At 34.8% G+C, this 144,179-nt stretch overlaps 1 long non-coding RNA gene across 1 annotated transcript; it reads left to right on the top strand.

Moving 5' to 3' along the window:
* Positions 1 to 40,650: 40,650 nt before the first annotated feature.
* Positions 40,651 to 93,141, top strand: LOC129534071 (uncharacterized). Its single transcript, XR_008680493.2, has 3 exons — positions 40,651 to 40,869; positions 86,195 to 86,288; positions 92,799 to 93,141. It is a non-coding gene; the product is annotated as an uncharacterized lncRNA (long non-coding RNA).
* Positions 93,142 to 144,179: the final 51,038 nt, after the last annotated feature.

Below are 144,179 nucleotides of genomic sequence, written 5' to 3'. Positions count from 1 at the left end.
CTTAGCCAACTCTGCCCCATAAATCTCATGTATCTAAAACAAAAGCCAGAAGGGGGGTTGTCCTCTGGAAACTTCTACTTTCAACTAACTTAATGGGGAGGGGGGTGGTTAAATATCAAGAAAAAAACACAAATTAATTGCTTGGAATATTATCGTGACACAATTTTTTGATTTGGCTCTTTACATGCAGCCTGTATAAGTTTAGTTTCTATGATTTATGTATTTATATTTCACTCTCTCTGAAAGAAATTATGAAAGCATACATTGTTTCTAAAAGATATTCTTACACTAAAACATAGTCTGGAAAGCTTTCACATTTTCAAATGTGCAAACTAATAAAGAAGCACACAGGAGAATTTAAATTTATGAGAGTAAAATTGAATCTAAAATTTGAACACCAATCATAATTTTTGTTACACTACCTTTTTCTTTTACTAAAATAGAAACAATAATTCAAATAAAAGCTTTACCAGATAAAATAGAAATGTAATACAGGGGATAAAGAGATAAAGACTACTGTGAGGGAACAAAAAGCATTGTGTTTCTGTCTGGCTCTTACATAACACAGAACCAAAAGAAAAGTTCACAAACCAGAAGCTTATGAATAAACATTTTTCATAATCTAATTCTAATTATATTACTCACTTTTTGGATATCTCTGATTAGAGATAAGATTTCTCAGTGTCAAACTCAGCTTTCCTCGGTGTCAAATTATAACCTCATCCTGGAAAATGAGCATTCCCGTCTCACACTCCTAGAACTTGAGATAACTAGTTGTCCCTTTCTCTGTGGTAGTAATAAATGAGCATACTAAACATGTTTATTCTGTTAGAAATGATAGCAAAAATGATGTGCAGCTTTCATTCAAAATATCATTTCTTCCGTAGTATATAGAAAAAAGTGTAAAATCACAAATGTTATTATGGGGTCCAAATTGTACCTTCAATTTTACTCCCCAAAATCCCCAGTTACTTCCTATAAGCTTTTTATGCTTTGTAACAAAGCAACTTGCTTCATTCTTAAAAACAAAGTTTTGTTCTAAAATATTTAATACCATACATAATACTCATGTATTCTTCTAATAATCATAATCATTTTCATCATCATCATACACCAGTGGACCTACCAGCAAGCTTGTGAAATGTAATTTCAAAGACTCGTGTGTCCCTTTCTTCAGTGGTAGCCATCTGCCTTGCTGTGATGAGTAACAACTATCTCAGTTGTCGTGTTTGTTATCCCTTTGCATTATCTTTCTTGTATTAATTGTGAAGAATAAAACATACATATAACAATATAAAGCATAAATGCAAATTTTATCAGTGTTGGAAAGGAAGCATTCATGTACCCCAATTAGAGTCCAGTGTGCTCTTGCCTGATAGCATTCTCCTCCCCAGCTCCCAGAGGCAACCATTATAAAGGCAATTTGGGGGCTACACCAGGTAAGGGTGTGCAGTAGGAGCAAACCTCCAACGAACATATGGTTCAGATTTTGAGACTGACGATCCCATATGGCAAAAAGAGGAGTTTATTACTCATAGTGAGGCTTTCCTGGGAGAGCAGAGGAGGCTCTCAAACAGGTCTGCAAAGTTAGAGAGAGAAAGGACAAGTGACTGCTTTGTCTTTTACTGTAGTTAGGTGATGGGGCTAGGATGAGGGTCCTCACACTGTACAGAGCTTCAGCCTTGTGTGGCTGGAACTTCCCTGGCACTAAGGGAGTGAGCACGTGAACTTTATTATAGGCTTGCTCAGATACAGGGCAAGATGGAAAGACAGAGAGGCGGGAGTTTCAATGCTGTCAGCAATCAAACCTGAAAAATGGAATCGGGCTTTATTACAAAAGTTTGTGTTATCATTATTTTCTTGTATTTCTTTATAGTTTTATTAAATTATTATCCTCTGTTAAAAATTAAGTGTGCACATTTATGTAGATTGGCTTCTTTTGCTCAATGTTATCATTGAAAAATATATTAGACATCTTGCCTGTTTTTCATTTTAGTGACTGTATGTTAATGTATATTTGAATATGCCATGCTTTTTCACTTTTTTCAGTTTTGACTCTTTCAAACAATGCAGCCATTTAAAAATATTGTAAATTTTATCCTCTATACAAATACATGATTTTTTTTCTGTGTGTATATATATACATACAGGGTGGACACACATATATATCCTGTGTGTATATACATATACACAGAGTAGACACTACATATATAGCTTTCTTTTTGTGTGTTGTTTAAAAAATCCTTACTATGTGTTCATTAACATTTGGTCTCATTTTAATGTGTATATTATATTAGAGTTCTTTAGAGGGGCAAAACTAATAGGACAGATGTATATATGAAAGGGAATTTATTAAGGAGTATTGATTCACATGATCACAAAGTGAAGTCCCACAATAAGCTGTCTGCAAGTTGTGGAGCAAGAAAGCCAGCTCGAGTCCCAAAACCTCAAAAGTAGGGAAGGAAGCTGACAGTGCAGCCTTCAGTCTGTGGTTGAAGGCCTGAGAGCCCCTGGCAAATCACTGGTGTATGTCCAAGGGTCCAGAAGCTGAAGAACTTGGAGTTCCATATTCAGGGTCAGGAAGCATCCAGCACAAGAGAAAGATGATGATCCGAAGACTCGGCAAGTCGGCTTTAACCTAGCCGCACTGGCAGTTGATTCGAGGGTGCCCACCCACACTGAGGGTGGGTCTGCCTCTCCCAGTCCACTGACTCCAATATTTATCTCCTTTGGCAACACCCTCACAGACACACCCAGCAACAATACTTTGCATCCTTCAATCCAATCAGGTTGACACTTAATATTAACCATCACATATACCATTGATTGCTTTACCTTTTACATTTGAATCTGTACTTCATCTGTGATTTTGTGTGTGATGTATAGTAAAGGACTTGGTCTTTTTTTTTCCCAATATGTAGCCATTTTTTTTTTCCACATTAGTAGCCATTTTCTTCCCAGCAACATTTATTGAAAGCAGTGTCTTTCTCCCCATTCATATTCAGTCTCATTTTGTGTTCTTATATCTTTTTATATTCCGTTCATGTATTTGTCTATTCCTGTACCTATATAAACCATCTTAATTATTATAGATATTTAGTAAATATTGGCACCCAGTAGAGTAAACTTTTTCCATTTTCTTCTCCTTTGAGTCTGTCAGCAATTCTTGGAGGTTTACATTTCTTAACTTTCAAAGCAGCTTTATAAGAATGACCATCACATATACTTATTTGTTAGAATTTTAACTGGATTTATATTGACTCTACAAAGGCCTTGGAGAGAATTCACGTACATAAACACACACACACACACACAAAACTGTTTCTTCAATACACACACACACACACACACACACATATATATATATGCATTATGATCTAAATGTTTTTGTTACCTCAAAATTCATATGTTGAAATTCTAATCCCCAAGGTGATGGTAGTAGAATGTAGGGCTTTGGGGCAGTGATTAGACTATGAGGCCAGAACACTCCTGAGTGAGGTTAACGTTTTTATGAAAGAAGACCCAGAGAGGCCCTCATCCCTACCACCATAAGAGGACATGTGAGCAAAGTCACCATGTATGAGGAACTAGGCCCTCAGCAGACACTGAATCCACTGGTGCCTTGAGCTTGGACTTCTTAGCCTCCAGATCTGTTAAGAAGTAAATTTCTGCCAGGTGCAGTGGCTCTCGCCTGTAATCCCAGCACTTTGGGAGGTTGAGATGGGGGGATCACCTGAGGTCAGGAGTTTGAGACCAGCCTGGCCAACATGGTGAAACCCCATCTCTACTAAAAATACACACACACACACACACACACACACAAATTAGCCAGGCATGGTGGTGCACGTCTGTAATCCAAGCTACTCAGGAGGCTGAGGGAGGAGAATTGCTTGGACCCAGGAGGTGGAGGTTGCACTGAGCCGAGATGGCACCCACTGCACTCCAGCCTGGGTGACAAAGCCAGACCCCATCTCGTGAAAAACAAACAAAAAAGAAGTACATTTCTGTTGTTTACAAGCCATCTACTTTATGGTGTTTTGTTAGACAAACTACCTTTATTTTCATCTTTTATTCCCTATATGTATTGTTGTTGATTTATTAGAATGTCTAATATTCTCGGTATAATACTGAACAAGCATAGTTTGTCTTCTGCTCAGCTCAGCTCATGATATCTGTCCATATCGTTGTGTATATCACTAAGTAATAGGCATCTTTGTTTTGTTTCTGTTTTAAGAATTTATCAATTGGGATAAATTAGTAACACTACTAATTGTTGCTTTTAACATTCTATAACCTTTCTGATTTTTTATGTTTTTCAGTTCCCATGGTATTTTTCTTAATTTTTCCATTATTGTAGCAAACTTGTTCTCTTTTTAGGTCCTTCAGCTTGTGCTTTATCTAGTTTGAGGTTATGTTATTAAGAGTATATGAGCCAGGAACAATGGCTAATGGCTGTAATCCCAGCACTTTGGGAGGCCAAGCTGGGAGTATCACTTGACCCCAGGAGTTCATGACCAAGTCTGGCAAAATAGCAAGACTCCATCTCTACAAAAAGTCAAAAAATTAGCCAGGCGCGATTGCACATGCCTGTAGTTCCAGCTACTTGGGAGGATAAGGTGGGAGGATCACTTGAGGCTGGGAGGTCAAAACTGTAGTCAACCGTGGTCATGCCACTGACTTCAATCTGGGCAACAGAGCAAGAGCCTATCTGAAAACAAAAAGGAGTTTATAAGTCTATATATTTCTCCCTGATAGACTGAAAAAAATCTTATTACAAAGGGTTTTTTAAATCAATAATGATTTGTGGTTTTAAGTATAATTACAATAGATTTATTTAGATTAGTATTTACTTACATATCTCCCTCCATCATCTACTTTAATGTTATTGCTAATCTTATATTTTATAGTGTCTCTTGCTGAAATAATATCATTGGCATTTGTTCTGCTTTCTTTTGCCTTTTAATTGGATTAGTTAATAACTTCATATTTGTTGAACTTATTGATAATCTTTGAATTTAAGTTTCAAAAATTATTCTGCTTTTTCTATTTGCTTCTGTACTCTTTTTTCCTTTTACTCTTTTTTGTTGTAATATTTTGAATTAAGTGTATACTATTTAATCATTCCTCTTTTTTTCTATCAGTTATATACTCTATTTCAGTTATTTTATTGGTTAGCCTAGAACTTATAACTTCTGACATCAAGTGATAAAAAAGCTATTGCTCAGTCACTGTACCAAAGAAGGCATATGGGGTAAATAAGCACGTGAAGATACTCAACAGCATTGTCATTAGAAAATTTAAAATTAAAACAATGAGATATCACTACCTACCTGTTAGAATGGCCAAAATTCAAAACACTCAAAAGACCAAATGCTGCTGAAGATGTGAAGCAACAGGATATCTCCTTCATTGCCAGTGGGATTGAAAAATGGCACAGCTACTTTGGAAAACGGTTTGCAGTTTCTTACAAAACTAAACATACTTTTATTATATAATCAAGCAATCGTTCTCCTCAGTATTAACCCAAATGAATTGCATATTATTCTTCACAAAAATCCGCACATAACAGGGAATAGCAGTTTCATTCATAATTGTCAAAATTTGAAGCCATCAGGATATCTTTCAACAGGTGAGTGAATAAAAAAAAGTGGCACACCAATGCAATGGAATATAGTTTAGCACTAAAAAGAAATGAGTTAATAAGCTATAAAGTCATGAAGATACATGGAGAAACTTCTAATGCATATTTTTAAATAGAAGAAGCCAATCTGAAAAGTACCTGCTATATAATTCCAACTTTGTGACATTCTGGAGAAGGCAAAATTTTAGAGACCTGTGGTTGCCAGGGATTTGCAGGAAGGGACAGAGGAAAATATTAGTGGAGTACAGGTAAATTTTAGGGTAGTGAAACTATCCCGTATACTACTGTAACCATAGACACATGACATTGTATGTTTATCAAAACCCCTCGAACTGTACAGCACAAAGAGTGAAACTCTCATGCAAACTATGACCTTTAGTTAATATAATGGATCAACATTTGTTCACTGATTATACAAATGCCTGCTAATTAGAGTTATTCATAACTAGGAAAATTGTGGAGAAGGCATAAGGAGAACTCCGTACTTTCTATTCAATTTTTCTGTAAATTTAAAACTGCTCTAAAAATAAAATCTATTAATCAAAACCAAATAAAAGCTACTGTGAAGCAATAACTTTCTTCCAGAATAGTAAGGACCTTAGCACACGTCTACCCTATGACAACCCTTACAGAATTTTAAAGTCAACTATATTGAGATAGAATTTACATGCAATACATGTTTCCATTTTACATGTACACTTCAATGAATTTTGCCCCATGTATATGTCCATGTAACCACCAAAAGAGTAAAGATATCAAAAACTTCCTTCACCCTATATGTTTTCTTGTTCGTCTTCCCAGTAAATCCTCACCTTCCACTCCTAATTCCAGGTAATTGCTGATCTCTCAGATTAGATTTCTGCAGATTAGATTTAAAAAAAAAAAAAAAAGCTTTATGTAAAAGTAGTTACCCAGAACATACTCTATAGGATCTGTCTTCTGCTCAGCTCAATGTTCATGATATCTATCCATACCATTGTGTATATCACTGATTTATTCCTTTTTATTTCTGGGTATTCCATCATACAGATATACCATAATTTGCTTATACATTCACCTGTGTTGGCATTTGGTTTGTTAGAAGTTTTGGGCCATTTTGAACATAGCTGCTGTGAACATTTATTCAGAAGTCCTTGTAGAACACAAGTTTTCATTTATTTTGGAAAAGCAGCTATGAATAGAATTCTTGAGTTATATGATTATTGGGTTTTTAATACTCATCTTTATTAATTTCATCCTCAATGGGCACACAAAGTGTTCTGAATCAGAAAAACATCTCATTAATTTCTTCACAGTGATTAATAAGTATATTGTCCTTCCTTGCCTTTCTATAGGCTTATCCCTGAGGCAACACAATAAGAGCCCATGGAAATTTTTCCTACACAAGTGGCTAGATGCTTCATAGGTGTGGAATAAGAATAAAATGACTTTTCTCTGTTTACACAGGAGAAGTTATCCCTCTGGTCTCTGCAAAAGTCTTCTCATTACTGCAGTGCTTTAGTATGTAAATGCAATCTCTCTTAGGGCCAGATAGACCAAAACATCTTAACTTTTAAGAACTAGAAATGTGTTCAATGTCTGAAGCCAAATTCCTTCTTGAAATACAAATATCTAGGAAGATTACTTACCAGTCTCTGTGGTGTGCTAACAGTTAAGCTAGGGGCCTATCCCTGGATGTAAACATTTGACTTTAAGGAAGATATGTCTTTATCTTTTTGAATCAGACAAATTATCTCTGTCATAAGGGGAACAAATAAATCTAATCCTTACAGTATGTAAAAAATGTTTCTAGGGGAAGTCAAAGCAAACTATCTTAACTTTCTACCATGTAAGTTTCTGTTTCTATGTTTCGGGAGGCTAGGTTTCTTTTCAGAAACACCGAGAAATCCAAGTAAGTTTTATGTACGAGAAATTATATGTAAGTTTAACTTTACAAGAAACTGTTAAACTGTTTTCAAAGTACCATTTTATATTCCCATGAACTGTGTATGAGAGTTCTAGTTGCTTTATATCCTCACTGATATTTGGTTCCTTCCATCTTTTAAAATTTAGTTATGTAATGGATAGGTAGTGATATCTCATTATGTTTTGTGATGATTTTCTGCCCAGTTGAAAACATTATTTCCCGGTCTTTGGCTTCCATTGTTGCTGTCAAGAAGTTAACTATGGACTAACTGCTCTTTACAAAATACGTTTTTCTTTCACTATAGCTATATTAAGTTTTTTTCTGTGTGTCTGCTATGCAGTGTAGTAGTGTACAATAATTTTTGTCCTATTTCGGATTTGACGGCTTCCTTGAATCTGATGTCCTATTGGTTTTAGAAAATTCTTAGCTACTATTCCTAATATAGTGTCTTTGGTTTCCTCTCTCCTCTCACTCTTACTGTGATTTGTATTAAATTGTATGCCAGTCTTCCTCCCTGTATCTTAAAGATATTATATACTTTCTTCTGTATTTTCATCTATTTTTTCATTTAATATTTCATTTTAGATAATTATTTCTGTCTGACCTTCCAGGTACCAATTACTTATTTAATTTTGTTTAATCTACTCTTAAATATGTTCATTGTGTTCTAAATTATTTTTCAGTTCTAACACGTCTTAGTTTTTCCAAATATATTGTCTCTCTTTTCATTATAAAATGTTTACACTGGGCTTTTGTGTGTTTAAAAATAGTAAGCATAGTTGTTCTCAGGCATCTCTGTAGATATGCTTCTGCAGTCTTTTTATTTTTCAAATTAGTTCTCATTTATCTCCTACCGCACCTTGTCTTTGTATTTACAAAGTTATTTGTTGCAGTAATGTCAGATATAGAATTATGTTTTATACTACCAGAGAGAATGTTGTGTGTCTCTACTTGATTACTGGGTTATAGTGGTTTGAGACACTTCCATGCTAGTGTTACTGTGGCATCCAGAGGATGCAACCCAGATGGTAGTGTTTGCAGGGACATTTTATTCTTGCTTACCTTACGTGAGGGCACCCTTTGGGAGTCTCAACCCAAGGCAGAGGATGATTTCCAAAATCTCCATCCCCAGTGGATCCCTAGCCCTAGGAAGCTGTTGAAAGCACTCAGTATTTTACCTCCAAAATAGCCAACTTCTTCAGTAAAAAGATGCCCCCAAATAATAGCCTCTCTGGAATTTCTCTTTGTCCTATATTTCAAACCAAAGAAAATTCACCATTTTGGTATGTCTTATATGCTAAGGCAACAGCTGTTTAAAACAATAATATCTAGCTTTATAATTATGTGTATCAAGAAGTCTTGTACCAGGTACTGGGCAAGCAATTAACAAATATGAAATTCACCTCAATTCTAGTAAAAATAACATACATATTTTCTTTACATACTACATATTTTTACAAAGATTAAAAATAGCAAGAAAATATACATATTACCTGTCCATCTATATTATCTCTAAATAACATATGAATAACCTTTTTTAAATTATATATATGAAATCATAGCATGAATACTTCTCTAGACATGTTTTTTCACCGATTCTTTTTTTGAAGTGTATCTATGGTGATATATGTAACCGAAGTTCATTTATTTTCATATATAATATACCATTGTATATATATCAACATATGTTTGTCTATTACACTGTGGATATTCAGATTGTCTTAAGTACACAGTTAAAAATAAAATTATTTTGTCTTACTATATACATGTATTCAACTTTATTATATATTTTCAAATGGTTTTACAGAGTATTTATAATAATTTTAAAAACCACCAGCAATTTATTAAAGTTCCTGCTATTTTGTATCCATGACAACATTTATATTATTAGTTTATTTTAATTTTTGCCAACCCAGTCCTTTACAATGACATCTCATTATAGGTTTAATTTATATTTTCTTATGAAGAAATAAGATAAAAATATATCTATGTTTCCTCTTTCCATTTACATATTTGCCAATTGTTTTTTTCTATGTGGTTTCTATATGGTTTTTCTTATTGGCATGAAGGAATTATTTATGTAGTTTGAATAATAATTATTTTCCTGTGCTATATGTTGCAAACATCTTCTGCTAGGGTGTAGCTTGTCCTTTACTTTATAGTTATTTTGATGACTATGTCTTATTTTTATTATAGTTGAAAAATTCATTAAACTTCTCCTTTGAAGACATGATTTTTGTGCTTTGAGAAATTAGTTCCTATCTTAGAGAATAAGAATTTTGTTCTAAAATTCATCTGGGTTTGATTTTAGGCATAGGTATAATATTTCATTTTTTTCATGTGGATAACTAATATTCAGAGCTTATTTTTTGAGATGTTCCAAATATTCTGACTAATAAACATTATCACATCAGTAATCTATCAGAACTCTGTATGAGGGTGAATAGACAACCTACAGAATGGGAGAAAATATTTGCAAACTATGCATCTGACAAAGATCTAATATCCAGCAATTATGAAGAACTTAAACACATTTATGAGAAAAAAAATTAAACAACCCCCTGAAAAAGTGATCAAAGGACAAGAACAGACATTTTCCTAAAGAAGACATGTATGCAATCAAAAAGCTCAATATCACTGATAATTAGAGTAATGCAAATCAAAATCACAATGACATACCATCTCACACCAGTCAGAATAGCTATTAATAAGAAGTCAAAAAATAACAGATCCTGGCGATGTTGGGGAGAAAAGGAAACAGTTACGCACTGTTGGTGGGAGTGTAAATTAGTTCAACCATTGTGGAAAGCAGTGTGACAATTCCTCAAAGAGCTAAAAACAGAAATACCATTTAACCCAGCAATACCATTACTGGGTATATACCCAAAGGAATATAAATCATTCTACCATGAAGACACACGCACAAGCATGTTTATTGCAGCACCATTCTCAATAACAAAGACATGGAATCAGCCTAAATGTCCATCAATGGCAGCTTGAATAATGCAAATGTGGTACGTATACACCATGGAATACTATGCAGCCATTACAAAGAATAAGATCATGTCCTTTACAGAAACGTGGATGGAGCTGGACTTCATTTTCCTTAACAAACTAATGCAGGAACAGAAAACCACATGTTCTCACCTCTAAGTGGGAACTAAGTGATGAGAGAATACGGACACATAGAGGGGAACAACATACACTGGGGCCGATCAGAGGTTGGAGGGTGGGAGGAGAGAAAGAATCAGAAAAAAAAGAACTATTAGGTGCTACACTTAGTAACTACTTGTTGAAATAATCGGTACAACAAACCCCTGTAACACAAGTTTACCTATATGACAAAACCGCACAGGTACCCCTGAATCTAAAAGTTTTGGTTTTTAATCTCTGTATGGTTAGGTCTGTTTCTCCTCTCTCCATCCTTTTCATTGCTGTATTTGTTTATTGCTGAGGCAAAACAGATACTCTTAACTATTAAGATTTTGTAATATATCTTTCCACATAGAAAATGCTCCCCTCCCCAGCCAATCTTATTCTTTTTCAGTATGCCTTAACTATTCTTGTAGCTTCTCTCCTCCATTTTGTAATGTGTGCCCTTGTTTGTACAAGTTTTTTGCTTTTTTTATTGGAATCCTGTTGACTCTGTAAAGTAGTTTAGGACAATATATATCTTTATGGGAGAAGACTACCTATGAGCATAGCATTTTCATTCACATATTTGGAACTTTCTAAATATCTTTCAACATTTTTAAATACTTTTTCATAAAACATATTTCATAAAACTTATAAATATTTTTCATAAAACTTTTTCATAAAACTCATAACTGTCCCATAATATTATTTCTATCATAAATGAAACTTCCAAAAATAGATGTTCTTGTTGAACAGAAATCCTGGCGACTATTTGTATTGAACTTAATAATCATATTACATATTATTTGTGAATAATAATAGCGGTTTTGCTTCCTTTCTAACCCTTGCACCTCTTTTTTCTTGTTCTTTATTCCCTTCTTTGTACAGATGGGGTCCCACTATGTGCCCAGGCTGGTCTCGAACTCTAGGCCTCGAGTGATCCTCCCACCTCACCCTCCCAAACTGCTAGGATTATAGGCATGAGCCATTATGCCCTGCCTGCGCCCCTCTTTTTTCTTTGTGAAAATATAAATGCTAAGACCTCTCATAATACGTAGAATAAATGTTATAAAACTGAACATTAGGGCCGGGCGCGGTGGCTCACGCCTGTAATCCCAGCACGTTGGGAGATAGAGACCACCCTGGCTAACACGGTGAAACCCCATCTCTACTAGAAATACAAAAAATTAGCCCGGTGTAGTGGCAGGAGCCTGTAGTCCCAGCTACTCGGGAGGCTGAGGCAGGAGAATGGCATGAACCCGGGAGGTGGAGCTTGCAATGAGCCGAGATTCGGCCACTGCACTCCAGCCTGGGTGACAAAGGGAGAATCCATCTCAAAAAAAAAAAAAAACAAAACAAAACTGAACAATAATGTATTGTTTCTGATTTAACATCAAATAAGTTATTTACTGAGAGATTTTTGTAGCTACTTTGACGATCGAAGAAGTTCCTTTTTATTCAAAGTTTGTTATGGCTTTCTATCACTAATTGTTTTAATTTTTTCTCATCAATATATTTTTGTTCTTTCTAATCTCCTAGTATTATATGTTAATTTTTTTATTCAGTGACACAGTGGTAAGCCTTTCCACTTCATTAACATTTCACCTAAAATATATTTAAATGGTAATATAACATGATCATAACAGAAATATGTATGCCCGAGTAACAATTATTTCACTAAAATTTGAGTGCAGATATAGATCTTTTTGATGAACCAAAGACAGAAGATGATAACTAAAAAGCAATCAAAATCCAATTAGCCAGAGGCAGAAGTTTGATATATTTTGTTCAATAATATTTAACTAAATTAAAATTCTATCTCTTGAAATATTTTATGAATTACGTTTTCCTTGAAAGTCAAATTTGAATCCTAATATGGCAAAAGTTTAGGCTTCAATATTATTTGATTTGTTACTGTATGTAACATTCTTCTTACAATAAATATTCATTAATCTAAATATAATTAATATTCAGTAATCATCCAGAGCTCTTTCATAGCATCTGTAAACATTTTGTGTAATTCAAACCACAGCAGAAGTAGTAAAGACCATCATTAATATACTACCTCTCCTTTCTTGTAAAGGGATTTAAAAAAGAAAAATGAAGAAATTCTAAACTGTGCCGTTAATGAATGCTGAAGAACAACAAATTCACCTTCTTCTTTCAACTAAGAAAAATTAATCATCTCTTGAGAATTATGATATTTATGAGGCACATAAAGAGATCTATATAATGCTCTAAAAAGACACTCAGAAATATTTTTATTCCTCTTGAATTTGAAATTATTGTGACCACCTATCCTTATCTTGTCTTACTTTTCTAGTCCAACCAAAAGAACTTTCTGTGATGATGGAAAGTTTCTGTAATCCATACTGCGCAATATAGCAGACTTCTGGGCTCTTGAAAGTTGGCTAGTGTGCCTGGGGAACTGAAGTTTTTAAATTGAATTTACAACTAAATTTTATTTAAATTTAAATAGCTATATGTGTCCAGTGGCTACCATAAAGGATCAAATGGCCAGACATATCACTTACATATTTGTTGTTTTTTTATATGTACATTTTCTCTTTCTCACCACTAAAAGTAAAATTTGATGACAGCAGGATCTTTGCCCCTTTTTGCTCACTATTATAACTCAAGTGGTTAGAAAAGTAGTTGGGACATGGTAATTTTTTGTGTATTTTAATACTCTGAAAACAACAGATATATGAAAACCTTTTTTTTCAAATTTAAATATGCTATGTAGTGTACTCTTTAAAGCAAGAGTTAAATAAATGCTAAAAGTTCTAAGATTTTTTTTAATGGCCCTTTAGGTCAGGTTGCCATAATAAAAATCAAAATTTTCTATCCCAAATGTATCAGTGGTTGTCTCTACTTAACTCGCAGTTAGACTTCTGGGATCAAGAGGTCAGTTTACATGTACAAGAGCCAGCCTTTGGCATATACAGAAAGTGTAAAACAAAACACAGATTTTAAGTCTGGGTTTAACCTGGAATGAATAATTAAGCAGATACTCTAAGCAAAGTATCCATTGAAAGAGATCAGCCAGGCATTACAAACCATATATGAGCCAACTGAAGGAACTCCAAAATTTGAAGGGTGGATAGAAAACAGTTAATAGGGAGATTTCCCCCAAGTTGTTTAAGAATGAAGGCGTACACTTTGAGTATGCAGTTATTAACGACTGCTGTAACATATAACACACTGAAATCTAAATTTTGCATAGAACAGCAATCATTTTCTTATTTTTTCAATTTTGGGCTCAGAAATTTGAGTGGGGCTCAGCAGATAGTTCATCTCTGATCCACAAAAACATCCCAACTGGGATACTGCAATGACTTGCGTGTCTGGAGTAAACAGAAAGAGCTGAGAGCTAGCAAGTTATCTCTCTCTGTCTCTCTCTCTCTCTCTCCCCCCCCACCCCCCTCCCTCTCTCTGTCTCTCTCCCTGTCTCTTCCCCTTGTCCTATATGACCTTAACATTAGCTAGGGCTTCCTCACAGCATGGAGGACTCAGGTCAGTCAGACCTTGACATGGTTGGTCAATGCACCAAGAGGAATGAGCTGCTCATCCTCTTAAAATCTACAGTCAAAACCGCTATAGCATCATTTTCACTATACTACATTATTTAAAACAGTCAGAGCCTAGCCCCAACTCAAGGGAGGACTCACAGACCTCACCTCTCATTAGAAGAAGCGTCAAAATATTAGTGGCTATTTTTATGCCATCACAGATTAAAGCAGCCTTCAGCTATGGATGAATAAATATCTAACCATGAAGGGTACTGAATTATTTTTATCTAAAATGTACATGGAAATAATTGAGTTACACTTATTAGAAATGTCCTTGGCAATGTGCTAGAAATCAACTATTAGTTTTAAAAGTCATATGTTTAGAAGGATTCCATTTTACTGTATTACTTGTTTGTCCACTACCACTGTCTACACTGCCACATCTACAGGCAACTCTTCCTCTGTTTAGTCACTCCAAAGAAATTCACCAAGCTGTCTTTAAGCAATGACTCTATGAAGTTGTCTAATTTATTAGGACGTCACAGAATTAGTAAGGCAGAAAACCAATAACGTAATGTTGAGACCTTGAAACTCTCAAGAAACTCTGTTTGGAAATTTTATGATTTTGCCACATAAACTCACCTGCTTTTGCTTGGTCCATATTGCAATGTTCGGAGAGGGGAGTGTAGCTAATAAACACAGTCATAAATTTATGCTATTTGCCTTCTCACAGCATTTTATCACCAAAAGTTATCGTACATTATTATAATTTATCTTTTTATATCTGAACAGCAGATGAATGATAAAAATGCATGGAGGGGTAATGAGTTACATTTAAATGCATTCTCAGAGTTAAGTCTTATACCCAAAATCCACAAGCTTCATGGCTCAAAACTGATTTTTTCTAACTTTTTACTTGCTCTTTGTTACTACAGTGTATGGTGATCAGAATAATGATACTCCAAAGATTTCCACACCCTAATACCTCAAACCTGTAAATATCTTACCTTGCATGAGTGCCACAGCCAATAGAAGGGAGAAAAGGCAAGCGAATGGGTTCTCCACAGAGTCTCCTGATGTCCTGCATATATCAGTATTTCAGCCTGTTAAACCTGACTTTTACCTTCTGATCTCCAAACTGTACAATAAAAAAAACTGTGTTCTGTCATTGTATTTGTGACAATTTGTTATAGCAGCAGTAGGAAATGAATCCATGATGAAATGTAGTATATAACCTACAACATTTTTAAGTTAAGAGCAGAGGCTATTAAAAATGACAATGGGACAACCGCTAGAATTTGAAAATGTCCCTGTCAAATTGGGTTGAATGTGCATCCTATCAGTAAAGCCACTTTATCTTTGTAGGGTATTGGGTTAACTTTCTTGGTGGTTGTCCTTCCATATACATAGTATTAAATAGCCTCCTAGGAACTAGGAAGAAATACAATATTTATGTGGGTCCAGAAACTTCCTGAAAATGTACATGTTCTAAAGCACCCTTGAGCACTTAGAAACTCTGAACTTCCTGATCAGCTTTTGCTAAGCGTATTCTACTTGAAGACCATCTCTTGGGAAACTTGGCCATGAGCCAGGAACTCTGACGTGATTACTATGCTGAGGCCAAATAAAACTCTATAGTACTGCCCAGAACATATAGTCCACTCTAACCACAAGAGACTTCAGACAAATCTGTACTAAGGGATATTCTACCAAATATCCAAATATCTGAGCAGTAACCCTGAAAACTGTCAGTCATCAAAAACAAGGAACATCTGAGAAACTATCACAAACAAGACACAGGACACAGGACAACTAATTGTAATGTGGTATGCTGGATAGGATTTTAGGATAGAAAAAGGACGTTAAGGAAAATTGAGCTGTTCCACAGGTGGCCTCCACACCTCCACTTGTGTTGCTGCCATATCCATAGTGATTCCTGAGAAGTTCCAGCATGTTTTGCGAATACTCAACACCAACATCAACGGGTGGTGGAAAACAGCCTTTGCCATCACTGCCATTAAGGGTGTGGGTTGAAGATATGCTCACATGGTGTTGAGGAAAGCAGACATTGACATCACCAAGAGGGCAGGAGAACTCACTGAGGATGAGGTGGAACCTGTGATCACCATTATACAAAATCTACACCAGTACAAGATCCCAGACTGGTCCTTAAACAGACAGAAGTATGTAAAGGATGGAAAATATAGCCAGGTCCTGGCCAATGGTCTGGAAAATAAGGTCCGTGAAGATCTGGAGTGACTGAAGAAGATTCAGGCCCATAGAGGGCTGTGCCACTTCTGGGGCCTTCATGTCTGAGGCAAGGACACCAAAACCACTGGCTGCAGTGGCCCTTCTGTGGGTGTCTCCAAGAAGAAATTGGTATGTGGGCCTTGTCTGTTAATAAATAATTTATATGAAAAAAACAGGAAAACCAAGGGAATCTAAAGAAGTAATCTAAAATGAACTTTAGTTAATAATATTGTATCAATACTGGTTCAATAACTATGACAAATGTACTATTTTAATTTCAGTTGTTAATGGGGAAACTGAGCATAGGATATACTGGAACTCTCCATATTGTCTTTGTAAGAATTCTTTAAATCTAAATTTATTTATTAAATATCTCTGTCATAAGTTCTAGTTAAGAAACTTCAATTTAAAATTTTTGACCACTGAAAATGGAAAGGTGGAACATTGTGCTTGGGGGATATATGTCCAAGATTTCAAAAATTTTGATAGCCAATAGATTTCAAATGATCGTTATTATTTTTCTTATAAAGTGGCACAGTTGATCAAGATGACTTTTATTTACTGTGACTTTCTTACAGATCCCAAAGGTTTGAAGACACAACTTCTGAAGACAAAATTTTTACACACATAGAAAAAAAATTTGGTTTCCTATATATACATCTATATTAACAGAGCATATGCACGCTTGACATTGTATTTAGTTTCTTAAAACAATTATAACTTCACGTACTGGGAGATGCATTCCCTAACCTCTAGGAGGAGCTCCTTGCCAGCAATCTCCCTATAAAACACACACACAAACACTCACTCGCTCACTTACTTACTCATTCTCTCCAGCCTTCACTCAAAGAAAGGTAGATGGTCACAGAGTTAACATGAGTCAAAGCTGAGGAAACAAATCACCTTTTTTACTATGGGAAGAAGCTTCCAGTGAGGGAGTAGATAGGTTCATAGTTGTTAGGTACTCTTCAAAAAGAAGTGGCAAGTTTTGTAAGTTGAACACATGTAAGGGAGCCAGAACCATCTAATTTATGAACGTATGTCTGAGGAGAGGCCACAAAGAGTTTGCAACATAGGTCCTGTTGTAATGCATAGCGTGTATGTGCTTGTGATGGGACAACTTTATATTTCTCTCAGAACGTTTTGATGACAACAGGTAGTTCATCAAATATTTGGAGTCTTAGTCATCTCTATTTTCTTTCCATAACAGTCAAGGCTAATTATTTTCTATCCAGGAACAATTGTAATACAGAATACACCTTTACATTTTAAAAAAAAGTTAATGTAGGTGTATGAACAGAAAAGGAGTTGTTATTCATCTGTCATTTTTATAAAACTTTCCATAGCCACATTCAACACATATATATAGCATATAGTCTTATTATGCATTAATTTACTCAATATTTTTCAAAATGTAGTATGTTTACATGTAATACATTTATTATTTCTGTTCTAAATGTGAACAAATCTTTTCAAAGTTTCTTAGTTTTCATATCTAATATGATCAATATTCAGAGATATTGCCCTCAAAAATAAAAGTATTTTGGTCCTGAATAACAAGAATATAAAGGGATTTGAACCAAATGTTTGAGAAACGCTGTTTGAGAAATACAAGATCTTGGTAACCTGGAGGCTTTAGGGGACAATCTGGAAAGCCTTGGAGCAGAGTCTGAATTGAGTCTGCTTATTGTTTACTCTTCAGAGATCCGAGGGTTAATGGACACCTTGGAGAAAGATTTATATTGGCCCCATAAATGTGTTCCATCTTGGTATGGCCCCAAGGATCTGAGGAGAAGCTGTATATTTGAACTGAGTCTTTTCAATCATCATTCGAAGGCTTACTGTTGATTTTTTTAAAGGTAATATGCAGAAAAGAGTGTTTGGAGTTATCAATTGCTCTATTTTATACACTCATGCAGGTGTGTGAGTGAAAGAGGGAAAAAATGTATGGAAGATTATGTGAAAAAAGAAAAGATTTATATACCTGAGGGTTTTGTTTTGTTTTTTTTTTGTTTGTTTGTTTGTTTGTTTTGGCACAGGCTGCCTGAGAGAAGAGAGGGAAGGAAACGGGTGTGCCCATGAAAAAAACCTAATTTAAATAAAATTTTATTTGTCTACATGTATCTGTATTTATAGACAATTGTATTGGAAAGCTGTTAAATCTTTCTCTTCAAACTGATGGGGAGTCACTTTTTCAGGGGAAAAGAAAGTTGCAAAGGTGTGTGTATATCATATGATTCTACTTTCATAACAAAGAAAATAGTGGATATAATATACGTAAATATATATGCCTGTGTATATATATATATATATTCATGAACAACAAAAAAGGATTGAAAGTGAGCATTTTAGGCTATTAGCATTGGTTATCTCAATGAGATGAGAAAGAGAAGTAGAGAAAGATAACTAGCATGGCTTTTATGCATTTTGCAATACAGATGGTCCCTGACTTACTATGGTTCGACATATAATTGTTTAACTTTATGATGATGTGAAAGCAATACATAGTTAGTAGAAACCGTATTTTGAATGTTGCTCTCTTCTCTGGCTAGCTGCAGGATACAGTCCCAGGATGCCAGGCAGCAGCAGTGAGCTACAGCTCCCAGTCAGCTGCGCAATCACAAGGGTAAACAACCGAAACGACCATTCTGTTTATCACTTCCAGTGCAGTATTCAATAAATTACAAGAGATATTATAAAAGGGATTTTGTGTTAGATGACTTTGCCCACCTGTAGGCTAATGTAAGTGTTCTGGGCACATTTAAGGTAGGCTAGGCTCACCTATGATGTTTTAAAGGTTAAGTGCATTAAATGCATTTTTGACTTAACAATATTTTCAACATACAACCGGTTTATCTAGATATAACCTCATTGTAAATCAAGGAATATTTGTATGTCATTTCAATTGTTAAGAGAAGTATGTGTTATCATTGTAATGTAGAAAAGATGAAAGTTTTATTAATGATGCTCAATATAGAACAATGTTATGATATAATACGTGTTAAAAATAGTTACAAAGAATTTGTTTAGTAAGTCCCATTTTTATAAAAAATTAAGGCTATGTTTGTGTATGTATAGCTTTGCAAAATGTGTCCTATTGTTTCAGAATTGTGCCTGAAGCACACAGCTAAGTTCAAAAATTGCTAAGTACCATGTATTCTAAATCCACAAAGCCAACAATGAACTGACAATTGGGACCTGACACCTTTATCACTCAATGGTGACAAACCCTGAGGAACAAATAGAAAAGGAAAAATGAAGAAGCTTTTCAGTACAAGACTGACCTTTCTCTACACTAAGGGACTGGAGTCATTGATCTGCCTCTGTTGAAAGACAAATACCAAAGCTTTGGATCAATATTGAATTCAAATAATAATTTCTCAGTTATAACAGTCTAGTAATTAAGGTACCTGGAAAGTATAAAATCAGTCCAAAATGCTAATGATGGAAGTGCTATTCAGCAAGAAGGAAGTATGTGAGTTGTATGTAAGTAGGGATGAGAGTTGGGTTTGTTTAAATTATCTACTTACTGCATTATTGGGGAAAAATATAAAATGTTATGGATCCCAATAATTTGAGATTCCAGAGACATATGTTCAGAAAAAAGACTGGAAGGATACATGCTACTGTGATAATAAGGGTTATATCTGGTTGGTAGAATCATGGAAGGTTCTTATAATTCTTATTTTTGTATGACTATGTTAAATTAGCTACCAGAATAAAAATTTTAATGTAAAAACATTTTTAAACATTTCTGCACACAACATAAACATCACTTCTAAAAACATACAGTATCTGTTATCAATTTGCTACCTAATGTTATCTAATTCTGAGCTTAATCTTTCCACAGCATTTCTGGAAGTTTGAAAGCAATATAAACATTGACTTCACATGCTAATTATTGGCTTAGCAGAGAGAGGTGTTACTTTTTTATTTTCTAAAAATGTGGTACATAGCTTCTTCATTCTGTGTTCATCTAAGAGACTCACTGGGGACTACTTTGTGTTAAGTCATTAAAAAAGGTTTCTCCCTGCAGTACATAACTGCCATCTATTATCTCCACCTTCTTGGGCTCATCTTGTTAGGACAGAAAAGTATTCAATATTGGAAACACTTTCCTCATGACACCTTGTATTGTCTTCCAGGAAGGATATAATAAATAAGTCAATAGCTTTCTAGCACAAACCACACTATCCACTCTGATAATCGGTAGTCCTTCACAATGAAGAATTTGTGTCTTTGCTTTAGAGGGCTTGCCAATCCTTTCCCAAGCTGTTTATTGACACAGGCATTTAATTTCTCCTAACGGTAGCATGAATTGAACTTATCTCTTTCACCTCAAAACTTTAAGTTTCTTCATAACCCAGATATACTTTATTGTCTATGAAGTAATATATACAAGCTATAATTACTCAATGTGTTTAAAGTCCAGCTTCTTCTATAACCCACATAAATGATACAACATATTTTTCCATTACAAAAAAGTGAACTGATAAACATTAACAAAGTAGAGATTAGAACTATTGATTCCTTACTGTATTCTTTTATGACATTTAAAGGAAATGTGAGTGAAAAATAAAGACTCAGGGCCCCGATTCCTTACGCCAAAAGAAAATAATTAAGCTGAAAGCTGAGTCAGGCAAGAAACTGCCTTTTCTTTTGTTCCTAGGCAGATAGGTACAAATAAAAGTTTAAACATCTCCAAAGGTAGCTACTCTATGTTCACCTTATCTTATGTAAAATGCGTGAGATGAATACATAACTGACTATTCCCCTACCTGCTCCTTTTCCCTTGAAATGTGTGGATTACCATATCCTCCCTCTGTAACCTCCCAACTGGTTTTTCTTGCCGGCTGCCTAGACAGAGCAGATTTATCAAGACAGGGGGATTGCAATAGAGAAAGAGTTTAATTCATGCAGAGCTGGCTGTACAGGAGACTAGAATTTTATTATTACTCAAATCAGTTGCCCCGAAAACTCAGGGATGCAGATTTTTAAGGATAATTTGGTGGGGAGGGGGTTGGAAAGTGGTGAGTGCTGATAGGTTGGGTCCAAGGTGAACTTCCAGGATGTCAAAGATGTCTTGCACTGAGTCAGTTCCCGGGGTGGAGAAGGGTGCACAACACCAGCTGACCCAGTTTATCCATCTGGGTGGTTCCAGCTGATTCATCAAGTACAGTGTCTACAAAACATCTCAAGCTCTGATCTCAAGTTTTACAATAATGAGTTTATCCCCAGGAACAATTTCGGGACGTTCAGAATCTTGTAGCCTCCAGTTGCATGACTTCTAAACCATAATTTCACATCTTGTGGCTAATTTGTTACTCCTGAAAAAGGCAGTCTAGGCTCCAGGCAGGAAGGGGGTTCATTTTGGGAAAGGGTTGTTATTGTCTTTGTTTCAAAGTTAAACTATAAACTATTAGGTTGGTGCAAAGGTAATTGCAGTTTTTGCCAATACTTTCAATGGCAAAATAAGTTCCTCCCACAGTTAGTTTGGCCTACACCCAGGAATGAACAAGAACAGCTTGGAAGTTAGAATCAACAGGAAGTCAGGTAGGTCAGGTCTCTTTTCCTGTCATAATTTTCTCTTAAAATTTTTGCAAAGATAGTTTCACCTCTTTCCCTCCAGTCCACTTTTTCATCTTTAAATATTAAAACCCTGAAGTTCTTCTTTGGAGAAAAGCACAGACCACAGACTGTTTCTGTGATTCTGTGTTCTTTTCTTCAGGCATATCCTAAACCTTGGCAAAATAAACTTCTAAATTGATAGAGACCTATCTTAGATACTTTCTGGTTTACAATAACTAAGTAATGAACATATGTAGAAAGGAAAATACTGTTTCGTGTACATCAACATGGTTTTGTTTATGTATATTTGTGCATCAAATATGTACAATATGTGGGGGGCATGGGCTCTTGGCCCCTTAAAGGTTTTCTGAAGATCACTGACATGAGGCAGATTGATTAATAGGAACAAAAGGCATACAAATTTATTTAACAAGCACACACAGGAGCCGTCAGAATGAAAACCCAACTTCCCAATGAATTACAGGAACTTATGTATCATCCTGAGGCCAAAGTAAAAAATGCAGACTCAGAGTATGGCCAGAAAAAGGTAAATCAGGTTTAGTGGCAAGACAGGTTGAGAGAGAAAGAGAGAAGCTTGGCTAGCAAAGGTGGCTTTGTTACTCAGATGAAACCTCCCTCAGAGAGACTACATGGTAAATGTTTCTTTTCAGACTTTAAAAAGTGTGATACTCTCAATCTCTCCTGGGTCTGAGGAAAGGGATAGAAAGGGGAGGGGGTATGGATGGATTAACGGAGATTCTTTATAGATGCACAATTTTCCCACTTAAGACACCTTTGCAAAGCTACTTCTGTCAGGATGACCAAGAGGGAGCCATTTTAAAATATTTCAAAAAAATATATTTTGGTGTAAAATATTTTTATTTCCTTCAACGATAATGACAAATATGCTGAATATTCTATGTCAGATAATTTACAATATCTATTGAAGAATGGTAAATATTATGGTATCAACTGCTCTTGTGTAGACTCTCATCTCTAAAGTAAACTACTGGATAGCCCAATTGGTTCTGTGATTTTTTTACATCATTTCCTACTCTATCTTCATTAGAAAACAAATATGAAATATGCCTTTTTCATTTTAAAATTGAATGTCGGCCAAAAGCCCTTTTTATTGACTATTCAATAGGTTTCTGTTTGGGAGCAAAAATGTTCTGAGCCATTGTAGCTGTAATGAAAATGTTTGTTATGGTATTGCTTAGTAAAGCATATAACCAAATCATCAGCTAAATATAGCCTCATAAGCTCAGAAATTATCTTAAGTATAACACAAGTGTTTGTCTTTCTGTCGGGGAAGAAGTAGAATAGCAGTAGGACCACACAAACTAATTATGTTTCCCTTAGTGTTGATTGTAAAGAAGGCAAAGCGTTACTCCTATTTAAATTATTGAAATCTTTGTTTATATTTTACTGTTTCTTCTTCAAATGCCATTAATAATTTGATTGTATTGCCTTTAGTTGTTAATTCTCTAAAATATATGATATGGTTTCACTAAATACAATGTGATAAATTCATCTAAATTTTGTTTTTCATAATGGTTCTGCCCTTTCCTCAGCTCAGAGGGCATGTTTTCTGCAAGATAGGGAATGATGTCATTTTATACAGAGAATAATCTACCACCTGCTGGAAGGAGGAGGCATATTGTGGCAGCTGCATCACTGATTTGAAAAAGCAGCAAAATATAAATGTATAGATGAGTATGTCAGTGTAATGGGTGGGGAAGTATAACATGCTTTCCTCAACAACAGCTGGAAAATTATACTAAGCCTAAAATAGCATCTTTTGGCTTCAAATCAAATGTTTCTATCACTAGTACTACACAGAACAAAAACACTACTCACAAATGAATTCCACATTCTGTTTACAGAAGTAGCATCTTCACTGCAAGGCATATTAGATATTGAGGGAGAAATGCTAAAAAGTGAGGACAAAGATATGGTTTATGACTCCATTCATTTTCAAAAAAGACCTGGAGTCTTTAGACAAACAAGAGAGAAATACTGACTCTTGAACCCTTACTGTTTTCCTCTAAAGACTGACCTGGCATAAAGAAGTATAGATTTTTTTTAAAAAGAAATGTGAAAACTCGTATAGAGCTTTATGAAATGCCAGTAATAACTTCAGAAATAATCTGTCTCTAAATAACAAATTTAATCAATTATGAATGAAAAGAAAGCTCTGTGTGTTCATAGAGCATTTAATAAATAGATGAACTTGTATGGCAAATACAATGAAATTACATGAATCTGTAAGTAATTTTTTTCTTTTATAGTTTGTAAACAATGACTAATAGAAATTGTCACCTAGAATCAATTCCAAGGTGTTTTTCTTTTTTTGTTTTTTCAGAATAGAGGAAATAACAGCACTAAAGAGCATGCTGTCCTCTTTTGCAATGCATCGGGTAGCAGGGAGGTATCCCTCGGCATTTCCTTTGGGATAGCAGATATTTTACGTCAGCCTCTATTATTTAACTAATAACATTCTAAATGTCACATTTAAAAAGTAACACATATTGAATTTTTATTTAATATGTAGTATTTCTTCCATTGTTTTTCATTGCCTTTGGATATAAAAACTTTCCGTAATTACTACTATAATTGAAGATATTTTCATACGGATAATTGATTTTTACACACTGACTAATTAGATTTATTTTCCTATTGGGGTACGTTGACCATTTAAGCAAAAATTAACAATCATTTAAAGCTGAGTCTACATAGCAGGTAATTACATGATTAATTTTCTATAAATGTTTAAACTTCATATTTTAGGTAGGAAAACATGAAACTTTAGTATACACATTTTTTCTGGTGTTCTCTGAATCAAAAATTTCTCTTGATTTCATACCTATTTTATAGTGTGGCAAAAAGTATAATTAAAAGCAAATGTGGTCTTTGGCTATTAGACATTTTCATATTAATAGTGGAATATTCACTCATTTAACACCTCTATATTTCATTTTAAGAATTAAGTCTGTAGACATTTCATTTAGAATAATCGTTATTGCCAAATAAGGTATTAGTCATGTTGAAAGTTTTAAAACATATCTAAAAATCAAATATCTACACATCTCCTACCATTAAGAAGTGGGTTTTTTTGTTTGTTTGTTTTCCTCCTTGAATCTGGTGGACTTGTGACTGCTTTGACCCATAAATGATGATGGAAGTGACACTATGTGACTTCTGAAAGTAGGTTATAAAGAGTGTTGCAGCATTCTTCTGGTTCTCTGGGACACCTATTTTTGGTGAAGCCCCCACCATGTAACAATTCTTACTGTTCTGGTACTACCACCCTGAAGAACTCACATGTAGAAACATCAGCCAACACACCTAGCCAATAACCAGCATCAACTGCCAGCCCTGAGAATAGGCCCAACTGGATGCATAACCAAATCGCCCTTTAGATAATTTGATCATAATCAACATCAGACTGAAACTCCATGAAAGAATTCAAGTGAGAACTACTTAGCTGAACTGTTTCAAAATCCCTGACCCAGAAAATTGTGAGCAAAATAAAATTGTTGTCTTAAACTGCTAATATTTGGGTTAAGTTGTTATATGGCTGTAATAATTGGCACAGTTATTACTTCTTTACTCATTACCTCTCTAGGAAAAAAGGTCTTATTTCTTTAATAAATATTCAGTGAATACTACACTTTATTTTGCGTGGTGCCTTATGATGTAGATACTCTTACTGAAAATTCTTATTTCCTTTATCCTTTAATGCTGGAGCCACTAGTTGAAAAGTGAAAAAAGTACTTTTGCCTGACACCAGTGAAGATCTAAGAACAAGAGCCTCTCCGCACATATGCTGCAGGACTGCTGCACCTCTGGCTTGCACTAAATCAAGAGGGAGTTATTTCATTGATTGCCATGAAACTTGAAAGCACAGCAAAATTGTAGGGCAAATTAATAATAGATAAAAATGTTCGTTGAATTTAGTGTTCTCCTTTTTTTCTCTTTGCTATTGCTTATAAAGAAGAGTGAATATGCCTCAGTAAGCACTGATTCTTTCTTCTTCCTTGTGTAAATCTACCTTTTGTGACTGCAGGATAGACATTGCATCATTGATGTAGCCTTGGCCTTTGCTTTTCCTCACTTGTCACATGTGAGTCTACTGAGGGTTTTGCACTATGAGGAATACTCTGATTCCCAGATCAATTCAGAGAAGGACACATTTTCACTCTTTGAAATTTGATACCTGTTGACTCCTGTTCTCTAGCAAGTCTTCACAAGTGATTTTGCAGCTAATGAGACCCAGGATTCAGAGCCACTCCAGAACAGAAGGGTCCAGACTACCGAGATTACCATGTGGCTGTGATCCCCGGAACCCACTTTCTTATGTGGGAACCAGTGTGCAAGGTTTATCCTATACCTAGATTCTCTAACATGATTTTTGATCATTTCTTGTATTTCCTTCACCCAGGACAGAGATTTTGCCCTAAACAAGCCCATTTACGAGGGACTGGTATTCTGCTTATAATTTGTCATCGTCCAAAAATGGAGTCTGACTCTCATCGCTCTCTTCCATGAGTTAAGCCCTCTTTTACCTATTTCTCATGTATTCAGTGTTATGTTTTGTAGTTTTTCAATAGGGCTTTTAATAGTAGTTTGATTATTAATTTCTGAGTTCCCATATGTGGTTAGAAAGCATGAAATTGATTCTTTGGAACTTATTGAAGATTCTCTTGGAAGCTAGAATATGATGTATTTTAGGGAGTAAATATTACACATATGCTTAAAATAATGTGGATTCTATGATGTATAAAGTTGCATATATCAAGATTGTTAATTACTTTATTCACATCTCATATTTTGTTTTCTGTAAATTTAATCTATCAATTTTTAATGACATATTAAAATTTATAACTTCAATTGTTGATTTATCTATTTCTTCTTTTTTTACTTCTTGTCCTTGCCTATTTCAAGGCTGTATTAAGTTTTTCTTATAATGTCATTGTTATAAGAATTGATCTACTGTTACATTTGCAGTATGCAAATATAATTTGTATTGATAGTTTTTACTTTAAATTGATTTTATCTCATGTTATTTTGCTATTCTAGTACTTGCCAGTTAATACATACATGGCATAACTTTTTCCATTATTTTATTTTCCATATTCCTGCCTCATTATTTTTAAGTATGCCATACAGAAAATGTATTACTGAGTTTTTTCAGGGAGGGGCTGCCAATTTGCACATATCTGTCTTTTGACTAGCAAGGCTAACCCGTTTAAAATAACCGCAATCAGCTTGATATTAAGACATAGTTCTCCTAACTTAAAACTATTAGGTCTTTCATTTTTTTCTTGAATTTATCCTTTCCTAATTTCCAGTGGCAGATTAAATTTTTTCCTGTTGATTTAAAAGGTATTCTGTACTTTAAGAAAAAAATTGTGATCTCTACTTATCCTTAATATTCTTATTGTTTTCTAAAACTGAACAATAGCTTATTTTATGACCAGACCAGTGTGTACCTTCACAAAATTTCAAATAACAGTTTATTTTTCTTCATCCTCTTTCATTCTAATCTATATTGATGTAATCTAAGATTTCATTGCCAAATTGGGTGTCTGTGGATTGGGGATGATAATAATGCTGATCTCATAGGGTTGTGGTGAGGTTTAAATATACAACATATATGAAAGTGTTCCACCTGTCCTTTGCACATAATAAATAATAAATGTTAGTAAAATATCATTATGGATATATTTATGTATTATTTATTGCATAATTATATGAGAAATCTCACTGTTTAATGCTCTAATAGAGTCAAACATTCAGACCTTTTCATGAAATTTTCCATGTGTGGTATCATAACTAAAAATATTTTTATTTTACACTTAAATGCTATTCTTTCTGGATACAAAATTTATAATTTACTCCATGCAATATAAAATTGGTAAGTCTATGCTTTCTTGCAGTTATTGTTGCAATTGAGAATTCTGATTTTTAAATCACATTTCCCGTTGAAGGTATTCTGTTTTGATCTCTCTAGAAATTTAGAAATTTCTCTTTGTCTTTGATGTTCTTACATTTCACTATGCTGTCTATATGTGTCAACCCTTGCACAATCTTTTCTATTTAGTATGTTATGGGTCTTTACAATTTGAAGATTAATAGGTTTCTTCAATTTTTGGAAATTCTCCATCATTATTTCTTTGAGTATTCTCTACCTTCCATTTCTCCTCTTCTCTTCTTCTTGAACTTTACATATATATATATATATATATATATAAAATACTTAATATTATGTGTGTGTGTGTTTGTGTGTGTATGCAGTAATCATAGCAACTGTATTAACAGAGCAACAGAAGATTTTCAGGGAGTGATGTTTAATCACTGACAATATTTACAATTGTCAGTGTATGAGGTTAGTATAATGCAGACCAATTTTAGTCAGTTTTATTGCTGTTTTAAATTTTGTTCCTAAAACACACTCCCTTATTTCCCACAAGCAGAGCAAAACTGTTCTCTTGGTCCTGCCCCTCCACCCTTGGTTTGACACTGCTTAGGACAATTTGTTTCTGAAAATCTGTGGTGTAATGTTTAGTTAATTTATCAAGCCTCTTCATTTTATGTAAAATCGAATTTCATAAATAATATTCACAATAACGTTTGAATTTAAAGTAAAGTAGAACCTAGGATTGTTTAAGAATAGTGAATGTAACTTGCAAATAAGTGTTATAATTTCTTGAAATTTTAAAGATAACAGCATCTCTTGTTAAAAAGGAGCTTGTTGATATTGTAAATGCATTTTATTTTTAATAAGCAACAGCTCATTGAAATGAATGAGACCTTTGCACCATTTTACCCAAAGCAATTTTGTGTAATAAGACTAATTCCTTTGAGGTCATCGGTTATGGAATTTAACTTCAGCTCAGTAAATGGTTTCCCCATTGCTTTGAAATGAGAATTTAAAGAAAGTGAACAAATGAAGGGATAATAAGTAAAAAATGTGGGCCTATTGTTAATGATCAGTCATTTTTAAAAAGCAAGAAAAATGTAGTTATATGTTCACATTGAGTCATTTGCAAAAATATACCAAACTCTCTGACTCAATTATTTTAAAGCTATGGCTAATGTTTATTTTTCAACAATACCAATTATAAGAATTACAAGAGAAAACATATTTTTGTAGGAGGTCACAATCTGTGTTTGCAACGTCATCTCTCATTGCTTTTGTTACTGCTCCCTGCCTCTAAACTTTCATTCCGTCTACTCCAGATTCCCTGATACTTCTGAAAGGTGCCATCTGTATCATATCTCTTGGTATTGATTCATCATTTTCCCTATGACATATTCTTCTCACTCACTATATAGGCCATTCAATTTCTAACCTTTTTACAAGGCCTAGATGGAACTTTTGAAGCATGTCTCTTAGACATGTTTCAAAAGAGTTCATTATTCTCTCCTCTGTGATGGAAAGAACATTTTTCCTTGCTTTTACAGCACAGCATTATATAATTAATATATGTAAATTGTATGGCCTAAAAATAAAGGTAAGCTTAACTTTTAATTTTTCTATTGCTCCAAGTTATGGAGTAATCTTCCAGGTATGTGTGGTTTTCCAATGGGTCCACAATAAGACCAAGAACTGGATGTGAAACATAAGAGGTCATCCATGAATAGCTCTGCTGTGCATGATGATGTAATGCTCTCTCCTCCCTGGCCAGGGCAACAGTGCTGATTTTGAGATTTTGATTAAATTAGACCAAATTTCTCTTCTATATGACAGATTTAGATTTCATTAGTTTAGGGTTTTGTTTTGTTTTGTTTTGTTTTGTCAATGTTCTCAGAGGGTCTGTGTGTCTAAGTGAATGTGTGTGCATATTTGTGTCTGCTTGTATATGGATGTTGTTATTGTTATTGTCACTGTTGTGTTAGATGCAAATGTTGCTTCTCAGCCAACCAACAGTAATACATAAATTTATCTTCTCACTCCTTACAGAAAATATTGGAAGGAACCAGGACTTAGAGCAGCAACACACACTTTGGATTAGGCCATACTATTACTGTAGACTAAATAACACAGAGATAGCCTCTCACAAAGAAGGTCTGTTGTCCAAAAGAATGCAAAAGTGATGATATATCCCTCCCTTGAACAAAGCTGAGAGATAATATGAAGAATAACTGTGATATTGATGGCAGCAGTGGCCCACCTGGAGCAGCTGCTGCAAAGACACTGGTTGCAGCAGGGAAGGGGTGGCCAGGGCTCTAGGGAGTCCAGGGGATCTGGGAACCGGCAGGAACCCCACCCCATTTCAAGTTGGCAGGGCAGGAGCCTCACACTCCCAGGCACAGCTGTACCCACTCAGCCATGGCTATGGACCAGGGCAACCCACACTCTTGGGGGCCCAGGAGGCCCCCCGCCCTTTCAGCCTCAGAAGTGCTTGCTCCTGCTGCTTGGCCTCTCCCTGCTCTGATTTTGGAGCAAAGTTGAGGCTAAACCCATGCCTGTCATTACCTGGCTGGGTATGTGAGCACTGACAAGCCAGCCCCCTGCCACTTCTCCCCCCTCTGGACTTTGGGCACTGAGCACAGCAGGGAGGCTGAGTGGGGGCTGATGGCAGCTCAGCATGGGCCTGCAGGAGTCCCTCAAAATGAATAGCCTGGGCACCATGGACTACCTGTTGATGGGCATGAGGCAGACAGACTCCTGGGCAGGAAGGGGCAGGTGCCTGATGAAGCCTCACCTTCAAGCCAGGGATGGCCTGAAGCCTGGGGCTTGGGCCATCAGTTTCCAGTGGAGTCCACAGCAGGAGTGAGAACTTATGATGCTTTTTCTGGTCCCACTCATGGCCACCCATGGACCAATGAGCATGGAGTTCCTCCCCTCTGAGCCCATAAAAACCCCAGACCTAGCCAGACTAACACAGATATAGGGATGACCTGCCTGGAGAAAAGAGTTACCCACTGTGGGTCTCCTTTCCACTGAGAGCTGGCCACTCCTTGGAATGACCTGCCTGCAGAAAGGAGCTACCCATTGCGGGTCTCCTCTCCACTGAGAACTGGACAGACGTCAGAATGACCTGCCTGTGGTAGGAAGTTAGTTACTGTGAGTATCCTCTCTGCTAAGGGCTGAACACTTGTCAGGATGACCTGCCTGAGGAAAGGAGCTACCCACTTTGGGTCTCCTGAGAGCTGTTCTGTCACTCGATGAAGTTCCTCTCCACCTCACTCACCCTCCAGTTGTCTGCATACCTCATTCTTCTTGGATATGGGACAAGAACTTGGGACCTGTGAAATGGCAGGACTGAAAGAGCTGTAACACAAACAGGGGTGAAACATGTCCTTCTTCTACTCAGTTGTTATGGGTGATGAGAAGGAGAAAAGAGCTGCTACCCTTCAGGGATCCCAGACCTAGGGGATCCTCAAGCCAGGACTGTGACACCCTCTTTGGGACTCTATGGTTACTGTCATCTCCAGGCTTCCCAGTGCCACCGTGGTCCTTGGTGCCTGCACTGGAAGCCACTTGTGGTATGCCTGGCCCAGCCACAGCCTCACATGGAGCCGGCTCCTGTGCTGGTGCCTGGAACTGTCTGCCCTGTGGCAGCTCACACACCTGGCTGAGCACTGGGGTCGGGCCCCGTGGTCACTCACACAGCCCTCACTGCTCTGTGCCTGGCTCGCCCTTGGCAGGCATGGGATTTGGGCTGGTAGTGCTCCTGACCACAATGCCAAGCCAAGTGGGCAGAACAAGCCCAGCAGGCCCGAGCAAAACTCGGGTAAATGTGCCATCAGCCACAGAGGTTTCCAGCTGGAAAAGTGACACCCTACAGATCCTGTGACAATATGGATGACTGAAGAGCACACATACGATAACCTCCTCTTTCCAAAGTACATTAAAGGAAATTGACTCTTAGATTTCAAAGTATATAAAAGCTCAGGCTTAGAATAAATGAAGAAGAATGGACATGGAAAATTATCTATATTTTTCTGCTCTTCAGGAGTTCCAAACCAGCCTAGGAAACATAGGGAGACCCCATCTCTACAATAGATTTTTTTTTTTTTAATCAGCCAGGCATAGTGATACATGTCTGTAGTCCCAGCTGAGTGGGAGGGTCACTAGAGCCTGGAAGGTCTAGGCTGTGGTAGTCATGATTGTGCCATTGCCCTCCAGCCTGGCAGACAGAGTGAAACTGTTGAGAAAAAAAGAATGGTATTGATACAGCTTATTTTCTGCACTCTAAAGGACAAGTAGGCTTGTCTTTTTGTTTCGTTTGCATGGAAATGATGTTTCACTACTTTAGATTTCCCAAATATCTTTGTTTACAACAGTTACAAGTGATTGTTAATATTTCTCCTTGTTAACTAATTTCCTATTTGCAGCATTGTCAATCCTATTAAAGATGGCTAATATTTTCCCCTGCTATTTTAAGCAGATGTAACTATTATATATTGCAGTGAAAACAATAATAAACATTAATAACAATGCTGCATTTCTTCAACTCACTATTTAGTTGTCAGGGTAGTTGGCTACAGACCAACAGAACTGACTCAATCTATATCTTAATTGCTGATCGATGAGTTGGATGATGTGTTGGAATCTGTTATTCTAGTCCTGGAAGTTCAGGGGAAAAAAACTATGACCCAAATCTGAAGGTATATCTGCTCAGCACTCCCTGGAGGCTTTCTCATCAGCACTACATATTTTAGGAAATCATAACATTTGAGAAAGGGCCATAGTAGTTGCTTGTCACAGACATGCATGCTAAAGAGACAGCCATACATTGCTTACATGCGTTTGTTTCAATGTTTACTATTAAAAAATCTATTCAAATAATTTGTAAAAATTTATATTTATTTGTACCAAAATAAATGCTTTGCATGTAGAATTATATTGAGATTTTTTAAAGTACCAAGATTTTCCTTGTATTCCATTGGCATAATTGAGACAAATCCTTTCTTTCTCTCTTTCAGACTTAGCTGTCTGTATTTTCTTTTTATCCAGAGATAGATTTTCAATAATTCTCTGTGATTTCTCAATTACCCAAACTCCAGCCATGATATTGCCACCCACATATTTTACTCATCTGAAAACTCTACTATCATTTCTATGGAAAATGCCACTGAAATTACATCCCCTCACTATATGTAGGCTAGAAATAGCAGTTAATATTTTTCCTGTCACTTAGTGAATTATATCCTGCAGATGCATGTTCACTCTCCATGAAGCAAGAAACCTGACTGGATTCAGGAGAAGAAAAAGATTCTTTGTGCCTCTTTCTCAATTTTATTCAACATTCATTTACCTTTATCTCCATTTAGGAGTTTCAAGAAAAAATCAGCACTGTGTTGGCAAGAAAAACAATTAATATTGAATTTTTTAACTGAAAAATACAATGAGTGCCTGAAGCACCAAGGTATCACCATTAACAAATCCAGAAACGTTGGTATCTAGCAGTAATGGAGGAGGAATATTCAGGGACATGGTAACATACATGGATTATTTTGTAAATTGAAACTGTGTCTTCACTTCAGACAAAGATGCCATATGCAGGAATTTTTACATTCCTCCTTAAAAGTTATTGTTTTGTAATTCTTGTGTTTTCTTTTTTAAAGCAAGAGTGTAGGTTAAAATATAAGTTTAATTTCCTTGGAGACAAAATGTTATATATATAAATTTATTACAACTATAATAATATTAATGTACTTGGATTTCTGTTTATGATTGAAAAATACCAATAGTTAAGATAAAGGCTGAATGTATTCTCAAAGTAGAGGAAAAGATGAATAAATTTAATGTTAAATATTTATTTATTTATTTATTTATTTATTTATTTATTTATTTATTTTTTGAGACAGAGTCTCTCTCTGTCACCCAGGCCGGAGTGCAGTGGCACAGTCATACTCACTGACGCCTTAAACTCCTGGGTTCAACTGATGCCCCTAACTCAACCTCCTAAGTATTAACAGTTGGGAATGTAAGGGGCTCTATATGTTGCCCAGGCTGGCCTGAATTCCTGGGCTCAAGAGATCCTCCTGCCTTGGCCTACTAAAGTGCTGGATACAGGTGTTAGCTACCACACCCAGCTCTAATTTACTTTTATAATATAGAAAAATCTGGTTCCCCTTTCCTTATTTTTTTATCTAATAACAGTTACACTTTCTTTACTTTTCCTTTTTTCTTTTTTTTTTTTTTTGAGACAGAGTCTTGCTCTGTCACCAGGCTAGAGTACAGAGGCGCGATCTCGGCTTACTGCACCCTCTGCCTCCCGGGTTCAAGCGATTCTCCTGCCTCAGCCTCCCAAGTAGCTGGGACTGCAGGTGCGTGCCTCCATGCCCAGCTAATTTTTGTATTTTTAGTAGAGAAGGGGTTTCACCATGTTGGCCAGGATGGTCTCCGTGTCGTGACCTCGTGATCTGCCCGCCTTGGCCTCCCGAAGTGTTGGGATTACAGGCATGAGCCACAGCGCCAACCAGTTATACTTTCAATGGACCGTAAATGCTCATTAATATCCAGAGCACTCATGCAACTAACTGATCTGATGAGTTTTCCCTAGAGAATTCTCAATCTCTGATGAGAAATAAGGTCAGAAATAGATTACTTACTATATTGAAAATTGTCACGTAGTCATTTTTTTACATACTATGGCTGCTAATCTTGTATAATACAGTGTGGTAATTTAATGTGATTTTCTCATAATTAGAAATGACATATTATTAAAATAAATATTTTTCCAATTGCCTGCAAGTTAACGTTCTACATCTACATATTTTTGTCAAATGCTAAGCAAAATATGCTCTTTAAAAAATTAATTTTAATAACTTTATTCCCTTCTGAACAATTCTCTAACAATTAAAAATAAAAGCTTAAACTTTAAAAAAAAAAACATTGAAATTTAACCTTTCCACAGATTTTACTGTTGTGATTTTCATACAAAACATTTCACCTCAAAAAGATAGTATATTCTCATCTCATTTTTGGGTATATACTATGTAATTCAGATGTTAATTTAAGTCAGTTGACATCGCATAAAAACCATTACAAACTGCAAATCTAGATTTAAAATGCTTTGCCATTAAACAAAAACAACTGAGTACAATTAAAATTTTTGTTTACATAAGCTATATCTCTTGACATTATTTGTATGGGATCATATTAAAACAAAAATGCCATTTTTCCTACTTTGTGACTTCTTTATATGTTTTGTCAGTGTACAAATACTAAAAATGTACATAAAAAGAATATTTTATCCTGAGATTTTAAAACTTTCTCTTATTTCTGATAAATATTATATAGAGTGTGTGTGTTTTCACTGTAAGACTAATGTCTACCTTAGAATGACTTAAAAGTTATTGTGATAGAGAACAATGTGAAAAATTTAGAAAATTGTTGTAATTGGAAAGTTTTATCAGTTATTTTTTAAAACCCTTTGATAAATGTTTCACTTATTTGGGATATACTCTTTGAGATATTTTGGTACCTCTATAATGAATGATGTGATTGAAATCCAGTTTGTTTTATGTATGAGAGATGATTTTCTGGAATTTAAATTGCTGTAGCTTTTATCCTATATCTGTTATATTATTATTTTTCATGTGTTTTATTCTTAAACATTTTATTTGAAAGCTCATACATCAAAGAATATTTACTCTATATACATTTCAGAGAATTGTAATGAAATGAAGACTCATTTGGTCACCACTTAACTTGAGAAGTAGAACATTACCAACCCTCTGTGCTCGCCTTCAATTACGTTCCTTTCCCTCTCACCAGAGATATCAATATTCTGAATTTTATCTTACTCTATCCATTGCTTTTTCTGATGGTTTTATCTCCTAGGTGTCTATTCCTAAACAATATGTTACTTAGTGTTACCTGCTTTAACATTTATATAAATGGCCTTATACTACAGGCATTCTTTTGGAAAAAAGATTGTTCAAAATTGTTTCTTTATTCATATATGTTGATATCTGTACATATGATTTATTTATTTCCATTGTGTTTCAGTTTTGTGTTATCACACAATTCATTTATCCAACACAATTCATTTATCCATTTTATAATTGATATACATTTGAGTCACTTTCCATTCCCTCTTTCGTTTTTTGGCTCTTGTTTGTTTGTTCATTTTTTGTTTGTTTTTGTTTTTTGAGACTGAGTCTCGCTCTGTTGCCCAGGCTGAAGTGTAGTGGCGCAGTCTCAGCTCACTACAAACTCTGCCTCCTGGGTTCATGCCATTCTCCTGCCTCAGCCTCCTGAATAGCTGGGACTACAGGTGCCTGCCACCATGCCTGGCTAATTTTTTGTGTTTTTAGTAGAGACAGGGTTTCACCGTGTTAGCCAGGATGGTCTCAATCTCCTGACCTCGTGATCTGCCCGCTTCGGCCTCCCAAAGTGCCGGGATTACAGGTGTCAGCCACCATGCCCAGCCTGTTTTGGTTTCTATTTTCACTTTTTGCCATGAACATTCTTCTAATTTCTCTAAAGAAATAACACAATATGAGACTGACAAGTCATCAGAAGGTATACATTCATTTAACATTAATAAACAATGACATCTATTTTCCAATATGGGTTAACTAATTCATAGTGGTATGCAGTAGTTTATAGAAAGTTCTTTCCTTCCCAGTACTTAGTATTGTCAGACTTTTTATTTGTGTAAATCACATAATTTAAATGCCTTTGGTTACTAATGAGAACCATTGACTTTTTGTTAACCCAATATTGTTTTCTCTTTTTTACGTAGTATTATTTTCCTTTTAGTTTTGCACCAACATTTTATATTCATGCATTCTTCACATTAATTTTTTATTTGCTTTACAAGGGAAAAAATCTTCTTCATGACAGTAATTTCTCTTTTCACTTTCCCAAAACATAATTTGTTAGAGTTATTCTTAATTTTAACTTAGTGACATTTAACCATATTTACTACATGCAATGGCTTTTGAATTTGCTTTAGAGGAGTTTAATCTATAGGTTTGGCTGAGGTCTCTATCTGAATGATTTATAATATACCTGTATTAATATCTGTTCACATATATAAGAAGTCATGTATGTTAAAAGTATGTCTTAAAAATGGCAAAATTAGTGGGACATTATGGATTGAGAAATAAACTGTATTATTTAAAGTCAAATTTGGTGAAGTGAATTAATGTGGTTGATAGGGGCAGGAGGCAGACAAATGCCTAGGTAGATAAGGGTGAAACTCTCCAGTGAAACTCCACCTCCAAGCCAAGGACAGTTTAAAGCCCAAAAGCCAAGCTATAAGTCAAATCCATGGACCTGATAGAGAAAACTTCTTCCCATTTAGCTTGCTTTCCTCTGGTTAATTCTCACCCTTCACCTATTTTACATATACCTACCCTTCCCTAATTGGTTTTTTACACTGTCGTGCCCACCTTTGAGTGGTGCCTTTGTTTTAACCTTTTTTTGCATACTCACAAAGCAGTCAGCACACACTCCTTCTGAGCCCATAAAAGCCCTGGACTCAGCCACACTGGGAGAGAAACCACCTGACTCTGGGTGGTTGATCACCCTCATGTCCCTTCTCTGCTGAGATGTGCTTGTTACTTAATAAAATTCTTCTCTGTCCTCCTAACCCTTCAATTGGCAATGTATCCTCATTCTTCTTAGATGTGGGACAAGAACTTGGGAACTGCCGAATATGGGTATGACCTATAACATGGGCAGGCTGGGGTACACCTGGCAAGCCACGGGCTGAGCCAGTGTGCAAGCCAGGCACAGCCAAAGTGGACTGAGTGGGTGGGCTATCTCTTGAGGCAGGTAGCGTGGCTGAGTGAGGCCTGGGCAGGGACATCACTGGCCAGAGGTCCCCAGCTTGTAAACTGACTGAGAAAAATCCCGTGTCAAAGTTATCCATTTTTTTCCTATTCTGAGTGGTAAAACATAAAACTTTTTTTTTAATCAGTAGATATATAATGACATGTGGATTTTAGGATTGAAATTTTTTTTTAATGAGGATTATAATTGTTTAGAATTCATAAGAGAAAATATGTTTAGAAATGAAGGAAACCAAAATATTTTACCCAATTGTGTCTCTTTAATGTAAATCTTTTTAGCTAAAGGCAATTAAGAAGCAATAAAGAAAGAAAACACAACCTCTCTCTATCCTATCCCCTTTCTGCTCTAAAGGCAGGATGTAAATTTTACTTTTACTGAAGAGGGTGTAGGGATTTTATCAGCTCAGAAATGGCACCAACCAAGCCAGAGTAATAATGAAGCAAACTTTAGTACCCTCTCATAATTTTCCTTTCTTTGGGAGCTTGAAGCTGTTCTCATCTTTCTCTTTTCTCTGCTATAAAATGTACTGCTGTTTTTTAAAATATTTAAACAAAGCTCCTAAACCACTGCTTTGAGAGAGTTACTTTTAGATACACTTTTCTCCAGTGTGATGGGAAGCATGCATATTAATATCCTTCTGCTTGCTTTTCTCTTATTGATCTTTTCTTTTGTTTCAGGGAGAGTGTTACACCTATGAACTTGTGTTAATGAAAAATTATATTTCTCTCTTCTAAATGTGGAAAATATTGCTGGAAGAAACAGGCAATGAGTAGAGTAGCATAAAGTCTGGAAACCCATGAGTTAATAATTACTGTTTTTTTTCCAGCTAGGTCTTCTAATTTCTTCAAGTAATTTTGTATGTGTCATAACTGAAATAGCACCACATCTGCATAGTAACCAGATTGACCCATAGAAGGCTCAGGTAGAAACCTAGAAGACCATTCACTAACCACAATGACAAGAAGGCAAGATATCTCAAAGCTCGAAAAAGTCTAGAGAATTTTGTTAAAGGTAACATAGAAAAATGATGATACAAGAAACCAAGGTTCTTTAACTTTTATTTTTATGCCATTTTATTGTGACACTACATATACTGAATTCTTGTCAACCACTAACATTTATAATACAGATCTTACATCTCACAAGAAAACAGAGAGTGAGCAACCTCCTAGAATAAAAAGAGCTTCATGTGCAAGCCTCTTGAACTCCTATAGAAAGAACTGACATAGTTATTACCATAATTAATATATACATTATATCCAGGAAAGCCTTATGAGTAGTCAGGTATTGGGATTAATAAATAAGGCAAGATTGTGTCCTTAGGTGTCATCAAGAACTGCAGGATACTTCTTCAATTCTTAAAATCTGGAAATTACAGTGAATCAGTTATCTGAAGCTCAAGAAGAAGTTAATTCTGCTTTATCTTAGTGGTTACTACTTTTAGTCAGAATTTTAGACGAGAAAACTGTAATTACAAAGAGGGAAGATGTCACAAGATGAAGTCCAAACCTCAAAAGTGCTGTTAATAATGGTTATTCTTTCACTTATAGTATAATCACTCTCAGCAGATATAATCTTGAAAGTAAAATATTAATGTAAAATAATGGTATTAAAATCTTGTCTGAAATTAGTAGAATTATCCCAGTGGCAAAGCCGAAGTTCACCTACTTCATGTATATATTATAACTGTATCAACATAATCAACAAAAGTAAGTGGTCACTAACTAGAGTTCTCAAGGAGTTTCAGGACAGAGGATCAGAACTCACTGAAAGAAAATGGGTCTTTGTAAATACTTGAGCACTTTCAATTGTATCAACACAAACTAATAAGGTTAAATTTTTTCTTTACACTCTGATTCTTTGAATAAACTAAATGAATAGCCAAGAAAATTGGGTTAAAATGAAATTTAAAAGACTATTCTAGGTACTTTTCTATTCTATTTTCATTTATACTGAAATATTTCATATGTCAGTTAAGAAACTCTGTTCCTACTTACTAATCATTTTCCACAGAAATTATGTGTTCAAAATTAGAGTTTATAATATTTGTAGAATTGTGTGTTTAATATATTTATTTCAATATCCCCAAACTTAAATTTCTTGGTAACTCAGAAGAAAAAAATCCTTAGAAATGGACGATGACTGAAGACAATACTAGAGAAGGATCTACAACTATTCATAAGTAAGCCTCCAAGATCTCTCTGCAAACAGTTAACTAGTTTTTACATTGTATAGAGGGTGTTTGTGTGTGAATGGAAACCGTCTATGAAGTTTCAAGTACTAGATATACTTAGGAGTGAAGGAGTGGAAATAAAGTCAAGCTTGGGTCAGTAAAAACAACAACAACAAAAACAACCATAGAGATCAGTCAAATTGAACCATGTAAAGTGACTCACTGTATGGAATAACTATGCCAGGGAAGACTAAGGTGAAAATAATGTTGATTTCATGGTGGAAGTCAGAATAAACATTTTAAGGCTAAATTCCTGATAAAGCTGGAATACCTAGAATTATTAAAGGTAACCAAATAATGTGTAAGAAAAATTTTCTGTGACAAATTATTAGATATTTCTAAGAGATTTAAACATAAAACTAAATTAGTCTTAAACTAAGTCAAGTTTAACACCTGAAATCTTCACTTTGCTAACTTTATTAACATTTAGAGATTAGGGAATTCTTTTATATTTTTCACTTTCTATTTTTTTCTGCCCATACCACTCCTCCTCCTGACTCTGAGACAGCCAAGTGGGAGGGGGGACCTCAGAGAAACTCCAGCCAGCCTGCCCACTGGGGTGGAGCCTGGGGAAGTTCATGTCCTTTGCAGGGAGGAGGAGCCTGGCCCCTCCTCTTCCTGTGTGGAAGCTGGGATTCCAATGGCAGGCAGGAAATCCTCTAGTAGGTGATCGTGGCCTTCCTTGGGATCCCTGTTTCCCTCTTTTATTCCCTTTTCACCCAGTAAAACCCTGCTTTGCTCACTCTTTAAAGCATCTGTGAGCGTAAATTTTTGTGGCCATGGGACGGACAAGAACCACATGTTTACCTGAAGTCCTGTGACATTTTGGTGTGCAGCATGGGAGCTCCAAAAGTGGTGAGTAAAATGGGGGCTCAAAATCTGTCACTGTTGTTTCTAAGTCTCTACATCCTCGGACTTCTGAGGGTGGGGGAACCATGCCCCCACCCCCATGGCTCCCGGGCCTTTTCATGGCCTTTTCCTTCCTTTTTTGGGACTCATTGCTAAGCAGCAGTTCCTTGCCCTGCTGGGGCTGGGACGCATGGCCCAAGGGTCCCACACAGCTGGCTGGCTGGTTCCCAACCACAAGCCACTGCAGCCTTCCCCTTTCCTGGCCAAAGGGTTTAGCTTTATCGGACAGTAATTAAGCTTTACCTCTGGTGGAGGAACCAGTTGCATAAGAATAAGAGGTTCTTCCCCAGACATTTTTAAACTTTTTTTTTCTTCCCCTTTTCCCTTTTCTACCCAACAGCAGTTAACCTTTAAAGGTTTTTTTTCCCCTTTTAGAAGATGTTTTTACTAAACCAGGCTCCCCCCCCCCCCCAAGTATCCAACTATCACTGTTTGTACACTTTGTAAAGTTTTGGTTGTGAAAAACGATTTGTGGGGCTAGTCTTGGGTTGTGGCCAATCTGGTGTGCTTTGCGTGTCTGTATGGTTTGGTTGCAGCCTCCATCTTGCTTTGCATCCTGGGGGCATGGCCAGTAACTGCTTGGCAATCCCTCTTGTTTGGTAATCCCTCTTGAGGGAATGAGCCTTCTCAGATTAGATATCTGCATGTTTTCCTAGCCCTGTCTCTTATAGGGCCCCACCCAGCGACTGGGTTTTCTTCTGGCTGGCTGTGTAAGTACTATGTGTGATGTTTGTAGAAAGAGCTCTAATAATTTGGCCTAAAGAAAGAAGTGTTTGGATCAAGTATTTTTTTAAGGGAAGTTAGAAGCTGTGGTACCTTTTGGTTCACATGACTTTCAGAAATAAATATCTTTCAGAAATAAAAACAGCCCTAAAGACTACTGGGAAAATGCAGGTTAGATGGAAGTTTGCTAAGCGTTTTGAGGTTACAAACTGCTTCATGGGTTTTGAGAACTGTCTGTCTTGCCTGCTTCACAATTGGTAAGGCCTGGAGAAGTATGAAACTAAATGCACCCTTAACTAAGAAGGCAAACATTGACTCCAGTTAGCACAATTAAAGCAACTTACCAGGATTTACCTTAAAGTTAACAATTGTTAAGGGTTACCATTATAACATGTGATTGAAACTACTGAAAATAGATTTACATGCAAGGTGTGTAAGAACAGTAAAATGTGTTTTTTAGTAAAAGGTTATAAGAAGGGATGGAAATAAAAATCTTTGCCTAGGGTCAAAGGATTGTTTTGAGTTAATTTAGGAAAAAGCTGAAAGTTCAAAGAAGTGGTAGAAGAACTGTGGAAAATAATCTTGCAGAAGAGACTCTCTGTGTGAACATACTGACTAAATTTTAAAAAGGGTATTATATGGTTTTTCTGTAAATTGAGCATTGGAATAAAAGCATAACAAGGTTTTCCTGCGGTTCTAATCTGCTCTTTGGCAAAATTTGTAAAGGGTTATAAAAGGTCTTTGTTTCTTTAAAATTTCTGAGTCATGATTTTGGCAAAATAACTTACGATAATCTGAAATTCTATTTTATAATATCAAGTGTTTTAAACCTTAAGTATTTAACAGCCTTCCCAAAATAAAACTTCAGTTTCAAAATTGTCTTCTCTGGCACCTGGCTTTTTGAATGCTTCAGAGGACCCATGAAGTGTTCAGAAAAGGGAGGTTAAATAGGATTATTTAACATGTTTAAGTACATGGAATTGCCAAAATGATGCTCAGTCTTCTTTAGGTTATATCTTGGTGAATAATGCTAATATACATGCCAAAATTGTATGGGATTTCTAAAATTCTAATGTCTGAGTATATGCTATGAATTATAATTAAGGTTTTTATGTTTAAGTTATTGTAAACCACTGAGATAACCAAACTTCTTTGTCAATCATGTTTCTAACTGTAACTACCGTGGATATTTTGCTATTCACAGACAATTGTTGTCATGTTGTAATCCTTTTCAAAAGATGGTTTATAATGAGCTATAGGACACTGACAGGTGCTCTCAAACATAATTTCTGACTGCACTTGAGACAATCAGGTTTCTGATAACTTTAGAAATTTTAACATTGACGTAAAGGAAAATGTATAGGATTCATGAAGAGCTGCAATGTTCATGAATATCCAGTAAAACAAGAGTTAACTAAATGAACTGAACTTAGAACTTAGAATGGTTCAACCTTTTGAACCATTGCTTGGAATATTTCTGATCCTCGTTTTGTTTTTTCAGAGTCAAGTGAACTTATTTTGAACGATTTATGGCTTTTAATAATTACATAAGGTATATACTCCTGTGATCAAAATTTGGAGCATGTTTGTTTCTCTCTGCCTGGTTCCTCCAGAATTTAGAACCTATCTGTGAGTACTCTTAACTTATGGCAATATAGCTGTTTGCATCAGTGCAATAAGAATTTATTTTTCTTTTGCAACAGGACACAATTGGAAAAAATGGTTACCAAGGCTTTGACTGGAAGGGTATGCTTCCCTTTAAGGAGTCAAACTCTACTTAACAGAGCCAATAAAAGCCCCATGGGAGACTGGCCTCATACCTTCATCTGTACAATCCCTGTACAGAGTTCCTGACCTGTGGTCAGTAAAGAATGTCACTTTCTAACAGGTCTAGAAGCTCCAAGTTTATCTTGTGACCTTAAGAGGAGACGATCACTCAACGCACAAGTATTTAAGGATAGAAAACCATGCTTGGCTTTAAAAGGTTTTATCTGAGATTCCTTGTGGAACAGAATTCCATGAAAACCAATCTAAAAGGCCTATGTAGAAATGATTATTCTTGCTGCACTTTATGCAGATAATCAGGCCAAGTATAAAACTAAATGCAAACCACTCAGTCCTATGATGATGTCTTTTATTAACAAACATGAGGACTAGAAAGAGAGAAATCATGTATCAAAATTTATCATACATTATCATTCAATTCTAAACTCACCAGTTGTTTTTCAGTTTTTACCTACATTTTTAGACTAACCCTGCTTGTTCCTGTGAACCAACCAGCAATCTCTGGCTGCAGCTCAGAATGAACAAGAGGATGGGAAATGTGAAAATGAGGATCAATATTCTAGTTCTGAGCAATTAGCCTGCAAATCCTTCCAGGTGATGGAAGAAATAGGGTGCCCATCACCCAGAGGTTTCCTTTTTGGGAAAGTAAGACCAAGGGAACTAACCAAAGCAAAGCACCATGCCCCCAAATCCTAGCAAGCATAACTATAGCTACCGGTTATCTGGGTTATGTCACAAGGTATCCCTTTGTCTCCCTTGTTGGAGGAGGACTCAGTTCCACGGTTTCAGCTTAGCATTCGGCTTATGATAAGGAGTCCATGCAACTGCCCCAAGACACATTTTTGTCCCAAACTCAATTCTGAGCTTCAGGTCAAAGCCCTAGGAAAGAAAACTGGATCTAAAAGAGCCAGAGGCAGATGACAACAGAGGTTACAAGGCACAGTGCAGGTGAGCATGGCTGATTCCTGCCAATTAAGCCAACCCCAAGCTTCCTGTTTCATGGATAAAGGCCACGTTAATATCCATGGCATAAATGAAGTCTAGGGAACTCCAAGGCTACTGACAGTAGGTGGGAAAGAGACATAGGTGAGAGCAGATACTTCCTGTTCTCTAGGACCTCCCTGCTTCATGGGTACAAGCCACTTTGGCACTCATGATGAGACCTGCCAAGGTCACTGGAACTCGGGGATGCAAGGATGGAAGATGGAAAGAGGACACTCTTCTCTCTCTCCCTCACGTACCCTGTGTATCTCTAGGAAGAGAGGGGAACCAGGGATGCTGCTCCCCTCTTTCTAGATGGGTAGCCATTCATCTTCAGTCTGTACCCCTTTCAAATGCATCCTGAACCCCTAGGACTCCTTTGAAAAAACGCCTTCTTTTTCCTTTCTCCTCCTCAGTTCTCCTTTCACTAATAGGTAATTATGTTTCCGTACTATGAGACACTCCCCTCAGATGCATTTGCCAAACTGGAAAGAGTTAATTGCCCAAAACTTACACTGGTTGGCGTAGGATTGAGGTCAGGGGACGGAAACCCAAAAGCCCAAGGTGACAGCAAAAGAGTAAAGTTTTTGTTTGTTTGTTTGTTTTGTTTTGTTTTACCAGTTGTGCTTTTGGCCTCTCTCTCCCTGTGTAAACTGGTAAAATACCTCAGAATTTTAGAACTGTCGTTAGCCCTCCCCTTGTTTCGTTTTGATACGTTTTCTAATAACCCAGTTTGTCTGTTCTTGCCTTCAGGCCATCAGACTCCAAGCAGTCATGCAACCAGAGGCTCTGACAATGACCTCCCCTGCTGGGAGCCCTTAAATAGGCCTCTAGGAAAACTCTGACCCATTTCCCCAAAACAGTGCCCCCTGTCAGCAGGAAGCAGTTAAGATCAGTCTTCATCCTTATCCTTAATCTAATGGCAGTTAGATGTACTTCTTTAGAGGGGGAAGTGAGACAGCCAGGTGGGAGGGGGTCCTCAGAGAAACTCCAGGTCCTTGGAGAAACTCCAGCCATCCTGCCCACTGAGGTGGAGTCTCGGGAAGTTCACGCCCTTTGCAGCATGGCCTGCCTGGCCCCTCTTCTTCCTTCCCTGGAAACCAGGGATTCCAACAGCAAGTGGGAAATTCTCTAGCAGGGGACTCTGGCCTTGCTGAGGATCCCTGTTTCCCCCACCCTTTTTTCTCCTTTTCACCCAATAAAACCCTGCTTTGCTCACCCTTTAAACAGTCTGCGAGCCTAAATTTTTATGGCTGTGGAATGGAGAAGAAACCTGTCTTTAGCCGAACTAAGGAAAGTCCTGCAACAGTTTCATGAGTGTTTTCTTCTTGTCATTTAGATCAAACTCATCAATTCCTAGAAGAATCTTGTTCATTCCCTAGTTCAAGCTGCTTCTCATTCGTTGAGTCTCTCTCTAACACATTATCCTATTTGTGCCTGTCATGGTACACTGTACCTAAAATGATTGAATAGTTTCTTTGATAATTTAGTTTCCTGCCATTAGAATATAAGCTTATTAAAGACAAGTTTACTGTTTGTCTTGTTCATTCCTATATCCCCATCACCCACAACACAACCCATTCCCCATCTTGCATACCGCTGCCATTTAGTTTATTTGGTTGACAGTTGCCATGATCTCTGTATTCAGTTCAGGATATGCATCCTTTGGATTTATAGTGGCATTCTGATCAGGAATATCAGCATCATTCTTTTCTGTGGATTATTCATCTGTGAGGCTCTAAATGGTTTTGTTTATGTGTTTGTTTTTGTTCAAAGGTCAGCTCAATCTTATATTTAATTCTGAAAAATATGACATGACAAATGTTAATTATAATTATTATTCACTTGTGCTTGACAAATACTGCTTTCTAAAGAAAAATTATCATTGTGATACTATTTCTTTAAAACCCCAAAATGTAACCAATGGACGTCTCTCTAGTATACTATACTAAGACTTCAATACTTCTAAGCTATTGTTTTCGTTTTTTATTACTCAAACTGTTTGTATATGGAGACTGCTTATCAGATAAATTCATTCTGGGCTTTTTGCAATTATACTTCAACTAGCATTCTTACCTTAAAAAGCTAATAGTATTGTGTTTTAATAAAATTGAATAAAACTCAAATATACCCAGTTTTCACAATCTTTTTAAAAGATTCTATTGACAGTAAACAATTTTTAGTTGGAATTTTTATCAAAAATATCCTCCATACCAAAAGCTTTGGACAAAATATTTAGTTTGATTTATTTTGTCATTATTGTGGCTGTAAATGTTTGTGTTTATGTAAACTGTTTTTGTCTACATGGTATTGAAACATGAATTTTTTTGTCTCAACTAAAAACAATTGTTTTCCAAGATATCTTGAAGTGTCTTCACGTGTGTAAAATAGTACTTCAGCATTACTGTATTTACAATGATATTAATTAGAGGTAGATCCATCCTATGTGGTAAAATGAAAAGGACTCTAATATTTCTGGTCTTAAACTGTTATGCAGTTTCAACAATGAAAGTTTATTATTTGGGGCTAATTGTTTAAAATATATGTGATTATTATTAATTACAATTATAAAGACAATTCTATTAGTTAACTGTATCTAAGAAAATGAAGGAATTGAAAACAAACTTCAACTTGGCCAAAATTTAGCCTAGAGCTATTGCCTGAAAAATAAGTAGAACCCATAGCAAACAAGCATTGTGTGAATCATGTAGTGTTTTGTTTTGCATTGCCATACCTGTCAATCAGCCTAAACTGTTGATTGTCCATGTAAACACATAACATAATAATGTTAAACATTTTTTTAAAGGCAGTCCAAAATACAGGGCATAGTGTGTTATTGGTGGAAGTTACTGGTGATGAAGGAGAATGTAAAATTGTTTTAATTCTCTTTACATTTTTCATTGCTCCATTTTAAATACATTTTAATAGACATTCATTATATTTAGAAATTAAATGTTTGGGATATCTAAATAAACATTAGTTCAGTTATTTTTCCCTTTTGTCTTTTACATCTGAAACCTTTTAGGCTTTGACCTAGATTCAGATTCAGTGGCACTAATCACTAATACTTAACAAAAAACAATTAAAATGTGAAGTATGCTAATGTCTTACTTCTTTGAATATTCTACCCCTGAGGATTATTTGTTTATAATTCCCATCTCTTTTTAACAGCACTCCTAGGAAACATTTAACAATAGTTCTTAAATAAAGATAATTTTTTGAAAGAATAATAAACTTAGCAAGATAATTTTCGTATTCAAGGATATAGTCAAATACATTTTCTAAAAGACATTTATTAGGCAAAATTAGATTTTTACAACTGACATAATGGTATAGGCTATTATTCTATGACAGTTTAATAAAATATTGGCTAATTTAGGTATATAAAGAAGGTTTTGCTTTGGGCATTATAGACTAATTGACTTAAATTATTTTAAAATATTTTCTTACATTTAAATATTTTCCTTTAGGACCTGAATCATAAGCATTCAAATTACCTACCAGAAAATTGTGTAATGTCATAAATCAAGTATAACAGTTAAATTTTTGGTGGACCTATTTTATCTGAATACAGTAACTTAGTATGATTGTTTCACATATCTCAGGATAAGTACAAAATCTACATTGTGAACACCCCCCAAAGGTACTCACTCAGAAACACATTTTGTACACTTACAAAGATAACATCCTTCACAAAAGAAAAGAAAGCAGTTTGCATAAATCTTAATAATTTGAAATAAATCATATTATATACAACAGGAATTGAAATGAAATTATATGATTAAGTAAATTACCTTTAGCCTGTGTTCTACTCAAAATACACATAACAGCAACAAACTTTAAACTCAGCCCAATTCCCGAAACGTTAATGCAAACAAGTATAATAAAGGTTTAGCAGAAGAAGTATGCTTTAAACATCAAATGCTCAGTCTCTAAATTCCCATACAAGATATCTGACTGTCAACTAAAAATTTAGAGGCATATGAAAAGATAACAAATAACAAATAACACTCTAATGAGTGAAATAAATAATTACAGGATTAATATATGACAAAATGTTGGAACAATCAGAAGGAGAATGTAATGTAACTGTGATTAACATATTAAAAGCTTTAATAAAAGTGGAATAAAGTATGAAAGACCAGAAGGATACTTTCAGCAATCAACTGACTATAAGAAAGAAGCAAATGAAGATTCTAGAAGTCAAAGCACAGTAACAGGGATGAAGAATGGCTTTGAAGCACTCATTAGTAGATTCAACACAATCAAGAGAAAAGTCAGTAAACCTGAGGATAACCCTAATAGAAATTGCTGAAAATAAAACACAAAGAGTGAAAAGAGAGAAGGAAAAAGAAAAAAGCAAAGAGGAAAAGTTGTAGGACAATATTATATATACTAACATACACATAGTTGACACCCAGAAAGAGAAGAAAGACAGAAAGGGCTGAAAACAATTACACTTTGAGAATTTTGCAAAATCAGTGCCAGACACCAAACGACAGATTCAAGAAGCTCAGGACACCAAGCAGAATAAAAACAAATAAAACAACAGCAAAAACACAAACAAAAACCTCGCCTAGTTGTGCCATGTTGAAACTGCCAAAGGTCAAAGACAAATAGAACATCTCTTAGGCATTCAGAAAAAGACATATTCCCTACATAAAAGCAGTGTTAAAAATAACAGCACACTTCTCAAACGTTCCACACAACCAAGAAGACAATGAAGTGTCCTTTTAAACGTACTAAATGAACATACACACACACACACACACACACGCTCAGACCTAACTTCTGTGTCCAGCAAAAGTGTGTTTTTCAAAAAAGGGGAGAAATAAATATTGTCCTAGACAAACAAAAACTGAGAAAAAAACAGAAATGATGTACTCTATGTTTATAGCACAAGTAAAATTTAAATATTTGACAATGACATCACAAAGATAGTGGAGGGTGATTGAAAAAATTTAGTGTAAGGTCTTTAACCCATACATAAAATAGTGCAATGTTATAGAAACATAGAATCAGATTAATTTAAAATGCATATTATAAACCCTAATAAATTTACTAAATCTGATTTAAAGTACTGTAAGCCAAAAGAGCAAAGTAAGCTAGAATTTCTTAATGCTCAGTTAATCTGTAAAAATGAGAAAAGAAGAAAAAACTAACAATGAACAAAGGAACAAATAAAAATTAGCTACCAGATTAGTATATTTTAATCCAACTATATCAAATTTACTTTAAATACAAATGTTCTAAACACACCAGTTTAAATTAAAACATTGTCAAATGGGATAAAAATGTAAGACACAAGTATATGCTCTCAGCAGGAAAACCATATTAAGTATAAATATGTAAAAATATGAAAAGCAAATGGATTAGAAAAGGTACATAATGCACAAAATAATAAAAAATAGAATTATAGCCAGGTGGAGTGGCTTATGCCTGTAATCTCAGCACTTTAGGATGCTGAGACAGGAGGATCACTTGGGTCCAGGAGTTCAAGACCAACCTGGGCAACATAGTGAGACCCAATCTCTACAAAATTTTTTTTTTTAAAATAGCTAGATGTGGTGGCACATGTTTGTAGTTCCAGCTATTTAGGAAGCTGAGATGGGAGGATAGCTTGAGCCTGGGAAGTAGGGGCTGCAGTGATCCATGATCACACTACTGCAGGCCCTGTCTCAAAAAAAAAAAGAAGAAGGAGAAGAAGAAAATTAGAGTGTCTATGTTAATATCAAACAAAGTAAACATCAAAACAATAAACATTATCAGAGGTAACAAGGAACATTATGATAAAAAGGTCAATTCTCCAACGAGACATAACAATCTTAAATTTTTAAAGAGTTTTAAAAATATGAGACAAGAATGGAACTGAAAGATGAAATAGAGAAATTCAAAATTATAGGTAGAAAACGCAATATGGTTATCTCAGTATTTAATGAAGAAGTAGGCTGAAAATTAGGGTATGATGACCTCAAAACACTATTAACCAACATTTCATAATTGATATTTACAAAACACTTCACCCAACAAACACCAAAAAAATCACATTAATTTGAAGCTCACAGGGAACATGCACAGGACAGATAACATTCTAACCTCTAAAACAAACTAAAAATTTTAAAATACAAAAAAATCTGCAAACTATGTTCTCTAATCATAATTGAATAAAATTATAAATCAGTAACAGAAAGATGGGTAGAACACTGCAAAATATTTTGTAACTGAACAACACACTCTTAACTCATGTGTTGAAGAAGTGTCAAGATTGTTAAAAATATTTTGAACTAAATGAAAATGTAGCAAAATGTGTGAGATGCAGTAAAAGGAGTGTTTAGAGGGAAATTTATATCATTAAATGCATATATTAGAAAATAAGAAACATTTGAAAATCAATAAATATAATACTCTTTTTTAGAAAACTAAAGAAAAAAAGCACCATTCAACCCTAAAGCAAATAGAAAATGTAGTACACATAAACCTAAGAAATTGAACACAGAAAAATAATAGAGAAAATCAATGAAAACAAACATTGGTTTTTTGAAAAGATCAATAAAATTGATAAGCCTGCCAGTTTAGCCAAGAAAAAAGAGACGATACAATATCGTGAATAAAACAAGTATCATCTCTGCTGATTACAAAGGGAATACTAAGAACAACACTATGCCCAGACATTTGACAACTTAGGTGAAAAGAAAATTCCTTGAAAGGCACAACTATCAAAACATACTCAAGGATAAATAAATAGCCTGAATAACTTTATATATGTGCTTTAAATACATTGAATTATTCATTAAAATCCTTTCAAAAGAGAAAACGTAGGTGGTTATATTGGTGAGTTCTACCAAACATGTAATGAAGAAACAATACTAATTCTACGTAATTTCTTCTAATATAACAGGCGAGGAGAAAATGCTCCCTCACTCCTTTTACCAGGACACCATTACCATATTACCAAAACCAGAAAAAGACATTTCAAAATGAGAAAACTACATACCAATATCTGTAATGACTATAGACAAAACCTTCAATGAAATTTTATTAGACCAAGTCAAAAAATGTGGGCCAGGTGTGAAGGCTCACGCCTGTAATCCTAGCACTTTGAGAGGCTGAGGTGGGTGGATCGCCTGAGGTCAGGATTCCAAGACCAGCCTGGCCAACATGTGAGACCCTGTCTCTACGAAAAATACAAAAATTAGCCAGGCATGGTGGCGGGTCCCTGTAATCCCAGCTACTTGGGAGGCTGAGGTGGAAGAATTGCTTGAGCCTGGGAGGTGGAGGTTGCAGTGAGCAGAGATCCCGCCATTGCACTCCAGACTGGGGGATAGAGTGAGACTCCGTCTCAAAAAATAAAAATAAAAATAAAAATAAAAATAAAAAAATTAAAAATAAATAATGAACAACTGGGTTCATCTAGGAATACAAGTTTGCTTCAATATTTGGCAATTAGTAATTGTATTCACCATGTTAATAGATGAATGAAGATAAACCGAATGCTAATCTTAATAGGTGCAGAAAATATTTGACAAAATTTGATATCCATTCATAATAGAAACTATTAATCAAGAAAAGAAAATGATATTAAGCTAATAAAATTTTCAAAAAGCCTATAGCTAGCATAATACTTAGTGTTAACATAATGAATGTCCCCCACCCCAAGTTTGAGAACAAAGCAATGTTTTGCTTTCTTACCATTCCTATAAACATTTTACTGGAAGTCCTAGAAAATGCAATAAGGCAAGAAAAAATAAAATACACTTTTCTATATTACAATGTCAATATAAATGTCTATTATATTCTCATATATTAGCAATGAATAATCAAATTTTGAAATAAAGAATACCTTTTTAGTATAACACCAAAATAGAAAAGTTATCGGTTTAACAAAAAATACAGTATCTGTGTTAATGATGAAACACTAGTTAACAAAATTAAACAGGCAAATCAATTAAGAGATGTAAATTGTTCATTAGTTAGAGGATTGAAAATGTGGTGATGTCAATTCTCCTTAATTTTACTTATGGATTTAATACTATTCCAATTAACATCCTAGTAACAAAATTGTGAATATAACAACATGACACTAACATTTATGTTAGTTATAATATATTTATATTAAGGCAGAGCCAAAACAGTATTAAAAAAGTAAAATTGGAGGTTTGTCATCTCTGATCTTAAGACTTCCTATAAAGCTACAGTAATCAAGACAGTTTGGTACATATCAGCACAAGGATAGACACATTCATTATTAGAAAGAACATAGAGTCCTGAAATAGACTTACACAGATAAAAATGTACTTGTTTTTGATAAAGTTCTAAAGGTAATTCAGTGAAGAACAACAAAAACCTTAAAAACCTTATGTCACATCTTGTACAATATTAATTTCAAATGAAAGACAGGTCTAAATGTAAACCTACAAACATTTTAGAAGATAACATAGGGGGAATCTTTATGTCCTTGAGTTCAGCAAAAACATTTTAGATATGAAAGTAAAAGAAGAATCCTTAAAAATGATAAGCCAGATTGTATAAAAATTAAAAACTTTTTCTCTGTGAAAGATACTGTTATGAAAATGAAAAGACAAGCCAAAACCTGGGATGAAGTATTTGCAGCCCTTATGCCTGATGAAGGAATTCTCTCTAGAATAGGCTAAAAGAATATAAAAAAATTGTTGAACTTACCATTATAAAACAAACAATTCCTATGACATTACTTGCAAGAATCTGAACAGACTCTTCACAAAACAACATATATGGATGGCAAATAAACATAAAGATTCTCCACGTCATTAATCTTCAAGGAAATTGAAATTAAAACCATATTGAAATATTACTGTTCATATATTATAATGTCTAAAACCAAAAGAACAAAAACCAACCTGAAAATAAGAGCTTTTCAAGATGCTGAGAAGTGGAACTCTCATATGTTGCCACAAGGGATGGAGAAATGGTATGGCCATGCTGGAATAAAGACCGGTGGTTTTCATAGTTGTTATAAAGTTATACACTTAACCATAGACTTAGTAATTTCACCATAAGTTATTTAACTGATGTGGTTTGGCTGTGTCCCCACCCAAATCTCATCTTGAATTGTAGCTCCCATAATTCCCACATGTTGTGGGAGGGACCCGGTGGGAGATAATTGAATCGAGGGGGTGGTTTCCCCCATACTGTTCTGGTAGTGAATAAGTCTCATGAGATCTGATGGTTTTATAACAGCTTCCCCCATTCACTTTGCTCTCATTTTCTCTTGTCTGCTGCCATGTAAGACATGTCTTTTGCCTTCTGTCATGATTGTGAGGCCTCCCCAGCCAAGTGCAACTGTGAGTCCATTAAACCTCTTTTTGTTTATAAATTACGCAGTCTTGGGTATGTTTTTATCAGCAGTGTGAAAATGGACTAATACATTAACCTAGTGAATATGTTCACCCAAAAGTCTGTATGCAATAATTTATAGGAGTTTTATTCATAACTGAAACTGGGAACAAACCAAATGACTTTCAAAAGATGAATGATTAACACACGTAGACACATCCATGCAGTGGACTGTTACTCAGCTATAAAAAATAATTAACATGGATTTACACAACATGGATGCATTTTCAATGCATTTTACCATGAAAGGAACAAGCCCCAATTGTATGATTTCAATTATATGACATTCTGAAAAGGCAAACTATAGAGACAGAAAACAAGTCAGTGATTGCTAAGAATTGAATGCGGGAAGACGAGTTGACTACAAAGAAGCAACACAAGAGCCTTTTGGAGATAATAAAGTTATTCCGTATGATATTGTGGTGGTAGATACATATATCAATGCGTTTGTCAAACATACGGAACTATCCATCCAAAAGAGTGAATTTTACTGTATACAAAGTTTTGAGAAACCCAATTGACAGGAGAAACCTAATACGAAATACAGACTTTGGCCAATATATCTGACTATATTGCTAATGTGTGATATAATCACAGTGAAGCAAGAGGAGAATAAAAAAGCTACCTCAAGTAACTCATAACACGGTGTTTTTTTTTACTAGATACCATAAGACATGGGTAAGTATAATTGTATCCAAATACTGTGCCTTTGTGAAAAAATAGCCTAAAGGGTATAGATCAGCAATTCTGAACCACTATACTTAACATATTATTGTTGAACAAATGTTTAAATATAATATAGATAATGTGAGCCACATTTTTTTACTGTAGGAGAAAGAGGTTGTAAATAAAGGGGAATGATAGATATAGTGCTGGGTTGAACTTGGAGATATCAGTATGAACACATTTATTATAATATATGCATAGATACAGAAATAGGCACAGATATGTGTATATATATGACTTAGTATACATATATACATTTCTTAGTCCAAAACACAGAGAACCTAGAAGCAGGCTCCCCACCAGCAAAGAAAACACCTAGAACCCATATTATAGTTTCTAAATATAATTCTATAATTAATTGAACCAGGGTTTCTTGGAGAAATTATTGGTGCTAGGGTTGTAGCAGGGAAAGACAAGACAAACCCAAAACAAGTTGCCAAGCCAGGAGGTAAGGTAGAATCTTAAAAATATACTAATTGACAAGAGGAGAGAAAAAGGAGAAAGAGGAGAGAGAAGGGGAAGGAGAAGGAGAACGGGAGGAGGAAGAAAGGGGAGGGAAAAGAGGGAGGAGAAAGGAGGAGGAGCAGGAGGACCACCACCCAGAAGCCAATGGAGGAGGAAGGGGAAGAGGAGGAGGAGGAGGAGAAGGAGGCAGAAGAGCAGGAGGACCACCACACAGAAGTCAACTGGAAAAAGTTCCCACAGATTAACTCAGGAACAATTTGAGCCATAAAGTACATAATGACAGTCTTGGATTATAACTCAAAGAATAAAATTCTCTTGAATCTATAGCGATATAAGAAAATAAGTCAATAAATAAGTCAGGAGAAAGGAGCAACTTTAACTTCCAGAAGAATTCTAATACATGTAGGAGTGAAGGAGTACAAAAATCACCCCAAAAACATCACAGTAAACAATGCTGCATGCAAGAGAGGACTGCTAGAATTAGTGGAAGAAACTTAAGAAACTTTAAGAAGAAATAGGATATTTGCATGTCCTCAAAGCTTCTTCTCTAAAATATTTGCTAATATGGTGACTTCTATGGTTCCTTCAAGAGGTGAGCTTGATTTCCCTCTCTTTGGGTATAGGCTGTGTACTTACTTTCTCACTTCTAATAAATAGAGTACAGCAGGTTTAAAAAAAGCAACTCTACAGTGGAGAGAAGAAACCTAATGGATGCTGCTTTTACCAAGATATCAAGGTTAACATTACCAGTAGTAAGACAGAGTGATTATCATGTATTCCCTGACACAAAGAAGAAGAAGGGAAGGAGAAGGGCATATCATTTCTATGCTATGCTTCCCCAAAATGCATACCCTACATCTAATATGAGAAAACAGCAGCCAAAAATAAACTGAAGGACATTTAATTACACAACGGCAAGTATTCTTTTAAAAAAAAAGCCAGGCCATGAAAAACAAAGAAAGATGGAGAAAATGTCACAAATTAGAGAAGACAATGAATACTTGCCAACTATACATAATATGATAGCTTAGATTTGATCCTAAACATAAAAATAGGAAACACGTAAGTAGAAAAACTGAGACAATCTGAATAATGTCTGTAGCTTAATTAGTAGCAGTATATCAATGCCAGTATCTTAAGTGTGATTATTGTCCCATGGTTATGAAGATGCTAGTATTAGGGAAAGCTAAGATGGGACCAGGTGATGGATATATGGGACTGTCTTTTCCCCTCTTTGCTATCTTCTCTAGGTCTTTATTTATTACAAAATAAAAAGTTAAAAAAACAGATATACACTTAAAAGGTTTCATAATCATGCCACAGATAAAAAGTTACATATATTTTCATGGTGCAGAATCATAGAACACATATAATTTATACATTTTGTTGCACTTTTTTTTCAACTTTTCAAAAATTGATTACAATAAGCAAATTACGCATGGAAGAAAAAATATAATAAGGAAACAATATGACATTCAAACATTGGTCATTTTCACAATTTAATTTATTTGATTTATCTATTTGATCTTACAGCAGTTTGTGAGAAAAATACAATTAAACAAACTTATTTACTGTGTTTTGAAGAAGAAAAATTTATTAGTCTGCCTTTTCAGTACACAATTAATTGTCTGTGTGAGTCCTGGAATATTAAACAGGATTAATGCACTACACTTTCCCACAAATGTTCAGTTTCCCTGCAGTGCAGAGAGAAAGATGTAGCTGTCTGTCCTAAAAATAGATAGATGCAAAGCTGCTAGTGCAAGTGTGTGCAAATTTTGTTTGCTTGGTATGTAGAGTGCAAAAGGTAAGGCAAACAGCGAATATATTTCTGTGGGTTATACGTCAGTTTCTGTAGAAACAGTGATATATTAGTTTAAAAAAAGCTTGTCCTTTTTTTTTAACAATGTCAAGAAATACAGGTAGACAGGAACGTAACATTGATGTCTATATTTTTAAGTTTAGGGGAATACTTAACTTTTGACAGCTTTAGCTTTCATTATATATCAGGTTCTACAGTGTATAGATAAAAAAAGGATTTTATGTGAGCAGAGTATATTGTTCCCCATTGTAATAAATTACATAATTCAAAATTGCTAACTTAATTGAAGTTACTTTTTAAATATATAGTATAAGTGAAATTTGATCATTTTTTATTCATTCAATAAAAAAATTATTAGTAAGAGACTTTGCAACTGTAAGAGAGACTGAATGTGTTATGGTCAAATTGAAGACACATTTTGATGTATTTGTATATCACGAAGGGTGGTTTGAGGACCACCTAGAGATAAACATATCTCAGGTGAAAACATTTAGCGAATACCTATACAGTAGCACTTCTTAAATTTCAGTGTAAACAAAAATTACCTTGGGATCTAGTTTAAATGTAGATTTGTATTCAGTAGATCTGTTATGGGCCCTGAGGTTTGGCATCTCTAACAAAATGATGTCAGTGCTGGTGGTCTGTAGGTTACAATTTGAGTAGCAGGGCTCTAGAATACACATGTTTATAAATGACCCAATCACCTTCCAGATCACCAACAGAAAGATATGCCAGCTTTTCATACAATGACAAGAGAATAGTAATGCATGAAAACAGTCGATGACTCCACTAGAGAAGACACTGTATGAGGGGAGGTTTTTTGGTCTGTGTTTTCTCTGCTTTAGTTCTGGTGCTCATAACAGTGTCTAGCACATGATAGACACTCAGTATTACTTACTGAGTAAAAGGTCAACTAGTTGAAATGTTTTATTATATGGAGGATGAAAAATAGTTCCTACCCAATATTTGTATACTTTTATGCTTCAGAATTATGAAAGTCAAATAGAAAAGTCAAATATTAACTAGAGTTAACAGGAAGTTAAAAGAAGAGGACAGTATCATTTAGAAATGCAAATTAATTAGCAGACAAATTAGTGTTCTGAGTTTATACAGTTTTAAAACTTTACTTTTTAAAACATAGTAAAGTTGTTACACTAACTTTAAAAAATTATTAAATTTTCTTTAGTACAAAAGAAAAATAAAGTGATTCTGTTCATTTGTATTTGAGAAAGAATGTGGGCATATATTCTGCATGTAGACAATTGTTTCTATAACTTCTTATATTAGAGAGTATATTTTTAAAAATGGTGTCTACATCATCAGGTTATTGTAAGGATTAAGCAGAATAACTTATTCAAAATATAAAGTAAAAATGCATGGCACAAAATAAAGGTTCAATAAAGTATCATTATTATCAATATCTATAATTAAGTAAAATAATATAGAATAATTCCATACATAGCTTAATAGGTGACTGTGCAGCGTGATGAGAAAACCAAGGAATTTGGAGAAATAACCTATTATTTTGAGCCCTGGCTTCTTTGCTAATGGATTTTCTGACCTTAGGCAACTCCGCAGGTAGGTCTGGATATATAAATTAAATAAGAAGGGAGAAGGTTTTATAAGCTCTGCAGTGCTCAACAAATATTAGTCTGTACAGGCCTGGAAAAATAGAGAAGGAATGTTTCTTAATCTTTTAAATTTCATGACATTCATGTCAATCTATGAAGATTTACTGAAAATCATGAGTCCAAATATATTATGCTAAAACCCTTGTGCTCAGGCTTAGCAGGTCCAGAATTTCACCTCAAATAGTCTTAAAGCTAGAAAAATACTACAGAAAATTCACTAACGAATGTGAAATTACATGGAGGGCACATGAAGGAGTGTAGGGTGCACTTATGTGTGTGGTTTTATTAAGGTATAAATCTTCTGTTATTTTGCCTGCTAAAGGACAGATGGCTGCCTTAAAATGGAATCTGGATGCAGCATCCACATACTGAATGTCATTATACACAGCAACAGCTGTGTTTAGCATATCCTTCATTTGAATTCTAGTTCAGGGGAAAGACAAAAAAGCATAGGCTGTCTATTATCACCAGGCACTATGTCCAAATAATAAAAACGGATTTTCTAAGGAACTCATATTTAAGGGGAATGTAGTCATAGTTATTGAGAAATCCAAGATTGTGAAAATGACTAATCCTAGACCTGTGGCATAGCCTTTGTTAAATTTCACCCAGGAACTAATAAGTCAATGCCCAGGGAACATAAGGAAGGACATGCAATTTGAAGAGTCTAAAGAAAGCACTAGTATAAAACTGAGAAATAAGTGAAAGCATTTAATCTGTGTGAAATTTTCAGGTCTTTTTCATCATAATTTATACAAATCCAGTTGATGCTTCTGAGGATGACAGTAAAGCTCTGTATTACCTCAACCTGCCATGGGAAAATACCATACAGTGGATGGTTTAAACAACAGAAGTTTATTTTCAGAAAGTTCTAGAGGCTAGAAGTCTCAGACCAAGGTCTGACAGGCTCCATTTCTGGTGAGGACTCGCTTCATGGCTTGCAGGTAACAGTCTTCTCACCGTCCTCATATTGTGGGCCGCTGGCGGGAGCGCTTGCAAGAGAGAGAGGAAAAGAGATGGAGAGAAAGAGAGCTCTCCGGTGTCTCTTCTTGTAGTGACGCCAGTCTTAGGAGATCAGAACCCAACCTTAAGACCACAATGACCTTAATTACCTCAAAAGGCCTTGTGTCCAGATGCAGCCACATTAGGGGTTAGGGCTTCAACAGTTCCGTCCATAGCAAATTCCTAAATTAACATTATTACTGTATGCATGGCTGTACATTTTTATAATTCTGTACTTTTACTTTTGGAATTACCTTGTGGTATGTTGTAAGCAACTCGATGGGAAAGGGTTCTGACAACTGAAAGTAGCAAGCCTGCCTCTAGTTTTAGCTGCCACTTACTAATCTGTATGACCTTAGGCCAGTTACTTTACCTCTCAAAGACTGTTTTTTATTTGCAAAATGAGGATAATAATATTATATATACTGCAAAGTTTCAGATAGGCACGTACAACAAGCACAGAATAACTAATATCTTCTAAAATAAAATTTCCTGTAAAATAGAGAATTGTTTTTCTTTAGATGACAGCACTTTTAAATTGCTAATTTACCCCAATTTTTTACTAATATTTTGGTTCCTTCTAAACCTTAAAAAATATTTATAACAAGACATTTAAAATATGGCAATGATAATTGATAAATATTTGTATCAGGAAATAATTCACATGAAAGCAAAATATTAAAAGGTTTTTTATTTGACTTGGCTTAAATGAATCATGAAGGGTGGAAGTGATGGGTGCCACAGATATAAAAAGAATAACAGTGATAAGGCCAGGCTTGGTGGCTCACGCCTGTAATCCCAGCACTTTGGGAGGCCAAGGCGGGCGGATCACGAGGTCAGGAGATCGAGACCTTCCTGGCTAACACGATGAAACCCTGTATCTACTAAAAATACAAAAAATTAGCCAGAAGTGGTGGCGGGCACCTGTAGTCCCAGCTACTCAGGAGGCTGAGGCAGGAGAATGGCGTGAACCTGGGAGGCGGAGCTTGCAGTGAGCCAAGATCAGGCCACTGCAATCCAGCCTGGGTGACAGTGCGAGACTCTGCCTCAAAAAAAAAAAATGGTGACAATAACTGACAATTTTATGAAGTAACCTTTATTAATAATTCGATTGATAAATGGGCAAAATAAGACACACAGCTCATAAGCCAAAGAGAACAGGATTATAACTCAGGGGTTGTGGCTCCAGTGACTAGCATTTTTTTTTTAATTTTATTATTATTATACTTTAAGTTTTAGGGTACATGTGCACAATGTGCAGGTTAGTTACATATGTATACATGTGCCATGCTGGTGTGCTGCACCCATTAACTCGTCATTTAGCATTAGGTATATCTCCTAATGCTATCCCTCCCCCCTCCCCCCACTCCACAACAGTCCCCAGACTGTGATGTTCCCCTTCCTGTGTCCATGTGTTCTCATTGTTCAATTCCCACCTGTGAGTGAGAACATGCAGTGTTTGGTTTTTTATCCTTGCGATAGTTTACTGAGAATGATGATTTCCAATTTCATCCATGTCCCTACAAAGGACATGAACTCATCCTTTTTTATGGCTGCATAGTATTCCATGGTGTATATGTGCCACATTTTCTTAATCCAGTCTATCATTGTTGGACATTTGGGTTGGTTCCAAGTCTTTGCTATTGTGAATAGTGCCGCAATAAACATACGTGTCCGTGTGTCTTTATAGCAGCATGATTTAGAGTCCTTTGGGTATATACCCAGTAATGGGATGGCTGGGTCAAATGGTGAATTTCTAGTTCTAGATCCCTGAGGAATCGCCACACTGACTTCCACAGTGGTGGGACTAGTTTACAGTCCCACCAACAGTGTAAAAGTGTTCCTATTTCTCCACATCCTCTCCAGCACCTGTTGTTTCCTGACTTTTTAATGATTGCCATTCTAACTGGTATGAGATGGTATCTCATTGTGGTTTTGATTTGCATTTCTCTGATGGCCAGTGATGGTGAGCATTTTTTCATGTGTTTTTTGGCTGCATAAATGTCTTCTTTTGAGAAGTGTCTGTTCATGTCCTTCGCCCACTTTTTGATGGGGTTGTTTGTTTTTTTCTTGTAAATTTGTTTGAGTTCATTGTAGATTCTGGATATTAGCCCTTTGTCAGATGAGTAGGTTGCGAACATTTTCTCCCATTTTGTAGGTTGCCTGTTGACTCTGATGGTAGTTTCTTTTGCTGTGCAGAAGCTCTTGAGTTTAATTAGATCCCATTTGTCAATTTTGGCTTTTGTTGCCATTGCTTTTGGTGTTTTAGGCATGAAGTCCTTGCCCATGCCTATGTCCTGAATGGTAATGCCTAGGTTTTCTTCTAGGGTTTTTATGGTTTTAGGTCTAACGCTAAAAACTCTCAATAAATTAGGTATTGATGGGACGTACCTCAAAATAATAAGAGCTATCTATGAGAAACCCACAGCCAATATCATACTGAATGGGAAAAAACTGGAAGCATTCCCTTTGAAAACTGGCACAAGACAGGGATGCCCTCTCTCACCACTCCTATTCAACATAGTGTTGGAAGTTCTGGCCAGGGCAATTAGGCAGGAGAAGGAAATAAAGAGTATTCAATTAGGAAAAGAGGAAGTCAAAACTGTCCCTGTTTGCAGATGACATGATTGTATATCTAGAAAACCCCATTGTCTCAGCCCAAAATCTCCTCAAGCTGATAAGCAACTTCAGCAAAGTCTCAGGATACAAAATCAATGTACAAAAAATCACAAGCATTCTTATACACCAATAACAGACAAACAAAGAGCCAAATCATGAGTGAACTCCCATTCACAATTGCTTCAAAGAGAATAAAATACCTAGGAATCCAACTTACAAGTGACGTGAAGGACCTCTTCAAGGAGAACTACAAACCACTGCTCAATGAAATAAAAGAGGATACAAACAAATGGAAGAACATTCCATGCTCATGGGTAGGAAGAATCAATATCGTGAAAATGGCCATACTGCCCAAGGTAATTTATAGATTCAATGCCATCCCCATCAAGCTACCAATGCCTTTCTTCACAGAATTGGAGAAAACTAAAGTCAATCCTAAGCCAAAAGAACAAAGCTGGAGGCATCATGCTACCTGACTTCAAACTATACTACAAGGCTACAGTAACCAAAACAGCATGGTACTGGTACCAAAACAGAGGTATAGATCAATGGAACAGAACAGAGCCCTCAGAAATAAAACCGCATATCTACAACTATCTAATCTTTGACAAACCTGAGAAAAACAAGCAATGGGGAAAGGATTCCCTATTTAATAAATGGTGCTGGGAAAACTGGCTAGCCATATGTAGAAAGCTAAAACTGGATCCCTTCCTTACACCTTATACAAAAATTAATTCAAGATGGATTAAAGACTTAAATGTTAGACCTAAAACCATAAAATCCGGTGACTAGCATTAAAGCTGTATGATTGGTTATTTGGAAGGGTAAACTGGACACTTCAGCAGAACTTTTACGATATAGAAGTGCTTTGATGAAGATACCAAGGCAGTTCCAGAAATGTGATTATTGTCCGTATATCCAAAAGTGTTTCCTTCCTCAGGCCCTTACACACTCATTAAACACACCAAGCATATTCATGCAAGGACAACACTGAAATAGTCATTTCAACAAAAATTAACTGTGGAGTGTACCTAAATTCTTATGTCAGCTAATGAGCAAATTCTCTTTCTCTCTCTCTCTGTCTGTCTGTCTCACAGTTTTTTGGCTGATCTTGAGTATTGCCATTTAGAGAGGATATCATAATGTCTATTCTGGGGCTATTCCTGTCAAATAGGCACTTTTACTCATTTTTACTCTTTAGGGCTCTGTCCCATCTGCTCAGTGGTGTAGACATACGGACTTAATTCCTTTTTCGTTATTGAATACAACTTACCTCCTCTGGTTGTTTAACATATGTTTACTTTGAACATAATACTCTACATTCTATTCAATCTTGTTAGTTACAATTAAAATCAAATTGTATGTTTTGTAGGTTAAAATATGTTATTTTTTCATTGTGAGGGCTCCCTAAGTTTCTCAGCCAAATGTTTATATATAAGCTGTTGAGTTTCTTGCCCATTATCATCCTAGTCAATTATCTAAGGATTTTATTAGTTTCTTGATCAGAAGGAAATACAACATTATTTGAGAGCTATTCAGTTTGTCTAGTGAGGACTGAGTACTGACCAATATATGTTGCCAAGATAGTTACATACTTTCACCTAAAACAAATATGATATTATTTTTAAAACCCCAATACAGTATGAGTTCTATTGAGACATGATCCTAATGTTTTAAAATATGCAAGAGTTTGAGTAACTGGACAAATTACGATCCTGTAATATAGTAATAGCAAAAAGGGTATAATAAACTAATCAAGATGTCCTTTTGAAAATAATTGTGCATAGATGTGGCTGCATTTTCTCTATTTAATTAAAACACTGATTGAATAGCTAAAAGTTCCATATACTAGAATAAGCCTTGATGTTATAATAATAAATATGTGGCTTTTGTCCTTGTGAAGCTTTTATTCTAACTGGAGCCACGGATAGGACAATAAAGACTCAGTTTTGATTCGGGTTCAAAAAACATGATCAGCTCAATTACCTATCAGCTACGTGGCTTTTCTTGGACTATTCTTATGCTTAGAGAAATAATGAAGTGGAAAGAAATGCCAAGGCCAGAAAAATGTAGGGAGACAAGTGTGACTTAAGGCCCATATTGAAGGAGATGAAGCTTTTGTGTGTGGAAACTTTCAAACATATGCAAAGAAGACAACGGTAAAATGAAACCCTGTGAAGTCATTACCCAGCTGTAATAATCATCACCACTTTTGTTTTATACATCTGTACCCCTATTCACTTTCACCATTATTCTCTATTATTTTGAGGCAAATGCCAAACATAACATAATTGAACTAAAAAATATTTCAGTAAGTTTCTCTAAAAGATAGGTACACCTTTAGAAAAAGGTAGTCACAATAAATTTTTCATCCCTAAAAGCTCAACAATAATAATCACCTTAAAGTTATCCAATAGACAATATTCAATTTTTCCTGATTAATTTTTTTTTTTTTTTTTTTTGGAGACAGAGTCTCACTCTGTCTCCCAGGATGAAGTTCAGTGGCATGATCTCGGCTCACTGCAACCTCCGCTTCCCGGGTTCAAGCAATTCTCTGCCTCAGCTTCCCGAGTAGCTGGGATTTACAGGCACCCACCACCACGCCCGATTAATTTTTAATATAAGTTGTTTATATTCAGATCCAAACATTGTGTTTAGTAATTTCTTTTACTCTGTAACTTCCTCTTATTTTTTTTTCTTTCAAAATACTGCTTTGAAGAAATTGTGCCAAAGGTTCTATAGTGGTTTTGTAATTTCTCACTTTCTGTTTTTTTGCTCATTGGGTCTTCCCAGAACCTGAGGGAAAACAAAAGCAAAAAAAAAAAAAAAATGCTTCTGTGTCCCTATATTTCCTTAACACTGGTAGATAGATCTAGAGGTTATGATCTGATTCAGGGTAGAGGTCTTAGAAAGGGTTTTTTATATGTGGTGGTGTATAAACCCACCAAGAGCCATATGATATCTGTTAGATTGGTGCAACAGTTAATTGCGGGTTTTGCCGTTGAAAGTAATGATAAAACCTGCAATTACTGTTGCACCAGCCTAATTGTTTCTATTTTTCGGAGGTTACACTGGTCATTGAGAATACTTGCTGCTGTCCATTTTTTTCAGTACATGTTTATAACATGGTGATATATTAGTTTTTTTTTTCAGTACATGTTTATAACATGGTGATATTTTAGGGTTTTTTTTTTTCAGTACACGTCTATAAAATGGTGATATTTTAGTTTTATCATTTCGCTCTTCTTTTTTTTTTTTTTTTTTTTTTTTTTTTTGAAACGGAGTCTCGCTCTGTCGCCCTGGCTGGAGTGCGCGATCTCGGCTGACTGTTACCTCCCCCTCCCGGGTTGAAGCAATTCTCCTGCCTCAGCCTCCCAAGTAGCTGGGACTACAGGCACAGGCTGCCACGCCCGGCTAATATTTTTTTTGTATTTTCGTAGAGACGGGGTTTCACCGTGCTGCCCAGGCTGGTCACGAACTCCTGAGCTCAGGCAACCCGCCCGACTTGGCCTCCCAAAGTGCTAGGATTACAGGCGTGAGCCACCGCGCCCGGCCCATTTCTCTTTTTATTAGTTGAATTGCTTCTATATAAAGAAATCTTCTTTTCTCAATTATTTGGTATCCTGAGGTGCAGTTCATACAGAGAAGGCAGGGAAATGCTTAGTTATTTCCCTGCATTTACCAGTTCTCAGGACAATAAATTTGTTCTGTAGTGTCTTCTAAATATGTCTAAAGAAGTTTTCGTTTGTTTTTATTCCTTAGTATCATTTTTGAATTTACAAATTGTAACCTTCAGTCCAATTTAAAATACATTAAATATGCTACAATTTTATCAAAGTCCAAACTATACTATATTTTATAAATGTGAGCCCCTTCAGGTTGATTGAGTCTCTTTGGTGAGATTAAAATAGTTCTTGGTGGCTTCCTCAACTTATGATGTGACATTTTTCCCACTTCCTGCCCCAGAACTGAAATTAGCCATATCTCCAAAGAGCATGAGTCCTTGTGGTGCATAGAGACACAGAGACACAGAGCTTGTTCTATGCTCTTCATGGCTACTAATTTGTTCCATTTTTTTGTTCTCTGTAATTGGCTTTCTTTCTAGTGAGAAAATGTTTCCTTAAGAGAATGTATATCATAGATTCATACTTATATTTATGAATCAAATGTGCTATTTTCATTTTTTACCTAACTTCATCCATTTTATATTAATTTCTCTTTCATCTTTTGTTAAAAAATCTAGGTTCTTGATGGCTTTACATAACGACTTGGTTTATCTGTTATATACAGTAATTTACCTGCATCCATGGGGGATTGGTTCTGGGACCCCTGAGGATACCAAAATCCCAAGATGCTCAAGTCTCTCATATAAAATGAAGTGGTACAATTGTCCCTCCTCATCTGCAGGTTTTGATCCACAGTTGATTGCATTTGTGAAAGCCAAACCTATGAACATGGAAGGCTGGTTGTAGACATAATAGTTTCTGAATAACAATACAAACAGTATTACCAAAAATTTGTTTTCTGAACATAGTTGTAGAATATTTTTGCAGTTATTTTTGCTCTTACCTTATGTATCCCTACTAGGTATTACAATTTATTATGTTTCTTGGTCACTTGGAATAATGTCTTTCTGTCTCTTTAAGCCATAAACTTGATGCAAATTTTTCACTTGCTTTCATATATTCTCATGCTGATTTAAATTTGTTTTGTACTTGTGTAAAATATGTACCTGGCTGTAGTATGAAATCTAAAAAATAAGATCAAATGAAAAAAGTCTAGCTGTTAAAAACAACCCCATTAAAAAGAGGGCAAAAGACATGAACAGACACTTTTCAAAAGAAGACATATATGCAGCCAACAGGCATATGAAAAAATGCTCAACACCAGTAATCATTAGAAAAATGAAGTCAAAACCACAATGAGATACCACTTCATGCTAGTCAGAATGACTATTACTAGAAAGTCAAGAAATAACATGCTGATGAGGCTCCAGAGTAAAGGGAACACTTATACACTGCTGATGGAAATATAAATTCATTCAATCACTGTGGAAAGCAGTTTGGCAGTTTCTCAAAAAACTTGAACTACAGTTCAACCCAGCAATCCCAATAATGGGTATATATATATTTTTTTCTTTTTTTTAAATTATACTTTAAATTCTAGGGTACATGTGCACAACGTGCAGGTTTGTTACATATGTATACATGTGCCATGTTGGTGTGCTGCACCCATTAACTCATCATTTACATTAGGTATTACTCCTAATGCTTTCCCTCCCCCTCCCCCCACCCCACGACTGGCCTCAGTGTGTGATGTTCCCCTTCCTGTGTCCAGGTGTTCTCATTGTTCGGTTCCCACATATGAGTGAGAACATGCGGTGTTTGGTTTTTTGTCCTTGCGATAGTTTACTGAGAATGGTGGCTTCTAGCATCATCCATGTCCCTACAAAGGACATGAACTCATCCTTTTTTATGGCTGCATAGTATTCCATGGTGTATATGTGCCACATTTTCTTAATCCAGTCTATCATTGTTGGACATTTGGGTTGGTTCCAAGTCTTTGCTATTGTGAATAGTGCCGCAATAAACCTACGTGTGCATGTGTCTTTATAGCAGCATGATTTATAATCCTTTGGGTATATACCCAGATATGGGATCTCTGGGTCAAATGGTGTTTCTAGTTCTAGATCCTTGACTAATTACCACACTATCTTCCACAATGGTTGAACTAGTTTACAGTCCCACCAACAGTGTAAAAGTGTTCCTATTTATCCACATCCTCTCAAGCACCTGTTGTTTCCTGACTTTTTAATGATTGCCATTCTAACTGGTATGAGATGGTATCTCATTGTGGTTTTGATTTGCGTTTCTCTAATGGCCAGTAATGATGAGCATTTTTTCATGTGTCTGTTGGCTGCATAAATGTCTTCTTTTGAGAAGTGTCTGTTCATATCCTTCACCCAATTTTTGATGGGGTTGTTTGTTTTTTTCTTGTAAATTTGTTTGAGTTCTTTGTAGATTCTGGATATTAGCCCTTTGTCAGATGAATAGATTGCAAAAATTTTCTCCCATTCTGTAGGTTGCCTGTTCACTCTGATGGTAGTTTCTTTTGCTGTGCAGAAGCTCTTGAGTTTAATTAGATCCCATTTGTCAATTTTGGCTTTTGTTGCCATTGCTTTTGGTGTTTTAGGCATGAAGTCCTTGCCCATGCCTATGTCCTGAATGGTGTTGCCTAGGTTTTCTTCTGGGGTTTTTATGATTTTAGGTCTAACATTTAAGTCTTTATTCCATCTTGAATTAATTTTTGTATAAGGTGTAAGGAAGGGATCCTGTTTCAGCTTTCTACGTATGGCTAGCCAATTTTCCCAGCACCATTTATTAAATAGGGAATCCTTTACCCCTTGCTTGTTTTGTCAGGTTTGTCAAAGATCAGGTGGTTGTAGATGTGTAGTATTATTTCTGAGGGCTCTTTTCTGTTCCATTGGTCTATATATCTGCTTTGGTACCAGTACCATGCTGTTTTGGTTACTGTAGCCTTGCATTATAGTTTGAAGTCAGGTAGCTTGATGCCTCCAGCTTTGTTCTTTTGGCTTAGGATTGTCTTGGCAATGTGGGCCCTTTTTTGGTTCCATATGAACTTTAAAGTAGGTTTTTCCAATTCTGTGAAGAAAGTCATTGGTAGCTTGATGGGGATGGCATTGAATCTATAAATTACCTTGGGCAGTATGGCCATTTTCGCGATATTGATTCTTCCTATCCATGAGCATGGAGTGTTCTTCCATTTGTTTGTATCCTCTTTTATTTCGCTGAGGAGTGGTTTGTGGTTCTCCTTGAAGAGGTCCTTCACATCCCTTTTAAGTTGGATTCCTAGGTATTTAATTCTCTGTGAAGCAATTGTGAATGGGAGTTCACTCATGATTTGCCTCTCTATTTGTCTGTTATTGGTGTATAAGAATGCTTGGGACTTTTGCACATTGATTTTGTGTCCTGAGACTTTGTTGAAGGTGCTTATCAGCTTAAGGAGATTTTGGGCTGAGACGATGGGGTTTCCTAGATATACAATCATGTCATCTGCAAACAGGGACAATTTGACTTCCTCTTTTCCTAATTGAATACTCTTTATTTCTTTCTCCTGCCTAATTGCCCTGGCCAGAACTTCCAACACTATGTTGAATAGGAGTGGTGAGAGAGGGCATCCCTGTCTTGTGCCGGTTCTTTGAAAGGGAATGCTTCCAGTTTTTTCCCATTCAGTATGATATTGGCTGTGGGTTTGTCATAAATAGTTCTTAGTATTTTGAGATACATGCCATAATACCTAATTTATTGAGTTTTTAGCATGAAGAGTTGTCGAATTTTGTCAAAGGCCTTTTCTGCATCTATTGAGATAATCATGTGGTTTTTGTCTTTGGTTCTGTTTATATGCTGGATTATGTTTATTGATTTGCGTATGTTGAATCAGCCTTGCATCCCAGGGATGAAGCCCACTTGATCATGGTGGATAAGCTTTTTGATGTGCTGCTGGATTCGGTTTGCCAGTATTTTATTGAGGATTTCTGCATCGATGTTCATCAGGGATATTGGTCTAAAATTCTCTTTTTTTGTTGTGTCTCTGCCAGGCTTTGGTATCAGGATGATGCTGGCCTCATCAAATGAGTTAGGGAGGATTCCCTCTTTTTCTATTGATTGGAATAGTTTCAGAAGGAATGGTACCAGCTCCTCCTTGTACCTCTGGTAGCATTCGGCTGTGAATCCGTCTGGTCCTGGAGTTTTTTTGGTTGGTAGGCTATTAATTATTACCTCAATTTCAGAGCCTGTTATTGGTCTATTCAGGGATTCAACTTCTTCCTGGTTAGACTTGGTAGGGTGTATATGTTGAGGAATTTATCCATTTCTTCTAGATTTTCTAGTTTATTTGCATAGAGGTGTTTATAGTATTCTCTGATGGTAGTTTGTATTTCTGTGGGGTTGGTGGTGATATCCCCTTTATTATTTTTCATTGTGTCTATTTGATTCTTCTCTCTTTTCTTCTTTATTAGTCTTGCTAGCGGTCTATCAATTTTGTTGATCTTTTCAAAAAACCAGCTCCTGTATTCATTTGATTTTTTGAAGGGTTTTTTGTGTCTCTATCTCCTTCAGTTCTGCTCTGATCTTAGTTATTTCTTGCCTTCTGCTAGCTTTTGAATGTGTTTGCTCTTGCTTCTCTAGTTCTAAATTGTGGTGTTAGGGTGTCAATTTTAGATCTTTCCTGCTTTCTCTCCTGGGTATTTAGTGCTATAAATTTCCCTCTACACACGGCTTTAAATGTGTCCCAGAGATTCTTGTATGTTGTGGCTTTGTTCTCATTGGTTTCAAAGAACATCTTTATTTCTGCCTTTATTTTGTTATGTACCCAGTAGTCATTCAGGAGCAGGTTGTTCAGTTTCCATGTAGTTGAGCAGTTTTGAGTGAGTTTCTTAATCCTGAGTTCTAGTTTGATTGCACTGTGGTCTGAGAGACCGTTTGTTGTAATTTCTGCTCTTTTACATTTGCTGAGGAGTGCTTTACTTCCAACTATGTGGTCAATTTTGGAATAAGTGTGACGTGGTGCTGAGAAGAATGTATATTCTGTTGATTTGGGGTGGAGAGTTCTGTGGATGTCTATTAGGTCCGCTTGGTGCAGAGCTGTGTTCAATTCCTGGATATCCTTGTTAACTTCTGTCTTGTTGATCTGTCTAATGTTGACAGTGGGGTGTTAAAGTCTACCATTATTATTATTGTGTGGGAGTCTAAGTCTCTTTTTAAGTCTCTAAGGACTTGCTTTATGAATCTGGGTGCTCCTGTATTGGGTGCATATATATTTAGGATAGTTATGCTTGTTACCTGCGTGACAAAATAATATGTAAACCAAACTTCGGTGCCATGCAATTTATCTCTAGACCCAATCTCCACACGTACCCCTGAAAATAAAATAAAACTTAAAAAAAGTCTAGCTGTTATTCCTGATCTTCATCCTCTACTCTCTCTCCTCTACATAAGTAGCAATATCAGTTTATGACTTAGACTTTTATTTTAAAAAATAAGAATATAAAAATGTATTTGTAACCACTCACCATTTATGTAGATAAATAACACCAAACAGTATACATTTTCTTTGCTTGTTTTTTCAGATTATTTTGTATCCTGAAGATTTGATAGTAGTTTATGTAGTTTTTCCTTATTTCATGGTAGAGCTGTGTATTCTTCCATTATGTAAATGAGCCACACTTTATTCAGCCAGTGCCTACTAGTGGATTTTTGGGTTGTCTCCATTTTTGTCAGTTTAGCTTCTACCCTAAGGGATTGACCACAGTGTAGGTTTATTCCTGAAAGGAAATTTCATTTTGGTTAATATCAATTCATAGGGCCCAGACATCTCAGTAACATGAGGTTTACTTCCATTCACTCACATTTCCTTCTTGCACACAAATGCAATGTAAATCTAGCAAATCTCATTTCAACTGATTCTTAAATTGTCTTTCTAAATCATCTGTTGACTGTCTTAGAGTGATTTATGGGTTTTAGCTTTCAAGGCACAAGAAACCACTTTAACTTCCCCTTATGTTTTCTTGCAAAGAAAATGATACCACAAAGGTCTTGGTGATGGTTTTCTTTTTTCCCCCTGCCTATTTCTTCATATATATCTATTGTTGTTGTCTGTGAACATTTTGGTTTTATTATTGTAGTTGCTTAGTGTTTTGTGGGAGAATCTGTAGAAACTAAAAACTATCACTATCTCTCCAGAATTCTATATTCTATTATATTATAATATGATAATTATTTTATTATCATATACCATATCTTCTGTGATAAGATATATTATGTCATATAATTATTATATCATCAAAGATTTTATATATACAAAATAAGTATTTTATACAGAAAATACATAATTTTGACCACATCTTAAGGTTAAATATGATTTAAAACATATTCTTCATGTTAGTGTTTTGCCTAGTTTCATCTTATGATTAAGGTCAGATAACTTTAGTGTCTTCTTTCTTCTCTATAAAATGAGCCATAAAAATGACAAATATATGTTTTCAATGACAAAAATATGTTTTCTAATTATTTGCTTTTCATTCAAAAGTTGCCATAACCAAGTGGGATTATGACACATAATTAAATAAGGCTACTCAGTATATATGGGAAAATTGAAGAACTTCATTATATATTAAACTGTCTTTATGTTTTTTAAAAATACATTACTATTTTTTTTAAAACCACAGTACTACTTAGGCCATAAATTATACTAGAAATTCTGGCATCTTAAAGTAAATTCAGTCAATCAGAATAAGAACTTATGTTCAGGGTAAGAACTTTTTTTTATTCCCAGGTGATAGCTCCATCATTACATAAATCTTCACATAAATCCATCGCACAGTATGAAATTCAAGTTAATTGACTGAGTGACAAATTGGTTTAGTCTGTAGTTATTAAGTAGTATTTAATAAGTCCCATTGTGTCAGTGACATAGGCTAAACATTCAAAGTGTGTTTTCTGTGTAAGCATTCCTTACCATTTTACTTCCTTTGAAACTCTTTACAAGCATCCTCACATAACTTTTTTTTTTTTTTAGGTAAAGTTAGGTAGAAGTGTTAGGGAAAGAAAGAAACAATATAAAAGCATTATAAAAACTAAATTCATTACCCATGATGACATAAGCAAGACACTTGCAAGTTATCTTAGAATTAAATGCAGTGGACTTTAATTATCTGCAGTGTACCAAAATAAATACCCTGAAAAAATGTCAAAAAACAACACCTAGAAATCATGGGTAGAATATAATAAATAACCTTTTAACACACAAGGTAATCCTAGGGGTGAAAAACGAAGAGGGAGCAGAAAATATAATGGGTAATCAGGCACTATTGCTAATCTTGGAAACAGAGACCGTTTGAGTATTAAGAGGCTTATAGAAAAAGACCAACCAGGCAAGTCGAAGAGCTGTAACTTAGACTCCTGTATAAAATAGCAGTATTCAAAGTGCAATTCCCTTAATTCAATGGTGGAATACAAAAAAAAAGTCCAAAGTAAGAGCAAGACAACAAAGTATTATTACCTATGGTCTGAAATCAGAGTGGGTTAAAAATGATCATATCTCATCTTTTTAGCCAAAAAAGCATATCTTCATGTAAATCTGGGATTTGAATTTATACAATGTATGTTCCTAGGAATTTCTAAAACAGTAAATTATTATTATTATTATTATTTTTGAAACAGAGTTTCACTTTTGTTGCCCAGGCTGGAGTGCAATGGTACAAACTCAGCTCACCACAACCTCCGCCTCCCGGATTCAAGCGATTCTCCTGCCTCAGCCTCCCTAGTAGCTAGGATTACAGGCATGTGCCACCACGCTTGGCTAATTTTGTAGTTTTAGTAGAGATGGGGTTTCTCCATGTTGGTCAGGCTGGTCTCGACTCTGGACCTCAGGTGATCCACCTGCTTCGGCCTCCCAAAGTGATGGGATTACAGGCATGAGCCACCGCGCCTGGCCAGCAGTAAATAAAATTTTAAAACTTCCACATTTAGATAAATCATTGTAAAACTTCAAAACTCACAAAGACAAAAACAACATTTAAATACAGTCAGAAAAGTACTCTTCCCTTAAATTTTTTAGACTGATAGCATGCTTCTAAAACAACAATAATATCCAGAAATGTAAAATTATATCCTGAAAGTGATTACACAGAAATATCTGTCAACATAGAGTTCTTATAATAATGTAGAAAATAATTTAAGAAGGTGACAAAACAAAGACCTTTTCTGGTCAGAAAAACAAAACCAGAGATTTATTACTAAAAAACCTTATGTAGGGACTTCCAAAGTATGTACTTTGGATGGAGGAAATTAAATCCAGAAGGAAGGTGGAAAGACTAAGATGTAACAGAGTCAATTAACTGAAAAAGGAGTAAGTAAACACATTGGTAAAACTAAACAAAATTTGACTAAATAACATAAGAATCAAAACTGTCAATTGTGTAGGTGAAAATAGGGTAGGACTAAAACACTGGCTTGTAATAGTATGCAGGTTGCATAAGAGTAAGTTGAAGATTTCTAATGGTTTAGTATTGTTGAAGAGAAAAGACGTAGAAATATGGAAACTGTAAAATGCTAAAATACTAAAGATTTGACGTTGGGCTGGGCGCGGTGGCTTATACCTGTAATCCCACCACTTTGGGAGGCCAAGACAGGCGGATCACAAGGTCAGCAGATCGAGACCATCCTGGCTAACATGGTGAAACTCTGTCTGTACTAAAAAATACAAAAAATTAGCTGGGCATGGTGGCGAGCACCTGTAGTCCCAGCTACTTGGGAGGCTGAGGCATGAGAATGGCATGAACCCAGGAGGTGGAGCTTGCAGTGAGCTGAGATCACGCCACTGCACTCCCGTCTGGGCGAGAGAGCAAGACTCCATCTCAAAAAAAAATAAAAATTAAAAAATAAAAATAAAACAGATTTGTTGTTAACAATCGGAATAATTAAAATGTAATGTGTGATGTCCAAAACACTAGACTGAGAAGAATGATTAATACCAAAAGGAAGAAATAGAATGAACTAAGGAAAGAGAATGGAAAATGCAGAATAAATAGCAAGAACAAAACAATATATTAACATAAATTCAAATATATTAGTAGTTACAGGAAGTGCAAATGAACTTAATTCAGTAAAGTTTTAGATAGAATTACAAAAATCTATCCATATGCTTTTTGATTGAAAAACAAGGATATAAAATTTTAAGCTAAAGAAATGGATTTTAATCAATAAATGAAAATAACATTAAATTTAAAAAGATCAGATAAAGTAGATTACAAGGTAAAACTATTACTAAAGTCATTGCACACATAAAAATATAATTATTTGGGAAAGAACAGCAATTCTAAATTGGTCACCACAAAAATAACAGATTTTTATATATATAAAGCAAAAATTATTTGAAGCTTCAAATTCACCGATATTGTGGGAATTTCCCAACGGCAGGTTGATCGTTACTTTTGTGGATACAGATCCCTTAAATAACATTAGTAATGAGCTTGACTAGAGCATACATAGGATCCCAGATCTAATTTAGAAATCCATACTCTTCTCAGCACACATGGAATTTTAAAGAAAATACACCACATGGTTGCACGTAAGACAAGTTTCTGACTTCAAAGAACAGTTGTCATAAAGAAAGCTTTGTTGACCGGGTGCAGTGCGGACACCTGTAATCCCAGCACTTTGGGAGGCCCACGCGGGTGGATCACAAGGTCAGGAGTTCAAGACCTGCCTGACCAACAGGGTGAAACCCCATCTCTACTAAAAACACAAAAATTAGCCAGGCGTGGTGGCGCATGCCTGTAATCCCAGCTACTTAGGAGGCTGAGGCAGGAGAATGGCTTGAACCCAGGAGGCGGAGGTTGCAGTGAATGGAGATCACGCCATTGCACTCCAGCCTGGGCAACAGAGTGAGACCCTGTCTCAAAACAAGAAAAAGAAAATGCTTTGTCTGACAACAGCATAATTGAGGTAGAAGTAAATATAAATGATACTTAAGGAAAATGTAAAGATATGCTCTTAAGTCATGGAACAAATGAGCACTTATCATGGAAATAAGAAAATATTTAGAAATAAATATTAATGAAAATGATACAGAGTAAACAAGTAGTATCCAGTGGAAATAAATGGTAAATAATATTTATGGAATTGAATATTAAAATTTAAGAAGAAAGAAAGAAAAATGAAGTAAATAGCTCATTTTAAAAGTTTGAGAAGAAAGGTTATAGAATAAGCCACAAAACTATTACAACAGGTATTGAAGAGAGCAGAAATTGAATAAAGACAAGATACAGCAAAGGTAAAAAAATCCAGCCTTCGAATCATTGGTAAGGCACATAAAGTTGATAAAACTCTGTTGAGACAGATCAAGAAAATAAGAGTGTATAAACGACAGAAACTATTAAAAATAAAAATTAAGAAAAACCTCTAAATATAGTAAAAAATTAGAAAGTGAACATTATTAAATACTTTGGGACAATTATTCAGAAATATGATAAAATGGGCTATTTCCTAGAAAAACATAACTAAGCAAACCTAACTTAAGAAGAATTAACAAACATCTATATAGTAAAAATATATTGAAGAAATTCAATCAGTAGACAAATCTAAACTTAAAAAAGAGAAAGAGACAGAAAAAAACATTTTCCTCCAGACAGTTTAGTACATGAATTTCACACAAAAATATTTAACAAAAAGATAGTGCTGATTTATTGTATTTCTGACAAGACAATAGGAAAAAGATTATAGAATCATCTTACTCATTAAAATAGAATGCAGTGCAAAAATTCTAAACAAAATATAAGTAAGCCAAATCCAGCAAAATATAAGCAAACATAGAAAGCAAAGATTGCTTACCTTTAGAAATATGTATCAATAAGTTTATCACATTGATAAATGAAAGAAAATAAAGCATACAGTTATCTCAAAAGATTCAGAATAATTACACAATGAAATTCAAAACCTATTTTATAATTTAAAAAACAAAAATCATTACAAGATAGCATACATAGGCCGGGCATGGTGGCTCACGCCTGTAATCCCAGCACTTTGGGAGGCCAAGGCAGGTGGATCACTTGAAGTCAGGCATTCGAGACCAGCCTGGCCCACATGCCGAAAACCTGTCTCTACTAAAAATGCAAAAATTAACCAGGCGTGGTGTCGTGTGCCTGTAAGACCAAGGCATGAGAATTACTTGAACCTGGGAGGTGGAGGTTGCAGTGAGCCGAGATCGCGCCACTGCACTCCAGCCTGGTTGACAGAGCGAGATTCTGTCTCAGAAAAAAACAAACAAACAAAACAAGGTAACATACATAAAGATTTTCTTACTTTGGTAAAGGATATAAACAAAGCCTACACTGAACATTTTAATATAGTTAAAATGTCAAAAAGTTTTTTTTCTCTTTTCTCTCTCTCTTGTGTGTGTGTGTGTGTGTGTATGTGTGTGTGTGTTGTGTGTGGAAGGTTCTTACTCTGTTACCCTGGCTCGAGTGCAGTGGCATGATCACAGCTTATTGCAGCCTCAACCTCCTGGGTGGAAATGATCCTCCCACTTCAGCCTCCTTCCTGAGTGGCTGGGACTACAGGCATGTGCTGCACACTCAGCTAATTAAAAAAAAAATAGGGATGGGGTCTCATTATGTTGACCTGGCTAGTCTCAAACTCTTGGGCTCAAGTGATCTTCCCATCTTGGCCTCCCGAAGTGCTAGGATCACAGTTGTGAACCAATATGTCCAGCTCTTAAAAAATAAGAATCAGACAAGGATACCCAGTCTCATTGTATCTATTAAACCTTGTACCAGATACCTTTGTAAAATCGTAAAATAAGAAAATAAAACAAACACAGGTAAACGGTATTTTTAAATTTTATATAAGATATATATCTCCATAGTTTACTATGGATTACATATAGACAATTTATTGTATTTAATAAATGAGGTCAGCAACATTGTTGTTTATGGTCAATGTATAAATGTCAATTCCTTTTCTATAACTCAGCAACAGGTGGATAATATATCTAAAACTTTAGAATATACAATAAAAATATACACAAGGTATTCAGAAATGAATTATATAAAATACATGAATGACCTTGATGGTGAAAATTCAATAAACTTTTTAAAGCATTTCAGAGATTAAAGAAAATGAAGAGACATATAATGTTCATGGATAAGATAAGCAATATATTAAAGTCATTTATATTTTTGGATATTATTAATATTTTAAATATTATTAAAGTCATATATTTTTCAAGTTGATCTTTAAGTTTAGAAATTTTGTCAATCATTAATTTGACCAGTTATTTCTAACATTTATATGGGAAGATTGTGTACTTGTAATAGGAATATTCTGAAGACTATAAAAGTCAACAGTATGGATATTAAGAAATCATAAATTTATGCAACCAGGATATTGTACAGTTGGTTCAGGGATACATAATAGATAATGAGATCAGTGGAATTAGATAAAGCCAAAAAAACAGGCATTTCATATATAAAAACATGACAAGACAAATGTGAGGAAATAGTGGACTCAAATGAAAGGCCTAAACAATTGGTTGTATATGAAAAAATAAAATAAAATAGCATTCTTGATTTACACAAGGTGTAGGTGAAGGATAATTTTTTTGTCCTTGAGCAGAGAAAGATTTTTTTTAATTAAAAACTTCTTGACTACCTTAAAAGTTAAAATGCTTGTGCAAAAAAAGAAAAATATTAAAATATGAGTTACAAGGTGGGATAGGATATTTGCAATGTATGCAACTCTCAACAGATGGTATAGATTATATCAGGAATACTTCAAAATCATTAAGAAAACTGTCCACTGTATAAATGGCAAGATAAACAAGTAATATGGAGAAAATTTATAGAAGTAAAGCCTCAATAGTCAAAAAATAAGAAATAGAATTTCACTAATAATCAGAAAAACCCAAATTACAATAACCATGAAGTAATTTTTGTGTCCATGAAATTAACAATATCTAATTGTACCAAAAAGGCTGTGTTATACCATGAGAATGTTAATTGCTACAATCAGGTGGAAAGACAAATTTAGAAACTCTCTAGTGCATTTGAGGATGGTAATACCCCCTCCATTCTTGCTGGATAGCTTGTAGATCTCTTGTATATTGAGATGTAGAAAATGTTCAAAGCAGCAATGTTTGTAAAACAAGAAATTTTAAAAGTTTTAAATGTTGACTCAAGAAAAAATATATTTTAAACCCACAAATATTATATAACAGATAAGTGAATTAACTAGAGTGACCTGTATCAACATGGATACACCTCAAAAACAAATCTGAGTGAAAAAGGTGGCCGAGATCATGCCACTGCACTCCAGCCTGGGCAACAGAGCGAGACTCCGTCTCAAAAAAAAAAAAAAAAAAAAAAAACATTGGTTTCATTCAGAAAGACGGGACAATTTAAATATTTTCTGATTGATAATTGGTTGAGTTTATCTGAAGACCTGGGATCAAAGGAAATGTTCAGGTTAAGATAAAGGATTGTGGAGACCAAGTTTTATTGTGCAGAGGAATCTCTCAGATAGCTGACTTCATAGAGAGAGCAGGTTGTAAATTGTTTCTTATCAGACCTAAAAGGGTGCCTGGCTCTTAGTTGATTATCTTCTGGATCTAGAAAGAGAGGAAGGAAAACAAGGGGGAAAGGGGATTTTCTATACAATGTGGATTTTTCCCACAAGAGACTTTGCAGGTCAATTTCAAGGTAAGGCAAGGAAATATATTTGGGGGTTAAATATTTTTTGCTTGTCTTATAAAGTTATGCCAGAGTCAGATTGAAAAGTAAGTCACGATATATAGGGTCAAATAAAACCCATCTGATGAGAATTTATGGTTTGTAAGGCATGACTCCCCAGACTCCTTAGAAAGGAATTTGGGCAAGATTTAAAAAAAAATCAGAACTTAGTCCTCATACACCATCAACGTGCTGTTACTTAGCTATGATCAGTATTTAGCATTATATCCTTGTTCTTCTCAGGGTTCTTTTTTAAAAAATTAGTTGCAGATCTTTGTTAAAAGGAGGCTTAGTTTTCAAATTCTTGTGTGTTGGGAAAAGAGGCAAGACAAATGTTTCTGAGATCTTAGAATGCATAGAAAATTTTACAAAAATCACAGTCTGTGTGCACTATAGGCTTGTGGTGCAATAGCACATATACAAAGACCTAATTAAAAAGAAAATCAGACCAGGCGCAGTGGCTCACGCCTGTAATCCTAGCACTCTGGGAGGCTGAGGGGTGGATCACTTGAGCCCAGGAGTTCAGGACCAGCCTGGACAACATGGTGAAACCTCCTCTCTACTAAAAATACAAAAATTAGTCTGGCATGGTGGCACTTGCCTGTAATCCCAGCTACTCGGGAGGCTGAGGCAGGAGAACTGCTTGAACCCAGGAGGTGGAGGTTGCAGTGAGCGGAGATTGCATCACTGCACTCTAGCCTGGGTGACAGAGCAAGACTCTCAAAAACAAAGAAACGAAGGGAGGGAGGGAGGGAGGCAGGGACAGGGCGAGTGCAGCGGCTCATGCATATGTAATCCCAGCACTTTGGAAGGCCAAGACTGGCAGATCACTTGAGCTGAGGAGTTGGAGACCAGCCTGGACACCACGATGAAACGCAGTCTCTACAAAAAATACAAAAATTTGTTGAGCGTGCTGGTGGATGCCTGTAGTTCTGGCTACTCAGGAGGCTGAGGTGGGAGAATCACTTGACTTGATGTCGAGGCTGCAGTGAGCTGAGATCGCACCACTCCTAGATGATAAGAGTGAGAGCCTGTCTCAAAAAAAGAAAAGAAAGAAAGAATGAAAGAGAAGAAAATACAGGTATTACGGCCTAGGTAAGTATGTACCCATATGCTAAATTGTTTAAAAGATTATGTCAGATGAGTCACACCTTAGCTTGGTCCTGTGGAGCACGTATCATTATTAGTCATGTCACGTTTTACAGATGAGTAAACTAATGCAGTTATAATTTGTGGATATATGTAATCAACTAAGCGGCCAAACTAGGATTTGAAACCAGCTCCTTGCCTTCTTAGCCCACGTTCTTATCCTCTAACTAGCACCCAGCCACCAGGACTATTTTCCCCTGACCATGAAAGGCAAACAACTTTCCATTCAAAGAATACTTTATAATGACAAATGATGGGGAGTCAGTATCGCCCTAAGGTCTCCAAGCTGCATCAATAGCTATCAGTCACACATCAGATAAACAGATTTCAGAAGTTTTGTGTACAGTATGTTCTTGAATTTGGGCTTAAGCTCAGACTGACATATAGTATTTCATCACTAATGTGATCTCTTTCTTGCAGAGGGAACATTCTTTTTTTAAATTGTATTGCATAACTTGTTTGCTTCCTAGCAAAACAATTTTTGAATTTCTGTATAATTTCTGTTAAATCTATTTTTAAAGTTGAGGCTTAGGTCAAATGCAAATATGAATATAGATTTATCCAGCATGCATAATTTGTAGTCTGCATGGAACTGACTCATCTGTCTTCAGTATCTGGCAGTCACATGACTAGCTCTCCTGCTAAGAGTGACCTATTCATCCTTCAAATAAACATCCACAAGGGGAAGAAAAACAATATGTACAGTTCCAGAGAAGGAACAACATATTGTGCATGAGCTGATGTACTTGAGTCAGTTCTGCCAACAATCTTTCAAATTAAGAGTTCCTCATTCAGAAAGCAGTCAGAAATGAAATTCTAAATGTTAAGCAATCTAAAAACTTAAGATTATATTCTTTTTTAAAATACAAGTGAATGACCAGATTAGTAAACAACTTTCTTGAACATCTGCAGGATGATTTTGGCATATACGTGTTTCAAATAAATATAAAGTTCTATATTATAATTATATACAGACATATGCTTTTCTGTACTTACCCTAGTTTAATCTGGAAAAAAATGTACTTCTGTATTATCTGTGTTCTGCTCAACCCAATCTGTAGTTGAGAAGACAGGAGATCTGTAGATGTATGCACAGGGCAAAATGTTTTAGATACTCCATGGTTTTTTCTATGAGAGGGGAAAACATCCCCACTATGTGAATGATTCTGTCAATAATGTACATCCCCACCATTTAACAGATTTTTAAAATGCATATGTCATTTTCAGTAAAAAGAAATGTATACAGTAATACCAACTGCAGACTAAAATTGACTTTCTGGAAAAGTTTCACACATTTTCAGTATAAACTGACTAAAATCAGAAAGATGAACTAACATTCTGAAATAGTCATCTAGCTTTAAAATGATAAATTATTGACTATTTGCCTTTATATATTTTAAATATATATACAATCATTTCAGGAGAGAACTTGAAGAAATGGTTTAAGAACATTAGGGAGTGAAATTGTACTATCTCTATATGTGAAAACCTCATCTATATAATGTGAAATGAGGTCTCATATTTATGTGGGTTTTCATCAATGAACTAAAGAATTATATTACATTACTGATAGAAAAGTGTGAAGAAAATGCTTTGGATGGAAGAACCTTATAGTAATGTTTAGGATTTAAAATATAGGGATTTAACAGTCTGTACACCTTTGCAAAATCATTTCTAAATTTTTATCGTTGCAATTGAACACATTTATTTTAAGATTACATTAAAAAAATTTTATAAATGTAAAAAAATAAATTTAAAATGAAATTCCATACTGTATTAAAGCAAGATTGCCTCCAAATTCAGATCTCCTTCTGACCCAAGATTTCAAGAATAATATATTATTTTTTTTCATAACATTCAGTTTTAGAAGTGGCCAGGACAGTTAATAAAAGATGGCATTACAGAATTATTGACATTTCCTTAGGTGTGATGATGGCACTGTACCTTTGGAAAAAGATTGCCCTCATTTTTTAGAAATGGATGCCGAGTGTTTTATGTGTCATGATATCTGCAAATTATTTTTATATTTACATACAAATGATGCATAGGTTTATTTATAGACAATTATAAGACAAGTAAGCAAGATCTTAACAATTGTTAAATAAAAGTTGAAGGCACCTGGGTACTAATCCACTTTCAGCTTTTTTGTATTTAAAATAATTTTTCAAACAAGAACATGAAGGGAAAAATAAATTCAATTATAGCCTCCGCCTTCTGATGCTCATATTCCTTATTCTCATTTCCACTTAATTTTTCCCATATGAATTATCTACCACTTTTTACCATACATGTTATCAGTGCTTTTTAACTGGTCTATAGTGATGGACCCAATTTTTTAATATTTCTTCAATTTATCGTAGATTGATATTTTTGCAAAATACAATGAGGTGCAATAAAAATGAAATAAAATGGTACGCCAAATTCAAGCTCTTCCTTATCTCTGCTAATGAGAAACTATTAGACTATTCCAAGTGGTAGATGATAGTGTTTTGGACCAGTGTAGTGGTAGCAAAAGTAATAAGAATGGGTGAGATTCTAAATATATTTTGAAGGCAATTCTGGTTGGATTTACTGATGGATTGGCTGTAGCATTTACAAGAAAGAGAAAAAAAATGACTCCAAGTTTTTGGGTGTGAACAACTGAAAGGCTGCAGTTGCAATTAATTAAGAAAGACTAAGATAGCAACAGGTTTAGCAGGGAAATGTATGAGCTCAATTATAAACTTACTATGTTTGAGATGCCCTCTAGACACTCAAATGGAAATGTTGATCCTAAAGTTTCATATGTGAGTCTGGAGTTGGAGAGAGGTCTGAGTTAGAGATAGAAATTTGGTAGTGGTCAATCTATAAAAGGTGTTTTAAGCCTTGAGCTTGGGTGACTGATGAGTCAGTAATAATAACTGCAGAACCTATGTATGACTCATAGTTAGTGAACCAGAATCTATTCTAAACATTTTTCTAAGTATGTGTTAATTTCATTATTTCACACAATTAAATAAAATTGGTACAGTTACTTCCATTTTACAGATGGAAAACCAAGGCCCAAAATGTTGGCAAGCTGGCTCAGGATTATATGGAGAATATCAAGAGAATAAGTATAAATAGAAAAGAGGATAATTCTGAGTACTGGGTACTAGGGTACATAAAAATTAAAGAATAGATGTCTAAAAGAAAAAAAAGACAGGTAAGTATAATGACCTGGAAGTTAAGTGAGGAATATTTGTCAGTGTGGAAGAAGTAAATACTTCAGGATGAAAAGAAGAAAGGAAAAAATGGATAAAAAATAGTGTAAGAGTGATTTGCTTTAGTGATGTTCCTAAGTGTGCAAAAAGGAAACAACAAATGACCTTAAATATTGTAAACTACAAATACAAATTTAATGTATTTGACTGTTACAAGCAGTTAAATTTTTGACATGGCATATGTACAATTCTCATACTAAAATTATATATATTTAGTAAATTAAGTATTGTTAAATATTGTGCACTTGTGCATGAAGGAAGGAGTAAGAACTAAACTAAATCATATTCTCATATATTTCAAATAGAAAATCTCATATATTTCAAGTTAAATTCTCTAAACTTAATTATAAATTTCTGACAAGCACACTGGATCCATAAATTTAATGTGCTTAATATTTTTATAAATGAGAGGCATTTAAAATGTCAGAAGCGTTTAAAATATTAAACACTCATATTTATCTAATAATTATGCAACTTGTTCCTAAACACATTAATTCTGTATAATTATGTAGTTATTATGTAAATATGTAATAGACATATGTGTTTGTGTGTTATACTTCATGTTTCCTATTATATATTATCTATTTATGTATTAGGTACTTTAATATATATCTTCCTTTGGTATAGTCATTTATATCAAATTGAGGAAAGTGAAAGTCAAAAGACAAGGCATGGATATGATGACTGAATATGAATAAGATGAATTTCTGCCTCAAAATTGGAAGCTGGATGCTAAATACTTGCAGAAATATTCTCAAGACAGTGCGGAACATGTTGAACTGCTTCTTAAACTTCAGCTTTGTCTGCTGTATTCATGTTGGACCATATCCTGAGCCTTTCATTTACTTGAAAAATCCAGTGTCCCACATTCCATGGGCATCTTCCAAGTATTAACCTTAGCCAATTATTTTATAATCTTTTTCATAATGCTTGATCTGAATAGATGATATTCCCTACTGTAATCCAGCTTGCAAATATTTTCCTTCACTTCTGGATTTTATTCAATTTATTATGGCTTGTTTGGCTTCTGAAGTTTTTCCTCTATTTTTTTCCTATGTCTGACTTCTCATGACAGATTTAGAGTTGTTTTATTGTGTGAAGACAAGCTTTGTTACATAGAAAAACACAGAAAAAAGGAAGTAGACAGTGAGGAAAGAAGAAAGAATATTGTATAGAAAGAGAATAGCTATACAGTTTGAGGATTATGTTAGCAAAGAGTTTAAAATATAGGTGAATAGGAAAATAAAGTCATATTTCATCACAAGAAACAGGGATATTCCTTGAAAAAAATCATTTTTCTGTTTCACCAAAGTTTGGTCATTTGGTCTTTAATCTTTGTCCTTCTTCAGAGTCATGTGGCAACACTTCTCTCCCTTCTGCTGTAGCTGATGCTTCTCTAGCCTTCTCTGGGCAGAGGCAAGGTTCTGTTTTCCTCCCTCTATTTTCTTTGTAATTTTTGATCGGGCATGAACTTGTTGCTTTTTTCCTTTTGTGGTGGACCCTTTTGACTGTCAGAAGCTCAGTGTCAGAACTCAGTTTTGAAGCATATATATATAAAGAGAGAGAGACTTTTTTTTTTGAAGCCCTGCTACAGTAGGTGAATACTTGTAGAGGAAAATAGATGCCTAATGGAAAAGATTGATGAATTTCTGAGCAGAAAACATGCAAAATATTAATTTCAAGATATAACCTCAGTACTTTAACAAAAATAAGAAGTAGACACTGGGAAATAGGATAGTTCAATTTTGCTAATTTCCTTTAGGGAAAAATCAAGCTATTACACTTTTGTTTTACACTTTAATAATTATAGAAATGTTGTTTTCATTTGTATTCCTAAAGTGTTAAGATAGCTATTAATAAAACTAAATTTTACGTCAAAGATAGTGTTAAAAAGGAGACAACAATGTACAAAAATAATACCTTAAAAAAGAGAAAGAGAAATAAATTATTTGAAAAATACCAATATGCAACAGATGCACATTAGTTAGGATGTGTGGTTAAACTGAAGGCTGTAGATTAGGTTAAAACCAAAGTCCAACACTATGTTTCTTAAAAGAAATGTGCAGCTAATTTAAAAAGAGATTTAATAATGAAAAAAACAAACTAAGATAAATTAGGATAAAGATAAAGTAAAATAAATGATGGCAATTTATTTCTCTAAAATTAAATTTTGAGACATCAATCTCTTTGATAAAAGGAACAACTAATGGAACAATTCATAGTCACAAACTTCTATGCCATTTGTTAACAAAGCACCAAATATACAAAACAAAATCTGTTCAAATGTATAGAGAATTTGTGAGGGGTACAATTTTTCCGTGTTTTAACATTCATAATTGATTATGCAAGTGAAATAAATTGTTCAAAATATAATAATGAAGTTGATGTAAAAATATGTATTTATTCATTCTGAAAACATTTAGTGAGGGCTTACTGTGTGTCATTCTTTCAGATGCCAGAGGATGCTATAGAAAAATGTGTGCCCTCTTGTAATACTTTGTTCAAGTTCTGATCAGAAGAATGAATGATGGAGCCCAAGAAGCCAGGTACAAATTCAAGCTTCTTCCATTCATAAGCTAGGCAGTCCTAACTCAAATTTCTTATCGTATCTTTTCTTTAGTTTCCTCATCTGAAATGTAGGTGAGGCTAATTGTATATGCCAACTTGACTGGTTTCAAGATGCTTACATATTTGGTTAGACATTATTTCCAAGTGTGTCAATAAGGGTCTTTCTGGAAGGACTGGGCATTTGAATTGGTGGACTGAGTAAAGCAGCTGGCCCTCCCCAGTGTGAGTGGGCATCATCCAACTTGCTGAGGGTTTGAATAGAGCAAAAAGGCAAAGGAAGGGTGAATTCTCTCTCTCTGCCAGACTGTTTGAGCTGAGACGTTGGTCTTCTCCTGCCCTTGAGCTAGAACTTACACCATCAGAACTCCTGGTTCTCAGGCCTTCAGATCCAAGCTGTAATTTATTCCACGACCTTTCCTGGGTCTCCAGCTTGCAGAGGGTGGACTGTAGGAATTTTCTGCCTCCATAATCACATAAGCCAATTCCTTCTAATAAATCTCATTCTAGATATACATATCTGTGTATCTCCTGTTTGTTCTTGCTCTCTGGAGAACCCTGACTAATATAGTTATTCTGAGGATTAGTGTTGTTTTGAAAACTGAATATTTCAGTGTGTGTGAAGTACTCAGAACAATGTCTGGCACAGGGAGATCCTGCACAAAGGTGGCTAATATCATTATTACCCCTTCTATTCACCACACCTCTAGTATTTGTGTAAGTTGCCCATATACTAGCCCAGCAAATGAACCTTGATATTTCCATAACATGTAATTACCTAATTCATATTGTTGCTACCATTCAACTAGAGATTATTACAAAATAATTTGAAAAACATCCTTATAATTGCTCACTGATTAAAGATTTTAAGATGCTTTTCTTTCAAATATTTTTATTTCTCACAGCACCTACAATGCTTAGCGTAGGTCTTCATTTTCTGTCACTCATAATTACATTCTAATATTTTCATTATTTTAATATTTATCTATTTTCTCTACCTTACATTACTGACAGGATTTTTGGCCATGTCTATGTTTTAATTTTCTGCTCCCCACATACAATTTGAACAAAATATTATATTTTAAATTCTTTACAATTTTTCTGTTATTCTGCATTTCTCATTTAAACTTAACCAGTTGTCTTTTCACCTAATTCTGATTTCTCTTTAGGGGTCTCTTCTTTTATTTCACAGTCTGGGTATATTTATATTTTATTTATGATGCTAGTCCATCAATTTTTTTGATTCTTCAATAAAATAACCCACAGAACTACTTATCTTCTTCTGAGTCATTAGGATATTTTTATATATTTTTATTCTATAGTATTTTTCATGCCAACTATTGGTACTTATAAGTTCTCGGGTGAGTTTGCTACACAACTACCTCTTTAAATTGACTTTGTTGGCATGATATTAACTTCCAATGACATAGCTATATGATCAGTTCACATTGAAGGCAAAACCCTGTAATAGACAAAATTACCTTTGTCAGATTGACTCTGGTGACAAAAAAGGCTTTTATTTTCTTCAAACTATTATGAAATTATTTATATTCTATTAGAGGAAGAGGATCTAGGTAATTTAGCTGGCCAAGTGTTTTGCAGGTGCACTGTCACAGTTACAGTGATTTGTAATTTGGGGACCCTAATAGCACTAGAAGCTGAACTGCTCCCTGAATACTCTGCAGTGCAATAAATGGTTCCTATAAGAGTGCTGTGAAAAATCAACGTACCCAAACTTACAGAGAAAATTAGCAAGTTCACTTGGGGAAAAGATATATGGCCTGAGCAGATTTTTTTCCTCTCTCTTCAAGAGAAATCATTTAATCCATTATTTTGGGAATCAAGATTGATAGTTATCTGAAACTGGATATTTGGGAAAAAAAACAAGGAAAAAAGAAATATTAATCAATTTATGACAAAATAAAATAGAAATATACTAATAGATATTGAGTATTATTTATACACTAGGTAATTTTCTAATCCCTGCAAAGTAGGATCTATCACCCACAATTTGCAGATAAAGAGAATGAGATAGAAACACGTAAATAAACTGGTTTGAGATAACCATAAAGTAAAAGTCAGGAGTGGTTTTTAAATGCATGCAGTCTGACTCAGGTTCTCTGCTATTAATCTGATAGAAGTCTCTTAGGAAATTTGTCATCCTGGTGAGATAGAAAAAACAGCCCAAGTAAAATAACCAGAATAAGCAGCTCAAACCCAGAGCTTGAGATTCCCATGTCCCATCAGAAATATGTTTTGTCTATTCCTCAAGCTCCATAGTTTGTCTTTAGAAGTACATGCTAGACACTTCTACAGTAAAAGTAGTGAACAAACGCCACTGATGTAAGCTACAAAAGACATTTGCCAATTGTGCATTCTAAAAATTTGAGCATATTTGAAATACTTAAAAAACCCTGACAGTATCTTCAGATTTGACCATTCTTGTAAGCATTTTGACACTTAATAAGCAGAGAACCTCTTACAGAGATTCTTCTGGTCTCTTTCCATTCATCATAAAAGATTTTAATGATTTCTTTATATATTGAAAATCTATTTTTATAAAACTGACCATACTAATAAAATCATGTAATACTTTGTACACTTCTGGCTTTGACCTATAAAAGATAATATTTTTAAAAAATCATATGTAATACTATATTGCTAACCATACATCAGTTTTATTAAAGACAAATAGACATTCCAAAAGGGGTTGCACGTCACATTTTTTGCTCTAGTAAGAAATAAGCTATTTTCTTGTCATTCAGTTAGAATTCCAGTATTGACATTATATGCACTAATGATTTATTTGTAGGAACCTTTTTAATTGAATTGTTGATGTTTCCAAGGTAAAAATCATAATATAATTTAATTACAATAATATAAGAGGGCACTTAATTATGTACCCTCTTGTATACCTGATTATGAGAACTGCAGTCTGTGTTTCAACCCCTTAAACTGAGAACTGTTATAAAGTCCATAGTGTTAGGATATTTATAAATAGAAATGTTAATGCGTCCAAGAGAGATTAAAGCCTCTTGAGTTCATATGGCATATTAATTTTGGCTTTTCTTCAGCTTTGAATTCCCACTATTTAGTAACTTTGAAATTTCATTTCCTTTTTGGACATTTCTCAGCACCACCATGAGTCTAATATAGTAAAATTGGGCTGCCATCCAAGTGACACAAACCCCATGCACTGGGGAAACGTAGGGATGGTGGATTCTGCTCCAAGACTGAGATAGAATAGCTCTTTATTTTGCAGATCTTTCCTTTATTTTTACTTAACTTTCCTATATTTGACATGAGAGCAACACAATCTCATGAGAGGTGTGAAACTAAAGGAACAGGGCCAAAGAGGCCCATGCAGTCTCTTTTGAGCCAAAGTCCTGTAGATTTACAAGGTCTTCCTGATCTATACTTGATCTAATCCAGTGGTTCTCAAAATAGAGTTCCTGAATATCACTGTCACCTGGCTAGTACAAATTTTCAAGCCCTAGGCTAGACCTGCGAAGAGGGCGTCACAGTCTGTGTTTTAATAAGGCCTTTGGATGAAATCTGATGCATGCTAAAGTTTAAAAACCTGAGTTTTCAAATCACCTTGGCTAAGCTCTACATAAGGGTTTAAGTCTATGCAAGTAGAGCAATACATAGAGTGATTTTTGTTTTTCTGCATTGTTGCTGAACTGTAAATAATCTATTTGTAAATCTTAGTAGTAATGAGTTTGAATTTAAAAATTTGGAGGTTAAAAATTATGACCATTTTTTTTCTGCCTCTCTTTTATGTACAGGTTAATCCTCATTACTTACAAATTCCCTACTTGTGAAGTTGTCTATTTGGTAAAACTTTTTGTAATACAAAAATCAATTTTGTGGATATAAACAGATAAGTCCGGTGTAGTAAAAAATGTGAATTGTCCAACAAGCACATTTCCAGCTGAGTTCAAAGTGATGTCTTGCCTTCTTTTTTCAGCTCACAAACAATAAACAAGTGTCCTTTTGTGATCTATTTAGTGCCATACTTTAGGCATTTTTTTTTTTTTTTTTGCTTCTTATTGGTGATTTCACTGCTTAAAATGTCCCCCAAGGATATTGCTAAACTGTGGCCCTTTTTTCTAAACACAGGAAGACAAAAGAATGTGCCTTATGGAGAAAATACATGTGTTAGCTTAACTTCTTTCTAGAATGAGCTACAGGGCTGTAGACATAAGGTCAATGTTTATAAATCAACAATATATATTAAATAAGTTGTCTTTAGACAAAGAGACATACAAAAAATAAGGTCATGTATTGCATTAATCAGTTGATAAAAATATTGTAACCAGAGGCTTGAGGGACCATAACCTGTATTTCCCATAGGAACAATGGTTCAATATTGACTGATTCTGTGTTTGCAGCAAATTTATAGAATGTATCAGCCACTAATAATAAAAATCAGTTGTATATAATTTATATTTCTCAATTCTCTGCCAACTTGCCAATATAACAACTCCAACTAGTGCTATAGTATTTTTTTACATTGACCTAATCTTGCACTTCCCAACTCATTTTAAGATTGAGTCAATGTCTGACTTCCAAACCCTTCTAGGACAATTCGTAATGGCTTGTTGAAATGCTGTTTTTCTATAGTGTAGTTGTAAATCATGACAAATTTTAAGTTCACTAAATATTTGACTTCAGCAGCATCCAAATATGTTTCTACTATTTGATAAAGAGGAACATGTTCTAATTCTCATCATTGAGGTACATGGAACAAAGTTAATATACTCTGTTAAAACATGCCTTTCACTAAACTGGAAATTTAGAAACTGAAAATGTTAAGGAAATAGAATGGTGGGAAAGTAGATTTCATGAATTGACTCAAGCATAAGAAAAATTTTCACTGTCCTGTATTTTAGATGCAGGCCGCTCCCCATCTTCTGGCCATGTTAACACCTTTGGACCTATGGCTGTTTATCTCCATTAGATTACATAAAATGGTATAAAGCGCACTATACTACAGTGTTCTATACAAATTACATGCTTTTGGAATGCTTTTTTCTTATTGACTATTAATATACAAATGTATTTTACAGTTTGATCCTCGGAATTTTTTTTCTGGCTTATTTATTTTATTCAGATGTATTCATTTAAAGCATTAGGAAAGATTTTCAGGAGATGGATACAGAGGTGAACAGCAGAACTTAAATAGCCAAAATATTTACTCATGTGAAATTATGAATTGTTAATTAACAGAAGCAACTGTCAAAATCATGAAACACTATTGCTACCATTTATTTTTATTGCTAGAGTACAGGAAAAACTCATGTCTGTTAATCATTCAGCTTTAGACAATAACCAAGCTTTCATATACTGTGTTCGATGATGAATCTACTAATGCCAACTTCCTTTTTTTCTTACAAACTTCCTAAAAGAAGCAAAGCAGTTTAGATAGCAAGTCGATTAAATTGATTAAATTAAAAATTGATATTTTTATTTTATTTAAACGTAAACTTTTTTGTGAACTATAAAATGAAATATATTTAATAGTAAAAAGGAGGCATTAAATGGTTTTGGCTATTGTTAAATCACTCGTAGGTTAAATTTCTATCAGAATTTTAGATAACTTACATTTTAATCTCAGAATTTACTTTGGCTTTTATGATTTTATGAGTCAAAGTGCAGATGCCCAGTTTATTTATTGGAATATTTGCTGCATTTGTAATATGAAAGGTCATTAGGAATGACTCAACACCACAAAGCACAGTTAAAATTCTAAAACTGGGAAATGACAACTTATTATTTTTACACCAGCATTAAAGCCAATTCTCTTTTCATTTCATAATAGAAGTAAAATCCAATAATAAAGTCAATAGAAACAATGGTGGTCAGGGTTGATATTTATATTTTTATTCTAATGTGTGTTTTATCAATTAATAACTTTTTCTCTTTCAAACAAGAACTCAAAAAATAAATTCCTAGCCTAAAGTTCAAAGGTTTCTGATTTTAATATCATATATTTTATTTGACTCATCAATGTCCATGTAACCTCAGACAAGAAGAATGTGGACAACATAATAATTGTAAACCATTTGCTACTGCATGATCAGAAACACACACAAAAACAAATTCTGGCCAAACGCATTAACGGAGGTGAGAGGGTTTCTCTAAAATTATCTCTTCATATCTAAATAAGCACCATAGCAAAATTAAACTCTTCACATCCTCTGAATCAGTTTTGCATTTTATGGACTAGCTGAAATGGCTGTAGCCAAATTGCCACCATCTTTTAAGAAAAGCCAATGTCAAGGCTGGAGCAGGAGAGAAGGGGACCTGCTGTTAATGACAATGCTGAGCCATTGACTCCACCCATGCTGAAGACTGCTCAAAGGCTAGAAGTTGTGCTATATATATATACAAGATTCTTATTGTCTAGGTATTTAGGTAAGTGTTTGTAAGTTTGATTAAAATCATTCCAATAGTTTTTTGTTTTTTGGTTTTTTTTTTTGAGACAGAGTCTCATTGTGTTGCTCAGGCTGGAATCCGGTGGCATGATCTCGGCTCAGTGCAACCTCCGCCTCCTGGGTTCAAGCAGTTCTCCTACATCAGCATCAACGTCCCGAGTAGCTGGGATTACAGGCACCCGCCACCACGCCTGGCTAATGTTGGTCAGGCTGGCTCGAACTCCTGACCTCAAGAGATCCACCTGCTTTGGCCTCCCAAAGTGCTCGGATTACAGGCATGAGCTGCCACACCCAGCCTCCAAATACTTTTTTTTTAAATCAAAATAATGATTTCAATGACTGAGATCTGTTATGTATTTCAACATAATCATGTTTCATAAAGATTTAGTCTTCTGAAAGCCAGTGTGAATTGTTTTTTTTTCTACAAGTTTAATCAAAACCAAACAAAATCAACAAACCTCTACCCCCAAATGTGGTACTGTTTCCTAAAAGAATGCATTTCCTTTTTACTTCCATCACCATACAATAGTTAATGACTTCTGCACTTAAAATTCCTAACACACCTCACATAGCTCTTTTGTGCAGTAACACTTTTCTTCTCTCCAAATATGTGGTTCAATGGAAGTTACATTTTTTAAAATTATATTTTCCTCCTCACAACTTATTGGTTCTAAGATTTATACCCTTTGCAATGTGTATAAGACTACTGTGATTTGGGGACATGGGACCAAGTGTAGCATGTCTGATCCTATCTTTGATGGCAAATACTTCTGCTGTGAGATATGGGAGCTGCTGAGTGAAAATCTTTTACTGATAATAAAGCCAGTTGTCAGAGGGAAGCAAAAGTAAGAGAAGAAGAGACTTGAGGTGACTTTAATGAAAACTCCTACCTGCCAAAACTAGGCAAAAATATGACATACATAAATATAAATTTCCACAAGGAAATTTCTTTCCCATCTTTCTATATCTTTCTTACTCTTTATCATCACATTTACTAATAGAGATATTTAATGTTCTTGATACTCAAAGTGCATTTGATATACTATCTCTTACTCATCTCTTCCCCACCCCTGTTTCATACGGGGAGCTCCAGGCAACCTAGTGGGATGGGAATTGGGGACTGAGAGCGAAGAAGTGTAGCAATAGCATTAGCACAGTATTGGGGAAAGAGAGAGGAAACTGACAACATTCCTTCTTCTCACTATGGTTGTAGCTTGAGGAAGGCCTTTGCTTGGGGAGGTGAAAATGAAGGCTCAACTACAAAATGCAATTTAATTAACAAGATGGGAATTTTCCTCAGATAAGAGTGACTGTTAGACTTATTGTGCCAGAATAATGGCATAATAATAATGTTATGAAGACTATCTAAGATTTCTCCCAGAGAAAAGAGGAAGAACATATCTGAAACAGAAGTTCTATCTTCGATGGGTTGTATTAGCATTTGCGCTAGGTACTCCATCAATAGTTGGCTCCTTGTAGATTTTACCTCTTGTATTAAGCCAAAGTCCAAATACTGTCATCAAACAATACTTTGCTCACAAACTGGTGCTAGTGTAAAGAAAGTCATGGAAAGGAAATAATAAAAGTTCAGGAATACCACAAAAAATGGTCAATTTTATTAAACCCAAACCAGCTTGCTTAAGAATCTTTTAAAAAATGTATAAAAACCTGGGCAAACATCACACACACACACACACACACACACACACACACACACACACACACACACACACAAACACACACACCTCCTGCTGCAAAAAGGAATTCAGTGGCTTAATGGAGGGAGAAAGTTCCCGATAGGATGTTTCAGCCGAACAAGAATTAGAGAAGCACTGTTGAAAAAAAATGTAGGCCGAATTTTGCTGAGCACTTTAAAAATGAAAAGTCGCTGCAGAAACCAACTTAATTGGCAGACATTTTCATCACATGATCCAGTTTAACAAGTCTTTGCAAGGATCTGGATATATATATATTTTTACTTTAAATGCAAGATTTTTGTAGTTAAATAAGAAAAATCACATATTTAGAAATATCAGTTGCATTTAAAAAATCATGTTACAAAAGAGAATCTTGAAATATTTTTACCACTACTTGGGCTTAGACTGAGAAACGACACGAGCAAAGCCCAAACTTTTTTGAAAATCATCTAGAGAACTCCAGAATAATACTGAACAGTACTTCCCTCTCAACTCAAAGTATATAACAGAATAATAAACACTTTCTCTGTAATTTCTTTTCAGCCTGAGACCTTAGCTTTCAAAGAAGAGGAAGAGTCCGGGAGCCATAGTTCATGCCTGTAATCCCAGCAATTTGGGAGGCCAAGACAGGCAGATTGCTTGAGCTCAGGAGTTGGAGACCAGCCTGGGCAACATGGAAAAACCCTGTCTCTATACAAAATACAAAAATTCGTCAGGTATGATGGTGTGCGCCTGTAGTCCTAGCTACTCTGGAGGCTGAGGTGAGAGGATCACTTGAGCCTGAGAAGTTGAGGCTATAGTGAGCCGAAACCGTTTCACTGCACTCCTGTACTCCAGCCTGGTTGACAAAGTGAAATCCTATCTCAAAAAAAAAGAGGAATAACTTAATGAGCTGCAGTGTGACCACACAATCAAGATTAGAGTTACTATTCTGCCTCTAGACACCTTCTACATTTCTATAGAAGAAAAAGAATCTCCCTCCAGCCAGAAGGCACTGAATACTTTGATGCAGTTTTTAACTTCTAACATGTGTATACAACCTTCTACTTGTTTAAAAAGGCATTGGGAGAAACTACAGAAATTGTCTCATTCAGTTTAAAATGAAACTAATGTGTGTTTATTGCAAGTTTGAACCAGCATTGAGTGACTATTTAGCAAAGAAACATAGGCACAGTTTTCATATAAATTTAATTATTTATATTTGATTCCAAAATAACTTTTAGGCATATATAGAGTTATGAAAAAGTTTATGTAACCAACACATGTGCATAACAGTTTGGTAACTGATATATTGAATCTAAACATACCACTCAGAAAATATTTTTTCCAAAGATATGTTAAATTATATTTTAGGCCATAATTTTAATCATATGTCTTTGGTTTACAGTTTTAGTAGTTTTATCATTCAACCATATCAACCCATTTCATGTTGTAATAACATCAAATAATATCCAATTAGAATCACCATTTATATATTTTCTTTATGAGTTACACATTTTGAAAAGGAAGGAAAGAAATTAATGGGCAGAAAGGTAAATTAAGCTTCATACCAGATTTTATTCAAGGAAGTTTGGCTGACAGGTCAATTCTGGTTTTAAGAAGGGGAAAAGAAAAAAGAAAACTTTTTCACATACTTTATGGTAATATCCTTATTAGAACTCTGTATAGTAAAACTCTATGTTAAGTCTTTCAGAAAAATTTGAATTGAGTTGAAAAAATAAGTAGGAGGTGAAATTTTTTTTAAAGGAAGAAAAATTTGAGTTGTTTTTTTATGTATACTATTACCTTAGTAGATGGTAGAGAAAAATATACAAAAAATGATATGATAATAAGTTGTCCAACATAAGCAGATCTGCAGAAAATAGATTATTCTCTATTCAAAAAATAAGAGGCAACTATTATTGGACTAATATATCTAAATTTATTATTCATGCTAATATATTATGCAATGTAGATATAACAATTTTTTTTTTGCAGAGGTTCCCTGAGACATGTAAATATTTTCAAGGTTTTCTCCAAGATAAAAAGTGATTGAGAATGAGTGCTGTAATATATGTAAATGTAAGCATATCACATTAAATGAAAGCGAAATAAATGAAAAAACCTTCTTTCAAAAATGAAGTTGAGACTGTTGTAAATATGAAATATATGGATATACTGTTTTCAAGAGTCAAGCCTAAAATGTAAAGGAATGGAAAATTAAATTTCAAAAGTTAGAAATATATGTGTAAAGCATAAACTAAGTAGATGATGCTGTTGTAGTTAAATTAATATCATATTAAAAACTACACAAACAAAATTATGATAACTAAAGTTAAAAAGCATCACTACATGAAGATTTAATTCACATCTAAGTTGAACAGTTCTAAAATTGAATACAGCTATTAATATAACTTAATTTAATGAAAAATTTGCCAAAATTTTAAGAAAATGTGGCCAAATCTAAAAATTGAGTGGATGCTTTTAAATACACATTATAGAAATGGATGAATTGACAAAAATAATCAGAACGAATACAACAGACATTACCAGCGTAATTAACAGGACAGAACTAATGTCACTCACTGAGTAGGAAATACACACAATTGAAGACTATTCAAAAAACATTCTGAAAACTGATAATGTAACGGTTCATAAAGCTAGCAGCAACAAATGACAAGGAATTTTTATGACATATAGAATAAATTATCTGATCACAATATATATTTACTCTCATTCTATATTCCAAAAGATCTACAATTCAATTCCCAGTTCAGGTGGAATTCCACAATTCCATTTCATTTCCAAGAGAAAAGAGTGCATATTTACCAAATACATAAACAATGATGTTCATAGAAGATTAATACCTCAGAGCCAAAGAGCTGGAAATAATCTAATATTCATCAACAATAACATTGATCAATAAATTGTGCTACATTCATACAATGTGATACTGTACAGCTACAAGATTGAACTACTGGTACGTGAAACAACATGGATGAATCTCACCAGTGAGATAATAAATGAAAAAAGTTAGATACCAAAGAGTGTATACTGGTGTGGGGAGAGATTGAGGCATGAGATCAACTGGAAAGAGGCTTTAAGGAAACTTATGGGACACTGTAAATCATTTATCTATTGGTCTGAGTGGTAGTTACATGGATTAAAATAGTGGTATGTAGATAAATTTAAATTTGTGTCCATCCAGTTGAGCACCTTAGGAATATTATACTGTATTACAAATAAACCCATTAACTAAAGAAGAAATCATAATAAAATTTAGAAAATATTGAGAATTGAATCAAATAAAAATACTAGGTAAAAATGTATAGAATGCAGAAAAGCTCAGAATTAGTGAACTAAGCAAAAACATGAAGAGTTTAGAGGCCAGGCACGGTGGCTCACTCTTGTAATCCCAGCACATTGGGAGGCCGAGGTGGGTGGATCAGGAGGTCAGGAGTTCGCAACCAGCCTGGCCAACACAGTGAAACTCCATCTCTACTAAAAATACAAAAATTAGCTGGGCGTGGTGGTAGGCGCCTGTAATCCCAGCTACTCGGCAGACTGAGGCAGGAGAATCACTTGAACCCTGGAGGTGGAGGTTGCAGTGAGCTGAGATTGTGCCACTGCACTCCAGCCTGGGCAACAGAGCTAGACTCCACCTCAAAAAAAAAAAAAAAAGAAAAAGAATTTAGAATAACTCAGAGTAGAATGTGATTAAGATAAGAGCAAATAACATAATAGAAAACTACATTAATCATAATATAAAACTATAACATATTAATCATAATAGAACAAATTTACCAAAATCTAATCAAAAAGAAATACAAAACTGAATAGTTCTATAATCATTTAAACAGTGCGATTGGTTATTGAAAATATTTCTAGATATAAGTATCAGTCCCAGAAAGTTTCTTAGAGAACTTCTTTCAAACCTGGAAGGAAATAAAAATTATAATTTTACACAAATTCTCCCAGGAAAGAGAAGAGAAGGGACACCTTTCAATTCATTTTATTGGACAAACAGAATGGTAATATTAGACAAAGACAGTAAAGGAAAAATATTGATCAATCACTTTTATGAGTATAGATGCAATACCATAAACAAATTAACAAGCTAATTCATCAATGCATTAAAAACAATGCATTTTGATCAAATCGAGTTCATAAAAGGAATTCCAGGTTGGTTTAACATCAGTGAAAAAACATTAATTTATTACATAAAATCATTAAAGTAGGAAATAACATTATCATCTCAATATACAGAAAATTTATTCAGCGGAAGTCACTATGTATAATGATTTTTTAAAGTGCTTGGATAACTAAGGCATGCAGAATGTCTTTAAGTTGATAAAGGGTTTCTATAAAATATCTATAGGAAGCACCATTTTTATAGATCTTTTTTTTTCTATCAGATAGCGACAGTGTCATTTTAAATTCTCCCATTATGGTAATTGATTTATCTAGTTCTCCTAGTTAAAAATTCTATCAAGTTTGGCTTTATATATCCTAGGAGAATGTAAATAAGTCCATGAAAATTTAAAATTAAAATTTTTTATCCTTTTGAAATGTCCCTTTTAAAAACATTGAAACTGTCAGCTTTATTTTGGATAATATTTGTTTGTTCTTTTTTTTTTACTCTTTCTTTAATTTCTGTAAAATTCTGTATCTTAGTTTGTGCAGTAATTAGTATGAAAATGGGTTTGATTTTACTTTAAACCAATATGATGATATGTGTATTTTATTTGGAGTTTCAAAATTCATTTACCATTAATATAATAATTATTGTATCTAGCTTATATTGAACATCCTGTCAGTGTTTGATTTTTGTTTCATATGTTTGCCTGTTTTCCGCTACTTTATCAGCTATTTATGTAATGACCAGTATTGTTATTATTAGTACCATTATTATTCAGTATTTCTTCTCCATTAGTGTTTTAATTATACTTAGATATACTATAGTTTCAGGGATTATCTTCACTATTACATTATTCATCTTGACATTAAAATGTAATGCAATTAGTACTTTAACTTTTTCCTGGAAAATGCAAGAATGTAAGAATCATTTGACTGAATTAATTCTCCTACCCTTTGTGATATTGTTGCCATGCATTTTATTTCATTACATATTATAAACTTCAGAAGACATGATGATGCAGTCAATAAGTTTTCATATTTACATTTACTTTTACCTTTGCTTCTCATTTATTTCTTGATTCCTGTGTTCCATTATGGAATCTTTTTATTTCTGCCTGAGAAAATCCTTTAGTATTTGTATTAGTCAGGATGCAGTTAGGGAATAGAAAATATATTAGTATTTAAAGAAGGAAAAATTCAGTATACATATTTGTTAACTATGGAAAGGGGTAAAAAAGAATACTGAATGGTTTTAAAGTCACAAATGCAGGAAACAACTACCACTTCTAGAGCTAAGAGAGTGTGAATCAGGAAGGAACTAAGAACTTAGATGAGGTCCCCTGCTAATAGAGATTCAGGTATTTCTGGCAAGGGCAAGAACATGCAGACTGCTAGTGGTAAAGAATCATGCTGAAGAAAGTGCATGTGATAGTGAAGATCTTTCCAGAGACCATGGTCATAGGTGTTGTACAGGAGTAGCCTGCTAGGTGATGAGAAAACATCCTGAATGTTGACCGCAGCTTGTCCATATGAACCACTGGTGTGAGTGCCACCAGGCTTGCCACATGCTTCTGGATTGGCTGTCACGTTGAAAAGCAGCACAGCAGATAGAAGAAGAAAGCTCTTTTCTACTTGTCTCCTTTCACAGTGTCCTTCCAGGAATGTCTTAAACCAGCTAGCAAAGGAAGAATGTCTGTTAGGTTCAGTTCTAGTATCACAAAGAAAGGTAAAGAAGAGTGAATGATGAGATGAGAGGCATTTTTCAGAATGGGCATAATCTACCCCTTCACCTCTTCATCTTCCAGACACATCCTTCATGTAGTGTGAGTTTCCATACAGCAGGCAAACAACTCTATAATTCCATCGAATAAAAAGTTGTTATCCTTTTTGTAAGTGCAAAGTCCTTTTTCTCTCACAAAAATGATGAGGCCCATGGTCCTAATAGCCCATTATTTGCTATATTATTCACTAATCAAATTCAGTCACAATCCCACTGAATATTGTTATCTAAAGACTACATTATAAAATTATCCACCAATATGTTGTATATAAAATAAAAAGAAAAATGGGAAAGAAGAGAATATATTTAATATAATCTAATACATATACATGTAACAAGGAGAAACAGTAAAATTAACTATAGTTCACATTTTAATAACTGGTCATTACTATTATTAATATTTATGACTTTTCTTCTACAAGCTTTGCCATATTCCCTTGCTCTCAGAAAAATACTGCAGCTGGCCAAGATTTTGTTAGGTGGGGTAACCCAAACTGTTATTCTGAAAGGGCTATTTTCAAAAGTCCTACTTTTTTTGTTTGTTTATTCTATCATTAATCTTAACTTTTGGATGTGAAAGTACTAAGAGGTATCCCTAGAGACTCCCAGGAGTTCCACATGGATTCCTCTTCGCCTCCATTGTAAAACTGCAAATCTGTTTCAGCTTCGTAATCATTATCATTATGAATACAATATATAATCATATTCATATAATTATGAATACGATATATAATCATATTCATATAATTATGAATACGATATATAATCATATTCATATAATTATGAATATAATCAACCAGAAGAATAACCACTTTCTGTATTTGTTAAGTCGATGACATAAGAAGCACAAAATGTCCAGGAGGCATTCTCATGTGTCAATTCAATGGAAACAATGTGTATCTGAGTAGCAGCAGTCTTCCTTTAGGAAAAAAAAGAATTCCACACTAGCAGAACTCAAAGTTCTTGATACAAGAATCAAAATTTTTACAAATAGACTATTAGGTATGCTAGCGAGGAGTCTTTCCCACTTCCTCTCCTTAATTTTCAGACCCATGTATTCCGGCAATAAAGGAGACAGGAACATAAAATGGTTTCTGATTGAGTTTAGTATTGTCTTCCAACTGTCACTGTAACTGAGTCCTCAGGAAGCCAGTTCTATCTTTCTTTTAAGCCAGTGACTTCTCAGGTATGTGCAAATACAAGTAAACTATATGAGCATAAGCCAATTGCTTCACTTCTTTTTCTATAAAATACATTTCTTGATAAGAAGCAATTTTATGCAGCATATAATGATGGTAGATAGGTAATCCATAAGTCAACTGATGGCAGAGCTGGCAGAAGCATTACTGGGAGATAAAGCAAATCTGCGTCTGTATGCAGAATAAGTGCATACCCCAGAGAGGCAGAATCTCTGCTCCCTTTGTGAAGAAGAAGTCCAATGTAATCAACCTGCCATCAGGTGCCTCATGGTACTCCTGGGGTATGGTGTCATAACTGGGTCTCAGCACTGGTTACTACTAGAGACATTTTAGGTACTTAGCATTAGTAGTAGCAAGGTCAGCTTTGGTGAGAGGAAAAACATATTTTTAAACTCATTAGTAGTCTTACTCCTGACAGTATAGACACTTTGTTTATAGTCCCATTGAGCAAATACTGTGGTTGCCTGAGAAAGAAGTTTACTGATATTCACAGTGTCATTGTGTCCACTTGATTATTGAGAGCCTTCTCTACAATGGATGTTCCTTAGTGTTTATTCATATGAGATATAAATATCTTCAAATCTGGGCTCATTCTGAAAGCTCTATCCTCTTCCCTAGATTTCCAATTTTCCAATATTATTCTTTCCAAGTCTCTGACCTTTCAGCCAAACTCTTAACAACTGCCTGTGAATCAGAGCACATTTTTATTCCTGGCCAAATAGAATGGCCAATGAAAGTAAAATAAAATTGTACCGTTCAAAATTCTGCCCACTGGAAGGATTTTCCTTTATGACTCTGCTTCAGAATCACCCCTGGGGAGGGTTGTAATTTCTCAGCCATCTACTTCTGGATGGGATCATATCATGTAGATCCATCTTTTAACTAGGCTCAAGTTTTAATTTCTCATTCAACTAATTGTAAAGAACACGAAGGCTTAGGCAATGGTGAAAGGAGAGGTTAGTGTAGCAGGAGTCAGTATCAAGAAAGTGTGATCTACCTGCTCAATTTACTTGTACCTTTCAGACATGCCTGAGCCTAGTCTCTTATATGTAAATATTTTTAGTTGATAATATATTCCTGCTGTGCATGAACAACTTTTTGGCTGTGGGTCAGACAATACCAGTCAGTGATAGGTATCTCAGGCTGAAGGGTCATCTGATACTACCATGGTTAGGACCTCAGTCTCTTCTAAGAGCCAGTAGCAAACATGATGCTCTTTCTCCACTTTACATCTCTATAATTTTCATTTGTTTTTCCATACGTTCTCATTCTTTCTCGAAATGTTTCAGCTAGTTCTCTGTATTTTTAAACATTTTAAACATGATCATTTAAATTTTGGTGTCTATTACTCAGCTTTGGACATTTAGAATTTGAGGACCACAGATTATCAAAGTACAAATGTTTAAAGGTTATTTTATATATATATATATATATATTTAGTTTTGTAAATAGAAATGAATAGGAGATAAAGATTATTGAGTTATTAATGCAGAGACAGTAATTGAGGCCACTGGAAGGAATTAGCTCTCCAAGAAAAAGTAGGTGGAATAAGAAAAGAGAACATAGGATATAATTTTGAGAAATACCCATATTTAATGTTCAGGGAGAAAAGACATTAAGAGAATAACCAAAGGAAGAAAAAAGTAATCAGAAGAACATCTCACCAGAAGTTAGGAAGTAGAATATTTTTTGAAGGAAGAAATATTCAATCAATAATGTTAGACTGGGAAAGAAGTCCCAGAATTGTTCAATAACTTTTGGTGACAGTCTCTGGAGTCTAGCAGTTATAAAGTGTGGGTTTTGAAGCCTACTGATTGGACACAAATACTGACTCTACCACTAATAATTGTGTTATCTAGTTAAGCTGTGTGCATTTCAGTGTCAGTTCTTATGGAGTATTAAATTAAAACAAGTAACTAATTAGAAGAATGCCTGGTACATGGGAAACCATAACATGTTGTTATTATCATCATCACTTTTGTTACTATTCATTTTATTTTGGCAAAAGTGACACATTGTAGTGATAATGGGCAGCAGATTGAGGAATACATAAAACATTAGTGGAAACAGAGTAGACTGTATTTTTCATGAACTGTTAACATATTTGACTGGGAATGGTAAGAGATGAAGTGGTGATGGAGTTAAAATAAGATATTTCTTTTTTTTGGATAAACTTGAGAATTTTTACTTTCTGAAGGGAAATAATCAGTGGAGGGAAGGTTGAAAATAGAGAAGGGAAGAACAATCTATAGCAAAAAACTTCCTGAGAACATAGAAAGATACCACAATGCAATAGGTAAAGGGATTTGTTTAGGTATAAGGAGGGAAGCTTCTTTATTGAGTCTACAGATGTGCAAGAAGTTTAGATAGTATGCAGATAGATTATTAATGGCAAATTGGTATTATTAAACATTATTTTATACTTTTTATTCTACTGATCAGTGTATATTTAATTTATTCTTAAATTATATATTTATTTAATTGATCATTTGTTGGTTCTTCAAGTCATTATTTAGCAAATGTTTCCTGAGTACTTAGTATTTGCCCAAGATAATGTTAGCAAATAAGGATATAAAAATCTTGAGAATTATAGTCTGTGAATTAACGGAGAGGCCAAACTAGCTGGAAAGAAGCATATAAAGAGTAAAGTCTGAAATATGTCGAGAGCTGTGAGAGATAAATACAGAGTGTTGTAGAAGCCTAGAATGGATTGGGTGGGTTGGTGAGTGGTTTGAGGCACAGGAGTGGAAAGCAAAGCTCCTTTTCTTGGTTCATAAGCCAAGGAAATGCAAAATGCTCTTAAGTTTGGCAACTGACTCTGATTTTCCAACAGTGTTTTGTGGAAACTTGGGTTAATTTTGGATCTCCACAAGTTGCTGCAGAGGCAAGTAGAAAATTACGTAGCAGAACACAGCCCTCTGACCCATTCAGTTCAAGTCTATTTGGATCTTTTCCATAAATGGGGTCCTGTGTAAGATTTTGGTGTAACAGACATTTCTGCTATTTAAATAAAAACACATTTAACACGTTTGCCTTAATAATTTTTTGAAAAGGAAAATCTGATGGAGAATCACTAGTTAATAGACTCCACAGATAAATTTTTAAAGATATTTGATGATTATTTCTGGTTTCAAAAAATGCATATGATTATTTCTTATGACACAGGCAATAAAAGCTTATCTTTCTTTACAAAGAATCTGTAAGTTTTAGGAAAACTGAGACATAGAGAACAAGATATCCTCTTTAATATGCTTAGTATTTTGATAATGTTGTCCATTTAAAATAAATTATACATGCATATGAAAAATTTGAGGAAATACAATTCCTGAAACATTTTTAGTGCATGAAATGTTGAGAGTTTTAGCATTCTTTCTAAAAACATTTCTGAGCAAAGAATGCAAAATACAGCTGGAAAATTATTATGCTGAAATGTTGATTGCATGTTTTTAAAAGAGACAAAAATAAAGTAAATGTGCTAACCAGGAAGTAGTGTTAGCAACAATCCCAAGAAGAAAGAATGTGAAATGCAGAAAAGAAGTAGTAATTAGGATTGTGAGTCATTATAATGTTAAAATTGAAAATTGAATCATATTAAAGTTATTAAAGTCAAAAGTTATGGTTCCTTAGTAGCATTATCCGAGTCATATTACCCATATGTACTATTTTCTCTTCCTGTTTGGTTTATTTTGCCTCTGGTCTTCAGCCATTAACGCAAAATGAATTAAAATTATATTGTTCTGTTTTTCAAACATTGCTTTTTTGCTTCTTCATTAAAAAATGAGATTATAAAAATGTCTGTCAGACCATTCACCTTTCAGTTTCTTGACATACATGTGTTTAAGAACTATATTTTGAAGACTATTTTTTTTCACTCGGTACTTCAGTTTTTTTACTTACATTTACAATGTGCAAAATTTCAGGAATGGCAGGTAAGAGAGATAAGTGACTAAAATAAGATGGATTTGATCACCCTTTCCACATTAAGAAAGACATTGAAATTGCTTCATTTGGGCATGTAAACAGACAAAAAAGCAAACAGGGAAACAACTTTTTTTCATTGTCATCCCTGGACTCCTTTCTGTTTCGGCACAATACATTTTTTTTCTTCTTTAATGTTTTTGAGGAGAAGAATCATTATAATCTTCATAGTTCAGTAAATACTTGTTTACTTCCTCAGTTGCTAGACTCTTAGGAGAAAAAGTGATTTTGACAATGCTTAGGAATAAAATAACCGAATACTACTTAAGTGTCTCTGCGGTGCTTTATGGGCTGGCAAATGGTCAGTTACACACACAATGCCACAGCTTTCTTCTGACATAAGCTTTTCATTATTCTCCCTTGCTGTGTGCTGTGTCTCTTCTTTCTTTCTTTCTTTCTTTTTTTTTTTTTTTTTTTGAGACGGAGTCTCTCTCTGTCACCCAGACTGGAGTGCAGTGGCATGATCTCGGCCCACTGCAAGCTCCGCCTCTTGGGTTCACGCCATTCTCCTGCCTCAGCCTCCTGAGTAGGTGGGACTAAAGGCGCCCGCCACCACGCCTGGCTAATTTTTTGTATTTTTAGTAGAGACAGGTTGTCACCGTGTTAGCCAGAGTGGTCTCAATCTCCTGACCTCGTGATCCGCCCGCCTCGGCCTCCCAAAGTGCTGGGATTACAGGCGTGAGCCACCGCGCCCGGCCTTGCTGTGTGTCTCATCCAGCATCGTTGGCAGGGGCTCACAATAGCGCATCTGATTTTATGCATAGCTTACTATCTTTCAACATGCTGAAGCAGCAGGAGGAGAAAAAAAAGGAGAGTGTTAATGGAATATAGGAAAAAGAAGGAGGAATCAGCAGAAAGAAAAAGAGAAAGGTACCACCGACCATTCTTTTAGGGCCCCTGGTTCCTTTAATTTTCCTTTTTGTTTCTCAGTGATCTGACATCAAAGACCCAGGCTAGATGTAGGTCTGGCTAAATTTGTCTGATGACGTGATCAGTTCCAGCATCCTTTAAGTTTTGTGGAATAAAAAGTAAATAAAAAGATTTGAATCAATCAGATACCTGCTGAAATTAACCAGTCAATTTATTTAAATGGTTCATCGAGCAGTCCGGTGACGTGACAATCACACAACTAGTGGGAAAATAAAAGAAAAAGAGCGGTCGGCTGTCTAGTTTTTATATATGATGAGAATCATTCAACTTGAAGTCTCATTTGTTCTTCCCTTCACAGTTTGCCAGACCTGACTGGTTATTTTCTTAACAGAAAGACATAGACATAGTCTCTGCCAAATCTGCTTCACGATCAAGTTTAGTGAGTCAAGCAAGACTATTCATTGAGCATTCATAAGTGCTATGACAAGGAGCTACAGATTTTAGGAAATGTGATTATTCAATAAATTAGACATAGCCACACTCCTCAATCATCATTCCAAAGGAGGATATAAGACAACTGCACATAAATAATTACCAAGAACACTGCAAGGAAGAAATTATAGTAGAAGAGAAATTTAGTTGAAATGTTAGTGATCTTATAATCAATTTACAGCTAAATTCAAGAATTCCTCTTAAACTATGTCAGTAATCCTCAAGTGTGTGCATATTTGCAAATCATAAATTTGTAAAGATATTTCTAAATCTAAACATTAAGAGAAGGGGGGATAAAACATTGTGGATATGAAAGATATCCTACCATTGATAAAATCTTTGATCTTGTGACATGAACAACACCCACAATACAAAATATACAAGAAATTTTTATTATCCAATAAAATGACAACTGGGTGATGTCAGAAAAAGATAAATTGATATAGAAATATTTGTGGATTGATAACTCAAAAATTCTCAATTGGAAAAATTCTACTATAATACTTGGTTCTTGGAAATGTGGCCATTCAATTAATTAATCACTGGAATAATTGCTTTTTGCAAATTATTACTAAGTGATTCATTTTTGCTTCACTTGCCTGCATACCAGGAGCATACTACATTCTGGGGTATTCAGTTTTTCTTATACTGAAAGTTTCCTCTCTTTTGATTCTACTTTAAGGTCTCAGTTCTATTCCTAATAATAAGATGGTAGTGACTACCTCTGTATGTTTACTCATATGCCATATTGTATCTAATCTATAGCATACCATATAACTGATGTTATTATGAGGAGTGAAGCCACATCAAGTGATGCTTTAGAAATGTATATGGATTTTTTGGTTGTAAAAGTGTATTGGGAGCAACCACACACATTTCACTGGGGGATGGCTGGGGTACCAGATGTCCTGCAGTGCATAAGTTCATCATATAACATGAAGAAAAACTTTTCAGCCCCTGCAAGACTTTTTGACCTCTTTTGAACTCTTGTCAGTTATTCATGCAAAGTCGAGTGAGGAGACTCTGTATTATTTGGACCAAGAACCAAATTATCTTTTACTTATAAACAAAATAATTTGTACTGTTTTAATTTAAATTTTCCAGAAAACAACTATAAGGTAAATTTTAAAAAGAGCATACTTTGTTGTTTGAAATTTTACCAAAATAAAATTGCATCATCAATAAGAATGTCACTTTAGTGTTTGAGGCAATAATTCCAAACTGTACTTTTCTGTATTTGTAGTTACTAGGTTCGTATTTATTTTATGTATCACTGTGATCTTCTGACCACTCAACTGTACCTCATATACTTTTATGCTTTTTAAATCTGTAAATGTATCAAGAGATTTTAAAAACTGAAAATGCAGATGGAAACCTGCATTTTATTTCTATTCTCCTAGTTGGGAATGTTTTCTCATAATAGTTCCTAAAAATAACTACTATGGCATTAATCATTTATAAAATAAGATAATGATCATTTTATATACCCCCTGTAGATATTGACTTAATAATGTCTGTAAGACTTAGCTTTAAAGCAATGCAAAGAAAGATTCAAATGAAGGCAGTATGGGCATGGTGGTTCTACATTTTTTTGAGTGGAACTTCATTCATTAAATATTTAATTTCATTAACTTTAAGAATTTATGAGAATTAGATACTAGTTACCAAATGTGAATCAGCTATCGTAGTTTTCAATTTGGAGGCTTTACCATCAACCCATTAAAATCATTGATCCTTTTGTATGCACAGTAAAAAGAGCAGTATCTGACTTAAATTAGCTTTCCCTTTTCTTTGAAAACTAACAAAAATAAGAGTGTAGTGTTCAAATAAAATTGACCCCATGAAAATCTCATAAGGTTTGTCCAGAAACATTTTTAGCAATTTTCAACAGTATTCAACTGCCCCTCTTACAGGTCCTTTTATATAATAATCAATATATGCATAGAGAATTGGTACCAATTCTCTTATTTCAAGCTAGCAAGAAAAACAGATCAATAAATCATGAACTTTCTTTGCTGCTTCTTCCAACTTTAACAAAACAATTTTTCCAACCACTAAGCCAGTAGCCAATATTGTGATAAAGCTGTTTCTAAGTTCAGAATGTTCTGAGATTGATACAGACCCCAGAGTACACTTACTTATTTCTAAATACTAAAAAGAAATTATAACTGGTATTCTTGAACTCCCTCCTAACATCAGGAAATAATGCATTTATTTCATTAACAAACGTAATAATTAGCAGGTGAAAATAAAGTATTTGCATCATTTCTTCTTTTAAAGAGACTGTGATAGTAATAGAAACTTGATTAGCTGCAGCCTATAATCTAGAAAAGTTAGTTGAATTTAATAACCACAATTAATTACTGTAGTTCACCAATATGGTTTATAAATATGGGAAAATATTCCCTGATATAGAGAGTACTACAAATAAATATGTTATAGCTCACTTTCCACAAATGCTTAACTATATTAAGAAAGCCATTTCATTTATCTGAGACTAGTTTTTTCTAGCCTTCAAAGATGGTATTTGATTAAATGTTCTCTAAATTTCTTTCCCCTTTAATAATCTGTTACAGTCTCTGTTTAGACTGAAATTCAGTTTAGATTATAGGACAATTAGGTTGATTCTTAAGCAGTGGATCAAAACTTCCAGATTAAATAAATTGGATACTGTTGTGTCTTTTGGAGGAAGACATACAAAGAATAATCATCAAAAAGTCAAGAGACACACAACTTTAACAGACAGTAAACATAGTACATATGAAAAATGGAAGTCTATGTGACCTCTTCATTGAAACTATAATTGAAAAGTATAACATGCATAATCAATGATAAATTTCTAAGTATGGTGATATGGTTTGGCTATGTGTCTTCACCCAAATCTCATGTCGAATTGTAATCCTCAATATTGGAGGAGGAGGCCTATTGGGAGGTGATTAGATCATGGCAGCAGACATCCCCCTGGCTGTTCTCATGACAGTGAGTGAGTTCTCACAAGATCTGGTGTTTAGAAGTGTGTAGCACTTCCCTCTTTACTCTCTCTTCCTCCTGCTCCAGCCATGTAGGATGTGCAGGCTTCTCCTTTGCCTTGTGACATGATTGTGAGTTTCCTGAGGCCTCCCCAGCCATCCTTCCTGTATATCCTGTGGAACCGTGAACCAATTAAACCTCTTTCTCTATGAATTACCCAGTCTCAGATAGGTCTTTACAGCAGTGTGAGAATGGACTAATACGTATAGTAAAGGAAGACCTAGAAAAGAAAAACTGCCTTAAAAAGGCCTAGAGATTTTAGAAGACCACAAGACCAATACCTACAAATGATGTGATGTGTTTAAAAAGAGCAAACAAAGATCTTGGGTACAATTGTGAAAATACAGTATCTTGGTTTATGAAAACAATAGAGCCTGTATTCTCTCTGCTAAGGAGATCACTTCTAAAAATGTTTATTTTAGGGTGTCAGAGCTATAAAGGAACTTAGAAAAACTGGAATAGTGGGTAGTCAGTGTTATGAGAAATGTAGATATGTTGATGAATTTTAGCTCAATGTCATGCCAAAGTTTTAATTTTTTAATATTTTCTTGTAATTAAATATATTACCTTGTGTAGTTAATAATAATCTTCAATAAGAGATACAGTAACACTCTGTTAGTAATGCTGAGAAAAAAGTTCTCATATAAACAAAAAGGTGAATTAGAGGGCCAATGAAATTCTTCAAAATATGATCTGTAGAAGTGGAGGCTAAAGATGAATGTGTACAGAATCTGGATAATGAAAGTAAAACTGCCCCCTGTATGAGCCTTGTGTACTATAAAACATCCATTTCTTATCCATGATCCTGGCCACTTGGGAACATGGCTGAAGTTAGAAAACAATACTTTCACTGGACTCATAGTGTAAGTGGCCTGATTTATCACCTCCCCACTTTTCGCACCATAGAACATATTAGCTGAAGTGAGAATGAGTACAGTTCTCTTATTCATTTGTCAAGAGTATCATTCTGTTCATGTTCTGGTGTAGGAAATTTATATCATTAGAGAAGAAGAAAAGGTTCTGTTATTTTCCAATTCTAGTCATCACCCTAGTATTTCCCTGACTCACAGTAATGTAGCAATTTCAATTACCTACTGGCTAGTATTGAGATGATTTTACTTACAACTCATGGAAATATTTTGTTTTGTTTATTTCCATTTTGGAATTGGAATTCTAGAGGATATTTATCTCCCTGTGTTTCTGCTTGACTACTTTCCTTGTGTAAAAATATCCAAATTATTTGTTTAAGTTCCCCACTGTCAGAAAAGGTTATGTAAATGAATATGTGACCTATATATATAGGAAGTAGTCCCTTATGGTTTAATCCCTCTTACAATCACTGACTTAATAAAACAAATCCTTGCAGGAAATATGATGCTGACCTACCTTTCAAAATAATGTATTAAAAAACAGCCCTGATTGTGTGGCAATAATATGTTGATAAAAATCTACTTGTATCAAAAAATGCAAGCCAATTTTGTGTGCATATTTGTTTTGTGGAAATGGCCCAGATTTATTTTTATTTTTCTGATTTTAGTTTTCTTGCTAACTTCACATTAAACAAATAAATTAGTTAAGTGCGAAGTAATATTATTAGAGGAACTGTTTCAAGAATGTCTGTGAAATTGCATTTTAATACCCATTAGAAATGGTTCTTCTTCTCTATAAACTTCTCTCCAACATTGAAAATGCAATTCTGCAGCATTAAGCAAAAGGCATATTTGAAATAAAGCTTGATTTTCAATCACTGAGCTAAACCTATTTCAAATAAACACCAGAATTCAATTAAATAGGAGTAAACTCTTCAGCTTGACCCACTACCATTTCAATGCTTCGTATTCTGAAAGTTTTAATAGGGAACACAAGACTTGAGTTGAATCTGATTTGGAGAATCCGAATGATCTGGCTGACCGGAAAAGTGATAAGAGATGGGGAGAATGATTGCTCTTTGAGAGATAAAAGTTTTTGAGAAACAAGTTAGTAGAGAAACGCTTTCGAAACGCTGATGCTGACAAATGTGAAGCAGGTTCCCGGTGCGCTGATTACCAGTTTGTCTGAGTCCAGTGAAACAGAACACTCACATACAGCACAAGTTACAGGAAGCAGATTTATCACTTACAGATAGGCAATGAGGGACAACAGAAGCCTAGGATGCACCACAAGCCAGTCTCACATGGCTCAGGAAAGCTACCCAGGGTGGATCAAGTCTCTGCTGTGCATGCCCAATTACACCACAGTGGAGGGACCCTCAATGGCAGCCTGCCCCAAGTCATACACCTCAGGGTCACATTAACCACTGGACTAAATTGTTGAAGAATACCCTGTTCTGGGAAGATGAGGGAGCTGCAACAGAGCCTATAGTATTCCAGCCACTTCCTCCTTACCTCAGGATTTTACATTCCCAGAACATTCTAGTTATTCTTGAAACCTACAAGCAAAACGGGGAACTGGGTTGGTCCAAGGCCACCCAAAGAACAGTCCTGTAACAAGGAAGCAATCATTCTTGAGAAAGCAGAATGGCCCCAAATTGGCTTCAGGAAGACCCATGGGTCTTTTTATCAATTTTGTTTGAATACTCCCAGAGGCAGGTGGCACAACACCATTGCAATCCAGAAGGCAAATAATCTATGAATATACGCCCAGTTGTCTCCAGGAAGTAAGAAATTTACCTTGTCTACACCCATGGTTTTATATGCTGCCCATATATTAATAGAGGGAAGAGGGAGAGGGTCCTCAGTAATCAGTAATTGTAAACATTCATGCTTGTTGGAATGGTCCTCCCATGGCCCAGTACTTTCTGCTGCAAAAGAGCACCCTCAGTATGATGGACAAATTGCTAGTCAAATTGAGAAATTTGAGTAAAGTCAGAGAGACTTTGTCAAAAAAAAAAAAAAATCCCTACTGGCACAGAAGCTCTGTAGAGAAGACATACTCTATATAGAACACAGAATTAAGATTTACCCAGTATAGTATGCCTACAATTACATAAGTTGGAATTTCCTTGGGAAGTGATTTTGGCAAATGTTGAAGAGAAAATCAGCACCTATTTATAGAAACCAGAATTAAAAAAAAAAAAATCCTTGGAGTGGGGTGGTCTTTCTCAAACTTGAAGAGATAACCAAGCCAGATTTGATTAGATAATTTAAAAGTTTATCCATGTGCCCAGCTCTCTGCACAAACACCCTAAAGAAAGTAAATTCTTTGGGAGAGGCAACTGCATAATTTTTAAAGCTTAGGCTAAATATGATGTAGTGCCAAAACTACAGATTTTTTGAGAAGTTTAGATGCCTATCTAAAAAGCATTTTAAAGTAGGTTTGAAAAAAATTCAGGATTATTTTAAGAATGGACATCTCTATGAGAAGGGTTAAGAGGAACATTGAAAACATTGCCCTGCAAGGTCATCCAAGGCATGTATCAATGTCTCAGTGAACAGCCACTTGCTTAGAAGCCTTTGGTAGTGAGGATTTGCATATTAAATTACTGGACACCTACCGGAAAGCAGGAGAAGCATCCAAGATATGCATATTGATTCTGGAAACGCTGAAATAGCAAGTTGAAGAGAGAAGGGGACTATCACTGGGAACACCATATCAGAATTCATCAGAGAAAATGCCAACAGGAGCTGTCTTTTACTTAATATAGTGAGAAAAGTGTGAGCTTCCAATGACAACAGGACCAGGCACAGCTCCTGTGGAGAGCATGCAGAAGATAGGAGCAAATCTTTAGGCCATCCTCTTCTCCTCTTCCAATGGATGGTTACACAAGGATGGGAGTTGGGTGGGGTAAAAAATGCAATGGGAAATATTATCCTACTTTGGGAGGTGAAGGATAATCAGATAATGATTTTCAAAACTGAAGGGAGACAGAGGCAAGGAGAAAATAAGGCAAAGAGAATTACCTAGAATGTTTACTCTTATGTATAGCTTGGTTTTATGACCTGGCTGGTTGTGATTCCCATATATTAATAAGCGGGTTCATGGTCAGGACTTACAGGGCCAGGGTGAAAACTTTTAACATGAAAATTATTTGATTTAACCTCAGAATTTAATGTTACAGAAATTCTCAAAGATTGTATCAAGGTACATTGCTCAGTGTCATAGTACACCTACTACTAGACATGATTCTTTCAGGGACATATGTCTGGTGTGTAAACTAACATTCTTTCTCTGTTTGCTAGTTGCTCTGAGGTTACTACAGCAGCCCCTGATTTATCTATGTGGACAATATCCACAGAATTTAAGCATTATGGTCCTGTTGCCTTGTGATGATGAAAAAGCATCTAACTCTACATTACTAGATGTCAATTTTGCTACTAAACTTGGATTTTAACAATCACACTTCCACCTTATAGACACTTGGGCAAGAAAGTTTCTATTAGAGCCTGGAGAAATACCACCTACAGACAAGATCCTTAGATTTCAGAGATTAAAGATGTTGTAAAGCAGGGACTCCCTATCACCCAGTGGAGCATGAACAAGTTGAAATTACATGCCCCTTCTGAATGAAGAATGTAGCCCATGCATTCGTTAGCTCAGTGCTACTTGTGGTCACAGATAAACCCCACAATACCAGTGTTTTAAAACAGATAAAATTCATTTCTTATTCTTATGAAGTTGAAAATATAGTTATGTGCTTGAGCTGATTCACATCAGATCACAAAAATTGACTAGTTAATTTTCAGTAATTGTGTGAGCCAATTGTTAGTCATAGTTATTATTTTAAAATAAACACATAATTAAATTATATTAAAAACAAATCTAATTAATAATCAAAATCCATCACATCCTAATAATGCTACTACTATCTCTGCTGTAGACGTTATTAACTTCTATTGTACTTGTATAATAGAAATTTTATGAAATGGCATGATATGCACATCTCTTCCTAACTCTGTATTCAGTGCTGAGACCTTAGCATGAAAACGGTCCAATTTAAAAGTCATCAAAGGCAACCTACTTACTAAATATTTTGTCACATAACATAGGTCTCCATCTTCCCATCCTCCAACATCAATTTCCTTGTAATCTGCACCCCAGTGCCTAGGTCAATATTATCATTTTTAGGTTTTGGCCGGCAATATCACATTCTAACTCATTTCCATATTAGTTAGGATAACAACATCTACAGCAACTCCAAGACATCAGTGAATTAATAAATTTGCACTTTATTTCTGGCTCACATAAATCCACAAATGAATGTTGCTATTCTCCTCCAAATGACTCTTTGCATCCTGAGGCTCAATCTTTGACACCTGATTTCCAAATTTCCCCAGGGATCCATCCTATCTAGCCAGAATGGAAAAAAAAAAAAGCAAAGAGGATCGTGTGGGAAGGATCTACGGACCAGACCTGAGGATAGCACATACCATCTTTCTCTTGTATAGAACTCAGTTTCAGGCCACATAGATGCTGGGAAATAGAGACATCTGTGTGCACCGGTAGAAAATTACATAGTTCTAGTGAGGAGCCAGCATGCCTGTGCACACCCTCAGATGTGTGAACTCAGAGTCACATGTAGTAACTTTCTTACCTATCAACCAATATCTCATCTGATACCACCCAAGCCAACTCAAATAGTCACGACATCAGTTAATACCATCATTATCTGGTACTTAGGAAATTGAGCTCAGAGAGGTGAAGTGACTTGCAACAGTCAAAATGGAACTGACAGAAGCCATGGTAGAACCTGTGCTCATAAACATATTTGGTTGAAGTATGTACTCTGCCTCAGCTTACCTCCCTTCTTCCTTACCCAAACATGCTGGAGTAACCTTAGCATATCTCTGGAGTTTAAGGGCTATGCTGAAATAATCGCTGTTCTGTGTCATCTCTGGTTAAATTTCTCCAAGCTGGCTCAGGACTCCCAAAAACCTCTCTTTCAGCAGGTAAAGCTCTCAAGACGTAAGATAGTATGGCAAGAAATCAGTAGGGATAGAAGAAATTATTTAGTTTCATCTTAAATGTTTATAGCATATTGCATCATTAAACTTTTACATGAATTTGTTTGGGGTAGTTTTACTAATGGTAAAAATAATATCTTTACATTGAGCTAAATTTGCCTCCATGTAATTCCTATGGATTGTTTCCTAACTGAATTGCAGGGAAGAATAATGTAAGTGTAATTCTTCCAAGTTACAAATTTTTAAATATTTAAAAGTGACCATCTCACCCCAGTTTTCTGTTTTACATGAAATAATCACAGGTCCTTTACCTGTCTATTTTATGGCATCAGTTCTGCAGCCTTTATCTTCCTCAATACCTTTTGAAAATATGGTACCTAGAAGGTAATTTAATTTCCCAGGTGTGCTCTGAGCATTAGATTAGGAATGCTCTCCATTATGGACTATGCATTCTTCTTTATTTCTTTTTCTCCCGCTGTGGTTCCTCTGGGAAGGCATTGCTTTTTTTCATCATAGAATTATTACTACTATTTCAACACTGAACTTCCTTTCTCATTATGTGTTTGGCCCTGAATACTGTCTCCTCCATATCGCTATTTCTACAACATCATTCACAGTAATGAGATCTATTTTTACTCATGTGGTTATTAAATCAGCTCCTGTTGTCTATAGGTTTGTATTTTCATCATTAGTTCTGTATCCTAAATACTTCAAGTAAGCAATTCCATTTGCCCACAGTAATCAATATGCATTTAATATTTCATTGGTTTTTACCACTATCAGTTAACCATGATTTTAACTAACTAGTACTTCCTTAATTACAAAGTACTAAAAAAGATCTTTTTCTTAATCTTTGGCAACATCAATATCAGCATATTTGATTATGAATAACAATATATTTAAAGATAAAGATGACTTCCTGATTTAATGCTTGATTCAATTTCCTCTCTAGACCCAGGAGGGAGTTATTTAAGAGATCCCAATTAGAAATGATTTGAATTAATTGCAGCAACATAACGTACACACTGCATTGCATTCCCAATAAAGTTAGAAAGAGATGGAAGATATTCTGCTGACAGCATGTCTTTATTGGGCTAATAGTCATTATTTACGTATCATCAATTCTTTATCTAATGTCAAGTATTTTGTTTCTTCAGAACACAAATAAGCATTATTAAGAAAAAACAATACCAGTGAATAATAAATTTAGTGAATAAGAATAAGATTGGAAAATGCAGCATAAATTGGTGAATCCTCAAGTACCCAAATCTTTACTTCTGTCTGCACATGAAAATTAGATGTCAACACTATGTAGGATTTGGATGACTCCCTGGGGCCCATTCTGACCTCAGATAAAAGCTAAATTTATTGAGCTTTAATTGATTTCCATTTGATACTGAAGTTAAAATGTATCATGGAGCATGTGGAGATTCTTACAGTGTTTAGAATATTCATAAAACTAAATTATTCTCAGAGGGAAAAATGCTTTAATAATGACACATTAGAATGGTAAGTATTCTTTTAGTAATAATAATCATTGGCTCTTAATCATAAAATATTAGCTTCAAACTATTACACTATTTTTAAAAGATTGTTTTTATTGTGTTTAATATCGTTTTCCAATTTAATTCTAATTTTCGTTTGATGTTTTTATGTAATATGAACAAACATATGACTTGAATTAACAACATCAATACTTTAAGTCTCAGATTTGCTACTTGTTTTTGTGTGACAGTGTATACGTCAGTTTAGCTTGCATGATTCTCATTTTATTCATGTGTAAATTTAAGAATATACCATTTCTTTCACCAAATGTTAGTTGCTGAATCAATGCATAGATGTGTGTGTGTGCACACACATGCATGTGCACAGAGGTGGGGGGAGAGAGAAAAGAAAGGGAGGGATTGTTATTTTGTTTTGGATCAAAATATTTCTCCCACAGGTTGTTCTTTGCACAAAGGCAAATCCCTATATGTAAATGGTAGAACACTTGAATAAGATACTGTGGTTTTATGGGAGAATTTTAATCAAATAATTTAATTTGGTAATATGTGCCTATTGCACGTATATAGAATTAGACTAATCCCTCCTCCACATGACCCCTCTGATTGAAGTCAATTCCAAATTCTAGCTGATACCTACAAAATGTAACTCAACGGATTTGAAAAAACTCATTTTAAAAGAAATCAATTTTTTTTCAAAAATATATCTAGAGAGCCAAATTATCAGTTTGATCCTCCCATCAATTCACCAGTTGACCGGTTGTGGTTGTCAGTTATGCAGGCCTAGACTTAATTGAAGCTGAATATAGTGTTTTTCTGAAAGCGGAGGGAGCCATCCTGGATCCCAGAAGCTATTATAGTTTCATTACATGTAGTTTTGTGAGGCAAGTACCCAGACTAATGAAGTCTAATTTCCTGCAGATTAAAAAAGAGAAGTGATAAGATATCACTGATGTTAGGTAAAGAAATTCTGAATATAGCACATTTATTCTGTTAAATTACTCATGAACACATGAAAACGTGGTTGCAAGCTAATGGGAGGGCCACTAGTATTTTCTTCCTTTGAGAGCTGTGGGGGTGTGGGAAATTCAAGAGCCCATTCTGTAATCTTAAAGCCTTTCAAGTAAAAACTCTGTGGGTGATCTCATTTCAAGATAAAGTTAAACTAATATCACAGGTCAAAACTTGCCAGCCAAGAAACCTAAAGAAAATATACAATTATCACTACCAGGAATGCACGTAATATTTGTAACCTAGAAAACCACTAAAGAAGAATGCTATTTGTATTGAGCTTAACATTGCATTCATTTTGAGCAAATGAACAATATATGGGTATAAGTACCTACATTCTAAAAATATATCACACCTACAAATTTATAGCACTAGGAAATATCAGTAGAATATCAGCTGTCAGTTTACTAGAAATATCAGGTAATTCAGACTGTCCAATGTTAAAATCAGTCTTAAAAAGCACGTTATTGCTATCATAAACCATTAAAGGTGGTTTATAACCAGGGGAAAAATCCTTTAAAATCCTTCACTACTACAATTCACAAGCCATTGCTACAATTCACAACTCGTTTGTTAGAGTCTTAACCGCCCTCAGCTTTGCCTTGGGCCATTAACTAACAAACCAATCATTAACTGCTAGTAATGACCACTTTCCCAGGGATTATTGCTTAATTGAACTCTTGTGTGGGATCCATTATTTTCTGAGATGTCAAAATAACTATGCATTAAGACATTTTTCTGTAATAAAAGCACCTCCTGAAATAAACAATGTGAATGTCAGAGAATTAAATTGTTCAGTGTACACACTATTTAAAATACATTACTTTAATGAACAATTCTGATGTTTCGAGGGAACATTCTCATTTTTTCATTCTCCTGAGCATATCCATCATGTAACTTAGATGCAGAATTAATGTGTATTTTTCTTCAGTAAAACACACAATGTCAAGACATTTATATTAGTAAACTGTGTTCTATATTCATCTGAGTAAGGCACATTTGATTATTAGCATTCTGCTCCTGAGAAACAAGGCAGGTTTGCTTGTCTGTTGCCATGGAAATAAATTAGGAAGGATAACCTGCCTACTTATCAATTTTTATTAATGCAATCAGCCTACCTGCTTAACCCATAAGTAACAATAGCACATTTAAACTAAGCCAATAAAGCCCTGTAACTCTAGGGGTGCCAGTTAAAGTAAATAGGATAGAAAATTGCTGAAATAAAAAGTCTGAGTTATGTGTCATAGTTATGGGCCCCATTAATATTACAGGATAAAGAATGTTGCCATTGAGGGGGCTCTAATGGTGGAATTACCTTCAACTAACATTTACTGAGAGGAGGAGAGGCAACTGAGACAAAAAGTCAAGAGGTATGTAATAAAACATAATTGCCCTCCTACTGTATTGAAGCGGTTTATAGCTGTATGTGTTAAAATTTGAAACTAAAGGAATCCTAATTCAATGCTAGCCAAATAAACATGAAAAATATAGCATATATTTGATTGTGATTATTTAACATGTGCTAGAATAAAGTTCACTGTCCTACAATATAAGAAGAACAAAGCTTTCTAAGCCAATCAATATCAAGTTACAAGATCAAAAAATAGTTAACCTTTGAAATATAATGTACTCATTTTTAAGTACTCCAGACCCATGTTTATTCATCACTGCAGGTCCAACTAAGCTTAGAAATAATTGATGTTTTCTCCCAGTAATTCAGACTGACTTGATCCTCAATGCCTACAAATTACTGAGATTTTACAAAGATTTTGCATTATTGTCAGGGAAATAGCAAATACACATGCATTTATTTTCTGAAGTGGGAGAAAAATTACTTGAGTATCATTATCTAGTTACTAGATTAAGGAAACACTTATCACAACAGAGGCAAAAATCTAATATTTATAAAATAATGTTTAAACTTTAGATGAGGATATATACTTTTAAAAAATGATCACTTAGTCATCAATTTCTATTTTTCATCTTCAACTATATTCAGTTGCTCAGAGTTTACTATTCAGAAAACTGAAATTTAATGACTGATCATTATGACATTCACACAACAGATCATAAATGTGAGAATTAAATCAAGTTACTTATTCTAATTTTGCAAAAACAAAAAAAGTTTCTGTTGTAATTCATAGTTATTTGAGTTATAACATCTCCTGGATAAATAATTTTTTTTTTTGAGACAGAGTCTCGCTCTGTCGTCCAGGCTGGAGTGCAGTGGCATGATCTCTGTTCACTGCAACCTCCACCTCTGGGATCAAGGGATTCTCCTGCCTTAGCCTCCTGAGTAGCTGGGAGATAAATAACTTTTTAAAAAGATCATCTTATATTTACACTAATAAAAGCAGGTTATGAAATACAAAATCATCCTTTTTATGGATCCCTATCTATTCAATCTGTGCAAAAAGATGGCTATGATATCTTTAACATTTAAAGGATAATGTGGGTAGACAGTTAACGTTTATTATCCATCAAGCCCAAGGCGAATCCTTAAATATACACTGTCCCATTCATCTCTAAGATAAAACAAGTTGGTAAGATACATACATGGTATCAAGTTTATAAATATGAAATTACGTCTTAGAAATGATAAATGACATTCCAAAGTTAACAAATGGTAAATAGCAAAGACACAACTGGAACTTATTGATCTTATTCAATAAGAACAGTTGATCTTATTAAAAGTGATGCACAAAAAGCAATTACTTTTGCACCAACCAAATGTTTTGTAGGATATTAGATATGTAAGTCCCATTTCCTAACTACATTCCTAACAAATACACAATAATACTAGTGCCATATATTTTTGAAGATGTAATTTATGAAGAGATTGTGCTTGACAGAGTGGAAGTGACGGGAATTGAAAATATATCATAAACAGGGTTTCTGTTATAAGAAAAATATTAGCATCCAATGTAGATAAATATAAGTGGTTAACTATGGTTATAGGCCTATAAATGAGTCTATCAAAAAGTTATTTTTTCAGTTTCTTTTTACAAACATTTATATTTAGATGCAGATCCCATGCCATGTTATTCATCCATTTAATGTGTGCAATTCAATTTTTTTAGTGTTTTCACAAATATGCACAACTATCTTCGGTCAGTTATTGAATAGTTTCATCACCTCAAAAAGAAACCCCACACTCTTTATTCAACATTACCCTAGGTCCTCAAACCTAAGCAAACACTAATATGGATTCTGTCTCATAAATTTGCCTACTCTGGACGTTGAATATAAATGGCATCATATAATATGTATTATTTTGTGACTAGCTTCTTCCACTCGGTATAATCTTTTCAAGTGCCATTCATGCTATAACATATATTGTTATTCCATTGCAAGGATATACATATTTTTTACATCCATTGATCAACTAATAAATATTTATTTGGGTTGTTCCCATCTTTTCACTATTGTGAATAATGTGCTATAAACATCCAAGTACAAGTTTTTGCTTGGACATATGTTTTCACGTCTCCGATGTACATGTCATTCTAATGGGCGGAAAGAGCTATTCCACTGTGGTTTGGATTTGCAGTTCCCTTATGATTAATGACATGAAATACTTGCAAGTGCTTATTGGCTTTCATGTATCTTCCACGGGGAAATTTCTATTTTGATCTTTTACCCATTTTTCATGAGATTTTTGACTTTTTATTTACTTTATTGAGTTGTAATAGTTTTTAATATAGATAAAACTTTCAGATCAGATATATGATTTGCAAATATTTTCCCATTCTGCGGGTTGCCTTCTCCCTTTCTTAATAATGTCTGTTGAATGGAATACTATGCAGCCATAAAAAGAATGAGATCATGTCCTTTTCAAGGACATGGATGGCGCTAGAGGCCATTATCCTTAACGAATTAACACAGCAACAGAAAACCAAATACTGCATGTTCTTGCTTATAAATGGGAGCTAAATTATGAGAACACACAGACACATAGAGGGGAACAACGCACACTGGGGACCCTCAGAGGGTAGAGGTTGGGAGGAAGGCGAGGATCAGGAAAAATAAGTAATGGGTACGAGGCTTAATACCTGGGTGATGAAATAATTTGTATAACAAACCTGCATGACACAAGTTTACCTATATAACAAACCTGCACAAGTATCCCCGAACTTAAAATAAAAGCTAAAGGAAAATAATGTCTGTCGAAACACAAGTTTTTTTTTTATTTTGATAAAGTTCAATTTATCAATTTATCAAGTTAAATAAAATTTCAATATCAAGTTAAATAAAATTTATCAATTTTATTGGTTTCTCATGGTTTTGTTTCATTTCTAAGAATGAACTGCTAAATCTAAGGTCAGGAAAATTTTCCTCTGCTTTTCTTCTAAGAGTTCCATTGCTTTAGCTCTTAACATTTAGGTCACAGATTTATTTTCAGTTAATTTTTGTATACAGTAGGAGGTAAGAGTTTAATTTTATTATTTTGCATGTGACTATTCAGTTTTCTTAGTACAACTTGTTTTTTGTTTGTTTTGTTTGCTTGTTTGTTTTTATTAGAGACAAATTAGTGGTTCGTATCACTTGTTGAAAGACTTTTTCTCCAATGATGGAATTTGGCACTCCTTCAGAAAATCAGTTGACCATAGACACATGGGTTTATTTCTAGAGTTTCAATTCTATTCCTTTGAACTATATGTCTGTCCTCATGACATTACCACACTGTCTTGATTACTGTTGCTGCATAGTAAGTTTTGAAATCAGGAAGTGTAAGTCATCCTATTATGCTCTTTTAAAAATTTGTTTATTTTGGGTCCCTTGCAATTTCATATAAATTTTAGAATCAATTTGTCCATTTCTACCAATCAATCAGTTGGAATTCTGACAGAGATTGAGTTAAAGTTGCAGATCAAATTGAGGAATATTGATATCTTAACAATATTAAGTTTTCTGGTCCATAAACTTTGGATTTTTTAAATTCATTTAAGTATTTAATTTTTTGAATAATGCCTTATAATTTTCAGAGTATAGCTGTTCTTCTTTTGTTAACATATATCTGATAAGGAATTAATATCCAAAATATATTAGGAAGTCACATAACTCCATAGCAAGAAAATAAGTAATTTTAAAATGGGCATGTGATTTTTCTTTTCTTGTTAGGTCTTTATCTAATTTTGGTGTCAGGGAAATACTGAACTCATCAAATGAGCTGGGAAGTACTCCCTTCTATTCAACTTTTTAGAAGAGCCTGTGAAGATTTGGTATTAATTCTTTTTTAAATGTGTGGTGTAATTCAGCAGTGTAGTCAACTAGGCCTGAGCTTTCTTTGTGGGTAGTGTTTTGATTATTAATTAAAAGCCTTCACTTAATATAGGTTAATTCAGATTATCTATTTCTTCTTGAGTGTTTTAAGCAATTCATTTTAAAATCAATTTAGCAAAGACAGAAGAAATATGCATTCATACTGTCTTTTATAATTATGTAATTGCCTTTACTATGGTTCTTTGTTTTTTTGTGTGAGTATATGGATCTAAATTCCTGTCTGGGCTAACAGCCTGAGAAAAGTTTTTTTAGTGATTTTTGTAAGGTGTCTATTTTAAAAACAAATTTTCTCAGTTTGTGATTATCGGGTAATATTTCTATTTCACTTTCATTTTTGAAATACAGCTTCAGACTTTTGGTTGACCGTGTCTATGACCACTTTGTATATGATATGCTATTGCACTGCCTTAGGCTTCCCTTGTTTCTAATGAGAAGTCAGTTGATAATTTTATTGGAGTTCTCTTGTAAGGGATGAGTTTTGATTTTGGGCTTTTCTTTTCTTCTTTTGGTGCTTTCAAGAGCTTGGCCAGGTGCGGTGACTCATGCCTGTAATCCCAGCACTTTCGGAGGCCGAGGTGGGTGGATCACCTGAGGTCGGGAGTTCAAGACCAGCCTGACAAACATGGAGAAACCCCGTCTCTTCTAAAAATACAAAATTAGCCAGGTGTGGTGGCACATTCCTATAATCCCAGCTACTCGGGAGGCTGAAGCAGGAGAACTGCTTGAACCTGGGAGATGGAGGTTGTGGTGAGCCAAGATCACACTATTGCACTCCAGCCTGGGCAACGAGTGGGAAACTCTGCCTCAAAAAAAAAAAAAAAAAAACAAATTTTTTTTTTTTTTGTCTTTCAGCATTTTTACTGTGATATGTTTGTGGATCACTTTGCATTTACTCTACTCGGAGTTTGTTGAGCACCAAGGATCTGTAAATTATTGTTTTTCAATAAGTTTGGGAAGTTTTTAACTGAGTTTTAAAATATTTTATGTGTTCTTTTCTTTCTCTTCTCCTTCTAGTACTCCCACTATGCTTATGCTAATGTGATGAATAATGTCCACATTTCCCAGACGCCCTCTGTTCATTTCTTTCTTCATTTTTCTCTTCGTTATTCAGATTGAATAATCTCTATCAGTCTAACTCCAAATTTGCTAATTATTTCTTCTGCCAGTTCAACTCTACTGCTGAGCTGTCTTTCTACATTTTTTCACTCAATTATTATACTTTTCTAGTCCAGAATTTTTACTTCTGTTTCATAATTTCTTTTGCTCTATTGATACTTTCCATTTGGTTAGATATTGTCATCATATCTTCCTTGAATTCTTTAACCGTGCTTTTCTTTCATTCTTTGAACACACTTATAATGATGTTTTGAAGTCTATTACTGTTAAATCTGACATCTGTTTACGCTCATAGGCAGTTTTGGTTGCCTGCCATTTTTTTTTTTTTTCACATCTCATTATATATTTCTTGTGGTCTTTGGAAAGTGAACATTTTACAGAATACATTATAGCAACTCTGAGTAACCTTCTCCCAGGTTTATTTGTATTTGCTCATTGCTTATTTATTTATTACTAGCTGGGTATTTTTAGTGGCACCTACTCGTCTCCCCACTTAACCCTCTGACGTTATGCTTGTTATGCCTGATCAGGGCAGTTATGGATTGAATTGTGTCCCCTCAAAATGTATATGCTCATGCACTGACCTCCAGTGCCTCAGAATGTGACTTTATTTGGAAACAGAGTCATTGCTGATGTAATTTTTAAATTAGAATGAGGTAATAATGGAGTAGAATGGGCTCCTAATCCAGTGTGCCCAATATACTTATAAAAAGAGGAAACTGGCCAAGCATGTTGGCTCACACCTGTAATCCTAGCACTTTGGAAGGCCGAGGCAGGTGGATCACCTGAGGTCAGGAGCTCGAGACCAGCCTGACCAACATAATGAAACCCCGTCTCTACTAAAAAATACAAAAAAATTAGCCAGACCTGGTGGTGGGCACCAGTAATTCTAGCTACTCGGGAGGCTGAGGCAGGAGAATCTCTTGAACCCAGGAGGTGGAGGTTTCAGTGAGCTGAGATCGCCCCATTGCACTGGAGCCTGGGTGACAGAGCAAGATTCTGTCTCAAAAAAAAAAAAAAAAAAAAAAGGAAATCTGGAGACAGACCCACACACCGGGAGAAAAACCACAAGAAGATAAAGACAGGGATTGTGGTGATGGTTTTACATGACAAGGAAGGTAAAAATGGCCAGCAAACCACCAGAAACTAGATAAGAAGCATAGAATACATTCTCATTCACAAACCTCAAAGGAGACAACATTGCTAACACCTTGATCTTGAACTTTCTAGCCTCCAGAACTGCAAGGCTATAAATTTCTGTTGTTTCAGTTTGTGTTACGTTGTTATGGCAGCTCTAGCAAAGTAATATAGGGCACAGCCTTGGTTATCTCATAGTCATTCTGGTATGACAGTGGTTTTGACAGCTCTCTTTGAACTCTTTCCTTGACCTCATTCAGCTGTTCTGTTCCAGTAATTGCCAGTTGATTGCTCTATAGTTTTCAGCAATATTCTGAATCATAAATTGATCTATAGACAAAGCCAATCAAGTTCAGGCTCCTTGGAAAGGATAATTTGTGAGAACACTGTTTGAGATTTTATTTCTTCTCATCCCAATTGGGCTCGTCCCACTTATTTCTTTTTCTGGTTCTCTCAAAGTATCTGGCATAAAGTTTTGTCTATGTCAAATGAATCCAGTCATCTCTTCCCAATTTCCTTTCACTACAACCTCTCTTGCTTTTGAGAGCACTCTTAGACTTGAATTTCTCCACATTCTATTGCATGTAAAGAGAATTACTTTGAGAGAAGATTAAGAGCTATGTGTTCTATGACATGCTTCTCCCCAGCCTCCAGGCAAAATCTCTGAGCCACATCTCTGGAGTTTGATATGGAGACAGTGGTGTTCTTCACTCTGAGTGACACCTTGCTTTAGTAACTGAGTGTCCCATTGTGGAGAGTAGGGAAAGTAGCCTTAGATCTTCCTGCTAAGTCTTCTGATATGGAATCACTATCTTAGGAACAAAAGCAAGGGCCCCAGGATCTCAGTAGTGCCATGCCCAAGGTAGAGGTTACATCTCATGATTTAGAATGAATGGAAGAAACCACCATCATTTGGCTAAACTCGTAGTCTCAGTAATGTATAGCTGGGTTCAGGATGCAAAGTGCTCATGTCCTGCTTTTCCTAGGAAAATAATACTCTAACGGCAAGCTAGGGGAAGAGGTAGACCTTTATTTTTGGTTGCACCCATTGGAGTTGATACAGATAGGAGACAGAGAATTACTGGGTAGAAGAGGGTGGTTCCCCAGCACAGGCCCCACTCTCAAGCCTGGATACCTGTAGCCCTAAAATGAGGATAGGCATTCCTGTTTTCAAGCCCAAAAGCTGCCTCTGGCCTGCCATTCCCCCTGTCCTCTACCCATATAAACCCCTGACCCCAGGCGCCAGAAGTAGAGAAGGAGATGAGCATATCAACAGAAGAATGGTGTGGCAGAGAGAAGAGAAGGGACATCTGAACACCGAGTGGACTTTGGCTGGGGATGGTCAGAGAGGAGATTGGCTGTTGAGCAGCCAAACTCCAGTGGAAGATCATCTTCCCACCCCATCCCCCTTCCAGCTTCCCATCTAACCTGCTGAGAGTCTCCTCCACCACTCAATAAAACCCCCGTATTCATCCTTCAAGTCCGTGTGACACGATTCTTCTGGGACACTGGACAAGAGCTCAGGATACAGAAAGCTGTCACACCGGCCCTCTGCCCTTTCAAAAAATGGTCCACTGAGCTGGTTAATACTTAAGCCATCCGTGGATGGCAAGGCTAAAATGGTGAACTGTAACACATGCCCATTTGGGCTTCGGGAGTCACAGGCTCTCACACCTGGATGCTGCCATGGGGCTGAAGCCTAGGGGTGCTCACTCCAGCGCCTACACCTGCCCGTCTGTATGCTCCACCTCCTATAAGGGGTTTGAGCAGCAGCAGAGACCTAACAGACAAGTCACAATCCTGTTGCATGTCCTTGGAGAGGAGTCAGGGAACTCTCCTGTTTCAGAGTGATGTTTCTATTTTGCTTAATATAAAAGGATGAGTAGGAAGAAAGTCTCGGTTCAGATACCTGAATTCTCACTGTTCTTACAAAATGCTAGTAGATTTTCTTCCATAAATATCTTGTCTATATGTCCCTCATATCACTTCCTGAGACTTTAAATGATTGTTTTTAAGTAATTTTCACCATTTCTGCTGGAGTGTGGGTTGCTGGAGCTCCTCATTCTGTCATGCTGTAAATGCCTTTTAATATTTTTGAGTGTGTGAAAAAAACTAATAACAAAGATTAATATAAGACACCATGGGCTTGTGCTTCATCTTTTAAAGATTTAAAGTCAGCAGTTCTCAAGGAAAATGCTACCCTGGAAAGAAAATATAACCTTAAAGTCTGGCAACTGCTCTGGACTTATTCCTGAGATTTTCTTTCAAGGTAAGCCCAGTCTGTCTTAATTCACAATAACCTATGCCTGGTGATTTAAAGCTCTAAAATTGACCTTTTAGCTTCCCATTTCCAAATTGTAATGTAATCTATTTGATACATCAAATAATTAAGTTTTGAATAATTAAGTGGCCCATTTATGATACAATAAAGTATGGATTGTCTTGTTGTTTTATATATTTGTTTGTTTACTTGGAGAAAGTAAAGAAAACCAAAGATAACACATTATTTCCTTGTAAAAATAATTTAATTGGAAAACGGCTAATAGTTTTGCCAAATTTGGGGTTGGAGAATTTAATGTTTAATCTAATATGCAGTAAATTAGAAGAATGGGAGCTATATCTTTTTTTTTTTTTTTTAGGTTTAGTGCTCTACTGGTTTTAAGAAATGAATCATTGAATTTGTTTTATGCAAATTATTACTTAAAAGTTTGAAAATCGGCCGGGCGCGGTGGCTCACGCCCGTAATCCCAGCACTTTGGGAGGCCGAGGCGGGCGGATCACAAGGTCAGGAGATCGAGACCATCCTGGCTAACACGGTGAAACGCCGTCTCTACTAAAAATGCAAAAAAAAATTAGCCCGGCGTTGTGGCGGGCGCCTATAGTCCCAGCTACTTCGGAGGCTGAGGCAGGAGAATGGCGTGAACCCGGGAGGCGGAGCTTGCAGTGAGCTGAGATAGCGCCTCTGGACTCCAGCCCTGGGCGACAGAGTGAGACTCCGTCTCAAAAAAAAAAAAAAAAAAAAAAAAAGTTTGAAAATGTTAATTGTGTTTTTCTAAAACCTAGTAAACCAGGAACATTTATTTATACTCAAAGGATAAAACATCTATATTGTCATGTGAAATTTAAGCTCAGTTATTCTTATCATTTTAACTGCTCCTGAAAACAATAGTAATTGTTAATTTTGAGGTGCATCGTTTTAGGCTGGAAGACAAAGTAGAAAATAAAGTGCAAAATAGCATCATAGATAAGGCCTAGAATTAACTGGAAAGTACTAGGCAAGGGGCAGCAAGCAAATCAGTGGCAGAAAGCAAATTAGTGTTAATGACTTCTGTCAATATAGTTGATTTTTGGCTCCTACCACATCTGTGAGTGTGACTCATTCCACAATAATTGAATAAAATGGCATTCCAACTATGTTTGAAATCTTTGACATTGGCTTAAGGAAGATTTTTCAGGAAAAGAGATTTTTAGACTACTATTTTTGATACCAAGAAAAGAGAATGGCTTTTCAAAATATAAGGTCTAGATAATGACATAAAATAATTTACAATAAATATTAATATTATTATGATTTGTATTAATTATAATTAATAGGTATTGATATATACTATACTAAGCACTATATGTGATAGATACCAGGTGTCAATTATTTTATGATGTATATAGTTTTTTAAATTTTAGTGATAAGAAGATTAAGATCTACCAAGACTAAAGGGGCAAAGGCACACAATAGAGCATTCAAAGGCATGCAGACAGTTCAAAGCTTTCAGTGTGTGTACATTAATTATTTACATGATATTTTAATCTACACTGAAGATACAGGTATAATTTATATCACAAAAAATATACCAACGTTCCATGTGGCATCTGTCAGCCAACGCAGAGGCAATAGAGGAATTTGTGTGTGTATGTGAGATTAAAAGGATGTTGAATAATTAGTATTCTAATTTATAACATATCACGCTGTTGTGCTGCTTCATTTTAAGCCTATTTTTAAAATCATCTCATGATACATTTGACTTTCTCTCTTCATGAACTTAAAGAAATCTCTTTAATTGATTTATGATAACCTAAGATTGGTTATGAAACACTATTCAATTTTACAGAATAATTAGCTTTCGAATTCTTAGACAAGATATATTCTGAAATATATCCAAATTGCCAGACTTTAAAAGGTAAGAATTATTATTTATATGCTTCTATGTTGATATATAAGATATAGTTTATCATATGTGAGAATCTTACGTAAATTTATTAGGTAATACATTCTGAATGTTCTGAGTACACAAAAGCAAGAGATCAATTAGTAATTTAAAAACAAGATAGTACCCAAGAAAAGTGGACAGCAGAAGCACTTTAAGCAGAATAGTTTTAGTTTTAGTAATTGTAAAAGCATGTGACATCCAAGATGCTAATAAATGCAAGCATAAAATTAAAGCAAACACAATATTAATTCCCTTTTGCTACCTGAAGATGTTATAAAGTTAAAAATAACTAAATCATAAGTAATAGATGTCATTCAATAAGAAACCTGTCAATAACAAAACTCCACAAGAAGAAAACTGCAGAATTTCTAATTTCCTGCAAATATTAGACATTTTAATTTCAGGTTCAATAGCTGAGTTACTAAATTCTAGGTAATCTTAGAAGATGGATGCTTAATAGCACAGACACATACATGCACACATGCATTACAATGTATAATAGCTATTATAATTATTACATATCTCTGTATCTACTTACCTATCCTTATCTATCTCTAATAGACCCTCCATTGAAGGACTGGCAACTAAATACCTGTCTTGCCAGTACTCATTATTTAAGAATGTGTTATGGCAATATGTCCTGATAGAAAAATCATTATCCTTATTTCAAAAATACAGTATCTTGAATACAGAAACAAATAGGTATCTAGGTAGACGGTACAAACAAATACTCATGTGCATTTAAAACAGCATTTTAGTTTAAAAATATATATATATATATCTTACAGAGTCACCAAATCAGATATGTTGAAAATAAATGACACTATTTTCCAGGTTTCATAGAAAGCCTAGGGATATTTTTCAGAGAAAATGTAAATTTTATCTATTCTAATAGCATTAGCAGTTTTTCTTATTGAGTTCAGAATACCTTATTGAGTATCTCTGAAGTTCTGAATTTAGGTACGCAAGAATTCAATATTTTTCTACAGATATTGATTTTGTTTACAAAGATCTCCAGGAAGGAGCAGAGTGTTTGAATTTATGTTGCCATACTTGCTTTATCCCTTGCCAGTCAGTTTGCAGACAGATAACAAGCTGGAGGTTAAAAAGCCTTAAAACAAACCCAGCTGTATAAATGATTATATGCATAATTTTGCATTATTGTTTTTATTTCTTTGATCAAAAATAGATGCAGAGTCTAGTCTTGTAGGAAATGAAAGTGAATGGGTGTGGTATCATAGTGATCTGAGTCTCTTTGCCATGCACACACTTGTATTCTGTGCCTTGATTTTTTGTTGTTGTGCAATGAAATGCTGCTTTTCCTCTCAAAGGTCATTAACAAATCCAATGAATGAGGGCATAGTAATGCATTTAGAGATCAAAAATGGAGCAAGAATTCAAGTATATATTCAGCTTTCTGAAACCCCCTCTGTCTGCTCTATCAACAATCACCAAAAGGAGACTGAACAGGAACTGCCTATCCAATTCCTACACTGAGCACAAAACAAGGTATTGGTAAATGAAATGATTGCTTAGAAAACTGAAAGCACTCCTCTTTGACTGAATACAGCTTGATTTATTCATAGATAATGTTTTAAGGTAGGAGTTGTGTTATTATTGATTTGTTGTTATTGACATAACCTACATCAAGTATAACAATTTTCTAAATATTTCAGTGATATGAGAAAGTCTTATTAACTATTTGTTATATAAGAATATTTTAAAAACCATGTAGAACTGTTAAAAGATTTTTGCAAAATTATCGTGTCAGAAATGGTACTAAGATTTATCACTTGGCACTGTGTCTTACTGTGTTTCTAATAAGTTGTTTTGTGCACTATTTTTAAAGAATTTTCTGATAATGATTACTTTTGGAGAACTCTGTAAGTTATTATTTGTTATCTCATTTTCTTAGAGGTTTACATATAAATTTGCTATAGTTTGTTTTTTTCACACATAGTATAAAAATATAATAGTTGCAGCATGGTACTTAATTTCATTCCATTCACTTTTTAATAAGCTATATTTGTACTCAAAAGGCATTTTTAGAAATGTGCTCACTAATATAATCTCTCATCTATAATTTCTACCATAAGGCAGCTAAAATTCCCTCTTGAGCAAGATAGATGTGCAAATTTAGTATTTTAATGAGGAAGTTTAAATTTATTTTCAAGAACACTTCACTTAGGCTAGGTTATTTTGAACATGTATAAATACAAGCACTCAATGTTTTAAGTGGGAAACCACTACTTGCTTATAGTGCTGGGATGCAGATAGTCAGGTTGTGTTTAAAAATAACCTTCCCTGAAGATCCTTTGATTAATTTATCCCAGAGCAAGTTTTCTTTACTGACCTTTGCATGAACTTCACTCACTGCTGTATGACCTCTGTTTTGCTTGTGCACAATATCTTTCTGTCCCTGGAGCTGGGCTGGTAAACACCAGGAGGAAGAGCATCCTCTCCTCCAAGACCTAGTCTGAAGTCTTACTCTCTGAAGAAATACCTTGTTTCAGGGATGAGGATGCAATACTTCACCTAACCATTGTACATATGGCAGAATAACTAAAGCCTGTATTCTAACAATTGCTTCATCACTCACTTGCAGAATAGTAATGTGAAAAGATATCTTTCTCTCCCATCAATACTAATATTAGAATACAGTTTTCTATAATCAACAATTAAATATTTATAGAAAGTATGTAAGATGAAGATTAAAAATGTATATAAATATGTAAAACAGTAAAAACATCTTTTATAAGGGAAGTATTATACTATGACTTTTCTGATTTCTGATGTCACAAACACAAAAGAAATATATAGAAGTTGACAGATTATACTTAAGTTACAAAGACAGAGTATCCCCAGCTTGTATTGAAAATGATGGTTCATGTATGCCAACTGTCTACATGTATCAAAACAACATTGAATGTACCAATTAATAAAAGAAAAAAGAAAGACGAAACTGGGAGAATATAAAGACAAATTTTCCATATAAAATCTAGTGCTGGGTTACAAAGATATTTTTATTTAAAGTATACATGCATTTTTACATATATATATACACACACAGAAAGATTTATATATGTAATGTATAAGGATGACATTATTTTATTTCTAAGAGGTGTTCATGTGAATTTAAGATCTTGATTCCCTAGGGACTCCGAATCCCAGATGAGCAAAATACAGGAGATATTTATTATAAAAATTACTTTTTGGGGCTAGATGAATTCCCCTTCCAATTAGCACTAGGTCATAAGCTATATTTTTAAATGTAGAGTTCATTCTTTATTTGCATTTGATTTCTCTCTCTAATAAAAAAGGAGAAATAGATACAAGTAAGACCAACTTCTTTTACGGTATCCACAAATCTTTACAACAATTATATATAATATTTGTAAGAATAAAAAATAATATTTTCTACTAGGACAATGTGCATTTCAGAGTCTTCCCCGTCATTTCCTACCATGAAAAATTTTAAATGCTTACAAACGTGGAGAGAATAATATGATAAAACATGGCCATGTGCTGATAACCTAGCATTAACAATTGCCAAATTTGGGCTAATTTTATTTTATTTATATCCCTCCCACACTCCCTCAAATTATTTTGGAGCCAATTCCATATATGATGTTATTTAATCCATAAATATTTCAGCATATATCTCACAAATATTTCAAAGCAGCCACCATAATATTGCTTCAATAATAATTCTGCATTTGTTTGAAACAAAAAGTTTAAAAAATCTCAGCAAAGAAATAAAAGTTATAAGAAAATGAACAGACAGAAATTATAGAACTGAAAGAATATAATAACAGAAATAAAGAGGAGAAAAAACCTTTGCTGGGTGAGCTCCATAATAGAGTGTTGGTGACAGAATCACTGAACTTGAGAACTGATCAAAAGATTTCACTCAATTCAAACAACAGAGAGAAAGTATACTTTAAAGAAAAAAATGAACAAAGTCTTATGGACATTGGGAATAATAATAAAATATCTTACATTCATAATATCAAAGTTCTAAAAAAGAAGAGAAAGAATACATGGCTGAAAAATGTGTTAAAAAATAGCTGAAAAACCCCCATATTTGGCAAAAGACATGTACCTACAGATTCAAGAAGCTGAGCAAACTCCAAATACATTATACCCCCCAAAACTTACTCACATAGCATAATTAAACTGCTAAAAACTAAAGAGAAAGATAATATCATACAAGTAACCACAGATCACATCACCTATCTGGGAATTCTGATTTGTATGATAATAAACTTCTCTTAAAGCATGGAGGCTAGAAATAATTGGTATTTTTTAGGTGTGAAGAAAGAGATCTGTCACCCACGAATTCTATATCTAACAAAAATATCCTTAAGACATGAAAGAGAAATCAAGGCATTCTCAGACAAGGGTAAAATAATGCCTACTCTTTAAAAAGGGCTACAAAAACTCTCAGCAAATAGAAAAATGTAAAAGAGTGAAGCTGAGGATTTAAAAGAATAGAAGGACTATTAAATATGTAACAATAAGGATATATATTCTAGATTATCTTATTTCTCATGAACTTCTTAAGTCATATTTGATGACTGAAGTAAAAAGCATAACACCATCTAATGTGGATCTCAATAAACATAGAGGAAATACTTCAGACAATTACATAAGTGCAAAGAGAAAGAAACCTAAATATAAATAAAATTTAAATACTTAATCAAATAGTCATACTTCAATATGAGTACGTTGTAATAAATTACATATGTATATTGTAATATCCAGAACAACCACTAAGAAAGCTATAAAAAGAGATCTAGTTTAAAGCAGTATAAATAAAATAAGAAAGAATCCAATGGAAAAGCAAAGAAAGAGAAACAGAATAATGATAATCCAGAAAGAACAGCAGACTCCTGGTTCCAAAATGGCAACATAGTAGCAATCTGGCTTCACTTCCCCTTCACAAAAAACCAAAAACAAATATACAGCACAGAGGTTATTGCCAGCAATATACCAGAACTCAAACAGGAAGATGAAACAGTTCATGGGGCCACAGACAAGTAAAAAAACTCCAAACAGATGGTAGAAGAATCTGACTTCCATATCCATTATACACCCCCTTCCCCACAATCAGCCCTGCACTAAGTGTGTGGAAAAATTCTCCCCAATTCAGTTTCTATACTAGAAAAAGTGAGATCAAAGTGAAAATAAGTTTCTCCACCATCTTGGGTTCTCTGACAGGAGACGTGTCCCTGCCTCCACCCACAGGAAGCATTAAGAGTCCCTAAAGGAGAAAAATTTCTGAGAAAGCCAAAAATAAAGGGGAAGGGAAGGACTACGATTCACAGTCCTGGAAACTGCTCTGTAACTCAGCCAAAGGAGATGCCAAATCAGAGTGGCTGTTCAGCAACTCCACATTAGGGTCTTCTGGGCACAAACTCCTAGGCAGCTGTCCCACATTGCAGGGATATCCCCTTTGAGATCTGTTTATTTGGGATGGGCAGAGCTCTCATCCATTACTACAGCTGAGGCAAACCTGGGCTTACGAAGTCATCTAGTGCTTAAAAGGGGGCAGAAACTAAGCTGGAAAGAAATTTTAAAATTACAATGAACCTCTAAGCAATCATGTCAAAAAACAAAACAAAACAAAAACAAAAACAAACAAAAAAAACAGAGAAAATTGGAATAAATAACTAAACTTTCAATGGAAAGACACAGACATACATCTACAAGAAACAACACCAAACCGGGAACCATCACTCCCCAAACAGACAAACCAAGGAATGAGTGATGGATACCAACAACATAGCAATATGTGAGCTCTCTAACCAAAAATTCAAAATAGCAGTTTTAAGAACACTCAGTAATCTCCAAGATAACACAGAAAAGCAAGTCAGATATTTATCAGAGACATTTAACAAAAAGATTGAAATATAAAAAAAGCATATATTGGAACTGAGAAACATATTTGCTGAACTGAAAAATTCATTAACAACTCATAACAGTAGTCTTGATGAAGCAGAGGAAAGACTCAGTGAGCTCCAAGATCGGCTATTTGAAAATACACAGTCAGAGGAAAAAAGAAAAAGAATGAAATGGAGCAAATATGTACAAGATATAAAAAATTAGCTCGAAAGGTCACTATATAATGATAAAGTGGTCAGTTCAGAAAGAACATATAGTTATAAATATCTCTGCACCCAACCCTGTATCACTCAAATCTATAAAGCAAACATTAACAAATCTAAAGGGAAATAAATACTGCCATAGCGTAACAGCAGAGGACTTCAACACCCCACTCTCAGTAATAAACAGATCATCCAGACATAAATCAACAAATAAATATCTATACACTGGACCAAATAGGGCTAATTGACATTAACAGAAATTTTCCCCCAGTGGTGGCAGAATACACATTATTTTCAGCAGCACATAAATAATTCTCCTGAATAGACCACATCTTGGCCCACGAAACAGTTCTCAACACGTAAAAGAAATTAGAAATCATATCAAGTAACTTTTCTGAATACAATAGAATAAAACATTAATAACAAGAGGAACCTCAGAAACTACAGACACATGGAAATTAAACAACATGCTCTAAAATGACAAATGAGTTAGTAAAGAAATTATGAAGAAAAATTTAAAATGTCTGAAACAAATGAAAATGAAAAAACAGCATACCAAAATCAATGAGATACAGATAAAGCAGTACTAAGAGGGAAGTTTACAGCAATCAATGCCTATATCAACAAAGTAGAAATACTTTAAATTATGTGATACTTTAAGTAAACTAAAGATATACCTCAAGAACTAGAAAAGCAAGAATAAAGCAAACCCAAAATTACTAGAAGGCAAGAAGTAATACAGATCAAATCAGAAATAAATTAAAACTAAAGAACAATTACAAAAGATAAACAAAAAGTTGATTTTTTTGAAAAGGTAAACAAAATCAACAAACTTTTGACTAAACTAAATAAGAAAAAAGGAGAGAAGACTCAAACACATAAAACCAGAAACAGGGCCAGGCGCGGTGGCTCATGCCTGTAATCTCAACACTATGGGAGGCCGAGACAGGCAGATCACAAGGTCAGAAGATCGAGACCATCCTGGCCAACACAGTGAAACCCTGTCTCTACTAAAAATACAAAAAAAATTAGCTGCATTCGCTTGTAGTTCCAGCTACTTGGGAGGCTGAGGCAGGAGAATCACTTTAACCCAGGAGGCAAAGGTGGCAGTGAGCTGAGATCACGCCACTGCACTCCAGCCTGGCGACAGAGATAGACTCCATCTCAAAAAAAAAAAAAAAAAAAAATTAGAAACAGAAAAGGTGACAAAGCAACTGAGACCATAGAAATACAAAGAATAGAGAATGTTATGAATCACTGTATGCCAACAAATAAGAAAACCTAGCAGAAATGGATAAATGTCTGGACACATACAACCAACCAAGATGGAACCATTAAGAAATTGAAAACCTCAACAAACCACTAACCTGAAATGAGGTCAAAGCTGTAATAAAAGTCTTTCATTCAAGAAAACCCCAGATCTGATGAATCCACTACTGAATTCTCCCAAACTTTTAAAGAGCTAGTACAAATTCTACTTAACTGCATCAAAAAATTGGAAAGGGGGGAATACTTCCAAACCATTCTACAAGATCAGCATTACCCTGACACCCAAACCAGACAAAGAAACAACAAAAAAAGAAAACTACAGGCCAGTATCACTGATAAACATACATGCAAAAATTCTCAACAAAATAATAGCAAACCTAATTCAACAACACATCAAAAGATTATTCACCACAATCAAGCATTATTCATTTCAGGGATGCAAGTATGGTTCAACATATGCAAATCAATAAACATGATACATCACATTGTCAGAACCACAAAAAATATCCTGCGATTATTTCAGTAGATGCTGAAAAAGCCCTTGATAAAATTCAGCATTTCCTTGAGAAAAAAAATTCTCAACTGGATATAGAAAAAACATACATCAAAATAATAAAGGTCATATATAACAAACGCACAACCAACATCACACTGAAAGAGAAAAAATTCAAAGACAACTCTCTAAGAAATATGGCCACTTTCATCACTTTTATTCAACATAATACTGGAAGTCCTGGCCAGGGAAATTAGGCAAGAGAAAGAAATAAAAGGCATTTAAATTGGAAAGGAAGAAGTCAAATTCACATTGTCTACAGATGACATAATCTTATATTTAGAAAAACCTAAAGACTCCACCAGAAAACTGTTAGAACTGAAATAAATTCAGCAAAGGTGCAGGATACTAAAATCAATATACAAAAATCAGTAGCATTTATATATGCTAACAATGAACAATCTATAAAAGAAATCAAGAAGTATATCCCATAGCTACAAAGAATATCAAATATCTAGAAATAAATTTAACCACAGAAGTGAAAAATCTATACAAGAAAACCATAATAAACACTGATGAAAAAAATTGGAAACAACCCAGAGAAAACATATTCCATGCTCATGAATTAAAATAATATTGTCAAGATGGGAATACTATCCAAAGCAATTTATAGATTCTATGAATTTCTGTCCAAATACCAGTGATATTCTTCATAGGAATAAAAAAAAATCTTCAAATTTATATGGAACACAAAAGACCCTGGATAGCCAAAGCAATCCTGAGCAAAAAGAACAAAGCTGGAGGCATCACAATGCCTGACTTCAAAATGTACTGCAAAGCTATAGCAACCTAAACAACATGGTACTGGCATAAAAATAGACAAATGGGCCAATGGAACAGACTAGAGAACCACAAATAAATCCATGCATTTACAGTCAAATACTTTGCAACAAAGTTGCCAAGAGCATACATTGGTGAAAAAGAGTCTCTTCAATAAGTGGTGGTGTGAAAACTGATATTCACATCTAGAAGAATGAAACTAGATTTCTATCTTTCACCACATATGAAAATCATACTCAAATGGATTAAAGACTTAAATATAAGACCCCAAACTATGAAACAACTAAAATAAAACATTGGGGAAACTCTTCAGGACAATGGTCTGGAAGGGTTTGTATGTAAGACCTCAAAAGCACAGGCAACCAAAGCATAAATAGACCAATGGGATTATATCAAGTGAAGAAGCATCCACCCAGCAAAAGACACAGCCAACAAAGTGAAGACACAGAATGAAGAGACAATATTTGGAAACTATCTGACGACTACTAACTAGAATATATAAGGAACCCAAACAATAGCAAAAAAACGGATCAAAAAATTGGCAAAGTATCTGAATAGACATTTCTCAAGACATACAAATGGCCAACAGATATATTAAAAATGTTCAATATTACCAATGCAAATAAAAACCACATCTTACCCAGGTAAAATGGCTTTTATTTAAAACAGGGAATATCAAGCCTGAGCAACAGAGCCAGACACTATCTCAAAAACAAAAAACCAACAACAAACAGGCTGGGTGCAGTGGCTCATGCCTGCAATCCCAGCACTTTGGGAAGCCTAGGTGGATGGATCATGAGGTCAAGAGATCAAGACCATCCTGGCCAGCATGGTGAAACCCTATCTCTACTAAAAATACAAAAATTACCCGGGTATGGTGGCACACGCCTGTAGTCCCAGCTACCCGGTAGGCTGAGGCAGGAGAATCGCTTGAACCCAGGAGGCAGAAGTTGCAGTGAGCCAAGATGGCGCCACTGCACTCCAGCCTGGTGACAGAGCAAGGCGAGACTCCATCTCAAAACAAACAAACCAACAAAACACAGAATAACAGATGCTGGCAAGAATGCAGACAAAAGGGAATCCTTGTACATTGTTGATGGAAATGTAAACTGGTAGAGTCACTATGGAAAATAGTATGGAGGTACTTCCAAAAACTAAAAGTAGAACTACCATATGATTTTGCAACTCCACTCCTGGGTATATATCTAAAATAAAGAAAATCAACATATCAAAGATATATCTGCATTTCCATGTTTACTGAAAAACTTCATAATAACCAAAATATGGAATGAACTAAAGTGCCTATCAGTGGATGAATGAATAAAGAAAATGGAGTATATACACACAATGGAATATTATTTAGCATTATAAAAGAATGAGATACTGTCATTTGCATCAGTATGAATGGAAATGGAAGTAATTATGTTAAATGAGATAAGCGAAGCACAAAAATATACATATTGCATGTTTTCACTCATATGTGATATCTTAAAAAGTGGATCTCATGAAGAAAGACAGAAAATTAATAGTTACCAGAAGCCAAAGAATGGTAGGGGGAGGGGAGGAGTTGAAGAGAGGCTGTTGATTAATGGGTAAAAATATATAGTTAGATAGAACAAATAAGACCTAGTGTTCTATAGATTAGTAAGGAGATTATAGTTAACGTTACTGTACATTTCAAAATAACTAGAAGAAAATAATTCAAATATTCCTAGCATAAAGAAAAGATTAATATTTAAGGTGATGGATATCCTAATTACCCTGATTTGAACTTCATACAGTATATGACTATATAAAATTATCATATGTATCTCCAAAATATGTACATGTATTATATATTGATATGGTTTTACTGTGTCCCCACCCAAAATCTCTTGAGTTGTAATCCCCACGTGTTGGGGACAGGACTTCTTGGGAGATGATCAGATCATGGGGCAGTTCCTCCATGCTGTTCTCATGATAGTGGGTGAGTTCTCACAAGATCTGATGATTTTCTAAGGGGCTTTTCCCGCTTTGTTTGGCACTTCTTCTTGCTGCTGCCATGTGAAGAAAGATGTGTTTGCTTCCCCTTCTGCCATGATTGTAAGTTATCTGAGGCCTGCCCAGCTATGCAGAAGTGTGAGTCAATTAAACCTCTTTCCTTTCTAAATTACCCAGTCTCAGGTATGTCCTTATAGCAGTGTGAGAACTGACTAATATGTACATCAATAGAAAATAATAATAATAAAGAAAAAACAGAAAACAAAAATAGATGATGTAATGTCTAACATATTAATCATTACTTAAAATTTTAATAGTCTAAATACAACAATTGAAAGAGAGATTAACAGAGTGGATTTATTTAAAACCCCAACTATATGCTATATATAAGAATATACTGCAAATTTAATAACATAGGTAGACATAAATTATAAAAGCAAAAAAGACAGATAATGTAAACTTTAAAATGTACCAGTAGCTTATTAATCTCAGATAAAATAGACATCAGAGCAAATAAAATTACTAGAGACAAAAAGGGACATTACATGATAAAAAGATAAGTCCTTAAGGAGACATAATGATCCTAAATGTGTATGTAACGAATAACAGAATTCATGAAACAAAATACACGAAATATAAACCAATATATATTAAAGAAGAAATAGGCAAATCTGTAATTATACTGAAGAATTTAACATCCCATTCTCAGCATTTGATTAAAAAAAACTAGCCAGAAAATTAGTAAATATATGGAAAAAATGAGTAATGCAATGAAACAACAGAATGTAAATCGAACACTTTAGGCAATGGCAGGAGACTACACCTTCTTTCCAAGCACCTACGGAAAATGTACTAAAATACACCATATTCTGAGCCATAAAGCCATCTTAACAAACTTAAAAAAATTGAAATCATATGAAATGTTTCCTGACCATTATAGAGTCAAACTAGAAATTAACTACAGAAATAAAACAAGAAGATCCTCAAACAGTTGGAAATTTAATAACACACTCTTAAGCAATCCATGGGTCAAAGAGGAGGTCACGAAAGAAATTTTTTACAAATACATAGAAATGAATGAAAATATTATATATCAAAGTTTGTGGATCATAGCCAAAGCAATGCTGAGAGGGACATTTATAGCACTAAATATTTACATTTGAAACAAAGAAAAATCTTAAGTAATTTAAGTTTTTTTTCCTCAGGATAATAGCAAAAGAAGAGCGAAATAAATCCAAATCAAACAGAAGGAAGAAAACAACAAAGAGCAGAAACAAAACGAAAACAGGAAAAGAATAGAAAAAGTTTAATGAAATCAAGAGTTGATTATTTAAAAACATCAACAAATTTACTAAACCTATATTTTTAATTTTTTCCCTTTGATAACTTTGGTATTAACAAATTAATAAACCTATAGTAAGACTAACAAAAATAAAAAAGAAGACACACATCTCCAAGTTACCATGGAACCCAGTATGCTTGTCACAAACTAGATATAATAAGAGCTACCAAGCATTAAAGTTGGCTATGCACAGCAAAACCCCACCAACACATGAAGTGTTAGATACTAGTCTGGGCACCAGCAATTCCCAAAGGCACAAGGACATCACATGAGCAGGTGACTCATATTGTCATACTCCTACTCCAGTTATGTTGCCTCCTTTCTTGCAACCAACGCCTAAAACCTCAAGGAGAGTTCTTTGTGACCTGTTGACTGAGGATCTGGAACACTGGGCCTGATTTATATATGGTTCTGCACAACCTGCAGTCTCCATTCAGATTTGAATAGAAAAACACAATGGTTCTTATGAGAATTAGTCTTAAAAGACAGTGGTTATAGGAAAGTAACACAATCGACAGAAATATGCCATGAACTTGATAGTCCATTTTGCCTGAAAGTAGAGATGGTTAGAGTTACGGCTCTATTGCTATTCAGAGAAAGTATCTAATGGTTTGACTGAATAGCCTGAGATTTAGAAGAAACAGCAGAAAATGAGTGACAAGGGGAGGCTAGAGAGGAGCTATGTGCACAGGCATTTTTAAATAGTCAAAGAGGGGAAATATCTGTGTCCTTTTTAAATGGTCAAAAAACTACAATATCTAAAAGTAGAATCTTAATTTTCAATTGGAGAAAATAATCTGTTCTGTGGACATTGGCAAGACTCTTTGCTCAGACACCTCTGTTCTTAAAGGTCTCATGACAAAATGGCATGGCAGTTGAAATGAAGGTCACACATGGGCTCAGTAATGTGCATTTTATTTACTGGTCCTTCCACATTTCCCCTAACTCTGAAGCAGGTTGCCTGATAGAACGGTTGGAAAGTATTTTGAAGACTTAGTTATTACAACATCTAGATGACAACACATTGAAGGGCTGGGTAGTATGATCCAAGATATATGCTAAATATTAGAAATTAATATATTTTACTATTTTTTCCTAGAAAAGATGTACAAGTCTGAAAATCAAAAGACAAAAAGAGAATATTTTCAGTGATTATTAACTCTAATAATCCACGAGCAAAACTTTGGCTTTTGTCCCTTCAAATTTGGGCCTTGCCGGTTCATAGAACTTATTCCCAAAAGGGCAATGCTTGCACCAGGGCCACAGCAATGATTCCATTAAACTAAAATTTAAGACTTCACTTAACCACTTTTTTTTTTTTTTTTTTTTTTTTTTGAGACGGAGTCTTGCTTTGTCGCCCAGGCTGGAGTGCAGTGGCGCGATCTCGGCTCACTGCAAGCTCCACCTCCCGGGTTCACGCCATTCTCCTGCCTCAGCCTCCCGAGTAGCTGGGACTACAGGCGCCCACTACCACGCCCGGCTAATTTTTTGTATTTTTTTTTTTTAGTAGAGACGGGGTTTCACCGTGTTAGCCAGGATGGTCTCGATCTCCTGACCTCGTTATCCGCCCGCCTCGGCCTCCCAAAGTGCTGGGATTACAGGCGTGAGCCACCGCGCCCGGCCCACTTAACCACTTTAAAATTATTATACCAGTGAATCAATAGGTAAAGAAGGTGGTTAATCTGATGACTGTATAATTGATTGTGACTGTCAAGTGAAAATTGTATTACTTTTACAGAATTGGGAGACTAGAGTAGTTTGTAGCACAAGGAATATGCATAGCAATGTCTTAAAATTATTATATTCTATGAGAAAAGTTAATAGAAAATGACAACATTTCTTACAGGCAAGGAACTACTAATGTCATAGATCCTTAAGGAATAAAAGTTTTGCATTATTCCATTAGGCAAGTAATCATGAACAGTTCAAATGATTTATATGGAAAAGGAAATAATGGAGTAGGTATAAACTGGAAATTACAAATATCAAATACCACTCTATGACTCATTACTGAAATGAATCGTAAGTATTTATTTTTCAATTTTATATTTATGTGTGTGTGTGTGTGCCACGTGCACACAGTCA

The sequence above is a fragment of the Gorilla gorilla genome, chromosome 5 (genome assembly GCF_029281585.2).
Source record: "Gorilla gorilla gorilla isolate KB3781 chromosome 5, NHGRI_mGorGor1-v2.1_pri, whole genome shotgun sequence".
Taxonomy (NCBI): Eukaryota; Metazoa; Chordata; class Mammalia; order Primates; family Hominidae; genus Gorilla; species Gorilla gorilla.
The sequence above is the reverse complement of the archived record's forward strand: the minus strand, read 5'-3'. Positions and strand labels throughout refer to the sequence as shown.